Here is a 144179-nt window from a genome sequence, read left to right on the forward strand (position 1 = left end):
AGTGGAAACATTGAATTCAAGACTATTATGTGAAATATATAAACCCATGTTGCATCTGTGTTAGAAATGACATGTCATTCTCTAATTGCAACACATAATAGTCTTTTAAGGTGCGTAACAATTATAATAAACTAACTGCGTCATGAATGCAATGAAATGCCAAAATCACAAATAAGATTCATCAGTTACACCTTAGGGGAAAGAAGTTGAAACCACACAAGATTAGTCCCTCAAATTATAGAACAATGTCATATTCATCATACTACACAGTTTAATGTCTAGGGACCTGATATGTCACTATGGCAAACATTATGGTACAAAATATAATTATACCTAACATGTAATTAGCGTTACAAAATAGTCCTGAGGCCACACTAATGGGTTATTTTCCAACAACTAGTGGATACACATAGTGAGGACAAGGGCCGATTTCATAGGGAGAACCAAAGTAACCATCTTCTCAAGTTATTCCATTTGTTGGTGGTGTTGTGTGATTCCATTTGAGGCTTCCACACTATTGGGGCTATGCTCTTAAAGGTTCAAGACTTCAAGCTCCATCAAAAGGTATGTCATCTAACTAGACTTTTGTAGTATAGTTGCTCCATAATATGCTAGTTAGGATGATGCTTTGGAATTTTGTATATTTGCATGTATAATAGTGAAAACATAGATCAAAGGCACATAGGGTTGCATGCACACCATAGGAGTGTTAGAATGCTCAAAACCCATCATAGTTCGCTTATAATCGATCTTTGTAACATCCTGTTCTGGATCGTCCGTGGTGTAGGGATTCGTGGGCTGCAAACCGGGCATGAGGAAGTCTCGGGGCTGCGACGAGTTGAAGAGTAGGGCTTCTCGTCACCTTTCCGTGGATATGAGGTTCATGGGAAACGGACTCATAATAAGGGAGCTATGACAGTTTGAAGATTGGGCAAGATAAGTCCTTTAATTGAAAAAGGTGGCAGCGGAGTACGCTGGGCGTACGTGTGTGTACGCTTAGCGTACTCATGTGCGTGACTTTTAAGCGGAGCCACCTAGTGCGCTGGGCGTGCCAGAGGGTACGCTAGGCGTACTAGGCACAGAAGGAAACCCTAAATAAGGGGAGGTGCCCCTATATAAAGAATGAGGTGGCCTCATTCTTGGCCACCATTCTCAGTCAACATACCCTCCAAAACCCTAAACATTCGTTCATAGAGCTTGTGAGTGCATTTGAGAGCCTTTGAGTGACTTTGTGTGTTCTTGGAGTGAAGAAGAAGCTTTGGAGAAGAAGGAGTGAGAGTCCAGGCCCTTGGATCTGAGCATATCTGTGTTGGGAGCTTTATATTGAGGTATAAAGCATCAAGCTTTCTCACTCTTTTGATTTGTGCATTATAGTAGAGTATTTTAGGGTTTTTGTCCCAAAAGTTTGAGACTTTATGAGATATTGAGCTCCAGAGACTATGATCAACCCTTTTGAGTGCAATTAGTAGTGAAGTGTCATAAAAATCAAGCCTTGGTCATTGGAATCAAGTCATGCAATAGAAATGAGCTTTTTGAGATGACAAAGTGTGTGTTTTCTGTGTTTATGACCATATCAGCCATGCAAAGGCTTAAAGTCACTGACTTTATGGAGTAAGAGCTATTAGGGAGTCCAGATCTGAGAAATGAGCTAAGGTCTTAACGGGTTAAGACCAAGAGAATGGACTAAGCAAAACTGTGTGTACGCCCATCGTAATTCTAGTATGCCCCGCGTACTGGGTTGGTGTCCCCGATCAGATTATTGCATGCTAGAGTACGCTGAGCGTACCAAGGGAGGTACGCCCCACGTAACCTCACTGTGAGCTTTTTGGGCTGAATTTTATGATGGGCCTTGAGGGTTGGGCCTGGATCTTTGGGCTTGTGTATTAGAGACTTTGAGCAGAGAAATATTATATTATGCCTTGGGCCCTTGTGTTGGGCTTGTCACTTGGACTTGAGAGTTGGGCCTGGGGAGAGCCCAATCATTATCGAGCCTTGGTGGGCCCAATTAGTTTTAGGTTATTGATGGGCTAGTTAGTGGACTACCTTTAGACCTAAAGAGTGAGGATTTGGACTTAGATCTTAATGGAGTAATTGTGGATTTTGGTCCAGTGTTAAAGACCGGTGCAACAACAGCATCTATAGGAGCTATTCATCATCCGAGGTGAGTCTTCTCACTATACTTTACCTAGAGTGGTAACTTTTGTGTGACCGGAGGGTCTTATGTGCTTATATTGAGTATTCTGATATCTTGCATTATGTCTTTGTGATTTATGCTGTGTATTATTCTGAACTTGCTGAGTTAGGACCGGAGGGTCCATCCGAGTTGTGGGACCGGAGGGTTCCACTGAGACACATTGACCGGAAGGTTTTATCTGAGTATACCCATGAGAGGCTAATGAGATATGTGTGGTATTTTAGGTAACTCACTGCTTTGTGCTTACCGTGTTATGTGATATGTGTTTCAGGTTCTTTCAGGATCGCGGGAAGGCGCCGACTTGATTGTACACACCAGAGAAAGAGTTATGTTTTGAGGATCCTGGATTATTAATTAAATAAATATGGAGTTGTGTTTTGTAAATTAAATAAATGGGATTTTTGTGAAATGTGTTATGAGAATTATGTGAAATCAAAATGAAAAATTTGTTTGAAAATTTACGTTGTTACAATCTCCTACGTTCGCAACTGGTCATTCGCCATTTGAGGTTGTCTACGATATTAACGCATATCTTCCCTTCGATCTAATTCCGTTGCCAAAATAAGAATTAGTTCATAAGGATGCTGGAGAAAAGTTGAATTCGATGATGAAGTTGCATGAGAAAATTCGTAATTGCTTTGAAGCTGTGAATGAGAACTATAAACAGAAGTTGAATAAGAACAAGAAGCCTCACATATTTGCTGATGGAGACTTAGTGTGGGTGCACTTAAGGAAGGAACGTTTCCCAAGTAAAAGAAAAAACAAGTTGATGCCAAGAGCTTCAGGTCCTTACAAAGTGGTGGGACGAGTTAATGATAATGCCTACAAGGTTGAACTTCAAGGTGACTATGAAGTTCATGCCACATTCAATGTAGGAGACCTTTCACCTTATCTTGATGATGATGGACTAGCTAAATTGAGGACAATTCCTTTGAAAGGGGCAGGGGATGAAGCAAGTGTGAATCACAACTTTTCGTTGTCTAAGTCACTTGTTGGATGAGACCAGATGCGATGGATGCGAACGATCGCAACCCATCGCAAGTGCAGAGTAGTGGATGCGAAACCCGGAAGATTCATTGTGAATGCGAAGCTTGGGAAGGTGACTGCGAACGGCTATTCTTGGCTTTCGGATGCAAAAGTTCAGAATGCGAAGAGTCACGTGTGCATGGAGTTTTCATGGTTTCATATGTCGGTTTAGTTGGAAGGTTATCGAGGCGTGTTTGGTTTATTTTTAGCGTGAATAAGCCTTTGCAAGGCAGTTTCTTTTTATTTTGAAGTTTCCTTTTATTTTAGAGTTGCCTTATTTTTGTGATAGCTTGTAAGGCTATAAAAAGCCCTTAGAACAACCTTTTGATGATATGATGTTTTTGTTGGTTTCGAAATAAAAAACCTTTTAATCTCACTCATCGATCCTAGAAATTAAGCACTACCTCACATTTATTGTTGTCGTTGATAACTAAGCGTACCACCATTATCTCCGCCTTCAACCATCGAAACTATGTGTGACCTCTCTCTCTCTCTCTCTCTGTGTGTGTGTGTGTATATATATATATATATATATATATATATATATATATATATATATATATATATATATAGTTTGGCTCAAATTAAGATTTTTGTGATTTGATCATAAATTCACAAAGAGCTCAAAAATATGTTGCTCATTTAAAGATAATTGGAGCATTCTACTTCCCGTATCATCTTGGTGTTTCCAAATTTCTAATAAAAAAGATTACATGAAGAAGATATCTCCAGAAAAGTCTCAATATTTTGGGCAAATTTTTAATAAAGTCCTAAATTTTATTTTTTAAATAAAAAAATCCTGATTTTTTCACCTTTTGAATAGAAAAGCCCAAAAAATCGGTTAATTTATTCACTTTAGCCCTTTTTGACATCTTCAACAGGTCATGGGACCAAATTGTTAATTTTTCGAAAATAATAGGAATTTTTTGCAAATTTCGTCAAAATTTTTATATAATGTATAAACATATTTTTTACATTCTATATCTATTTTTACGTATTTGTGTATTTTTTATGTTTTTATATGTATATATTTACGTATTATTATGTATTTTAAATGTATAAACGTATATTTTTACTTATTTATATGTATTTTTAACCATTTTACATATTTTTTATGTATTTTTATGTATTATGTATTTATATGTATTTTTATATATTTTACGTATTTATGTATTTTTTAAGCTTTTTATATAGATGTTTATGTATTTTAAGTGTATAAACGTATTTTTACGTATTTATGACTATTTTTAAGTATTTTACATATTTTTTATTTATTACGTATTTATGTATTTTAAAAAAAAAAACTATATAGATGTTTTTGTATATTTATGTATTTTAAATATATAAACGTATTGTTTTACATATTTATATGTATTTTTTAAGTATTTTACATATTTTTTTGTGTTTTTATGTGTTTTTTTATGTTTTATGTATTTATATATATTTTTGCGTATTTATGTATTTTTTTAGTTTTCTTATATATATGTTTATGTATTTTTATGTATATTAAATGTTAAATTGTATTATTTTTACGTAAAAAATATATAAACACGTAAAAATAATACAATTAAACATTTAATATACATAAAAATATATAAACATCTATATAAGAAAACTAAGAAAATACATAAATATGTAAAAATACATATAAATACATAATACATAAAAAAACACAAAAAAATATTTAAAATACTTAAAAAATACATATAAATACGTAAAATAATACGTGTATACATTTAAAATACATAAATATACAAAAACATCGATATAAAACACTTAAAAAAATACATAAATACGTAATACATAAAAAATATGTAAAATACTTAAATATATATATAAATACGTAAAAAATATGTCTATACATTTAAAATACATAAACATCTATATAAAAAGCTTTTAAAAAAATACATAAATACGTAAAAAAAATACATAGAAATACATATAAATACCATAATACATAAAAAATAACACATAAAAATACATAAAAAAATATGTAAATTGGTTAAAAATACATATAAATAAGTAAAAAAAAATACGTTTATACATTTAAAATACATAAAAATACGTAAATATATAAATATAAAAACATAAAAATACACAAATACGTAAAAATAGATGTAGATATGTAAAAAATATGTTTATACATTATATACAAATTTTGACGAAATCTGTAAAAAAGTCCCATTATTTTCGAAAATTTAACAATTTGGTCTCATGACCTGCTGAACAAGTCAAAAAGGACTAAAGTGAATAAATTAGCCGGTTTATTGAACTTTTCTATTTAAAAGGTGAAAAAGTCAGGATTTTTTTATTCAAAAAATAAAATTTAGGACATTATTAAAACTTTGCCCAAAATATTAAGATTTTTCTACAGATATCCCTTAATAAATGTACAAAAGTTTGTTCCCTTTCTTTTTAGATGGCCTAAGAGCACCCTTATAGCATAGCACTTGAATATATAAATCATGGAGACTAAAAAAAAAAAAAAAGAGAGATCTCATTTTGACGAATACCCCATTTTGTTTCTCAACACGTTCCAGTTCGTAAGTTTCTTCAAAAGAGACCATTTCAAGACTCTTTTCAAGTTCAAAAGGCGATACAAATGAATGGAAGATAAATACCATTGAAGTAAATTTAGCTTGGCACCTGAAGCACCCGACATTTGTATTCTCCCAAGGCCCAAATTGGGAAGATGTTTCTAAATGCAGCATATGTAAGCATGCAGTTCCTGTTAAAAACCCCGATAATCTCCTGCACAATTTAAAACAGTTTTTCAGCCATGGACCGCTTTACTTTTTTCTTATCATAAATTTTGAAAAAATAACAATCCAATGCATTTTGTTCAAAGAACGCTTTGCTGGGATTTTGAACATGTCAAACGAATTAGGAATTTCAAGGAATAATTTTTTTTTCATACGTTTTTTTGGAAGGAAAAAGAATGAAATTTAGTTCCAGTTACTTTTTATATTTATGTTCGGGTTTTGTAAATATGCCAAAATGATTCAGAAGGTAAATAACAAGTAATATAAAATTTCTTTTATTGAATTTGCATCAAAGAATTCATTTATTTATTTTGAACGGCAATAGAGTATAATCCTAAATGACTCCTAAATCTACCATATACCTCAGACGAGAATTGAACTCTCAACCTCAAGAAAAAAAGACAAAACCTGATACCGCTGGGCTAGATGCCCTTTGGTAAAACAACTTTTTCAATATTGAAAAACATACTAATAAACTACGGTTTATTAGTTTTTTATTCACGAAAACAAGATCAACTATATTTAGCTAAAAATAAGTTATACATATTAGAATGGAAATGCTATTTTTTTTTTTAAAAAAAAAACTATAAAGCTATTTTTAGGTAGAAAGGAATTAAGATTTACATTACCTTTTTAGAAAATAAAAAAGCATTGAAGTATTTTAACAATGATTTGGAACTAAATTCTATGTGTTTCACGATGGAATGTGGAAAAACCATGACGAATATGGAATTGAGTTCCGATTTCGGCGATATATATATATATATATATATATATATATATATATATATATATATATATATATATATATATATATATAAAGGTTCAAATGAGAACCATAAAAAGTTAAGAACCATTTCATTAAGGGTATTTTTGTAAATTTAACTTAATGCTATAAAACATACATATCTTTCATTGTTACGATCAGATCTAACTTATAACATTTCAAACTCTTTCAAAAACACTCCCACCATTTTTTGAAGAACACAAACCTAAATATCTCCACCACCACCAACTACCGCCGACGGCGCCACCACCACCAACTATCGTCGGCAACAGCACCAACGCTGACACCACAGCAGAAGGCGGAACACCTCCACCACTAGATCGACCTGTCTATTTCATCATCCGCCTCCACTTCTTCAAATCTACGATCTATCCATTTTTTTATTTGTTTTGCTCCGGTAAACCATCAGATCTGCATCAGATTTCACCAGATCTGATGTGTTGTGTATTTTGAGGTTAGATCTGGCATTGCTCTCCCCTCCATCCCGCATTAATGTTAACCTTCCTTGCTCCGATCTACAACCGCATCAACTCCGGTGTTACATTCTTTGACGACTTCACCTTCGTCATCCTCTGACTCTACTTCACCAAATCTACGATCGTATCCATGTGTTTCTCTCTTTTACTCAGATGAACCACCAAATCTGCATTAGATCTCCCCAGATTTGCATCAGATCTCACCAGATCTGATGTGTTTGTGCAATTTCATGTTAGATTTGGCTAACAACCACTTCTAACGAGATTGAAAGAGTTCCAACGATATCTGGTTTCGTGTTCTTCAGGTTATACATCTGATTTTGTGTTGTTTATCTCAGATCTCTTAAAAATGTTTGTTGTTTTTCATCTCAAGATATGGTAAACCATTTCTTTCTCCAAATCTACGACTGAATCCATTTTTTTCTCTGTTTTGCTCCGGTGAACCATCAGACCTCCACTCTCAAACCTCACCGGAGAGCCAAACAACATCACTTGACGTCAAAGATGATGAGGCTCTTATTGTTCTGTCCAGATATGATGTTTTATCCTGATTATGGATCCGATGTATGTGATGCACATAAAGTGTTTGATGAAATGTCTCAACGAAATTCAGTAAGTTATTAAGCTGTGAATATGTATTTTTATGTGTTAATTTGTGAATATGTAAATTATTAAGCTATGAATGCGTTTTTTATTCACTAAGCTATGAACTAGTATCTGAAATGTTGAATTAAGCTGTGAATTCTGATTTTTTTATCTAGATATGATTTCTGAACGAAGGATGTTGGCAAAATATGGTATTTAGCGGTGTTGATGTTGGTGGTGATGGTAGAGTAAGGGTATAGACTATTTCTCTCATCTTCTTCATTAATTTCAGATAAGTTATCATCTTTTATGATTCATATATATGTTTTTTTAAAGTTTGCTTCTAAAATATGCCATAATTATGTGTGTATTAAACTGTGAATGAGTTGTTTAATACAAAGAAATATGAGATTATACTTATAAATGAGTTGTGAATGTATTGTATTAAACTGTGAATTTTGTGTATTAAGCTATAAATTTTATTCACATCTTAGTATAATAAATTCACAATTTAATACACAAAATGAATTTGAATATATACGTATAAATGTAAGTTTTAAGTTGATAATATATAATTTTTGTTTATTAAACTGTGAACTTATTGTATTAAGCTTTGAATTTTGTATATTAAATTATGAAGTGACTGTATTAAGCTATCAATTGCCTGTATTAAGCTGTGAACTTTTTATGAATTTTGTGTTTGCTTCTAAAATATGAAAATAAATAAACATTGTACACATATTCGATTTTCTCTAATTTTGAATAAAATATGTAAAATTTAAATTGTGAATATTGTATATTTGATTTTCTCTAATTTTGAATAAAATATGTATAATTTAAATTGTGAATATTGTATAATTGAAATTTTGAAAGAAGCACTATCTTCCAGATATTAAGGTATAAATGTAATTTTTACATTGACAATATGGCTGTAAATGTATAATTTTTGTATTAAGCTGTGAATTTATTATATTAAATTGTGAATTTTGTGCATTAAACTGTGAATTGACTGTATTAAGATATGAATAATTATAAATTTTGTGTTAAAATATGAATTATTTATATATAAATGCTTGTATTAATTTTCTTGTGAATATATTTATTCTTTATGTTGTATAAATATATAAGAATATAGCAGTTTTAATATTTGTGTTCCATTAAGCTTTAAATGAGTGAATTAATAAGTTTATTAAACTGTGAATGTAGTATTTAAGTTGTCAATGTATGATTTTATATACAGATCTAATTTGGAAGGAAAGATTATGGCAACAGTGGCACAAGTGGTTGTTGGCGGCGTGTGGTAGTTCGTGGTGGTGGTAGAGTTTGATATTGTCTTTTCTAAATCTTTGAATTACTGTAGAATGTATTGTATTAAGGTGTGAATTTTATATATTAACTGCAAATGAACTGTATTAAATTGTGTATTATATACATATTGTGTTAAAATATCAATGAAAATATTAGACTATAAAAATTACGATTTTACCCATTTTTTAACAAAAGTAAAAAAAAATCAAGATTTTTACATATTTAATAAGTATTCACATGTTTAATAACTATTAAATGAAGGTTCTTAGAGTTCTTAACCTTTTTTGGTTCTCATTTGAGACCATGCTAATTTTGTGAGTCCGTAAGACCAAATCTAAAAATAGTTTTAAAATGCAAAATAAAAGGAAAAATCCAAAAATTCTTTTTTTAATTATTATTTTCGGAACTTTAATTACCTAAAAAAATAAAATAAATAAATAAATAAATAATTACGGTTTTTTTTGAAAAATACGTGAAATATTTTAATAGAATATTACACTGTAAATATTCTAATGTGATTTTTAGAATGTTAGAATATAATATTAGAATTTTCCAGATATGTAGAATATTCTAATATTCTACTAGAATATGTAAAAAAAATGTTTTTTTTTGGTATTTTTTTTTGGAAAATATAAATTCCGAAAATAATATTTGAAAAATTGTTTTTCGAAAATTTTCAATTATTTTGCCTTTGTAAAATGTTTTTTTTATCTACTAAATAAGTGGTTAGGATTGCGTCTCACGGTCTCACAAAATTAGGCCGTCTCACATGAACCTAACCCTATATATATATATATATATATATATATATATATATATATATATATATATATATATATATATATATATATATATATATAGAGGGAGAGAGAGCTGCGTTATTGTGAGAAACTAAAAAAAACGTGTGAACTTTCGAACTCATAATCAACTCATCATTTTTCAACACTAAAAACATCAATCTTCTCCAAATTGTGCGTCTAAGCCATATGTAGGCTAAAAAAGATTTGACAATTTTTTCTATTTATTTTCGAAATTTGCGTGTATGCACAATCAGCATTGTTGATGAGCACAATTAGCAATCATATTGACTGTAGATGTGCACAATCAGCAGCCATATGGACTGTTGATGAGCAATCAACAGTCCATATGGCTGCTGATTATGCTCATCAGCAGTCCATATGAATGCTGATTGTGCTCATCAGCGGTCCGTAGTGTTCATCAGCAACCATACAAAAAAACAAAAAAAATCGTCAAATCTTTTTTTGGAGCCTAGATATGGTTTAGATGCACCATTTGGAGACGACTGGTGTTTTTGGTGTTGAAAAATGATGGGTTGATTATGAGTTCTCAAGTTCTCACAAATCTTTTGGTTCTCAAAAGAACCTGGCTCTCTCTCTCTCTCTCTCTCTCTCTCTCTCTCTCTTTCTTTCTCTCTCTCTCTCTCTTTATATATATATATATATATATATATATATATATATATATATATATATATATATATATATATATATATATATATATATATATACCAAATGAGAACCACTAAAGGTTAAGAACCACTTAAAATCCATTTTTATTAAAGTATAACACAAGAACCCACTTTCAACTTTTGTTATATCAGATGTATACAATACATACAATCTTACATGGTTATCTTCTCTCTCATCTCAAATTGAAGAACACATAAACATTACCACTAGTTAGCTACCAGAGACCAACCTTGACTGGCGCCGCCTCCTACTGTCGGCAAACTGCCGACGCCTCTTACCACCACCATCAGATCCACAAGCTCCGGTTGGCTCCAGATGTATAATTTCAGCTTCAGATCTACAACTTCAACTTCGTATCTACAATTTTCCTCTTCAGATCTACGAGTTTCCTTTTCAGATCTACTATTTTCGAATTTAGATCTTCAAATTTCTCCTCCAAATTATGAGCTTCGGCGAGCGATGATAACCACCACATTCCTCCATTACTGCCACCACGAATTCCTCTTCCTTTTCGTCACCCTAACACCAACAGAAACACAGAAATGACAATATCTGATGAAAATACCTCCATATCTACCGTCGATCGCCACCTGGTCTTAGATCTGGAGTCAAGAAGTTGTTTCAGCTTCACTTTCTCTCTCTAAAACGCAAAACATATCAGATCTGATGCGATTTGGTAAGATCTGATAGTCGACATTATAACCACCGACCACCGCCTAACATTAACTATTGTGCTTCATCGGAACACCAAAAAACGTCACACTCTACTCCGAAGTCCAAATCAAGTTCGTCTCCAGACCTTGGACGTCTAGATCTGATGGTATACAAGAAAACTTCTCTGATTTGCTTCGCTGGAACAATAGATCTGACAAAAATCATCCCTGACAGCTCTGACATCCAGATCTAATGCTACCAACGTCGATGTGACTTCACCTCTACCACAAGCGACGTCGCACCACCGTTATTGCTGCCTAGCATCAGTGCTCATGGATCTGATGCAAGGGAAAAATCTTAGATCTGGACATAAGATGCACTAAAGGTGTTTGATGAATAAGTGTTTTAAACTTTGAATAATATGAATAAGTTTCCGAACTAGCTTATTAAGTTGTGAATGATGTCTAGACTAGTTTATTAAGCAGTGAATAAGTGTTTTTTTTATAATTATGAAGTTATTAATGCACGAATTTTATACATATCTGATTGTTTCAATTAGAAAAAGTTTTAACATGTGAATGCATGGTTTTTTATAAGTATTAAGTTGTGAATGCAAGATTTCTTGTAAGTATTAAGTTGTGAATGCAAGATTTCTTGTAAGTATTAAGTTGTGAATGTATGATTTTTTTATAAGTTTTAGTTGTGATTAAATGAATTTTTTTATAAGTTTTAAGCTGTAAATGTATGAATTTTTATATGTTTTAATGTGAATTTAAACGTGTTTTTATTATATTAGTGTTTCTTCAAATAATATGAATTTAGGTTTTTTAAGTTGTGAATTGTGATGAGTGTGTGAATTGCTATCTAAAACAACCTCCAAGGCTCCAAACATAATTAGATGTACGTTTTAACCTGTAAATATATTTTATTAAACTGTGAATTTGTGTATTAAATTGTGAATTAAATGTATTAATCTATGAATTGAGTATATTAAGTTAATTTTTTTTATGAATTTTATGTTTTCTTCTAAAATATGATATGAAAGAAGCATTATACATAGATTTTATTTTCTCTAATTTTGAATAAAATATGTAAAATTTAAATTGTGAATCTTATGTAAATTAAAATTTGAAAGAAACAATAGCCCAAATATGTGAATGTATAAATGTAAGTTTTAAGTATATAATATGGATGTGAATGTATAGTTTTTGTGTATTAAACCGTGAATTTAATATACTAAGCTATTAATTTTGTGTATTAAATTGTGAATTGATTGTATTAAATTGTGAATTGATTGTATTAAGTTGTGATTTTTTTATGAATTTTATGTTAAAAAATGAATATTTATATTAATTTTCTTGTGATTAATTTTTTTGTGGAGTAAATATGTAAGAATGTATTAGTTTTGCAATTGTTGCATAAAACTCTAAATTAGTGAATTAATAGGTTTATTAAACTGTGAATATAGTATTTAAGGTGACAATGCATGATTTTATATACAAATTTGGTTTGAAAGTAATGATAGTTGCGACGTTGACATAGATGGTTGGTCCTGGCGTGTGGTAGTTGGTAGTGGTGGTAGAGTTTGAGTTTGACTCCCCGAAATTTGTGAATTTTTGATATTATGATTGTATTAAATTGTGAATTTTTTGTACTAAACTATGAATTGACTGTATTAAATTTTGTATTTGATATAATTTTTTTGTTAAGATATGAATCGACGTATAAATGAAAATATTAGACCGTAAAAATTACAGTTTTGCCCTTTTCGTACCAAAAAGACAGAGAAAAAAATCATGATTTTAACATGTTTAATAAGTATTTTATACATATTTACTTATAAAATGAGATTCTTACGGTTCTTAATCTTTTGTGGTTATCATTTGAACCACTCCATATATATATATATATATATATATATATATATATATATATATATATATATATATATATATATATATATATATATATATATATATATATATATATAGGGAATGGTTATATGAAAAAAATAAAAAACCCTAGAAATATTAAAAATGCATAAAAAATACTTTGAGATCACAAATATTTTTTTTTAACTTTACATAGCTTAAAATCACAGCTTTTTGAGTAAAATCGCTGAAAGGTTTTTTTTGTAAAAATATCAAAAAAAATCATTTTTTTTTATTTTTTTCGGCAAATTTACTAAAAAAAAACTATGATTTTAAGCTATGTAAAGTAAAAAAAAAAAAAGATTTGTGATCTCAAAGTTTTTTTTTTATGAATTTTTAGGGTTTCTAGGGTATTTTTAGGGTATTTTTTGTTTTCCATAGAACCTATATATATAGGGTCCGGATCCGGTAGGAACCCAAAAATTGTTATGAACCAAGAGGATTGTTCTCCATCACTCATTTCTTCAATGCATAAACGTCAAACTCATTAGTTGGTTGTGACGCGTTCTCACACACGTCCATTGAACGTAATACAGACTCAATGGAATAATCATGTGCGACGAACGTCCATTGAACGTCCTTTAAATGGGTTTTTCTTTTCTTTTTTTTTCTTTTTTCTTTTTTTATTTTTTTATATAAAAAAACTTTTTTAGGTAATAGTATATTCGGTTTTTTAGTCTATTGTTTTTAACATTTTTTCGTTTTTAATTTATTTTTTTAGTTTTATTAAAAAAAAATTCTTGTTTTTTTTAAAGTGTTTTTTAAGAAAAAAAACTTTTTTTTGATTAATATATACTTGGTTTTTCAGTTTTTCAATTTTTTTTTGTTTTTTTGTTTCTTTTTTTTTTCTTTTTTATATATTTTTTTTCTTTTTATTCAGTTCAAGTTTGTGATGTTTAACCATTATAAGATTTTCGAATCATAACGATATTATTATCATATATTTTGGATCATATTAGTTTGGATCATAAAATTTTGATCATATCATTTTGAATCATAAAATTTTGGATCATATCATTTTGAATCATAGTAATTTGTATCGTATCATTTATGAATCATATAACTTTGGATCATAATATATTGAAGTAAATAAAGTTTTTGTTCAATATAAGGATCATTATATTTTTTGAATCCTTTAATTTTGAATCATAAAAGATATAATAATTAAGGATCCAAAAATATTTGAATCAAAATATTTTTTTAATCATAACATGTTAATGAACATAAACATGTTGAATCATAAATATTTTGAATCATCTCAATTTGGATCATATTTTGTTCAATATTTTTTTTAAAAACTTTCAATCTTTTAAAATCAAGTTTGGTATCTAAAACACATTATTTTTTATAAATTCTTTTTACAAAGTCAGTAGTATTGTTGGTAGAATTATTCCTTATATTTTTAAAATTTTTGGATAAATTTTTTTTTTTGGGTTTTTTTTATAAATATTAAAAATTAAAAAAATATATTTTTTTCAAACTTTTATGATTATGCTCATCTTGTAGAGAATTAAAATTTAAAAACTTTGGTTTGTTACAATTTTTTTTTCAATGAAAAGAAAAAGCTATGACTAAAAAATAAAACGGGTTAAGTAAAATAAATGTTTCAACCAGTAAGACAACGACACATGGCGGAGAGAGGGAAGCTGGCACGTTGGGAGCGTGGTGCGAGTCCAGGAGCATTAAATGCTTCATTCATGTTACTATAATACCCTCAAGTATTATCAGTAGACCTGGCAAAATCTGACACGACACGACAACCCGACACGAAGTTAGCGGGTTAGGGTCAGAGATTTTGACCCGTTTATGTACACGAGTTGACACGACACGACACGATAATTAAACGAGTAGGGTTAGGGTCAAGACTTTCAATTCGAAGATGACTCAAAGATGACCCGTTTAATTTATATATATATATATATATATATATATATATATATATATATATATATATATATCATATTTTTATAAATATTTTCAATATTATACATTTGTAGTGGCCCAAATTCAAGAATTAAAAGCAAAATTCAAACATTCAAAGTACTTAATTTCACTTCTCCTCACTACCTATCTCATTTGCATCCTAACTCTTAACTCTTTCCATTTTTCTTTCTAAACTTACCACTACCTCCGTCCCATGTTTATTGTCCAATTTTGACTGTTGAAGTCTTTCTTCTTCAAATTTGACCTTAAATATTTTTGTTTTTGATGTATAACACTTAATGCAAAATATATGAATGGATTGTGTTTTAAATGTCTTTTCATTTTTATAAGTTTATCAAGTAATTTATAACACAAATAAAACTATTTAAGGTCAAAGTAGAAAAAAAAAACTTCAAGAGTAAAAAATGGACAATAAATATGAGACGGAGGGAGTATATTTTTTTTCCGTTCCACCTCCCAACTCCAGCATTTCAGTTTCTCAGTTTTTTTCCTCCATGAGTCTTACTTTTCAACTTTTAAAATGTTTCAACCCGACATGACACAACATATTTATAAGGTTTAAACCTTAACCCGAAACCCGACACGAAATCGACATGAAAATAAACGGGTTGACACGACACGACACGATAATTAAACGGGTCGGGTTAGGGTCAAACACTCTCAACCCGTTTAATGTCTTGACACGACACGAACCCGACACGACACGACACGTTACGTTTGCCAGGTCTAATTATCAGCTTCCAAGCTATTTTCTAATAACTTCACAACCAGTCCCTCGTTTTTTCAGAACTAGTCAAATTTTAGGATTAAATCTCAGACTTTCACTTTCTATGATAAGCGACTAATATTTGTCTTAGTGGTTCCTACCGATTTCTTAGTATATATATATATATATATATATATATATATATATATATATATATATATATATATATATATATATATATATATATATATATATATATGAATCAACGGTCATATCTGCGTCCGCAATCTATATGCCTGTTAATATATATATATATATATATATATATATATATATATATATATATATATATATATATATATATATATATGAATCAGCAGTAAAAAAAAAAAGAATCAACAGCAAAAGAAAACCGTTAAATCTTTTTTTTAGACAAGATATTTCTTAGACGTTAGATTTCGTTAATATTTGTGGTTTTGATTTTGAAAAATGATGTTTAGATTAATAGTTCTCAAGTTCTTTTGAGAACCAAAAGATTTGTGAGAACTTGCGAATTCATAATTAAATTTTTTTAGACTAGATATGACATAGAACCAAGTTCTTTTGAGAACCAAAAGATTTGTAAGAACTTACGAAATCACAATTAGCTCATTATTTTTCAAAACCAAAACACTAATCTTCTCCAAATGTTGCGTGTAAGCCATATCTAGGCTTAAAAAAAAGATTTGATGATTTTTTTTTCTGAAAATGTGGATTTATGCACAATCAGCAATCATATGGACTGCTGATAAGTACAATCAACAGTCATATTACTGCTGATGAGTACAATCAGAAATCATATGGACTGTTGATGAGCATAATCAGCAATCATAACTGTTGATTGCGCTCATCAACAGTCTATATGACTGTTTATTGTCCTCATCAGCAGTCCATATAATTGTTGATTGTGCATACATGCAAATTTCCAAAATGAATAAAAAAAACTTGTCAGGTCATTTTTTGAGCCTAGATATGGCTTAGACGCACCATTTGGAGAAGAATGATGTTTATGGTTTTAACATATAATGAGCTGATTATTACTTCGCAAGTTCACATGTTTTTTTAGTTCTCACCATATATATATATATATATATATATATATATATATATATATATATATATATATATATATATATAATTTCTTACTCAAAGACGATGAAATTGACAGGTGATATTACCTGTTGTGGAAAATCTCCATTTTCCATGTGAGAGTTAATCAATAGTCTTGCTGCGTTGTGCAATGGCGTTTGGTCTCTCTTGGCCTATAAAATTTAAAACTTAAATAACTTATGAGATATGTATACGATAACATGTTCTATCTATATATTGATATATGTACAGTAGTATTATTTAAGACTATAAAAATTATATTACGTGTTAAGCTTATTAGTATAAGATGACTTCAATTATATTTTGGAACTTGATTAGGTTCCATGATATGTTAACAAAAATACAGTTTATCATTTTCTTAATTAATCACACTTGTAGCTTGTTATAAAATTGTAATATGTGGGCAACATCCCCACTTCAAAAATACGGAAAGCTTTTTTTTTTTTAAATACCAAAACAACCTAGTGTTGTATATTCCAATCAATAACAAATATAAAGCACAAACATGCCTAAATATTTTGAAGGGTTTTTTTTGTAATTTACTCCCACCATTTAGAATAATGCCAGGTGAACCTATAATGTATTTTGTAAATGCTTCTTTATATCAAATAATATTGCGTAGCATCAATGCATGTTTTCTCATAGAAAGGAAACCAAAGAATAATATTAGGAAGTGATCTTCATGTTCCGAGATTATCCTCACGCCTAGCTTTGGTACAAGGTGTCGAGGAAAATGCTAAGCATTGTCATCTTGCACATCGCTCTTTTAAGATTATCTAAGCCTTGTTTGTTGGAAATTATAAAAGAAACATCAAGTTGACTAGCTTCCTTGTCCTACATATGTGGAAGGGAAGAACATTTGATGAGTTTATAAATATTTTCTTTCCCTCATCCATCAAAGGCTTTCATTGGGGTTAAAGGGTGTGCCAAGCAAACCTAGCTAGTTTGGTCATGGATGCGAAGTTCATGAAATAACATAATTTAGGCTCACTTTAAAATTCACACGTTGCACGTCATCTGCATGTATTTTATTTAGCAGCTTCCTAGGGTTTCCATGTTTTTACCTAGTCAAATGTGTAACTTGTGGTAAATTGTGATAGGGTTTTCAACGTCATGTCCATGTAATTCGTTTAGCAGCGTCCTAGGTTTCCGATAGTCTACATATATGCTCCCTAGAGCCATATTCTGCATACCAAATTTAAGATCTCTTCTCTCTATGTAAATTCAACAATGTATTTTAGAGTCTATGTTCTGTGCGTTTCCTAGTATTTGTTTTTCATTTAGCGATTCTTTTATAGTTGTTGGAAGGAACGATAATAAATTAAATTTTTGGGTTTTACGTTGAAGCTTACAACTAAAGATTGTTGTAAAAATCTATAATACTATTGTATTTCAAACTTGAAAATCAAACAATACGACGATTAGTATTGTGAACTAATCTCCAATTGTTAGGAATTTAAAAACAAAAAGGGTAGATACTTAATCATTAATATGAAATACCTACTTGTTTGGTTTAGATATTACTAACAATTCAAAATTAGCTCATAATATTAACCGTGAGATTGTTTTATAGTCACGTTTGAAGTACAACAATATTAAATGTCTTTATATGATTAATTTTCAAGCAAATAGACGAAACCCAAATCTCTTTTGTAGATTTTGTAACGCCCGCAGATTTAGGCTAGTTAATTTAGAGACGATGAGCATCAAAAATGAGTTTTTGATTGAAGATTATTTAGAAGGATTAATCTTAACCAATTTTTAGTATATGTTACAAGGGTTCCGTACATATAAAGAACACCGAAATCTGAGTTATAACGAAGAAGTTATGGCCCGTCGAAGTTTTACAGCAAAAACGGCACGGCACCGGGAGACGTAAATAGTGAATTTATGGTAGAAGACTTTTTAGCCTTAGTGATCTAAACAAAATTTGTAGTATACATTAAACCGAGAACATACAAAAAAAGAACGCCCAAATCTGACTTCGTATGAGGAAGTTATGAATTTTCTAAGATTTCGCATAGCAGTGCACCGCCCGAAACTCGAATTTTAGTTCGAGCGGTTTTTGGCCTACGCGACCTAAATGAGAGTTGAAGATCTCATTAATAGGAACTCAACGGTAAAAAGACAGACGAAAATGGAGTCCGTATGTAGAAGTTATGAATTTTACGCGGACATTTAACAGTATAATCTCCTCCTACTGTTAAATTTAAGATCGGTCGAGAATTAGCCGACGGAGTCTAAATGAAAGTTTTAGATCTTGTTTTTACCTACGCGTGGATATAAAGAATGTCAAGAGTAGAACTCGTATATTAAAGATATGGACGAAACTTGGTCCCTACTCTTCGAGCGCGATAAATTCGATACGGTTTTGTAAATCTGAGATAGAATGAGAATTAGCTGACGGCGTCTAAATGAAAGTTGTAGTACTCGTAAATACCAACGCGTGGATATAAAGAACGTCAAAAATGGAGTTCGTATGAACGAGTTACAAATTATAATAGCATATTTACGTATTAAAATAAAGTATAAATCATATATACGTACACATATATATATACAAATGTATATATCATTAGAAAGGTATCGATGATGCGGTTATTATAAGACTAGTGTTGAGTACTTTCGACATTAGTTTAGTACAAATATCGTTAAATCTATTTAAAATAGTATTATGAATGGGTGTTTAGTCGTTTATATAACTATAAGGTCATTATGTAATTATGGATGGTAGTTTTTGTAAATTCAATTACTATAAATAAGAGGCTTGGGATCTCATATTTCTTGCACCATTCTCTTGATTCAAGAGTCTTTCTCTTCTTATCCCCCGAGCATTTCAGTCCCTCGTGATTCGACTTCTCTTTCTGTAGTTTTAGTATAGTAAGGTGAGCGCTGAAGCGCTGCACAAATCTTTCTTAGAAAGATTCAGCGACGAAGTTCTGCCCCTGCAGAGCCCGACTCCTAGCTAAAACCCCCTTGTAAGTAAGTTATGCTTACCTATTTTAATATAGCTTATATTTAAAATTAGTATTGTTATTATGAACTTATAATAAATATTTGAGCTATTATTATGACTTATATAAGTGTCGTTATAATATCTTTTTAACTACTCGCGGTACGGGGAATCTGGTTTAAAGGGCCGCATAGGGTTGTTGGGTTTTAGAAGTGCTATATGCCAAAATGGTCCTGCCCTCCGGTGTTTTATGTCTGGCCCCTGTCTGTACATAGTGGTTGAAAAGTATTGTTTAAGCGCTTTTATAATAATAATAATAATAATAATAATAATAATAATAATAATAATAATAATAAGACTAATAATTTGTCACGGTAAATATTAGACTAAAATCTAGTGGTTATAATATTAGGTTTCGTCGAAGAAAATTATTTTAAAGTAAACGAAGCGCTGTCCGAGTACCGAGTCACCACCTTATCAAGTGAGTGCATAGTTACTTTTATCTTACACATAGATATGAAGTATTTTATATAAATTACGTGCTATGTGTGCATACTATCTGAATACTTGCTGTCTATGCTGGATGAATGATTTTATACATGTTTTAAAATGATTTAAACTGTATATGTATTTTATATCTATAAATATGTTGGGTATGACATGGGTAGATGAAATAGTTGGTGTGTAATGAAATAAAATGATGAGAGATAGGTGATGATAATTAGGTGAGGATAGATAGGTGATGATGAATTGGGGATGTAGGATGAAAGATACCATAACCTTGTCCGGCAATGTGGAGATGTAGTCATCTACCAGAGTATAGATGGCGACCACGGACTATTCTAGACAACCCCGTGGAAACACCAGCAGGCTCATAACCTGTAGGTGATGAATTACGAGTTCAGGCGATGTTGTAACTATGTATTCATGTGATGATACTCTAACCCTTACTATGAATTATGAGTTCAGGCGATGTTGTAACTACGTATTCATGTGATGATACTCCAACCCTTACTAGGCGCGTATTGAGGGGGTAATCCCCGAATCATTACTGATTATGTGATGTAGGCAATGATCCTCAGGAAAAGTCCTTAGGAACAAACATATAAGGAAATGTGATGTAAAGAGATGAGAGGTAAATACTATATAGGAGATGACCTTTAAGATAATTCTTTAGGGAATATTAAATGAAGAAAATGGGGATGGGCAATTGGGTTAATTGTTTGACATGTATTATGTGAAGAAACAAATTAACTATCTTATTGTGGGTTGAAAACTCTATGTACTCACCAGGTTTCCCAACCTGACCCACTCAAGCTTATTTGTATCACAGGTGTCGATATGAAGCTACTTTACACTGAGAGAGATGTAGATCACTAGTGTAAATAAATGTAAGTTCTGTTTATGCTTATGTTTCTGTATTGACGATGACATCCCAAATGTTTTAAAATGAATAAAATACATTTCTTAGGAAATGCTTTGATAATGTATTTATCATGTTTTTCTGTGAACAAATTCCGCAACATTTTTATTAAAAGTACTCTGATTTCTATAAAGCATAAACAAAATCGGTCTTTTCTGGCCGTGAAAATGGGGATGTCACAGTTGGTATCAGAGCATTAGTTTAAGCGAACTCGGAATATGGATTTATTTCTAGACTTAAACTTAGAATGCTAAGCGATGATTGTGAGGAGTGTGTCTAATATATTTTAGGTAGTACACCTAAATAGACGCAAGCACTAGCTTATTTAGGGAAAATGCCTAACATGCTTTTATGTGCTAAATGATTTGTGATGCTTTATGCTATCGTTTGATCGGATCTATGGTCTGTTGCCGACCGGATCTGGAAACTTTATGTGTTCAGATTTCTAAACGTTTAATTGCGGTATTAGAACTGGCATGTAACTTTTTAAAGTGAAAAGGAGATTTACACGTCGATCGTAAATGAAATCTTTCCTATCTTAATTCTCGTCATTACACACCGGACGTCTGATTTGGTGTATAGATCGAAATGGCAAGAACCCGAAGTGGACTCGGGAACGCGAATGGAAACAGGAATCAACCACCAGTGATTGAGCAAATACCTGTTGTCGTAGCCGCTCCTGAGCCAATCACGATGGCCGGAGTACAAGCGATGATCCAGATGATGTTGGATCGTCAAATGGAGGAAACAAGGCGTTTACTTCAACAGAACCGAGAGGAAGCTACAATACCGATCGTGCAACCTGAACTGGTTCCTGAGCAATCAGAGGAAGGAAACTACACCCGCACTATGATTCAAGCTGGAACCCAAGGGGCAAGGATGAATGGCCCGGAGAGGGGAAACGACAAAGATGGGCGGAAGTATAAGAATTTCTTGGGTGCCAAGCCACCAAGTCTTGCTGGAAGCCCATAACCAGTGGAGATTATGGACTGGATCTCTGATATGGAGATGCTATTTGAGAGCTGTGAATGTAGTAATAAGCAAAAGACGGTCTTTGCAGTCAGACAACTAAAGACCGGTGGAGGTGGAACAAAGTGGTGTGAGAAGTGCAAGAAGAAGCACTTCGGAAGATGCGATGGAGAAGTGACGTGTTATAAGTGTGGTAGGACCGGTCACTATTCCAGAGATTGTACATTCGACAACAAGAAGTGCTACGAATGTGGAAATGATGGGCATATTTCGAAGAACTGTCCAAAGAAAAACGAAGTAGCAAGACCAAATGCACCGCCAAAGCCAAGGGCATTCCACATGATCCTCGATGAGGCGACCACGGACTATTCTAGACAACCCCATGGAAACACCAGCAGGCTCATAACCTGTAGGTGATGAATTACGAGTTCAGGCGATGTTGTAACTACGTATTCATGTGATGATACTCTAACCCTTACTATGAATTATGAGTTCAGGCGATGTTGTAACTACGTATTCATGCGATGATACTCCAACCCTTACTAGGCGCGTATTGAGGGGGTAATACCTGAATCATTACTGATTATGTGATGTAGGCAATGATCCTAAGGAAAAGTCCTTAGGAACGAACATATAAGGAAATGTGATGTAAAGAGATGAGAGGTAAATATGATATAGGAGATGACCCTTAAGATAATTCTTTAGGGAATATTAAATGAAGAAAATGGGGATGGGCAATCGGGTTAATTGTTTGACATGTATTATGTGAAGAAACAAATTAACTATATTATTGTGGGTTGAAAACCCTATGTACTCACCAGGTTTCCCAACCTGACCCACTCAAGCTTATTTGTATCACAGGTGTCGATTTGAAGCTACTTTACACTGAGAGATTAAAGGGATGTAGATCACTAGTGTAAATAAATGTAAGTTCTGTTTATGCTTATGTTTCTGTATTGACGATGACATCCCAAATGTTTTAAAATGAATAAAATACATTTCTTAGGAAATGATTTGATAACGTATTTATCATGTTTTTCTGGGAACAAATTCCGCAACATTTTTATTAAAAGAAGTACTCTGATTTCTATAAAGCATAAACAAAATCGGTCTTTTCTGGCCGTGAAAATGGGGATGTCACAGATTTCCAACTCATGAATCAGGAGTTTTTCAAAGTAGACTATTTTGATGGTTAGAACTACATTCATTGGGCCAACAAGGTCGAAGTTATGCTTGTTGTTCTAAAGTTAGGTTATATCCTAGGCCCCAAATTGCCCCCTATTCCAACGGATCCTATCCCCAAAGTGGGAAGGGGAATATCTAGAAATCAATTTCCAATCTAGGACAAATAACTTATATCTCGACCAAATTCTCTTTGTGTCTCCTTTATGGTCTATGTACACTGATCATGGATCCTAAAGAGCTCTAGAATACGTTAGATCCCAAGTATAAGGCACACAAGGAAGGAACTAACAAGTACCTTGTGAAAAAGTATTTATACTTCCAAATGGTCGACGAAGGACCCATCTTGGAGCACGTGCATGAGTTCTAGGTCTTAGTCAACAACTTGACCACACTTTCTGTTGGGATTAAGGATGCTTCAAGCATATATGAATACAACATTACTTGCATGTTGAAGATTAAACAAAAAGAACAAAGAAAAAAGTCACTATAATTTAAGTGGTTCGCCTGATTTGTGGATCAAGTTACATGGAAAACTATAGTGATTTTTCCGATAAATAATTATGTACAGTTTTTAGTATTTGGTATATCTTTTAGGGTTACAGTTGATGAAATTATAGAGTGTGCTTGACCTTAGAATCACATCCAAAACAACATGGATAAACATGATGGGTATTGTTAGATAAAGAACCATAAATATAGTATAAGACATGTTGTCTCCAAAAAGGCATGAAAGTTAATACACGCCACCAGAGGTGGACCTGTCAAGCCTGTGGATATCACATCTTTGCAGATTCTACTAACACTTATGTAACACTTGGATTCAGTTATGTTATCTTTAGTCCTTGGATCATAGTTTATTTTGCAAAAGAGGTCCTCTGTATGCTTAGCGTACATGAGTGGAGGGATCGCGGACTTGAACCACGTATGCGGGGCGTACGAAGATGTAAGCGAGGCGTACGTGACCAAAAAGCAAAACCCTAATTTTTCGGGCATGAGCCCTATTAAGCTCATTTATAACTTTTGGACATTCTCCATTATCAGCTCCACACCTCTAAACGTTCCTAAAACCCTAGTTTGCTTTGGAGTATGATCTTTGAGCTTGAAAGTGACATTGTGGCCCTTTTTTGGTGTGTTTGCAAAAAGAAGAACTTGGTGTGCAAGCCTTGGACATGGTTGAGCTTCAAGATCCTGCATCTACATCATCTTAGGAGGCTTTTGGAGGTAAAAAGCCTTGTTCATCCTTGTGATACTTAGAGTTAAGGATTGTTCATAAGCTCATTTTTGGTCCATGGATTCTCTTTTGTGAGTTTGAGCAACTCCAGAAGCTTGTAATGCTAGATCTTAGTCCCTTTGGTGTGTTAAAGGCATAAAAATCCTATCTTGAAGGTTGTTATGGCACCATGCATGAGTATAGGTCTTTAAAGTAAGTCTTAATGGACAAAATAGGATGTTGGGCTCCCATAAGGAATGCAAAGGCATAAAGTTGCCAACTTTATGCCCTAGGACCCCTTAAATGACCAAGATTTGGAAGTTGACGAAGTGACTGCATGGATTAAGTACTTAATGGCTAAATATGCTTAATAGCTTAGTACATTGGGCGTACTAAGACGTATGCTGCGCATACTGCCTGAAGACCGAGTACGCTAAGCATACTGATGATCATGCTGAGCGTACGCCCAGTGGGTTGTTGGACAAGTATTGGACTTTTGGGACTTTTGGGCCTTAACTAGTTATGGGCCTTGGCATATTTAGGATAGGTAGGCCCAGTTTTCTATTATGGGCCTTGCGTGACATGGTTTGGGCCTTACGTGACATGGATTGGTCCTTTTGTGCCATGGAGACCATTATTTAGGATGAACCGAATATAGGTAGGCCCATTATGGATGGGCGGAATGGGGCATATTCTAGGAGTTGGACTTATGGTTTTGGCCTATGTTGTAACACCCTAAATCTGGTATGACTTGAAACCCTCAAGAATTTACATTTCAGCATAATTGGTCCTTTAAGTACGATGGGCGTACTTAAGTGTACGCTTAGCATACTATGCATGGTTGGTCGCAGAGGATATGGACGTACGCTGGGCGTACGTGCCAGGGGTCCAAAACCCTAATTTTCGGACATGAGGCCTATTTAAGCGACCTTAAGTCTCTTGGACTTAATCCTAGAGAGCCTCCATAGCCTTAGAACGTCCCTACACTCCAGAGAAACTTGTTAGACCATTTTAGAGCTTTAAAGAGTGCATTTTTGGCCTTTTAGTGTTCATTCCAAGAAGAAGAGGTGGTCAAACAAGCTTGGTTCAAGTTGGTGCTTCAAGAATCTGCATATTGGTCACCTTGCAAAGCTCCTGTAGGTAAAAAGCTTGCACCTTTCCTCTTAAGTCTCAAGATCTAGCTAGGGTTTTCTAGATTTGTTCCTTTTGTGGTTTTTGGACCTCCATTTGTGAGTTTAGCAACTCCAGAAGATGGGAATGGCAGATCTGAGGTCCCTTGGTCCCTTAATGTCATAAAAATGGAGTCTTGGTGGGGTTTTGGACCTCATGCATGGGTTAAGAGCCTTGGAAAGGTCTTAATGGGGGTGTTGGGTGCATTTATGGGATGCAAAGGCATAAAGTTGCCAACTTTATGCCTTAGGACGTCTTATCAAGCTTAGATTTGACTTTTGGACGTAAAGAAATTGTGTATTAAGCAATTAATGGAGAAAGTGTTTAACCTGGTTGTACGCTGGGCGTAACCCAGTGTACGCCGCGCGTAGTCCCCAAGACCCCAGTACGCTGTGTGTACCAGGACGGTACGCCACGCGTACTCATCATAGTTGCTCCGAATCTATTTTGGGACTTTGAGCTTTTGGGCCTCATTTGATTATTGGGCATGTTGATATTCTGGGAATTATGAGTCATATCATCTGTTAGGGACCATGGCCATATTGATTGGGCCTTATTGGGCCGAGAGGCCTATTAAGGATTTTGGACTTGGACTTTGGGCCCATTAACAAGGAATGGATAATTGGGCCTCATGGATGGGTTTGGAGTTTTGGGTTTCCTTCGATAAATTAAAGTCCTAACATTGTTTATTATTATTATTCAGCACGGGAGGTTACAGACTGTTAAGAGAACAACTTTTGTATTCAGCAGACAGAGGTGAGTCTCCTCACCATGCCAATGGGTCTAAGGCACCGAGGTCGGCCCATTAATTGTTATGTGATGTGTTATGCTTGTTTATTTGTGACATTTGCATGAAAGACCTCGGGGGGTTGTCGAGGCACCGGGGTATAAGACCTTGGAGGGTTTCCGAGGCATCTTCGGTAAAGACCTCGGGGGGTTCCCCGAGGCATATGGGCTAAGACCTCGGGGGGTTCCCGAGGCACCCGGAGTAAGACCTTGGAGGGTTTCCAGGGCATCCATATATGTTGTATGCATGGCTTATGTGATGTATGTAGCCTTAGGGCTAGTATGATGTGTGGTATTTGAATTGTATGTGTGGTATGCTCTGGGGAACTCACTAAGCATTCGCTTACAGTTTGTGGAATTGTTTCAGGTACATATGAGCCCAAGGGCATGGGCAAGGCTTGATGGCGTGGCGTGCACTCTATCTCTCTTTTACGGACATGTTTCGGGGACACTCTGATGTTTTAAATAAGTTATAATGAATACTGATTTGAAAACAATTATGTTGGGATTTCATGGGTTATGCAAATGTGTTTTATTAATTAAAAATGAAAATTTCTTTAAAAATTTGGGTCATTACAAGTTGGTATCAGATCCTTGGTTTGAGAGATTCGGGCACACTCCCGGGTGTGTCAGAACTCAAACTAAGGAAATGATAAATTCATTTCAAAATAAAAGTTAAAAACTTTTTAAGAAATGAAAGGAAGAGATTGCAACGCGCGTGAGCAGCCGATCCAAGTAAGTAGTTCCCAATGTGTTAGCCATGTTACACTGATATTTGAGCTTGATGATCGTATGAGACTTGCTATGTGTATGCTTTTAAAATTGTATACGGTTAGGAACTTATAGCCTCAGAATGATTGATTTGGCCTTATTTCTTGTTCCTTGTTTGGTTGTGGTCCTAGGGTAGAATCTTTTATTCGAAAGTCTATTTGATCCTTTTCTGTGTATAATTTGCATGCATAAAGGCAACCTGTTATGATTAGTCTAATAGTTATGGGTAGAGCAAATCTTAGGGCAGCCTGGGATTTGGGTTATGCAGTGGTTTGTGGGTTATGATTTATTTTGGGACAAATTAGAGTTATCGGGTGGAGCTTTGGGGAAAGGTACAGGTAGGTGTGGAAGGTAGTATTGGGTCCGTACTACTAAAAGCACAGGATCTGCACCCGAACCAATGCTAGATCTGATCACTCTAAGGAGGACCGGTGTGGGAAGATCCCCTATATATAATGTGCCCTGATTATTATGGTTTATGACTTTTCAGTTCAGCATGGTGGTGACACGATTTGGGCAGGGGGATCAGGATCAGGGTCTGGATGGGGGTCTGGGTCTGGATCGGGCAGCAGTACCGAGCCTATTGATGAGAGACTGCGCGATATCATTGCAACCGAGGTTACGAAGGGTATCCTTGACGCTACCCCAGTCATTTTTGGGACGGTCAAGGAGGGCACTATGGAGATCATGGAGGAGAGGCTCAGATCATTCAAGGCTGAGATTGCTATGGTCCAGATTGGGGCCCGGACTCCCTCGTTCTGGTAGTTCAAGGCGTGTGGGGTGCCAGAGTTTTTCGGGGTCAGAGACCCCATTGTCAGCCGATGCTGGGTGGCAGATATCGAAAACGCCCAGCGCACGAGTTTTTGCCCGGATGTGGCAAAGGTTGGGTTTGCTTCTTGCATGCTGAGAGACAGAGCCCGGGATTGGTGGGGCGAGGTTACCAACCAGGTGGGAGCAGCCGGTGTGGCTGAGATGACTTGGGCCGAGTTTGTCCGGCGATTTGATTTGGAGTTTGCACCACCCATTGAGGTGCAACGACTAGTGCGAGAGTTTCATGATTTGTAACAGACCACCGCGGAGATCACCGCCAAGTTTCGGGAGCGAGCCTTGTTGATTCTGCAGTATGCTACTGACGAGGACATGAGGAGGACGAAATATTATTCCATGCTGAGGGATGACATCCGGGAGTTTGTGAGTTTTACAGGGTGCAAAACCCTGAATGAGATGGTGGAGAAGGCCCGTGAGCGGGAAATGGAGTTGGACTTCCGCAGCAAGCGGAAGCCGGAGTAGATTCAGACAACAGTGGGTCAGTCTAAGAAGCCTAAGACCTCGAATTCATCGAGTAGGGGCCAGCAGGGCCGTGGCCGGTGTACCAAGTGTGGGAGATCTCATGGAGGAGCTTGCCGGGGGACGTGTCTGACATGTTATACATTAATCAGCAAGTCCATGTGAGCAGAGATTGCCCCAGGAAAGGCTTGATATGTTTTCACTACAACCAGACAGGCCATAAAAAGGCCGACTGTCTGAAGTTGCAGGGAGGGGGAGGAGCAGTGACGGTGCCTACACCCGCCACTCTGAGGATCACCGATGACCTCCCTGCTAAGGCGGATCCCCGATGGTGAAGAGCCGTGCTTTTCAGCTGACTACCGAGGAGGCTCGGGCAGCTCCGGACGTCGTGGCTGGTACGTATCTATTATCTATGTTCTTATTATTTGTATGACTTATGTGTACTATATGCTTGTATAAGGACCTTTCTGGTCAATGGTATGTCTGCTCATGTCCTGTTTGATTCGGGTGCTACCCGATCATTTGTGTCACTTGCGCTTAGCAAGAAGTTCGGAGACACGCCGGGGACCTTGGATTCCCCACTCGAGGTGGAGATTGCGGACGATCGTACCGTTAGTGCTGCGAGGGTATATCGGGACTGTGTACTGAATGTGTTGGGCGAGAGGTTCCGTGTTGATCTAGTTCCGATACCATTGCGAGGGTTGAAAGTGATTGTCGGGATGGATTGCTTGGGGGCCAACGGGGCCATGATTGATTGCGAGCGCCAGTTTGTCAGGGTTCGAACCCCAAGTGGGGGAGAACTAGTGATTCATGGTGAGAGGGCCTCGCAGGGACCGACCCTCTGTTCGGAAGCGAGGGCTAGGAGGTTCTTACAGCAGGGTTGCACGAGATTTATGGCTTATGTCTCGAATACGAGAGTAGAGACCGTGACGGATTTGGGCAGTGTGCCGGTGGTACAGGATTTTCAGGACATTTTCCCCGAAGAGTTACCCGGAGTGCCTCCGGAGAGGCAGGTGGAGTTTCGCATTGACTTGGTGCCGGGTGCCGCTCCGATAGCAAAGGCACCCTACCGGTTGGCACTACCGGAGATGCAGGAGCTATCTACGCAGCTTCAGGAGCTGCTAGACCGAGGGTTCATTCGTCCGAGCAGTTCCCCGTGGGGAGCACCGATTCTTTTCGTGAAAAAGAAGGATGGATCACACAGGATGTGCATCGATTATCGGGAAATGAACAAACTAACGGTAAAGAACCGTTATCCGTTGCCAAGGATCGATGATTTGTTCGATCAGCTGCAAGGTGCATCATGGTTTTCCAAGATTGACCTTCGGTCGGGATACCATCAGATGAGGATTCGGGATGAGGATATACCGAAGACGGGTTTCAGGACTCGGTATGGGCATTATGAGTTTGTGGTGATGCCGTTTGGGCTCACCAATGCCCCATCAGCGTTCATGGATCTTATGAACAGGGTGTGCAGACTGATGCTGGATCAGTCGGTGATCGTTTTTATTGATGATATCCTGGTCTATTCTAAGACCAGGGAGCAGCATGAGCAACATCTGAGGGAGGTATTAGAGACCCTGAGGGTGGAGAAGCTTTATGCGAAGTTCTCCAAGTGTGATTTCTGGTTGCGGGAAGTACAGTTTTTGGGGCATGTCATCAATCAGGAGGGTATTTTGGTTGATCCAGCCAAGGTGGAGGCTGTGGTGCGGTGGGAAGTACCGAGGAATGCATCGGAAATTCGTAGCTTCCTGGGTTTAGCGGGCTACTATCGGAGATTTATTCAGGATTTCTCCAAGATTGATGTGCCATTGATCCGCTTGACCAAGAAAAATGTGACTTTTTGGTGGGGTACGGATCATCAGATGGCTTTTGAGACCATGAGACAAAGGTTATGCAAGGCTCCGATTCTAGTACTACCTGAGGGGTTAGATGATTTGGTGGTGTACTGCGACGCGTCAATTTCAGGGTTAGGTGCGGTACTGATGCAGAGGGGGTATGTGATAGCTTACGCCTCGAGGCAGTTGAAGCCTCATGAGGGGAATTACCCCACTCATGACCTGGAATTGGGGGCAGTGGTGTTTGCCCTCAAGATTTAGAGGCACTATTTATATGGAGTATGGTTTACTATCTATACCGATCACAAGAGTCTGAAGTATTTGATGGATCGGCAGAACCTCAACATGCGACAGAGGAGGTGGCTGGATATGCTGAAGGATTATGATTGCTAGATTCTATACCACCCAGGGAAAGCCAACGTGCTGGCTGATGCATTGAACCGCAATACGGCAGGGCCTCCGATTAGGGACATTTGTATGAGGATGACGGTGACTTCTCCTTTGTTGGACATGATCAAAGAAGCTCAGGTCGAGGGGGTGAAGAAGGAGAATTGGAAGATCGAGCGGATTCGGGGACAATATCCTTTGTTTGTGAAGGATAGTCGCGGTCTTTTGACGCAATGTTGTCGAGTATGGGTACCAGTGACAGGGGGAGTGAGACAGAGGCTATTGGAGGTGGTGCATAAGTCCAAGTTCTCTATACACCCAGGAGCTACGAAAATGTATAAGGACTTGAGGCTAGGTTATTGGTGTCCCTGCATGAAGTGGGAGATCGCCTGGTTTGTGGAGCAGTACTTGACCTGCAGGAAGGTCAAGGCCGAGCATCAGCGGCCTCACGGCAAGGTTCAACCACTACCCATTCCCATGTGGAAGTGGGAAGAGATCACTATGGACTTTATCACGAAGTTGCCTAGGACGGCGAGGGGAGTGGACGCTATATGGGTGATCATAGACAGACTGACAAAGAGTGCCCACTTTATTCCGATTTCCGAGAGTATATGCGCGGAGAAGTTGGCAGATATTTATGTACGTGAGGTGGTGGCTAGACACGAGGTGCCCGTGTCTGTGGCCTCCGACAGGGATGTCCGATTTACTTCCAGGTTTTAGAAGAAGTTCCACGAGGAACTGGGCACTCAGCTACATTTCAGTATAGCGTATCATCCTCAGACTGACGTTCAGAGTGAGAGGACGATCCAGACGCCGGAGGACATGCTTCGAGCATGCGTGCTGGATTTTGGAGGGAGTTGGGATACATACCTCCCACTGGCAGAGTTCTCGTACAATAATAGTTATCATGCCAATATTGACCAAGCTCCATTCGAGATGTTATATGGTCGGAGGTGCAGGACCCCAGTGTGTTGGGACGAGGTTGGACACCGGGTCATGGGGAGCACTGAGGTAGTGCTTGAGACTACTGAACTGATTCAACAGGTGCGTGACTGGTTGTGAGTCGCGCAAAGCCGTCAGAAAAGTTATGCTGACCGACGGCGTTCAGATCTCGAGTTTCAGGTGGGGGATTTTGTATTACTGAAGGTGTCGCCCTGGAAAGGGATTACCAGGTTTCGAAAGAGGGGCAAGTTGGGGCCTCGGTTCATAGGCCCGTTCAGGATCACGGCCCGGGTGGGCAAGGTGGCATATCACTTAGAGCTCCCTGAGGAGCTTAGTCAGATTCACAGTACCTTCCACGTGTCTCAGCTTCGGAAGTGTGTTGCTGACGAGTCCGCAGTTGTTTCCTTGGATGACATTCAGGTGGATGGGAGCCTGAATTATGTCGAGAAGCCGGTCGCCATCTTAGATGGGAAGACGAAGGGTCTTCAGAACAAAGAAGTGAAGTTGGTAAAGGTACAATGGCAGCACCGGAAGGGCTCCGAATGGACTTGGGAGCCGGAAGAGGAGATGCGGGAGCATTACCCTGAACTGTTTACAGCTACGGACTTCGAGGACGAAGTCTAGTTCAAGTGGGGGAGAGTTGTAACACCCTAAATCTGGTATGACTTGAAACCCTCAAGAATTTACATTTCAGCATAATTGGTCCTTTACGTACGTTGGGCGTACTTAAGTGTACGCTTAGCGTACTATGCATGGTTGGTCGCGGAGGAGTTGGACGTACGCTGGGCGTACCAGCAGTATGCTGGGCGTACGTGTCAGGGGTCCAAAACCCTAATTTTCGGACATGAGGCCTATTTAAGCGACCTTAAGTCTCTTGGACTTAACCCTAGAGAGCCTCCAAAGCCTTAGAACGTCCCTACACTCCATAGAAACTTGTGAGACCATTTTAGAGCTTTAAAGAGTGCATTTGTGGCCTTTTAGTGTTCATTCCAAGAAGAAGAGGTGGTCAAACATGCTTGGTTCAAGTTGGTGCTTTAAGAATCTGCATATTGGTCACCTTGCAAAGCTTCTGGAGGTAAAAAGCTTGCACCTTTCCTCTTCAGTCTCTAGATCTAGCTAGGGTTTTCTAGATTTGTTCCTTTTGTGGATTTTGGACCTCCATTTGTGACTTTAGCAACTACAGAAGATGGGAATGGCAGATCTGAGGTCCCTTGGTCCCTTAATGTCATAAAAATGGAGTCTTGGTGGGGTTTTGGACCTCATGCATGGGTTAAGAGCCTTGGAAAGGTCTTAATGGGGGTGTTGGGTGCATTTATGGCATGCAAAGGCATAAAGTTGCCAACTTTATGCCTTAGGACGTCTTATCAAGCTTAGATCTGACTTTTTGACGTAAAGAAATTGCGTATTAAGCACTTAATGGAGAAAGTGCTTAACCTGGTTGTACGTTGGGTGTAACCCAGTGTACGCCGCGCGTAGTACCCAAGACCCAAGTACGCTACGTGTACCAGGATGGTACGCCAAGCGTACTCATCACAGTTGGGCCGAATCTGTTTTGGGCCTTTGAGCTTTTTGGCCTCATTTGATTGTTGGGCATGATGATATTCTGGGAATTATGAGTCATATCATTTGTTAGGGACCATGGCCATATTGATTGGGCCTTATTGGGCCAAGAGGCCCATTAAGGATTTTGGACTTGAACTTTGGGCCCATTAACAAGGAATGGATAATTGGGCCTCATGGAGGGGTTTGGAGTTTTGGGTTTCCTTCGATAAATTAAAGTCCTAACATTGTTTATTATTATTATTCAGCACGGGAGGTTACGGACTGTTAAGAGAACAACTTTTGTATTCAGCAGACAGAGGTGAGTCTCCTCACCATGCCAATGGGTCTAAGGCACCAAGGCCGGCCCATTAATTGTTATGTGATGTGTTACGCTTGTTTTTTTGTGACATTTGCGTGAAAGACCTCGAGGGGTTCCCGAGGCACCGGGATATAAGACCTTGGAGGGTTTCTGAGGCATCTTCGGTAAAGACCTCGGGGGGTTCCTGAGGCACATGGGCTAAGACCTCGGGGGTTCCCGAGGCACCCGTAGTAAGACCTTGGAGGGTTTCCAGGGCATCCATATATGTTGTATGCATGACTTATGTGATGTATGTAGCCTTAGGGCTAGTATGATGTGTGGTATTTGAATTGTATGTGTGGTATGCTCTGGGGAACTCACTAAGCATCCGCTTACAGTTTTTAGAATTGTTTCAGGTACATCTGAGGCCAAGGGCAAGGGCAAGGCTTGATGGCGTGACGTGCACTCTATCTCTCTTTCGCGGACATGTTTCGGGGACACTCTGATGTTTTAAATAAGTTGTAATGAATACTGATTTGAAAACAATTATGTTGGGATTTCATGGGTTATGTAAATGTGTTTTATTAATTAAAAATGAAAATTTCTTTGAGAATTTGGGTCGTTACACATGTCTTGAGTCTATGACCTAATTCTAATTAGGTAATTTATGTATATTCAGTGTGAGATTGTCGGATCGGTAGCCGAGCAGTCAGTATTTACCAGCAGGCTGAGGTGAGTCTTCTCAGTATATCAATGGGTCGAAGGCACCAATGTCGACCCATTAATTGACATGCAGAATGATAGTTGTCTATGTGTTTTTTTGACTGAAAGACCCTGGGGGTAGCCCGTGGCACTTGTATTGAAGACCATGGGGGTAGCCCATGGCATGGAAGTCCATGGGGGTAGCCCATGACACTTGGATGTCAGACCATGGGGGTAGCCCATGGCATTCCAGGGAAAATACCATGGGGGTAGCCCATGGCAATCATATGCATGTTGTGTGGTATTTTGCAATTGTAAGTTATGTGGTATTTAGGAAACTCACTAAGCTTTTGATTACAGTTTGTATTGTGGTTTCAGGTACTTCCGGTACTAAAGGGAAGGGCCCGACTTGATGGAGCAACATTCACTCCCCACTATTTTCCACACTTACTGTAATCTCCTATTTGAAAATGAAAAATTTTATCCGGTTTTTGGGCTGTTACAAGTTGGTACCAGAGCCTTGGTTTGAGGGATTCGGGCACACCCCCAGGTGTGTCAGAACTCAAACTAAGGAAATGATAATCTTTTCAAAAGAAAAAGAATCGAATTTTTCTAAAAAGGGTTTTCTTAAGTAAAAGGGAGAGTGCAATGCGTGCGATCGACCGAGCTCAAATAAGTGTTTCCCAAATTAACCATGCTTATGTATTGCATCTAGTATGTTGATAGGTGAAGTACATGCTAGAGCAGGGCTAAGGATACCTTCAGGGATTATGTGATAAAATTGCCTTATTTGTGTGATGCCTTATAGCCTAGGAAAATTCGATGCCATATATTTCTTAGAATCAATGTTGACTCTATTATTTGCTAAGTGTATACTTTCAAAGTTATATATGCTTAGGATTACATAGCCCTAGAATGAAGGACTCTACCTCATTTCCTGTTGCTAGTTTGGTTGTGGACTTAGGGTAGAAACTTTATTTGTCAGTCTATGTGATTCTATTTATGTATAACTTTCATGCATAAGGCAACTTGCGGTGTTGATTGAGATTTCTGGTTCTATGAGGATTGAGAAATCCTAGAAGAGTCTAGGATATGTGTGTGTGCTGTGTTGTATGAGTTATGTTCTGAGTAAAGTTGGGTGAATTAGAGGTATCAGGTATGACCTTGAGGAAGGTACAGGTAGGTGTAGAATGTAGTATTGGGCCCGTACTACTAAAAGCACAGGACATGTACCCGAGACAAGAGCAGATCTGGAAACTCTAAGGAGTGCAGTGAGGAGGAATCCCTTCGAACTTCTTTATCGATTATTTCTATGTTGTACTTTCAGTTGAGGATGGTGATGGTTACTCGAGGAGGTTCAGGTTCGGGATCGAGATCTAGTTTGGGCTCAGGTTCTGGTAAGGAATCGATTGATGAGAGGTTGCACGAGCTCAACGCAGCCGAGGTTACTCGTGGCATCCTTGATGCTACCATGGTGATTTTCGGTACCGTCAAGGAGGGGATTATGGAGATCATGGAGGAGCGGCTAAGATAATTTCGAGCCGAGATTGTCGCGGGTCAGATTGGGACTCGAACTCCCTCGTTTCGGGAGTTCAAGGTGTGCGGAGCGCCTGAGTTCTTTGGGGCTAAGGACCCCATCTCTAGCCGACGCTGGATCGCTGACATGGAGAATGCTCAGCGCACGAGATTTTTCCCCGAGGCGGCCAAGGTGGGATTCGTGTCCTGCATGCTGAGGGACCGAGCATGGGACTGGTGGGAGGAGGTTACCCGTGAGGTAGGGACGACGGGCGTAACAGTGATGACATGGGAGGAGTTTGTGCAGAGGTTTGATCGGGAGTTTGCATCGGCTATTGAGGTACAACAGCTGATGAGGGGAGTTCCAGGACCTTCACCATACTACGGAGATTATGACGGAGATCACCACCAAATTCAGAGAGAGGGCATTGCTAGTTCAGCAGTACGCTGCGGATGAGGAGACGAAGAAGACGAGATATCATGCTATGTTGAGGGATGATATCAGGGAGTTCGTGAGTTTTTCAGGTTGCAAGACCCTGAATGATATGACTGAGAAGGCCCGTGAGCGGGAAATCGAGTTGGAGCTCCGGACGAAGCGGAAGCCGGAGCAGGTGCAGAAAGCGGTGGGTCAGGCCAAGAAGCCCAATACCTCTGATACTTCTAGTAGAGGAAAGTAGGTTCGGGACCGTTGTGCCAAGTATGACAAGCCACACAACGGGGCCTGTGGGGTAGCAGACTCGGTATGTTACAGCCCTGGTCAGGCGAGCCACATGAGCAGGGAGTGCCCCAAGAAGGGCTTGATTTGCTTTCACTGCAACCAGACCGACCATAAAAAAGCCGATTGTCTGAGGTTGTCTAGTAGAGCGGTGGTGGCGCCTGCGCCAGCCTACCTTGAGGATTACTGATGGCCGCCAGGGCATGGCGGAGGTTCTTGCGGTGAAGAGCAGAGCATTTCATTTGACCACCGGTGAGCCCGAGCAGCGCTAGATGTAGTTACTGGTATGTGACTTATCTCTATCTTTTACTGTGTTCTTGTTATACTTATGTTTGTTATGATCTTGTATAGGGACCTTTTTGGTCAATGGGTTGTAAGCTCATGTTTTATTTGATTTGGGGGCTACCCGATCCTTTGTATCTCTTGAGCTCAGCAAGAAGTTTCGAGACGCTCCAGGGACTTTGGATTCCCCTCAGGAGGTGGAGATTACGGATGATCATACTATGAGCGATGCAAGGGTATTCCGAGGATGTGTTCTGAACATGTTCAGTGAGAGGTTTCCTATCGATTTGGTACCGATTCCCTTGAGGGGATTGAAAGTGATCATCGGGATGGATTGGTTGGGGCCCAATTGGGCCATGATTGATTGTGAGCGGCAGCTGGTGAGAGTTCGAAACCCAAGTGGGGGAGAACTAGTCACTACTGGTGAGAGATCTTCGCATGGGCCAACTCTATTCAGCCGCGAGGGATAGGAGGCTTCTTCAGCAGGGTTGTTCTGGGTTTCTGGCTTATGTCTGAGATTCGCGGGCTGACACCACGTCGGAGTTGAGCAAGGTACCCATTGTACGGGATTTTCCCAACGTTTTTCCCGAGGAGTTACCGGGAGTGCCTCCTGAGAGGCAGGCTGAGTTTCAGATTGAATTGATTCATGGTTCAGATCCAATAGCCAAGGAGCCATATCGCCTAGCACCACCTGAGATGCAAGAGTTGTCTACGCAACTGCAGGAGCTTCTAAACAAGGTTTTTATCCGTCCGAGTAGTTCCCCGTTGGGAGCACCGATCATATTCGTGAAAAATAAGGACGGGTCATACAAGATGTGTATCGATTATCCGGAATTGAACAACCTAACTTTGAAGAACCGTTACCCACTTCCGAGGATCGACGACTTATTTGATCAACTTCAGGGTGCATCTTGGTTCTCCAAGATTGATCTTCGTCAGGATACCATCAGACGAGGATCCGGGATGAGGATGTACAAACGACGACCTTTAGAACTCGTTATAGTCATTATGAGTTCGTAGTGATGCCTTTCGGGCTCACCAATGCACCAGGAGCGTTCATGGATCTCAGGAACCCGAGTTTGCAGGACGATGTTGGATCAGTCTATGATTGTTTTCATTGATGATATTCTGGTCTACTCTAAGACCAAGGTGCGGAATGAGCAGCATCTGTGAGAGATGTTGGAGACCTTGAGGAGGGAGAGGATTTAAGCTAAATTATCCAAATATGAGGTTTGGATGCGTGAGGTGCAGTTTTTGGGGCACATCATCAACCATGGTGGACCCGGCCAAGATTGAGGATGTGATGCGTTGGGAAGTTCCAAAGAACGCATTTGAGATTTAGAGTTTCTTGCGTCTGCGGGGTATTATCGGAGATTTATTCAGGACTCTCCAAGATTGGAGTGCCTTTGACCTGTCTAACCAAGAAGAATGTGACCTTTCGGTGGGGTCCATATCAACAGTTGGCCTTCGAGTATCTGAGGCAGAGATTGTGCGAGGTCCTGATTCTTGCGTTACCTGAGGGATTGGATGATTTTTTGGTGTATTGCGACGCTTCTATTTCGGGATTGGGAGTTGTCCTTGTGCAGAGAAGACATGTGATTGCTTACGCCTCAAGGCAGATGAAGCATCATGAGGTGAATTACCGCACGCATGATTTGGAATTGGGGGCAGTGGTGTTTGTCTTCAAAATCTGGAGGCACTACTTGTACGGGGTCCGATGCACTATCTACACTGATCATAAGAGTTTGAAGTATTTGATGGATCAGCCGAACTTTAATATGTGGCAGCGGAGGTGGTTACATGTGGTAAAAGACTACGACTGCGAGATTTTGTATCACCCCGGGAAGGCCAATGTGGTGGCCGATGCTTTGAGCCGTAAGGCGGTGTGATCATCGATCAGAGATATTTCTTTGGGGATGACTGTTACTTCACCCTTGATGGGTTTAATCAAGGAGGCTCAGGTTGAAGGATTGAAAAAGCAAAATTGGAAGACTAAGCGGATTAGAGGGCAGATTCCTTTGTTTGTCAGAGACAGACGGGGGTTATTGACCCAATGTGGCAGGGTCTGGGTTTTTGCATCAGGTGGGGTAAGACAGACAATTTTGGAGGAAGTGCACAAATCAAAGATTTCTATCCACCCGGGGGCCACGAAGATGTATCGAGATTTGAGGTTGAGTCACTGGTGACCCTGTATGAAGAGGGACCTTGCCTGGTGTGACAACTGTCAAATTCAGGACATTCTCGGACTCATGCATCTTTTTATAAACCATATATGCACATCATGCTATGGCCTAGTAGTATAAATTAGGTCATAATCTTGCATAAACTAGGATCCAACTAAAATCTAGGACTAATATACTTGACCCTTACGATTCTAGTAAGTTGTCTAGCTACTGTAGGAAATGCCAATACCCGAATTCGAATAAACTTCAAACATTGTTACAATTGAAAAATGGTATAAAACCCTAAAAATAAATTAAAATATTTTAATTTCATTTCAATATGATGGTGAATATCTAACAAAGTTCCAAAAGCGCTAAAGAGCCCAAAAATCAAAATTTATAAACTTTAAAACCTAAAAACTCTATAAGATTTGTTTTGAACCTCCTAATATCAAATTTAAATAATTAAATTATAGGATATAATCAAAGATATAAAAATTTAATTATCAAACATAAATCATATTTTATGAGCTAAAAACAAAGATTCTTAAATAAATCAAGAATTACATAAAGAGACATTTTTATAAAAATTTGGGTTTTATAAAAATTGAAGGAAAATTTATTTAGTTTGAATTAGGAGAGAGAGGGCCTCTCTTACACTCATAATATCCGCCACCCTCTCCCCCATGCTCTCTTTTCCCCAAAAACTTCCAATCATTAATTCCTTTCTTCACTTCATATCTCTCTTCACTTTCTCTCTCTCACACTCTACTCTTTACAACACTCAAACTCTCTCTTCCACTCTCCAAACCCACGAAATTCTCCAGCCAAGAACACCTCTCAACCTTCAAATCTTCATCTTCTAAGGTTGTTATTCAAGGTAATCACAAAAATCCTTCATTTTCCTTCACTTTCTTTCTTGTTTTAAAGGTTTTTCTTGTACTACTCATTCTTCTACACCATTCTTTATGAACATTCATGAACATATCCATGAATGTCGAGTTTGATGATGATGGTTGTAGGGTTTCACCCAAGAACAACATGCATGTTGTTTAATGGTGAAATTCAAGGACCAAAACCTATGTCAAACCCTAAAATACGGATTTTTACAAGTTTTAAAGGTTCATATACCTTATGCATTCAATTATTTCCTTTGAAAACATCACTATGATCAACATATGTCCATGCATGGTCTTCAAACCGTGATGCATGTGATGAACACCAAGCTAAAGAGCTTGATGATCAAAGTACGTTGTTAATAGTGCATGTAAATGATTTTATTTATAAAAAAAATCTAAAAATCTTTTTCCGTTCGAAATAAAATTTCCTCAGAATCCCAGTAAGATAGTATGAGGATTTGAGAAATCCCAAGAGTTTTTATCATTTCTTTGATTTAATAAAATTGTTACAAGAAAACAAGGGCATAAATCATGTAAAATACTTTCTGAGGTTTATAAATCCTAGATAAATTCATGGATGACCCCTATGGTGAATAATGACCTCTCATTATGTTTCATCGAATTTTGTTACTGTTTAGTATGACTTTTGATTTTCTTTTTGTTTAGTCCCAATAAATCATAAACCACTTTAGAGAATGTGAAAATGGTATCTAACAATTTTTGCAGCTCCTACCACAGGTGAAAGACTCGGAACAATATTTTAAGAATTTTTCATAATGCATTCCTATTTTCCCCCGATTTTTGTATTTATAATGGACTAAAAACAAAAAAAAATAGTTCTGCTCATCCAAAATTCATGAAAATTTACCAGAACACCTTATAATACAATAGGATAGCTAAATAATTTTTTTTTATGATTTTTCTATCCTGTATGCTATTTTGCTTCTATTTTCCCAAGATGAAATACACTTAAACCCATTTCTTATTAGAATAAATGCACAAAAATCATAAAATTAGGTTAAACAGGTTAGAAATCCATTTTTATATTTTTGCCAGCTTAATAATGTTTAACAACAATAATAGAAAAAGTTTGGGTAATTTTGGAAACTGTTTTCTATTTATTTCATTTTTTATTAGAATAAATGCACAAAAATCATAAAATTGGGTTAAACAGTTTATAAATCCATTTTTATATTTTTCCCAGATTAATAATGTTTAATAACAGTAATAGAAAAAGTTTGGGTATTTTTGGAAACTTTTTTCTATTTATTTCATTTTTATTAGAATAAATGCACAAAAATCGTAAAATTGGGTTAAACAGTTTAGAAATCCATTTTTATAATTTTTCCCAGCTTAAGTATGTCTAGTGGCAGTACTATAAAAAGTTTGAGAATTTTTTTCCTTTGGATGCTATTTTTCATGAATTTATATTGTTATGAAGGCTTAAAAATTTGGAAAAATAGTTAATCACATCAAAAATTCAAGGGAAAATTTCTGGAAGAGCTCTACTGTATGTAGAATGAAAATACAAGGTTTGACAATTTTTGGAAACTGTTTGATAATATTTTAGATTTTTAGGAGCTTAAAACACATTTAAATGTGTTGAAATACCCTGAATTAATATTACAAAAATCTGGAAAATTAATATCCAAAATTGTCTTAGTCACTTGAGTTATAAAATTTCACCATTTCAGAAAAATTGTAACCAATTAATATAAAACCAATAATAGAACAATTTTTTTTGGCATTTCTCTATATGTAGAGTTTAGTATATTAGCATTAGCTTTCGACATAGAAACTCACTAGCGTGTGTTTGATGTAGTAGGATCCCAGTAGTAAGGCGTTGGTGTATTCCGAGGAACCACTTTTACCTACTTGAAACATTGTGAGTATTCACGACTCCCCCTATTTTCGGTTTTTATGTTTTGGGGTGGAAAAGCATGTCCAAAAACTGTTTATGTTCGTTGTATTTATTTTGACTCGTATAAACTTGGTTGCTATATTTTTCATGTATGTGTATGTTACTTTAATTCATGAGGACTGTATCGCGGTTAAGTCCCTGGAATCTGTAGACACAACTCATTAACTCTTTTGAGCCTATGGTTATTATGGATAGCGCTATCAGGAGGTAGGAAACTCCTCACTCGCACGATTCGCTTGAGTGCATTTTACCATTTTATACACTATGTTTGCGATACACATAGTAGTCAATAGGGCACGATTCAATCATTAGGCTTGGGTTGTGAACTCATGAATGGAAACTTGATGCACATACGAATCTTTATGCACATATGAAACTTGTATTCTCATGTTAGCAACGACACTTGTATACTTATTTTAGCAATGAAACTTGTATACTTATTTTAGCAATGAAACTTTTATGCTTATTATAGCAACGAACTTTGTTTCTCATTATAACAACGAACTTTTATTACTGAAAACTTATATACTTGTCTTAGCAATGAAATTGTTTGCTCCTTGTAACAACGAATATTATTTCGATTCTTGAAAACTCATTTTAGCAATATACTTTTATTTATGGAAACTTCTATACCAAACCTTGATTTAGTAAACATGTGAAATCACCAACTATTTTCATAGTTGACGCTCGTTTTACATGCTTTTTCAGGAAATAATTTGTAAGTGGATATAAAGATTCATCATCATAGAGCATGCTGCATCGTGTGGAAGTTATTTTGTGAAGTTAACTTTTGAACAATGTTATTTTGGGAAACTTGTATTTTGTGTTGTTTAAATTATGGGTTGTAAACTTTTAACTATTACTATGGTGATGTATCTTTATCTTTTGCAATGAAACCTTTATATCTGTCATATCTTGCATTTCCGCTTTAGCGGGGTGTGACAGAAATGGTATCAGAGCTAAAGTTATAGAGAACATCAGCTTTCTTTTAAGAAAACACAACCTATAACCAAAATTTATAAATTTTCTTTTACATCGAACATACTACTAATGTAATTAGGTCGAGAGTTGTATTATTGGACCTTAATTAAACATAGCCTGATCACCTATGTTTAATTAAGGAAAGATTTATACAAAGCTTGAGCTAATTATAATGGGAATATGTTCAACCAAATTTTGAGAAAACTTTATTTCAAAAATTCAAAAAGGTGAATTTTGTGTGTGTAAGCATTGCATATTATAGGCATGCATTGTCATTTATTTCATAGCTCATTAAAACTATGTCTCAGTCCACTATGTCGACATCGTCATCCTCTCGCGCTACCCCCTCGGCTGATGTGTCCGGCTATGTCACTGTTATCCCTCGACGTGATCCCCCCACCTCGGTGGAAGAAGACCCCTCGGAAGACATGGAAGACACGGGAGACTCAGTGGAGATCAGCAGCGTCATCGCCCCGAGTCGGCAACGCGAGGCATCGCCTGTATCGGTGTTACCACAGCCGCCACCCTCTGGGCCTCGTATCCGACACACTGCTAGGAAGAACGTCTCTAGGCCCGTGGGGATGTCATTCGATGGAGCAGGACCCAGTAGGGTGAGACCCAACATGGCAGGACCGAGACCACCCCTACCACAGCGAGTCATAGGGATACCTGTTAGGCAGGCAGGTATGACCCCGGAGGAGTCCCGAAGAATGCAGTGGATAGCACCGGACCTACGACAGAGTCTTGCCGTGATAGTTGGGCATCAGGAGGTTTTGGATGAAGTGATGACAGGGATGGACATCCTGTTTCAGCATTCGATGGAGGCTGCTGATACTGCTAGTGCTGCTACACGAGTGGCAGGTCGTGCGATGACCGCATGTTATGTGTTTGGAGGGCTGTTACTGATTGTGGTGTGGATGTTTCTTGTTGGGATAGCGATTCGTATTTGGTTCTGATTTTAGTATTTTATTGTATCATGTAATGAAAACCTATGTAGGGTGTCTTTTGGGAAAAACATTAAAACTTTATTTTGGGATTGATGTATTGTTTTGGTTTTAAAACTATTTCAAATGGTAATGAAAAAGTTTATTTTTATATTTGAAAACTTTTACTATGAGATTAAATCCTAGAATTTATTTAGTCAATGGTTGAATAAAAAGATTTTTCTTTTTCTTTCCTTTCTCAAATCTATATGCATAGTAATAATGCAAACCATTAATTTGACAACACTTATGGTTTTAAAAATAGTAGTTAACTAAATATTATACATTATTTTATATATTTATACGTATTTCCTTCTCTTCTGTCTTAGAACCATGTCAGGAAGGCCTAATCGCGGGCGCCCACAAAACGAAACACCCGATGTTGCTCAAATTGTAGCACAACAACTCATGGCAGCGATCCCAAACATTGTTACTCAAGTAACTGTGGGTCTTAATGCAACCCAAGGAAGTAGAGGAGGAAATCAGGGAAGCAATGAAAGAGAATGCAACTACAAGTCCTTTATGGCCTGTAAACCTAAGGAATTCCATGGAAAAGAAGGTGCGGTCAGGTTGCTGAAATGGATTGACAGCATGGAGTCAGTCCTTCACATTAGCAAATGTCTCGAACGCAACAAAGTGGAGTATGCAACTTGTCTACTCCAGGATAGGGCATTGACCTGGTGGAATACCCTAGTGCAAACCCGAGGTCGTACAACGGCATATCAACTAACTTGGGAAGACTTGAAGAAGATGCTGATAGAGGAGTATTGTCCCAAGGATGAAATTCAGAAGCTTGAATCTGAATTCTGGAATCATACCATGGTTGGAACGCAGATAGAGAAGTACACAGTCCGATTCCATGAACTTGCAAAGTTGGTGCCTCACATGGTCACTCCTGAGGAGAAACGGATAGATCGCTACATCTGTGGTCTGGCACCAGAGATTCGGGGAATGGTTACTTCAGCAAACCCAAATACCATTCAGAGTGCAGTGACTTTGGCAAATTGATTGACTAACGACATGATTCGGACTAAGAATTCAGTAAAGGGAAGCTCTGGTGAAAAGAGAAAGATAGAAAATCAAGGAGAAAAGAAAAATGATGGTGGTTCAGGGAGGAAGCAGAAAACCACAAAGAATTTCATGGTGAGAACACAGGAACAAGAGCCAGTGAGGACTCAGGAATGAAGGCAATACATTGGGCCGCATGCAAAATGCGATAAGTGTAGGTTCCATCATGAAGGAGCATGTATAATGTGTCGAAAATATAATCGAACGGGATATATAGCCAAGTATTGCAGGCTGAATAAGGATGAAAAAAGGGCATGTTATGAGTGCGGGAGTACTTATCACCTCCGCAATGCTTGTCCCAAACTAAACAGGGGCCTGGTAACAATGGACAAGGCCAAGCTAGGCAAAATTTCCAAGGAAATCAAGGTGGGCGACTAAGAGGTGTAGCCTTTGTGATTGGTGCAGAAGAAGCTCGTCAAAACCCTGAAGTGATTACAAGTACGTTCCTCTTAAACAATCACTTTGCATTTGTAATATTCGATGCGGGAGCAGATATGAGTTTCGTTTCTTTAGCATTTAAACCATTAGTTGACTTGAAATCGAGAAAGATGAGGAATACTTATGATAATGAACTTGCCGATGGGTATGAAATTAGGGCTAATGAAATAATTTTAGGTTGTACTTTGAACTTAGCTGATAAACTCTTTAGCATTGACCTAATTCCCATAGAGCTAGGTAGTTTTGATGTAATAGTAGGAATGGATTGGTTATCCAAGAATAGAGCGGATATTGGTTGTTATGAGAAGGTCATTAGGGTACCTCTCCCCAATGACGAAACCCTTATCATGCACGGTGAAAATCCAGGAAGAAGTTTAAACATTGTGTCAAGCATGAAGATTCACAAGTACCTGAAAAAGGAATTCATGTAGATCCAGCTAAGATTGAGGCAATCAAGAAGTGGGAAAACTCCAATTACCCCAAGAGTTAAGCGCCATTCACGACACATTCCATGTCTCCAATCTTAAGAAATGTTTAGCAGACGAAGCATTGATAGTACCTCTGGAGGAAATCAAGATCAATGATAAGTTGAATTTCATTGAGGAGCCGATAGAAATCCTTGATAGAGAGGTGAAACAACTCAAGCGGAGTAAGATTCCGATTGTGAAAGTTCGATGGAACTCAAAACGCGGGCTGAAGTACACTTGGGAGCATGAAGGCTTCATGAAGGAAAAGTATCCACATCTTTTCCCATGCGATGACAAACGATGGCATATAATGAATTTCGGGACGAAATTCTTTTTCAGTGGGGGATACTGTGACAAGTGTCAAATTCAGGACATTCTCGGACTCATGCATCTTTTTATAAACCATATATGCACATCATGCTATGGTCTAGTAGTATAAATTAGGTCATAATCTTGCATAAACTAGGATCCAACTAAAATCTAGGACTAATATACTTGACCCTTACAATTCTAGTAAGTTGTCTAGCTACTGTAGGAAATGCCAATACCCGAATTAGAATAAACTTCAAACATTGTTACAATTGAAAAAGGGTATAAAACCCTAAAAATAAATTAAAATCTTTTAATTTCATTTCAATATGATGGTGAATATCTAACAAAGTTCCAAAAGCGCTAAAGAGCCCAAAAATCAAAATTTATAAACTTTAAAAACTAAAAACTCTATAAGATTTGTTTTGAACCTCCTAATATCAAATTTAAATAATTAAATTATAGGATATAATTAAAGATATAAAAATTTAATTATCAAACAAAAATCATATTTTATGAGCTAAAAACAAAGATTCTTAAATAAATCAAGAATTACATAAAGAGACATTTTTATAAAAATTTGGGTTTTATAAAAATTGAAGGAAAATTTATTTAGTTTGAATTAGGAGAGAGAGGGCCTCTCTTACACTCATAAAATCCGCCACCCTCTCCCCCATGCTCTCTTTTCCCCAAAAACTTCCAGTCATTAATTCCTTTCTTCACTTCATATCTCTCTTTTACTTCGTATCTCTCTTCACTTTCTCTCTCTCACACTCCACTCTTTACAACACTCAAACTCTCTCTTCCACTCTACAAACCCACGAAATTCTCCAGCCAAGAACACCTCTCAACCTTCAAATCTTCATCTTCCAAGGTTGTTCTTCAAGGTAATCACAAAAATCCTTCATTTTCCTTCACTTTCTTTCTTGTTTTAAAGGTTTTTCTTGTACTACTCATTCTTCTACACCATTCTTTATGAACATTCATGAACATATCCATGAATGTCGAGTTTGATGATGATGGTGGTAGGGTTTCACCCAAGAACAACATACATGTTGTTTAATGGTGAAATCCAAGGACCAAAACCTATGTCAAACCCTAAAATACGGATTTTTACAAGTTTTAAAGGTTCATATACCTTATGCATTCAATTATTTCCTTTAAAAACATCACTATGACCAACATATGTCCATGCATGGTCTTCAAACCGTGATGCATGTGATGAACACCAAGCTAAAGAGCTTGATGATCAAAGTACATTGTTAATAGTGCATGTAAATGATTTTATTTATAAAAAATCTAAAAATCCTTTTCCGTTCGAAATAAAATTTCCTCAGAATCCCAGGAAGATAGTATGAGGATTTGAGAAATCCCAAGAGTTTTTATCATTTCTTTCATTTATTAAAATTGTTAAAAATAAAACAAGGGCATCAATCATGTAAAATACTTTCTGAGGTCTATAAATCCTAGATAAATTCGTGGATGACCCCTATGGTGAATAATGACCTCTCATTAAGTTTCATCGAATTTTGTTGCTGTTTAGTATGACTTTCGATTTTCTTTTTGTTTAGTCCCAATAAATCATAAAACCACTTTAGAGAATGTGAAAATGGTATCTAACAATTTTTCGCAGCTTCTACCGGAGGTGAAAGACTCGGAACAATATTTTCAGAATTTTTCATAATGCATTCCTATTTTTTCCCGATTTTTGTATTTATAATGGACTAAAAACAAAAAAAAATAGTTCTGCTCATCCAAAATTCATGAAAATTTACCAGAACACCTTATAATACATTAGGATGCTAAATAATTTTTTTTTATGATTTTTCTATCCGGTATGCTATTTTTCTTCTGTTTTCCCAAGATTATATACACTTAAACACATTTCTTATTAGAATAAATACACAAAAATCATAAAATTAGGTTAAACAGTTTGGAAATCCATTTTTATATTTTTCCCAGCTTAATAATGTTTAACAACAGTAATAGAAAAAGTTTGGGTAATTTTGGAAACTATTTTCTATTTATTTCATTTTTTATTAGAATAAATGCACAAAAATCATAAAATTGGGTTAAACAGTTTATAAATCCATTTTTATATTTTTCCCAGATTAATAAAGTTTAATAACAGTAATAGAAAAAGCTTGGATAATGTTCGAAACTGTTTTCTATTTATTTCATTTTTTATTAGAATAAATGCACAAAAATCATAAAATTGGGTTAAACAGTTTAGAAATCCATTTTTATATTTTCCCCAGCTTAATAATGTTTAATAACAGTAATAGAAAAAGTTTAGGTAATTTTGGAAACTGTTTTCTATTTATTTCATTTTTATTAGAATAAATGCACAAAAATCATAAAATTGGGTTAAACAGTTTAGAAATCTATTTTTATAATTTTTCCCAGCTTAAGTATGTCTAATGGCAGTATTATAAAAAGTTTGGGAATTTTTATCCTTTGGATGCTATTTTTCATGAATTTATATTGTTATGAAGGCTTAAAAATTTGGAAAAATAGTTAATCACATCAAAAATTCAAAGGAAAATTTATAGAAGACCTCTACTGTATTTAGAATGAAAATACAAGGTTTGACAATTTTTGGAAACTGTTTGATAATATTTTAGATTTTTAAGAGCTTAAAACACCTTTAAATGTGTTGAAATACCCTCACTTAATATTACAAAAATCTGGAAAATTAGTATCCAAAATTGTCTTAGTCACTTGAGTTATAAAATTTCACCATTTCAGAAAAATTGTAACCAATTCATATAAAACCAATAATAGAACAATTTTTTTGGCATTTCTCTATATGTAGAGTTTAGTATATTAGCATTAGATTTCGACATAGAAACTCACTAGCGTGTGTTTGATGTAGTAGGATCCCGGTAGTAAGGCGTTGGTTTATTCCGAGGAACCACTTGTACCTACTTGAAACATTGTGAGTATTCACGACTCCCCCTATTTTCGGTTTTTATGTTTTGGGTGGAAAAGCATGTCCAAAAACTGTTTATGTTCGTTGTATTTATTTTGACTCGTATAAACTTGGTTGCTATATTTTTCATGTATGTGTATGTTACTTTAATTCATGAGGACTGTATCGCGGTTAAGTCCCTGGAATCTGTAGACACAACTCATTAACTCTTTTGAGCCTATGGTTATTATGGATAACATTATCAGGAGGTAGACAACTCCTCACTCGCACGATTCGCTTGAGTGCATTTTACCATTTTATACACTATGTTTGCGATACACATAGTAGTCAATAGGGCACGATTCGGTCATTAGGCTTGGGTTGTGAACTCATGAATGGAAACTTGATGCACATACGAATCTTTATGCACATATGAAACTTGTATTCTCATGTTAGCAGCGACACTTGTATACTTATTTTAGCAATGAAACTTGTATACTTATTTTAGCAACAAAACTTTTATGCTTATTATTGCAACGAACTTTGTTTCTCATTATAACAACAAACTTTTATTACTGAAAACTTATATACTTGTCTTAGCAATGAAATTGTTTGCTCCTTGTAACAACGAATATTATTTCGATTCTTGAAAACTCATTTTAGCAATATAATTTTATTTATGGAAACTTCTATACCAAACCTTGATTTAGTAAACATGTGAAATCACCAACTATTTTCATAGTTGATGCTCGTTTTACATGCTTTTTCAGGAAATAATTTGTAAGTGGATATAAAGATTCATCATCACAGAGCATGCTGCATCGTGTGGAAGTTATTTTGTGAAGTTAACTTTTGAACAATGTTATTTTGGGAAACTTGTATTTTGTTTTGTTTAAATTATGGGTTGTAAACTTTTAACTATTACTATGGTGATGTATCTTTATCTTTTGCAATGAAACCTTTATCGCTGTCATATCTTGCGTTTCCGCTTTAGCAGGGTGTGACACCTGGTTTGTTGAGCGGTGTTTGACCTGTAGGAAGGTCAATACCGAACACCAGAGACCCCATGGTAAGGTGAAGTCGTTACCCATCCCTATGTGGAAATGGGAAGAGATTACTATGGACTTCATCACCAAATTACCTAGGATGGCACGAGGTGTTGATTCTATTTGGGTCATTGTGGACAGGTTGACCAAGAGTCCACATTTTATTCTAATTTATGAGAGTATATCCACAGAAAAGTTAGTTGATATCTATGTTCGGGAGGTGGTAGTCAGGAACGGGGTGTGGGTATATGTGGTCTCGAACTGCGATGGTCGTTTCACCTCTAGATTTTGGAGGAAGTTCCATGACGAGTTAGGCACTCAATTGCATTTCAGTACAGCGTACCACCCCCAGACCGATGGTTAGAGCGAGCAGACGATCCAGACGCTCGAGGATATGCTTAGGGCTTGCGTGTTGGATTTTGGAGGGAGTTGGGATACTTACCTTCCACTGGAAGAGTTCTCCAACAACAACAGTTATCATGCTAGTATTGATCGACCACCATTAGAGATGTTGTATGGAAGAAGGTGTAGGACCCCTGTTTGTTGGGGAGAGGTCGGATATCGGGTCATGGGAAGCACTGAGGTATTGCTTAAGACCACTGAGTTGATTCAACAGGTACGCGACGGATTGTGGGTCGCGTAGAGCCTTCAGAAAAGTTATGCTGACTAACGCCGTTCGGATCTCGAGTTTCAGGTGGGAGACTTTGTGTTGCTGAAGGTGTCACCTTGGAAAGGTCTCATCCGATTTCGGAAGAGGGGCAAGCTGGGTCCCCAATTTATTGGTCCATTAAGGATTTCTGCTCGTGTTAGCAGGGTTGCATACCGAATGGATCTTCCTGATGAGCTTGTGGCAGAAGACTTCGAGGACGAAGTCTAATTCAAGTGGGGGAGAGTTGTAACACTTGGATTCAGGTATGTTATCTTTAGTCCTGGGATCATAGTTTATTTTGAAAAGGTGGTCCTCCGTACATTGGGAGTACATATACGTACGCTTAGCGAACATGAGCGGAGGGATCGCGTACTTGAACCATGTACGCGGGGCGTACGAAGATGTACGAGGGGCATACGTGGCCAAAAAGCAAAATCCTAATTTTTCGGGCATAAGCCCTATTTAAGCTCATTTATGACCTTTGGACCTTCTCCATTATCAGCCTCCACACCTCTAAACGTTCCTAAAACCCTAGTTTGCTTTGGAGTGTGATCTTTGAGCTTGAAAGTGACCTTGTGGCCCATCTTGGCGTGTTTACAAGAAGAAGAACTTGGTGTGCAAGCCTTGGACGTGGTTGAGCTTCAAGATCCTGCATCTACATCATCTTAGGAGGCTTTTGGAGGTAAAAAGCTCCAACCTTGTTCATCCTTGTGATACTTAGAGTTAAGGTTTGTTCATAAGCTCATTTTTGGTCCATGGATTCTCTTTTGTGAGTTTGAGCAACTCCAGAAGCTTGTAATGCTAGATCTTAGTCCCTTTGGTGTGTTAGAGGCATAAAAATGCTATCTTGAAGGTTGTTATGGAACCATGCATGAGTATAGGTATGTAAAGTAAGTCTTAATGGACAAAATGGGATGTTAGGCTCCCATAAGGCATGCAAAGGTATAAAGTTGCCAACTTTATGCCCTAGGACCCCTTAAATGACCAAGATCTGGAAGTTGGCAAAGTGATTGCATGGATTAAGAACTTAATGGCTAAATATGCTTAACAACTTAGTACGTTGGGCTTACTAAGACATACACTGCGTGTACTGCCTGATGATCGAGTACGCTAAGCGTACTGATGATCACGCTACACGTACGCCCAGTAGGCTGTTGGATAAGTATTGGACTTTTGGGACTTTTTGGGCCTTAACTAGTTATGGACCTTGGCATGTTTAGGATAGATGTGCCTAGTTTTCTATTGTGGGCCTTGCGTGAAATGGTTTGGACCTTTTGAACCATGGAGCCCGTTATTATGGATGGGCCGAATATGGTTAGGCCTATTATGGATGGGTGAAATTGGGCATATTCTAGGAGTTGGAATTATGGTTTTGGCCCATGTCTTGAGTCTGTGACCTAATTCTAATTAGGGTAATTTATGTATATTTAGTGTGAGATTGTCGTATTGGTGGCCGAGCAGTCAGTATTTACCAGCAGACCGAGGTAGGTCTTCTCACTATATCAATGGGTCGAAGTCACTAATGCCGACCCATTACTTGACATGCAGAATGATAGTTGTCTATGTGTTTGTTTGACTGAAAGACCTCGGGGGTAGCCCGTGGCACTTGTATGGAAGGCCATAGGGGTAGCCCATGGCATGGAAGACCATGGGGGTAGCCCATGGCATGTAGATGTCAGACCATAGGGGTAGCCCATGGTATTCCAGGGAAAAGACCATGTGGGTAGCCCATGGCAATCATATGTATGTTGTGTGGTATGTTGCGATTGTATATTATGTGGTATTTGGGAAACTCACTAATCTTTTGCTTACAGTTTGTATTGTGGTTTCAAGTACTTCCGGTGCTAAAGGGAAGGGCCCGCCTTGATGGTGCAGCATTCACTCCCCACTATTTTCCGTACTTAGTGATATTGTTACTCTGATAATTAAACATGTTTATTCTGTAATGGATTTGGAAGCAATTTATCACTATAATATCCTATTTAAACAATGAAAAATTTTATCCGGTTTTGGGCTGTTACAACTTATGCATCCAGCTTCAGACTGTTGACGCTACCCGCTAAAACACTGCTAATTGTGTTTCCACTACATTATGCTAATGACTATTTGCACTGAGAGATACATCTAAATGCAATTAGCCACACTGCTCAATGTAGATTCACTTAGCACTCCATATTAGAATCAAAATTTACAACACATAATCTCCCACTTAGAGGCTGAGCACGAATCTTGCTGCCATTCAAGATATAACCCTAATATTTATCTCTAGTTATGACACTCATTTATAAGTCTTGAATTTTGAAATATATAAGTAGACATGAATCCATACAAAGATTCAACTTCTCCAAAGTAAGAACGTTGGTGAACATATCCATGGGATTCTTTGCACCAAGGTTTTCATCAGGTTGAGTACACCTTTGCAGATCAGTTATCTGATACAATTATATATCCGCTTGATATGCTTCGTTCTTGAATGGAATATCATGAATTTTGCAAGATGCACTACGCTCTGATTATCACAATGTAATGTACAATTTTATTTATTCAAGCTAACTCTGATAGGAAGTTCTTCAACCAAATTAACTCTTATTGGCTTCTGCTATTCTTCTTCAGTAATTGAAAATTGAAAGAGAAACACTTTTATGTAGTATTGACATCCAAATGGTTGCAGTGCCAACTATGAATACCTAACACGTACTACTCTTTATTGAATCCATAAAACCCGCAGGTCAACATCAGGGAAACCTTCAAGAATGTTCTTATACCTCTTATAACATAACATAACATAGCAACACATCACAACACACAACACAACACAGCACATCACAACACAACACATCACATCACATCACATCACAGCACAACACAACACAACACAACACAGCACAACACAACACAACACAACACAACACACCACACCACACCACACCACAACACAACACAACACAACACAACACAACACAACACAATATAACATAGCATAACCTAACATAACCTAACATAACATAACATAACATACATAGTTCCCTTCATGTAACACTTGTTTTCCAAGTATGTTTGTAGATTGAGTTACTTTATCTTAAGTTTTGGATTTGGAGATTTCATCGGATTGTGGCATGGTGGTAACTTATCGCAATGCGAGATACGTCGATAGTAATGACGCGGTCATGCATCTTGCTCGCGACATGGCACCGTTGAAAAGTGAAAACCCTAATCTTTGAGTTTTGGGTCGTATTTAAAGGTTCTAATACCTAGGGTTTACCATTTTGAGCAACATCCTACTTTAAAAATGTACCCTCATCTAAACCCTAGCCCCCATTGATAATTTTTGTGATTTTGGTGTCCTTTTTCTGAAGATCAAAGGAGAACAAAGCTAGAAGTGGTGTTTGGTGTGTGATTCCTTTGAGTTCCAGCAAGTTAATCTTCTTCTGAACATTTTATGAGTATAAAGCTTCCACCATTATGTTTCTTTTGTGTATATCTAGAATTCTCTTGAGGTTGTGGTCATTTAAAGTTATGATTCTTGGAGTGGGAGTGACTCCAGAATCCTAGAACAAGTTATGCTTGTTTTCTGGACCCTTAAGTATGAGAAAGTTGAGTGCTTGTAGTCATTCCAAGCCATGCATGTCATTTTGGTCCTTTAGAGAGTTAAGATTTTAGATCTAGATTGATTGGACATGGGAAATAGATAAAGTTAGAAATTTTATCCATGGAAATAACTAGAAGCATCAGTTCTGAGATTTTAAGCTTTGTATTTGAAGGATTAAGAGCTTAATGGATCAAGTTTTTTGGACTTATGTCGCGATGTAGTGATTGTGTATACAGAGCTGTGAGTCTTGATGAGAAATCATGACTGTTTTGGTGTTTAGTGGTCGCGACGCGACCAAGGGAGCTGGTTGCAATGTGAGGACTAGTTGACTGTTGACTTGACCATTGATGTTGACTTTTTACCGGTTTGAGTTTTTGTCTAATGGGAGGTTTAAAGTTGTAGTTTGAGGTTTAACCTCTGCTGGTTTAGGAGTTTCATGTAGCTGGTTCTTTGAGAGTTCGAGTAGTTGGGATTCAGATCTTTGATTCAGGTAATTCTTCTCACTATAATGTGTAGGACACCAGGTGTCATAGTATGCTAGTTTGTCTTTGTGACTTTTGCATGAAAGACTATGATGGTACCATAACACTTGTCTGAAGGAATATTGTGGTACAATAACATTTGTTTGTAAGACTATGGTGGTACAATATCACTTGCATGAAATACTATAGTGGTACCATAACACTTCTATGAAAGACTATGGTGGTACCATAACAGTTGTATGAAAGATTATTGTGGGGTCATAGTAAGAAAGACTGCAACGGTACTGCAACAACGAAAGTGAATGTCACACTATGATGGTATCATAGCATTTACATGGGTATCTGGTATTTTGGAGAACCGACTAAGCTTTGTGCTTACTGTTTTAAGTTTAAATGTTTTAGATTGTTCGTTAGGAACATCATCATTCCCTCCACTTCGAGAACAAAAACTTTAGCGGGTTGGAGGGCACGACAACAACGATTCCCTCCACCCTGATGAAAAGAACCATTTATGATTTTTATAAATAGTATCATTTTCGGTCTTGATTTTATTTCTAACTAGTTGCATGAATTACGACGGGAAGAAAAGCAAAAGAGTGAAATAAGAGACAGTATAAAAAGGCAAAAGACAATATATATGCATAAATAAATAAGATATATATTAAAATAAGCAAGATAATAATTGAATTACATGTCAATATCAAGATCAGAATGAATGAAAGTGATTTTTAATATCAATGTATTTTATATTATATATCTATATAATATGTTCTTTAAATTTGATATATACATGATTTAATTAAACTTAATAAGTTTACCAATATAAAAAATTTAATCATAATAAAAACTAAGAAAATGTAGATAACATTATACTAAAAAGTACATGTTCTAGTTTTTTATAAGATAATATTATAATTTAATTACCTAAGTGTCTTTGGTCTAGCAGTATCAAAACGTTTGAAAATTTGTCTCTCGCTTAAGGAGTTGAGGGTTCAAGTCTCGTGGTGAAGACAAAACACCATAATGAGAGGCAGCTTGGGCATCTCTGACATGTCACTCGATAAAGACGAAACACCATCCCTATCGGCTGTTGCCTTTTAACCAGTTTGAGTTTTTGTCTAATAGGAAGTTGTAGTCTGTTAACCACTGTTTGGTTTAGGAGTTTTGTGTAGCTGGTTCTTTGAGAGTTCGAGTAGTTAGGATTCAACTATTTGATTTAGGTAAGTCTTTTCACTATACTATGTAGAACACCAGGTGTCATGGTATGCTAGATTGTCTTTATGACTTTTGCGTGAAAGACTATGATGGTACCATACCACTTGTTTGAAAGACTATTGTGGTACACAAAAAACTTGTTTGAAAGACCATGGTGGTACGATAACACTTGTATGAAAGACTATAGTGGTACCATAACACTTATATGAAAGACTATGGTGGTACCATAACAATTGTATGAAAGACTATTGTGGGATCATAGTAAGAAAGGCTGCAGTGGTACTACAAAAATGAAAGTGAGTGTCAGACTATGATGGTATGATAGCATTCACATGGGTATCTGGTTTAAGTTTAAATGTTTCAGGTTGTTCCGGTAGCAAGGGGAAGGGAACGACTAGATTGGATTGCATCCATGGATATATGTTTTAGATATTCCTACATTCTTGATTTACTATATTTTGTTGTTGTGGTTTGGTTATGGCTTGTTAACTAATAACAAATTATTATTTATATATCTTTGAGAATGAAATTGGAATAATTTTTTAAATTTAAAATGAAAATCTGGTTTGAAATTTGGGACGTTACACTTCAAATATTGATGCAACCATTTGACTCCTTCTTAATGCTCCATCCCTAGATTGGACATAAATCAGATACTCCCACTGCATGATAAATATATGTTCTGGTGCACACCATTATGTATATTAAGCTACATACTATAAATGCATAAGGAACCTTCACAATTTTAGCTTTATCCTCTATGATATTTAGGTATTGAGTCCTTGAGAGCTTTAAGTGACTCCGAAGAGGTTTTCTTATGGACTTCACATTTGATACGTTGAAATTTTCCAAAACGTTTTAGATATACTTTTTCTAGTGATAGTTTCAAAGTACCAGCAATGTTGTCTTTGATTATGTTCATGCCTGGTATTTGCTTTCCAACCCCTAGGTCCTTTATGTTGAACTCTCTAGACATATGTCGCTTTAACTTATTTATTTTCTTTATGTCGAACCTCACAACCAACATATCATTAATATAAAGCAAGAGGATGATAGTAGCAATAGTGACCGCTATCACTTATTCTATACCTATTCCTTCTAATGAAGTCATCAAACTTCAAGTACCAATAATGCCTTGGAGCTTTTCTCTATCATATATAGGATTTTGTTTAGTTTACACACTAGGTTTTCCTTCTTAGCAGTTTGAAAATGTTATGGCTATGCTATGTAGATATCTTCATCAAGGTCACCATGAAGCAAAAGTATTCTTCACATCTAATTTCTCAAGATGTAAATCTTGTGAAGCCACGATACAAAGGACCATATTGGTTGTGTTAATTTTTACAAATGGAGATAATATATGGTGTAATCAACCCCCTCCTTTTATTGGAATCCCTTGACCATCAATTCGGTCTTGTATATCTTGCTTCAATCTGCTTCGTCCTTCACCCTGAATACTCACTTATTCTATAGTGCCTTATTCTTTGGTGGTAACTTGAGAAGAGACCAAGTCTTGTTCTTCTCAAACAAATGCAACTAATCTTCAATATCATTCTTCCACTATATGGAACTCTTCATCCTCAAGGATTATGAGTAAGTCTCTGGCTTCCTATTTTCTGTTACTAATAACAAGTTTGTTGATGAGGGATATCTCACTAGAGGTATGCTTATACGAGTTGATCTATAGAATCCTCTAAAGGCTACATATTTTGTAGCTATTGACTCTAAGACTATGGATTCACTATATGCAACTATCTATTCTTCACCTCTCCCACTCAATTTATATTCCTCCTCCTTTTATAAGATCCCACTTCTTCTATATCATCTTCCTATTTTTGCCTTATTCGGAGGCTTAACAATGTCTTCATCTAAAGTCTCTGCAAACAACACTTGGTTCCTACTTCGGATTTCCTTCTTTAACATGAAGAAACAACTAGACCATCTTTATATAATGCTTGCTCATTGAATGTCACTTCCCAACTGCAGATAATCTTGTTACTGTTGTTATCATAAAAACATTATCCTATGTCATCCAACCTGTAGCCAATAAAGAATCACTTCTTCGCATTTGCTTTTAACTTGTTTCTTTTGATGTCTTTTATTTTGTCAATGAAACACATTCGAAAACTATTAAGTGTGTGAGAGTAACTTCTCAATCCTTCCATTTGTCTTCTAGGATTTTAAACCCAATGGGGGGCAGAGGGTTCTTTGTCTATTTGATATGATGTGATATTGAGTGCATTTTCTGAAAACATCTTTGAGAGCCATGCTTGTAATCTCATGCTTTTTTCCCTTTTAGTTAGAGTTTTTTCATCCTCTTTGCAATACCATTATGTTACAGAGTCTCAGGAACCGTCATCAACATGCAAATAACCTACTCTGTGAAGTAATCAACAAACTCTCTACTACTATACTTACTCCCATTCTATGACTTTTGGTACTTCACTAGGAGATATGTTTCATTCTTCACAAAAACTTTCCACTTCTTGAAGGTAGTGGACACTTCTAACTCTCCAAACACTTCTGTGCACAAGTTTTTCTACTAATGTTATGCACGATAGTTCCCATGTAAAAATATTGTCTTACACATAGCTCCACAAAAGAAGTTGAGAGATCGCCCACTTAATGGAGAACATGGGTATTGGAAGAGTCGACATGATCTCCTATTGTATGCGGGCGGTGGAAGCCGTAGGTTTATCCATATCTTCAAGTGCTACTATGCATGTCTAAGGAAGCGAGCCAGAATTCTAGACTTATGATACCATTTAAGAAGGGACATTGGTGATATTTGCGAATGGCCATGAAATAAGGGTTTAGCATTGGCATGCCACAACAAAACTTCATGTATAGTCGCATACTCATCCTATAATATATGTTGCATAATGTTTTTGGGATTTTAAAGGGATGGGTGTCGGTAGATAACTTTGACAAGAATGGGTACAAGCTTGTGATCGAGAATGTTTATGAAAAGTTCACTAAAAACAACCCATTTGTTGTTTAAGAAAGAATCACATATGTAATATATCAGCTTGCTTTAGATGAAAGAGCTTAAGGTCATGGAGGATATGGGCATGATTTTTCTATTGACGATACTGATATTAATGATAACAAGGGTATTTCTAGATATAATGAGAGTACCGATGTTTCTTATTTTAAAGGAAATGCTGACACCGTTTTTTATTTTAATGAAATTATGTTTTTCTTATTCTATATCCTTTTATATTTCTTTAGTCACAACCTTTTAGCACAGATAAATATTACAAATATGAAAAAAAAATGCAAACTAATATTATGATTAAATTGAATGATAAAGAATTTGATAAATTTAAAACTTGTGTAAAATAGATAGAAGTTTACAAATAAACAATTTCCATGGGTAAAACGTGTTACTAGTTTGCTAGAGTTGATCCATTTGGTTATATGTTAACCAAATGCATTACTTACTCAAGAATGAAAGTGGTATGTCTTTACAATTTTGAAGACTCAGGCTGTTATTTACATTTATTTGTTGCGATCTAAAGATGAAACTTTTCATGCATATAAACTCTATAAGGTCGAGGTAGAAAAATCAGGCATGAGGAACACGTAAAAATCCTTCGCTCAGACAAATACAGAGGATATTTCAATCGATAGTTTGACACAATCTAAAGATATAATGGTTTCAAACATGAATACACTTCACTTTTTATTCTCTAACATAATGGTTTGGATGAAATAACCAGACCCTAGTCGAAAAGGATGAAAACCAAACATGGACTATATGAGAGTGTGGGGGTATGTTGCCTACTATTGTAAACTTGATCCAAAATGATCGAAATTGGGAGCTCGAGCTATTAAGAGAATCATTGGATATGATCATAACATCAAAGTCCAACAATTGTTTGATACTAAATCAAGTGTTGTTGTAGAGCCCAAACATGTGAAATTCTTCGACGACAAGTTTTCAAAAGATGATGAAAATTTAAACTCCATAACAACTCTAAGTACTTATCATCCAATCTTTTATAAAAGAACCAATGAGAAGGACAAGGGTTAGGAAATAGGAGAATCCAGGAGGAAAAATATCTCTTAATTAGTTTAAGGGTCTCAAAAGAAAGTAAAGATATTAGTCATTTCTCCATTATCTGGGATTAGGATCCGAAGACCTTTATTGCAAACGTGTCTTCTAAGGATGATCCTTTTTAGGAGGAAGCTATCAATGATGAAATAGATTCAATTATGGGTAATGGAACTTAGGAGTTATTTGTTATGTCCAAGGTAAAGAACATAATAGAATCCAAATGGATTTTCAAAAGAAAGTGTCATCTAGATGGATCCATATCTTCCTATAGAGAAAAATAAATTGATAAAGGATACGTGCAAAGAGAAGGTATCGACTACTTCGATACCTATTCTATGGTTGCTAGAATTAGTTTTATTGGAAATAGTATAACAATCTTATACGTGAAAGGATTGTAGATTCATCAAACGGATGTGAAGACGTGCTTTCTAATTTGATATCTAAATGAGGAGACTTATTTAGAGGAACCAAAATGGTTTGTGATACCCAAACATGAACAAAGTATGTAGACTTATTAAATCATTATACATGTATATTTATAGTTTTATACCAAATGCATGACCGAATACACAATCATTACTTTATGTCAATGATACGTTGATCATTAGAACTGAGCTATATGGTATTTCTAAGTAAATGAAATACATATCTTTGAACTTGAAGATTAAACAGTTAGGAGTAGATATCATTCTTGGTATGAAGGTGAAAATGACATATAGTATGATATATCTTGAAGTCAATCCCACTAGCTAGAGAAACTTATGACAAAGTTTTAGAATTTGAACATTAAGGAGATTAAAACTCATTTTTATTCAAGTGTGAAACTGAACGTGAACCTTGCTCAAACAGCCGACCTATCATTACATTCATTGTATAAGCTAGCTGAGACGGTATATTGTCAATCCATGTATGAAACACTGGAAGGAAGTAAGTAGAGTACTAGCGGTACCTGAAAATGACAAGTACTCTAGATTTGAAGTACACATCATCTCTAACATAACTTCCGCCTATGACAATTTTAAAATCACTAAATACGTGGAGAACATGTAGGCAGCTCCTATGTAGTTTTATATGCCATTACGCACACTCTATTTACTAGGAGCTTATAGAGTCCAATGCTATATATCAAAGAACCATAGGTCTAATACTTTGACTTACAATCAATGATTGATGGAAGATCAACTTCGTGATAACACACCTTTTATCAACGGAAACCTTATTATATTGAGAAAATGAAACAAAATGCGGTTTCTTGGTATAGCATCCAAGGGATCAATGAGCATAATGAAGTGTCGATATTTCAGAAGCTAGGGACCGAATTCTGGTAGATGGCTAAGGAAGAAGCTACTTGAGCCACAAATCATCCTTGATGATTTGACAACGAAATGGTATGATTGCTATTCTACCATGTTTATGTTGCTTATATTATTACAAAGGTACTAAGTAACTCTGACTTTAAGAAGTTTGTGTCGAAGCTAGGAATGAAAACATATATTCACTAGCTTGTAGGGAAGTTTAGGAACACATGATGTTAGAAGCTACTATAGGAAACAAGTATTTAATAAGCTATTTTATGAGATACCTTATAATTAGGCCTATACAACCGAGTTTTCGTTCTATTAGGGCATTCCATAAACCTTGGATCTTATTTGGTAATTTTTATTCTTCGATGCCATGGTCATTTTCTAAATTTATTGGAATATTTAGATTTAACATACACTTTTTTCTCTGCATGATTGAGAACATTTTCTTTTGCTTTCTTCATTTTAATTCAACTTGAAAAAACATCAGAAAGATAAAATAAAATGATAAAGATCGGCAGTGAATTTGGGTTTATACCTGGTTCAGTATCAATGAGAGCTAGCATAGCCCATCCCGTATTTACAACGTGAGATCGATTCCCCTCAAGATTGGTATACACCTACATAGAAAACATTAACATATTGATGAAAGCGTGGACTAATAGAAATAATTCAGTTTTAACATTTGTATTCACTTATTAACTGAATTTCAGTTTTACCTTGTTTTGACAAGAGAGATAGCTCTCTCCCCATCCCCCTGAAGCAAGTTGCTTAGACAATAAAAAGTTACAGGCCTTGCGAATGCTCAAGCAGTTAGAGAAGTTCCTTCAATCCTCTCACTCCAAACCATGTGCCATATATGAAGCAAACTCCCCAGGAACCGTACCTAGTCAACATTTTGTAAAACGTTTTAATCAAATTCTAGATTGGCAAAGTTGCATGTGCATAAATTTTTCTTTAGCATAAACTGTGCATTACCAATGAAGTACCCGAGAGCATGGCATATATATAAAAGAATGCACATAGGATTCTATAACTATAACAATAAGGTGAAAAACAAACCATGAACCATCTGGTTCTTGTATTTTTTCGATAAAGGCGGCAGCTTTATCAATACAACGTTGTACTTCTTCTTGCCTATGCCCAGGGTACAATATCTTAAATGCCACCAGAGCATCAATTGCAGATGAAGTACACTCTACATATCTGAGAGATCATATCAAATTGGTAAACAAGCCTTATAGATTCCCAACTTAACAAAAAGATTCAGAAAAGAGGTACGGATGATATCTTACGGGTAGTCAATGACAATGTCACCAAAAGTTTCAGCAGGATTGATCAACTGAAAGTGGGGTTATAAAAACATATATAAATGTCAGATTAAATGATTTCTGGTGATAAAAATTAAATTATTGTAACTACATCACATTTTTATTGGGAAATGAGGTGTGTATAAATGTGCATACGGGAAGGTTAGTCTAAAATCAACTGTTTCGTTTAGAATGGTTTGGTATCCATAAGAGTATTCGTGTCATTTGGAGTGGTCATAGCAGTTTTTCAAGGATGCCGAAAGCACCAATAGCAATCTAATAAACTAAATAATTATTAATAGGGAGTGTGATAATAGTCGGTGGTTACAGTCAATCATTTTAATTAAGAAGCGCATGGGTACCTCCAACCAGCTGTAGGATCTTGTCAGTTCATATGTTGCAAAACTACCATCTGAATTCTGCATCGATATAATGAAATTAACTTCTCAGACATTCAGAAGGATTTAGATCCATGTTATGCTCAAAATAATTCAACAGACAACAATAAAGATGCTAATAGTAGTGTAATATTCACCACACAAAACACAAATACAAGCGAACACCAGTGGGGCACAAGGTTTTCACAATACGAATCATTACCTGTAAAGATAAAATAACATTGACAGCATCATAAAATCTCTTTGCATCCAATGGCTCGTCAACAATATCTGATGGCAATTTTGAAAGCAAGAGTGCAGCCTAATAACAAGAAAATAAGGTGTGTTAATGGTGAACAAAACAGAAGCAATAGAATGGATGGTCAACTTGTATATGATAAATAGTTAGTTGCCTTGAGCCCTTCTGCAGTACAATCTGAAATGAGCCATCCTTGATCTGCTGTTGAGAAAGGCCATCCACCTTTTGAAATATGACGATACCAATAATCAAGATCGCCAGGCCAGTTATCCAACACCTGTGATGATTGAAACAAAAGGAATTGAAGCAGTTAAGAAGAAACAAGGATAACCAATGTCACATGGTTCAAAAGTTGAACGTCGTATGTATCTTTCAGTACCTGTGACTTCTTTATGAACATGTGTCCTTTTTTCAGTGTTGGACCAAACTCTTCGATGAGGTTTGTAGAAATAATTGCTTGAATGGTGAATGCGGTATCCCAAAGTTGACTACCATTGTAACCCTGGGTGGGTTAGATGATGGAAATTCATTTACACTCTGATACTAATACGTGCAGACAGAACAAATCAAATTTAATCAAAGTAATTAAGATGGTTAAACCTGCATTTTCATGCCATCTTCAGCAAGCCAAAGATAATCATGTATCCTTGGGAGGTGTAGCTTGAAAGCCTCTGAGTTTGGATCTTCTGCCCAGCAGCAGAGCATATTTAACACCTGAAGAAAAGGTTTTAGATTAGATCATTAGAAAGGGAAGGCTTTCCATATATCAAATCAAAATCATGAACCCACGCACAACTTATTTCCAAATATAAGGATTAGATTATAATGGTATTGTTTACCTTGTTTACAGGCCCTATGCATATATAGCGAGTACTATCATCCTCATAATGGATGTGTTCCATTGCAGTGCGAAGAGCCTTCTCTCGCAACTTTTTCCCAGGCCATCTCATGAGTATAGGCTCCACAAACTTGTCAAGAGCTGCCCACAATATGTCCTGGACGACTGGGTGAGGGTAGTAAAGATCTTCCTGTAAAAATGTAAGATGCATTATTTTAAAATACCTTAATGGTAAGATTCGTTGTGGAATACATCATCTTTATCAGAGTCTTAAAGGAAATAAGAAGAGATGTTAACAATGTTGCAATTAATGATGACCGTATCTCATTGACAACAAAATACAAAATCCAACCTTTCTTCATCTAGAACACATCAAGTTGTTGCGCACATGGAGCACATAGATAAATAAGTACATAGATAGTACTTGGCCTTTTACACAATTTTTCATACATTTGATGCAATATAGAGAGCAACATCTTCATAGGTAATGAAAAACTAAGATTTACCTCAAAACACCTTCTGAGACAATAGGAGTACATCATCTACTTTTTCATGAACTCAATTTACACGCACCAAGTACTTGCCAAAGGAATGGAATGAATGTCCCTTTGTATTATTACTCACTTTTTATGCCTATTGGTTTGTAGATACTGAGAAGTGCTAAATAGGGTTCTAATGTCCAATAGCTTCATAAAGTCTTCCAATGTAGACCCTCTCAAATTAGATGCTCTTGGGATCCTACCAAGGGGTATTATCTACACTATAAATAAGTTGCAACAATGAATCCCTCATGAGTCTTGAAAAATAGTGTGAATCGGGTTGGTCTGGAAAATGGTATATTTGAAAGGAAACGACTTGCAACCACCAATTTAGCATCCTCTCCCCCTCCAAGTTTGCATAATGTCACAATGAAATCCATACTCGGATCTTGCTAAGGCTGATTTGGGATATGAAGAGGATTATATAAACCTTTATGAAGTAGACTTAACTTGATGTAGGTGGAAAACAAGCAATAGGAATATAAAAATCTTTTACCATGCATAGGAAATGGAATGCTCGTTCAAGATCTCCCAAGTTTTTGTATTGCGAAAGTAACTAGAAAATCTTCCATGAGCTTCTCTTATAAAAAAGTATCAGATCAAGCCTATTAAGATGTATAATTAGGTATTATTAAGAGAATCTCATCTTGAACCATTAGATGCACTTTCTAAAGAATGTAGAATAGGATCAAAGTCTTATAATGCTTACATAGAGCATCGATCACCATATATGAGGAACAAGATTTGTGCATAGACACAAAGAAGTTCATTTAAAGAAACTCTACCCAATTGTCATGAATTAGACTGAGTTTATGTTAGAAATAGTGTACCTTAAAGCCTCGTGATCCAAAAAATAAAAGAATTTTTCTTCAACTTGAGGTAATGGGAGCAGTAGACTACAATGAGCTTCTCACATAACTCTATGACGTATAACTCTACTTGAGTGTTTGTTACACTCATTGATAAATCTTTAAATATAATATTTTCAAAATGATGATCCTTTCCTATTGCCACTTCACTACTTGTATGTCCTACGAGATGGTTGAGACTCGACAAATGTCTAGCAAAAGCAATAAATAGATAGATTGCATGTTTTAAGTTCAAGCATATGTTAGGAGGATACATAATTCTAGACCCTTAAATAGGAAACAACCAAAAGAGAAATTTAGTAATCTAACATCAAAGCAATATAATTGATTCCAGTTATAAAGCTCTTCATAAAAATAAAAAAAAAGGTTTGTCCTCTGTTAGTGTCTGTGAAGGATTGGATTGAAAACAAGAAAAGGGATTATTTTGTTGGTAAGCCTCCTATGTAACTAAAAATAAAACATAATACAAATACAATGTATATATACAAAAATTGTGAACGTGATATTTTCCCATGAAGATACTTTCATTAAATCAAATATTTATATACAGATACAATGTAGAATTTCGGAGATTCTAAGGACTGGTCAGGGAAGATAGCATGGTTGGGTACCATGGTTCGAGACAGTGGCTCTTAAGATAAAGCGCCGATCAATAAAAGGGCTACACTAAAAATACAACATAATAATAATAATAATAATAATAATAATAATAATAAGATCTAAGTCCCCTAGCCCCCACCCACGCATTTGGAACGGGGAAAGGATCACAAACGTTCAAACCGGACCGGAAATCAAGAAATAGCGCCGAAGGAAGACTCTTGGTGAAGATGTCTGCATATTGAGATTTGGATGGAACATGAAGTACTCGAACATGACTAGTACCAACTTTATCGCAAACAAAATGGAGGTCTATCTTAATATGTTTAGTCTGTTGATGTTGAACCGGGTTGGAAGACATGTATACTGCACTAACATTATCACAATATACAAGAGTAGCACGATATGGAGAATAGTGTAGCTCAAGAAGTAAGTTACGAAGCCATCAGGTTTCAGCAAGAGCATTGGCAACCCCACGATTCTCAGTCACGACACTGGAGCTGTAGATACTCTAGCATTTTGGATGACCAGGATAGAAGGTTATGACCAAGAAACACATAATAATTGGATGTGGAGCACCTCGTGACGGGACATCCAACCCAGTCAGCATCTGAGTATGCAATAATATCACGAGAGGGAGAGTAGTATATCTGAAGTCCATGAGAAGTGGTGCCACGAATGTACCGTAAAATGTGTTTCAAAGCAGTGGAATGAGGTTCTCAGGGATCATGCATATAGAGGCATACCTGTTGAACAACATAAGTGATGTCCAGATGAGTAAATGTGAGATATTGAAGAGCACCAGCTAGACAACGATATAAAGTCGGATCATGAACGATAGACCCAGACCCATCAAACTTAGCAGATAAGTCAGCAAGAGTAGAAGCCGGTTTGCAGTTAGCCATGGAGGCATGGTCAAGAATGCCATCGGCACATTTTTGTTGAGACAAAAACAACCTGTTAGCAGTGCGCACGCGTGACAGAAATACCAAGAAAATAATAAAGATCTCCAAGGTCTGTCATGTCAAATTCAGATCCGAGAATTGAATGATATTGGTGAGAAGCTCAGGTGATGATGTCATAAGAATAATATCATCCACATACAATAGCAAGTAAGCTATATGAGCGCCCTGTTTGTAAATAAACAAGGAAGGATCACACTTGTTGTTAGTAAAACCAAGGCGAGTAATAAACATAGAAAAGTGATGAAACCATGCCCGAGGTTCCTATTTGAGCCCATATAAAGATCTTTGAAGAAGAAAAACATGATCAAGTTTGTTTGGATCACGAAACCCTGGTGGTTGCTGCATATAAATCGTCTCATCAAGGTGACCGTGAAGAAAAGCATTATTCACATCAAGCTGTCGGATAGGCCAATGAGTGTGACAACAATGCTCAGAACAATGTGAATAGAAGCAGGTTTTACCATAGGACTAAAAGTCTCAGCACAATCAATGGTAGGTCTCTGGCTACGACCATTTGCAACAAGAAGAGCTTTGTATCGAGACAACGTACCATCCATATTAAGTTTCTTTTTTAAATAACCAAATGCAATTAATAATATTAGCACCATATTGTCGCAGTATGAGAACCCACGTTTTGTTTTTAATAAGAGCACAATGTTTCTCTTTCATTGACTTTAACCAGTTAGGATCTTTAAATGCCAATAAATAAATGCGAGGAATAGGAGAAGTGGAATCAACATGAAGATTTAGTTTCTTATGAGGTGTTTTTTTAATTCCACGTTTGAGATGGCTGACCATGGGGTGAGGAGTGTGAGATGTGGCAGACATATGAGTAGTCGGGACAACCATGATGGAAGGGTCAGAAACCGACATAGCAGTAGGAGAGGAGGGCTCGAGAGGAGACACCTCCTCGAGAGTGGGAGCGGAAGACAAGACGGTATGAGTTTGCATAATGAGGAAAGCAGAGGGAGATCGCTGATTATAGGGTCCTTGGTAATGGGAGAGGTCGAGGAACGAGATTCAATAATAGGAGGGCTCACATGATCTAAAAAGGAATAAGAAGGAGTATCATCGGAGTCATAGACCCGAAGGGAAAGACAGTTTCATCAAAGACAATGTGCCGAGAGATGATAATTTGCTTTGTCTGAAGGTCTAGACATCAATAACCTTTTTGATTGGATGGGTAGCCAAGAAAAACATAAGGGGTGGATCTAGGAGAGAGTTTGTGAGGAGCGACAATGTTTGGAAAACAAAGACAACCAAACACGCGAAGGTGATCATAGGTGGGATTTTTTTGAAATAATTTGCGAAATGGAGTATCATTTTGAATGGTGGTGGATGGTAGAATATTTAAGAGATGTTCATACATGTGAAGAGCTTCTACCCAATATTCTGGAGGAAGACAGGCGTGAAAAAGAAGAGTCCGAACGACATTATTAATAGAGTGTAACATGCGTTCAGATTTTCCGTTCTGTTGAGATGTGTGTGGACATGAAAAACGCATGTGAATGTCATTGTCATGACATAATTGTTGGAATTTGAGTTTTTTGTACTCACCACCATTGTCACATTGAATGATTTTGATGTCCGTTTGAAAATGATTTTGCACAAACACACGGAAATGGACAAATTTAGAGTAAACATCAGATTTCACACGGAAAGGATATACCCACAAATAATGAGAGAAATCATATAAAAATATGACATAATATTTGATTCCACTAACACTAGTAATAGGAGAAGTCCACACATCAGAATGAATAATATCAAACGGAGAATTAGAAACAGAATTTGATAAGCTAAAAGATAACTTGACATGTTTTCCAAGTGGACATGATCCAAATAAACTATGAAACTTATTATTAGAACACATAATAAAATGATTGTCAATAAGTTGCTTTAAGACTTGAGGATCGGGGTGACCAAGACGTTGATGCCGAACAAATGGAGCAACAGAAACAAGATCTTGAAAAGTAGGAGAGGTGACCGGATAGAGATCCCTGGTGATGTCACTTTACATGAGAGTTCGTTTGGTTTGTAAATCCTTCACAGAAAAACCAAGTGGGTCAAATTCAATAGAGCACATATTATCACATGTGAAAGAACGAACGGAAATAAGGTTTTTAATGAATTGAGGCGTGATAAGAATATTTTTTAGAGTAAGAGTGCGATATGGATTGGGTTTGGAAAGAATAGAAATGACCAACTTTATTTACAGGAATTGAAGATCTATTTCCAACTAAAATAGTAGAAGGAAAATTATGATTATTAGAAACATTTAGAATTATACCTGCATAAAGGTGAGAGGTGGCCCCGGTGTCAATATACCATTCCGTATTTCCCGAATGTTAAACTATCATTGCGTTGAACATTTGAGGAAGTGTTGTGGGCTGCTAATAAGTGAATTGAGGGTGCTGTTGGGCCTAATTTTGAGAGATAAAAGCTTGTTGAGGAGTGGAGGAAGCTAGTGGGCCAAAGAAAAAATATTTTTTGTTGGGCTGAGTTGTTGGGCCGCTGGAAGATTGTTGGAATGGATCTACAGGAGCATGAAACAGCCCACGAATGGAATGCACTATTGTAGCTGTTGGTTGATACAGTCCATAGACCTAACCCGCAGGTGGGTGTACCTGTTTTCGTTGTTACAAATGGCCACCAAAAAAATTTGGCCTCCACTGTCACGACCCCACGACCACCACGATTATTCCGACGACCCCTGCCACTACGAGAGGAACCTCTCCCGTGATTGGAATGTTAATGATTTTTTCTTGGTAGCAAGAACTTGTGGGGAAGAAGAATGATCAGAATGAGGAAGGGAACCTTGTTTCTGTGGTTCACGAAGCATCTCTTCTTCTTCTTCCATAACAAGCATAGATCAAACCTCCATAAAAGAAGGTTTTAGTTTTTGATACCTGATGGTGGTGGCGACATATTGAAACTTGGGGGACAAGCCATTGAGAGTGTAAGCAATCAAGTTTCTTTCAAGTACAGGGGCATCAAGATTTTGAAGTAGATCAGCAATGGATTTGATCCGTGTGCAATAATTAGTTACCGAAGAATCGCCAATCGTGATGTTTCTGAGTTGAGTTTCAAGATAAAGAGCTTTGTTCTCTTTGTTATCACGAAAGAGATTCTCAAGAGTGTTCCAAAGAACATATGCAACACACTTTTTATTGAGGGCCATTGTTAAGAGAGATTGAGAAAGAGTGATGTTAATCCATGACTTGACAATGAAGTCATGGCGATTCCATTCAGTAGAGGTGGCAACCTTCTCGTTTGGAGGTCGGAGATGATCATCAACACCGAAACCAATGCAATGAGTTTCGAGAAATTCCCTCCATATGTTATAATTCATTCGATCAAGATCCTAAACAAGAGGCACAACATGTTTGATATTGATGGTAGTGGATGGCTTTTCAGTATTAAGAGGGGTTTCTCCAGTCATGATTGAAGAGAATAGGGAAAAGACAGAAACGAGAGCAGAGGGAACAAAGGAGAAACTAAAAAGATAGAGCAGAGGAAAAGGGATACGGCCACGGTTAAGGAACCTAGTCTGATACCATTTGAACATGATATTTTCCCATGAATATACTTTCATTAAATCAAACATATATATACAAATACAATGTATAAGGCCTCTTAAGATAAAGGGCCGATCAATAAAAGGGATACGCTAATAATAATAATAATAATAATAATAATAATAATAATAATAATATTAATATTAATAATATCTAACAAAAATCAACCACTTGCACATTCATGCAAGATTTTTTCCTTGGCATCAACCTTGATCATTACACAAGAATGTGATAGAACATATTCCAAGCACATTGAACAAGTCAAATGGAGATTTTCGAATAATAAACAATGGCAATCTAAGTATTCAATGTGGCATCATTACTTCAAATTAAAAAGGGAAGCTACAAAATAAAATGAGTTTGCAGAACGAAAATTTGGCTCATTGCTCACATTAAGAGATTTGCGTCCATTTACCAAACATATATGACTTTGTGACACTAAGTTGGAAAAGCCAACGAGGATTAAAGCACAATGAAACTATCAACTAATAGAATTTGTTGATTTTGTTAATACAAAAGTAAGATTACGTAATAAAAATCATAAATTGGTGTAGAAAATTTAATAAAACATATTAAAATTTAGGAGCAGAAGACCAGACGCATGCTTCTAGATATAGGCCTTATTACAATAGGAAATGCTTTACAATGATGAGTGACAACTAGGTTATGATATTTCCTTAGTGTAAAGTAAAATTTTCTCCCCTCCTTTAAATAGAGATGAAAGCTAGTCATGTATGGTAAAGCATTATTATCTTTAGAGAACTCCAAAAATATGGTTTTTAGATTAGAGAGAGTGTGGCTACAAATTCCATTACCTAACAATTATTTTTCATGTAATATTTTCTTATTTCTATGAAACTGTCATTCGACACATTATTGTTTATCGGTTTATGTACCATATTATCTTCTTGATATTTATTATTCCATACCTAGCCAACCAAAATGGGTTCCTCTTATTGATATATAGCTATACTCATTTTATATGAGGAAAGATTTCGATTAGCTAACAATCTTCATGTTTTTTTAGTTTTAGATAAACATTTCTTAAATTCTCAACTCAAATTCTTATGACAATGTTTCTAAGATATGGTTGGTTTTTGTAAAAAATATCTTAAATGAACAAGTATGGATTGTCAAATGTCTATCAATAGCTTTTGCTTAAAGCTATTAATTTATGAGAGTGAAAGACATGATTTTTTCGGGCCAATGAGGAGTCGACACCTCATTGGGTTTGATCTAAAAGTATGAAAGATTAAGTTTAAATGTAATTGCATTATCCCTTGTATAAGTCCACGTACATGCTTTCTACTTGACACACACTTGCAACCGGACCTACCCCATGCAAGTTTTCACCCTTTAACCCCCAAGATCCAATTTTGCTCATTTCATTCGCTTTGGGTACCATAGCCAACAACACTCACCAATTGAATCCCTAAATTTATTTAACCTACCCCTTACCCTCATCACATATGAACGACCCCACAATCCAATTTTATACCCGTTTTCTTACAAGACTTACCTACGTCACCCACTTCGGCCTTATCCTTTTTTTCTTGATAAAATAAAACGAAATACCTTTTTTATTTGGACCCACCATCTCTTATCATACCTTCTATCTTACCACCCCTTATCCTTCCAACTAATGTGAAGCACTCACCTCCTCCCCTTTTCTTCAGATAATCCTACACCCTACACTTCTTCCACCAACCACCTCCTTGTTAACTCCCTACTACTCGCTTCTCATTAAACCAACCTTCACCCTTAACTCACTACCCCAAGAATTCAAGCCTACATTTGACTTCACTTCACTCACACCTTTACCTTTCTACCATTCTGAATCTAACATAGCCTAATCGAACCCAAACCTTTTTATCTCTAACTTCATGAAGAGCGTATTATCATATCCATGAATTTTCTTCATGTAAGTGAATATTCAAAGATTATATTCGAAGAACAAATAGAAGATACATTTAATTTTGAATTTTAAATGCTTCAAATCTTATGCTTCTAAATACATCTACTCATTAATGATAACAATAATGTTTATTTTATTCCACTCATTTATGGTGTCCACCTAATCAAGGTCAACAGACCAACCTTAGATCAGTTATCGACATATCAAGGATTCTTGGACCAACAACTTCAGACTGAAGATATTTATATCTATACATATTAGCAGACCCTCTTTAACAGGTTCGCTTCAACTTTGGATATCAACATAGTTGAACTACTTTAGCAACTAACCCTTATCAATGTTGCTTACCGTCCGCCGGCCAAGATGTAACATCTGGTTTCGAGAAGCTTGCAATTTCAAGAATTATGGGCATTAATGGACTAAGTTAGGGTTCTGGACTTCAAATGGTTTGGGTTTTAGGCCTATTTGGGAATGGATTATATATTGGTTATGCGAGCCAAGCTTTCGGTTTGTACTTTGGATCCCAAGGGTATAATGGTAAAAGTGATGCTCCAGGCCTTTAATGAATTAAGGATTCAAGTTTAGAAGGTTTTGTGTCGATAGAGTTTAGAGGGGATTGTAGGTTTTCTCATTACCTTTTCGACCACATAAATAACGCCGAAATCGGAATTGGGCGCAGAAGTTATGGCGTTTGAAAGTTTATATGGGAAAGGGGTTGGCTAGTACGATGGGCGTACATGGCCTAGTTGATCGCGGAGGTTCACCCTGGTACGTTGGGCGTACCACGAGTACGTTGCGCGTACGCGAAGCAGAAGCTGTGACATCCCCTAATTTCTCGGCCAGAAAAGATCGATTTAATTTATGCTTTTTAAAATAAAATCAGAGAATCTTTTTAAAAGATGTTGCGGAATTGGTCCCCAAAAAAACAAAACGTGATAAAAGTTTGTCAAAACCTTTCTTTAAGAAATATATAATTTCCTTTTATATCAAAACCTCGGGATGTCATGTTCCGATACAGATCAAAAGCATAAACAGGACATTATAAGCGTTACAACAGTTATTCATAACAACTGGCCTATAATCCATAAATCATTCATCATCATCACCCGACTATGCTCGGGGTCCACTACCTGTAATATAAAAAAAACTGAGTGGGTCAGGCTTGGAAGCCTGGTGAGCATATAGGGTTTTCAACCAACAATAAATAAATTTATTGTACTTAAACATCAATCAATCAACCAAATTACCCCAACCCCATTATCTTATTTATTTCTTAAGGGTTTACCCTAAGAATCAACTATCACTCCTTCCTAAGGATTCATCCTAAGGAATAGACACAAGGTTACACAATCACCAGGGTTTATACAACAGGGGCTAAATTCATAGCTCTTATTTATTGACAGTATTATTGACAGTATTCACCCCTGTCATACATGTCAATGGGTTTTTAGAGTACTCCAAATGAACATATAGTTCATTACACCTACAGGTTGCGGGCCTGCTAGTGTTCCACAGACCATCTAGAATAGTCCATGGTTGTCATCCCTACTCTGCTGAATGACGGGGGCCAACATTTTGGGTAAGTGATTCTCTCAAATTTCACCACTCACCCTCAACTCATGATCAATATTACTGATCATCTCCTTTATCCAACTCACCTATCATCACACACCCATTATTTCATCTACCCATGTTTTACCCAACATTTTTGTAGATAAAAATACATATACAGTTTAAATTATTTAAAAACATGTATAAATCACACCTTCAACATCCAACTCAAATAAACAAACAATAAATATTCACACAACACGTATTTTATGTAAAATACTTCATATCTATGTGTAAGGTGAAAGTAACTACACACTCACCTGATTTAATGAAAATCGGGCAGCAATTCGTTTCCTAAAACGATCGATTCTAATAAAACCGAGAGTTTTATTGAGAAACCGGGCTCTGCGAAGGGTCGGGCTTCGAAACCGAAAAGATAAATTTTCCGGGCTTCTCGGGCACTTCGTGGCGTATTCCGGGTGTTAGAATCAATACCGGGGCTTTGGGGGATGCTAAGATGAAGAAAATATAAAGAAAGGGGCTAAATATGGCAAAATTCCAAATCTAACCGGGAAGGCTCACATACCCCTTGTATTTATAGGGGTCCGAAGTCGGCTTGGTGGTGGGGTCCGCAGGCGAGGGTCCGCAGGTGGCTGCACGTGCGAAGGCCTGGGTGGCAGCTGCTGATTGGACCGAGGTCTAGTGGTCCATCTGCGAGGCTCGGAGGCTAAGGCGGTGCGAGGCTCGGTCCAGCTGCGAGCTTCGGATTGGGCCTCCCTTCGGTCGAATCAGAATCCGACACGCAGCTACTGTTCATGCGAGGGAAGGCGACACGTGGCTTCGCATGAGTCACCAATTTCGGACACGTGGCACTCTTTCAGCGAAGGTGACGTGGCAAAAACATAACTATGCGATTTTTCTCGATTTTCGCGCCAAAACTTCTAAAATCCATAACTTTTGCATACGAGCTCCGTTTTTTACGTTCTTTATATGCACGCGTAGGTAAAATTACGCTCTACAACTTTTGTTTAGACTTCGTCAGCTAATTTTGATTTTAATTTTTATATTATTATTTTTAACAGACCGGGACAGGAAATCCGTTAAAAATTCATAACTTCTTCATCCGACGTCCGTTTTCGTCAGACGTTTTACCGTTGTGCTACTAATGACGAGACCTTCGATTCTCGTTTAGGTCGTGTCGGCTAAAAATCACTCGATCTAAAATTCGAGATTTTAGCTGTCTACTGCTAAGCTGAAACTTCGAAAAATCATAACTTCCTCATACGAAGTCAGATTTGGGCGTTATTTTTATACCTACTCTCGGTTTAGCAAACACTACAAGTTTCTTTTAAATCACTAAGGCCAAAAAGTAGTTTATCGAAAACTCACTTTTTACGACATTCGGCACCGTGCCGGTTTATCGCGAAACTTCGACAGGTCATAACTTCTTCGTTATAACTTGGATTTCGGCATTCTTTATATATCTGTAATCCTTGTCACGCCCACCACAAGTTTCTTAATAGATATCGGCTTTATCTAAAATTTAATTTTTGACGCTCATTTTTATTCTTAATTAATTAAACCCTAATAATTAAGCATAAAACACATAATTCACATAATATTCACATAATTCCTTTTGATTTCTTCTAAATGAGTTACAAAGGTTAACCTAGACCATTATGTCAATATTAATGCCTAGCCTAGAAACACGGGCGTTACAACTCTCTCCCCCTTAGGATGATTCCGTCCCCGGAATCACACAACGACAAACAACTACGGGTAGCGACTCATCATGTCACTCTCCGTTTCCCAGGTGGGATTTGGCTCATTTATATGTTTCCAACGCACAAGCACTAAATCGACTATCTTACGTTACAACTTCTTAGTCTTACGGTCAACGATTGCCTTAGGTTCTCCAATTAACCTCTTGCTCTCATCCAACCTTAATTCAGAAATGGGAATTATATCGGGCACACCTCCCGTGAACTTCCTCAAATAACACACATGAAATGTGTTATGAATACCCTCCAGTTTAAATGGTCCAATAAACCTTGGACTCAACTTTCCCCTTCTACCAAACCTTATAAGTCCCTTCCACTATGAGACTTTAAGTAAAACCGAATCTCCAACTTCGAATGATATCGGTTGTCTTTTCTTGTCAGCATAGCTCTTTTGAGCAGCTAACATCCTTTCCCTAATGACTTTCAACTTTCCAGCAGTCTGATGGACTATTTCAAGTCCCATAAGCTGCTTTTCCCCAGCTTCCAGTCACCATGACGGCATTCAACACTTTTCCCCATACAAAGCGTGATAAGGTGCCATCTTGATGCTTGAGTGGAAACTATTACCCTAGAAAAATTCTACTAAAGGCAAATGTTCATCCCAGTTACCTTCGAATTCCAGGGTACAGGTTCTCAGCATATCCTTCAACGTTTGAATCGTTTATTCACTCTGACCATCGGTTTGCGGATGGTAAGCCGTATTCAAACACAACTTGGTACCTAATTCCTCTTACAGACTTCTCCAACACCTTGATGTAAAACAGCTGTCACGATCGGATACAATCGTTAACGGAACACCATGAAACCTCACAATTTCCTTCACATAAGAATTCGCAAGTTTATCCATAGACCTTTTCTCGTTGGCTGCTATGAAATGCGCACTCTTAGTGAAGCGATCAATGACCACCTAAATCATGTCGTGACCGTTCCTTGTTCTGGGCAGTTTAGTCACAAAATCCATAGTGATATCTTCCTATTTACCCATGGGTACAGGTAAAGGTTCTAAACTCCCATACGGTTTCTGATGTTGTGCCTTAGCCCTAGCACAAGTTACACACTCGGCCACATACTTAGCAACATCGAGCTTCATCGTCGGCCACTAGTAATAGGGTTTTAGATCCCTATACATTTTCGTACTGCCGGGATGAATCGAGTACATGGTTTTGTGAGCTCCTTCCATCAGAAGATATATTACTCCTCCCGCCTTAGGTACCCAAATCCTATCTTTGAATACCTTCAGTCCTTGACCGTTTGTATCAAACACCAACGTTTTGCCCAAACGTTCCTCCTTTCGGTCATTTCTCTCTAAAGCTTCCTCTTGAGCTTTCTTTATACTTTCCACAACTGTCGAGACAACTTCAATTCTCAACGCTCTTGGCCTTTTCTTTTCAAGATTTACCTTCCGACTGAGAGCATTAGCAACAACATTTGCTTTACCAGGGTGGTAAAGTATCTCACAGTCGTAGTCCTTGAGTAACTTTAGCCAGCGTCGTTGCCTCATGTTCAATTCCTTCTCCATACCTTTAAGGCGAATACTACCACTGCCAACTCCAGACCATGAGTGGGGTAGTTCTTTTCATGCTCTTTCAATTGCCTCGATGCATACGTGATCACTTTATCCCTTTGGGTCAGAACACAACCTAACCCAACTCCAGAGGCATTACTATAAAATGTGAAGTCATTAACTCCTTCAGGTAACGAAAGAATCGGTGCTTCACACAAATTCTTCTTTGACTTCTCAAAGCTTCCTATGCTTCTTATTCCAAGTATAGACAGCTCCTTTGTGGGTCAAAGCTGTCAATGGAGTCGCGATCGAAGAAAAGCCTTGGATAAATCAGCGATAATATCCAGCTAATCCTAAAAAGCTTCAGATCTCCATAGGACTTTCAATCGTAACCTTCGAGTTACAAAATAAATCCTTATTGAGGACTCCTTCTTCTTCTTAGAATAAGTATTTTCCTTCGTTTATTGTAACAGACCGATGGGTCATGTTCTAATGATCTCTCATTGTATACTGCACTACTTAGACTCAGATCTCCTAGGGACAAATTTCGGAACAAACTATACCTTCCTTCATGTTCTAATGTGATACAATCACATTTCAACATGTATCATTTCTAACTACCAACTTCTTTAACAATGAGTGCGATACTTCTATTGATCGCTTTGATCATTTCTCACTTCAATCTTCTGGCTTAAGTCAAATACTTCATCGAACTTGGTTCTCTGAACCACATAATAAACTCATCTTAGTCGGACTCGATTCGATATGACCTCTAAGGTCGGAATAACAATCATCTTCTTAGTCATTACCGAAACGATGGTAATGACAAACTAGAACAAGACGGAATCAAATAATAGCTCCTTGGTAACCTTGTGACTTTCCCTGATCCAAGTGTGAGTCATGTGCTTCCAGTAGTATAGATCTTTACTACTATTCACACCTACTCATACTCGTCCCAAGTACGGTCTCGCAGTCCCCAAGTCCTAAAATCACAAAACAATTTAACACATACAAATGTGTCCAATTAATCATAAAATTTTCCTAGACTCTACTAGGACTTCTTCCATACGTATCTTCAATCATCAATTCTGCTTCAACTTGGTTGGTGATGGAAATTCCAGACGATTGGGACAACTTCAAGAATTACACCAACCATTCCATTCATCAGATGACAAAACCAGGGTTTATATTATTTCCTTGAAACGATTACACAAAGGTTCAAGTTTACCCTATACTATGCCTCTAATAGGCTAAACCACTTGTTACTATTCACATTATTACTTCGTAACTTGATCTTCGGGTATCAAGTCTTTACTTCTACTTCCTAGCATTATTAATTGCTTCGTCAAGGATATTCTGAATTTCCCTTGGCGTTGGCGGTGCACTCGGCCTTGTTATTTCATTTTTCTTCGGACAGTCCTTAGAAATATGGCCTTCTTCCTTACATACATAACACACCCTCTTGGGAATCATACAGTGATTGGCGTAATGCCCTATTTCTCCACACCTAAAGCACTTCACCTTCCCGTCACAATTCCCAGAGTGTTTATTTTTGCACTTTCCGCACCATCTTCCTTTACCTCTTCTTTTGCTAGACCTTGAGGATATGTTGCTCTTGATGGGCCTTGAAGACCCCTCAAATTTCCTCTTCTTGTCAACTTCAACCTTTTTGGCGGTCCTGTCATTGATCATTTCTTCAATAGACTTAGCAACCCTAATAGTTGCCTCAAGAACAGATGCCTGCCGTACTGGCATAGTAAGTTCATCCTTACTTTGTTGAAGTAAACGTTTTGTTTCTTCCATCTGTTGATCCAACATCGTACGCACCATTGCCTGCACCCCAGCCATCGTGATTGGCTCAGGCTGTGGATTATCGCTTCCGAACCCACTTTGAGTACCCGCCATTTCGATCTATACACCAATCGTAGGTGAATTTAGATCTTTATTTTCGATAGGCGTTAAATCTTCGTTATTACACCGAAACGTTTACATGTTAGTTCTAATCTCGTAATTATACGCTTAGAATCCAACACACATAAGGTTTCCAGATCCGGTCGGCAACAGACCATAGATCCGAACAAATAATAGCATCATTATAGCTATAACACAAAACATTTAGCACATAAAAGCGTTTTAGGCATCCTTCCTAAAATAAACTAGTGCTCGTGTCAATTTAGGTGTACTACCTAAAATATAATAGACACACTCAACTCACAATCATCGCTTAGCATTCTAAGTTTAAGTCTAGAAATCCTACAAATTTCCTAGTTCGCTTAAACTAATGCTCTGATACCAACTGTGACATCCCCTAATTTCTCGGCCAGAAAAGACCGATTTAATTTATGCTTTTTAAAATAAAATCAGAGAATCTTTTTAAAAGATGTTGCGGAATTGGTCCCCAAAAAAACAAAACGTGATAAAAGTTTGTCAAAACCTTTCTTTAAGAAATATATAATTTCCTTTTATATCAAAACCTCGGGATGTCATGTTCCGATACATATCAAAAGCATAAACAGGACATTATAAGCCTTACAACAGTTATTCATAACTACTGGCCTATAATCCATAAATCACTCATCATCATCATCCGACTATGCTCGGGGTCCACTACCTGTAATATAAAAAAACTGAGTGGGTCAGGCTTGGAAGCCTGGTGAGCATATAGGGTTTTCAACCCACAATAAATAAATTTATTGTACTTAAACATCAATCAATCAACCAAATTACCCCAACCCCATTATCTTATTTATTTCTTAAGGGTTTACCCTAAGAATCAACTATCACTCCTTCCTAAGGATTCATCCTAAGGAATAGACACAAGGTCACACCATCACCAGGGTTTATACAACAGGGGCTAAATTCATAGCTCTTATTTATTGACAGTATTATTGACAGTATTCACCCCTATCATACATGTCAATGGGTTTTTAGAGTACTCCAAATGAACATATAGTTCATTACACCTATAGGTTGCGGGCCTGCTAGTGTTCCACAGACCATCTAGAAAAGTCCATGGTTGTCATCCCTACTCTGCTGAATGACGGGGGCCAACATTTTGGGTAAGTGATTCTCTCAAATTTCACCACTCACCCTCAACTCATGATCAATATTACTGATCATCTCCTTTATCCAACTCACCTATCATCACACACCCATTATTTCATCTACCCATGTTTTACCCAACATTCTTGTAGATAAAAATACATATACAATTTAAATTATTTAAAAACATGTATAAATCACACCTTCAACATCCAACTCAAATAAACAAACAATAAATATTCACACAGCACGTATTTTATGTAAAATACTTCATATCTATGTGTAAGGTGAAAGTAACTACACACTCACCTGATTTAATGAAAATCGGGCAGCAATTTGTTTCCTAAAACGATCGATTCTAATAAAACCGAGAGTTTTATTGAGAAACCGGGCTCTGCGAAGGGTCGGGCTTCGAAACCGAAAAGATAAATTTTCCGGGCTTCTCGGGCACTTCGTGGCGTATTCCGGGTGTTAGAATCAATACCGGGGCTTTGGGGGATGCTAAGATGAAGAAAATATAAAGAAAGGGGCTAAATATGGCAAAATTCCAAATCTAACCGGGAAGGCTCGCATACCCCTTGTATTTATAGGGGTCCGAAGTCGGCTTGGTGGTGGGGTCCGCAGGCGAGGGTCCGCAGGTGGCTGCACGTGCGAAGGCCTCGGTGGCAGCTGCTGATTGGACCGAGGTCAAGTGGTCCATCTGCGAGGCTCGGAGGCTAAGGCGGTGCGAGGCTCGGTCCAGCTGCGAGCTTCGGATTGGGCCTCCCTTCGGTCGAATCAGAATCCGACACGCAGCTACTGTTCATGCGAGGGAAGGCGACACGTGGCTTCACATGACTCACCAATTTCGGACACGTGGCACTCTTTCAGCGAAGGTGACGTGGCAAAAACGTGACTATGCGAATTTTCTCGATTTTCGCGTCAAAACTTCTAAAATCCATAACTTTCACATACGAGCTCCGTTTTTGACGTTCTTTATATGCACGCGTAGATAAAATTACGCTCTACAACTTTCGTTTAGACTTCGTCGGCTAATTTTGACTTTAATTTTTATATTATTATTTTTAACAGACCGGGACAGGAAATCCGTTAAAAATTCATAACTTCTTCATCCGACGTCCGTTTTCGTCAGACTTTTTACCGTTGTGCTACTAATGACGAGACCTTCGATTCTCAGTTAGGTCGTGTCGGCTAAAAATCACTCGATCTAAAATTCGAGTTTTTAGCTGTCTACTGTTAAGCTGAAACTTCGAAAAATCATAACTTCCTCATACGAAGTCAGATTTGGGCGTTCTTTTTATACCTACTCTCGGTTTAGCAAACACTACAAGTTTCTTTTAGATCACTAAGGCCAAAAAGTATTTTATCTAAAACTCACTTTTTACGACATTCGGCACCGTGCCGGTTTATCGCGAAACTTCGACAGGTCATAACTTCTTCGTTATAACTCGGATTTCGGCATTCTTTATATATCCGTAATCCTTGTCACGTCCACCACAAGTTTCTTAATAGATATCGGCTTTATCTAAAATTTAATTTTTGACGCTCATTTTTATTCTTAATTAATTAAACCCTAATAATTAAGCATAAAACACATAATTCACATAATATTCACATAATTCCTTTTCATTTCTTCTAAATGAGTTACAAAGGTTAACCTAGACCATTATGTCAATATTAATGCCTAGCCTAGAAACACAGGCATTACAGAAGCAAACCCTAATATTTGGGTCTTGGACCCTATTTAAAGACCTTACCTCATTTCAATCCCTTCTTACCTTCAGCCTCCATCCTCTCTAACCCTAAATTCAAAACCATAGCCCCATTTGTGAGATCCTTGAGTTCTTGAGTGATTTGGAGTATTCTTTGTGCATCTTGGAGAAGGGGGAGCTCATTAGAGAAGTGTTGGTTGCCTTGGAGCTTGTAGATTAGGACCTTGTCCACCTTGATCTTTCTTCTGGAAAGTATAAAGCTTCAATCTTGATGATTCTTTTATGTAGATCTAGTTTGGGTTATAATTTTCATGTTTAGGTCCCATGGTTTTGACTCTTGTGAGTAAAAGCTACTCCAGAGATTAAGGGTTTCATTTCTTATTAGATCTATGGTTCATGTAGCATAAAAATCGGATCTTGATGAGTATAATTCTTCCATGCATAAGTTTGTGGTCTTTTGGTGGAGTTGTGAATCTAGGGCTTTGGTTGGGCACCATTAATCCATGCAAACCTATAAAGTCATGAACTTTATGACTTAAGACGTGTCTTAGAATCAGATTTGGGAGTTAGATGTTTTTTCTTAAGGCATTAAGACCTCAGATTGTGGTTTGGGCTTCAACTCGTAGTACGTCGCACGTACTAGGGAGGTACATGGGGCGTACTCACCGGAAAGTTGTTATGGGCCATTTTTAAGGCTTAGGTCATTTGGGTTTTAGGCCATGGATTGTTGGGTCAGATATTAGAAGGGTAAAATGGTCTTTTACCCTTTTGATATGATATAATAAGAGTTGGACCTTTGATTTTGGGTTATTACCCTAATTATTGATTAGGGATGATTTTGGATATGTTCAGTGTGAGGAGCCCTGTAGCAACACCGTGTGTGTGTTTTAGTTATTTTGGATAGAGGTTAGTCTTCTCACTATGCTTGTGAGTCGAAGGCACCAATGCTGGCCCACTAAATTGTGTATGTAGGATGTTAGTTGTCTTTGTGACTCTTACATGTTTGTTTGATTGGGTTGAAATAAACCCCAGCCCCAGGGATGGGCTCATTATGGTATGAATTGGTTGAAAGAGACCCTAGGGTTGGGCCAATTATTGTATGCATGGGTTGAAAGAAACCCCAGGGCTAGGCCCATGATTGTATATTGGATTGGAATATACCTCAGGGCTTGGCCTAGTTGTATGTTTGGTATGTGGTATTTTAGGGAACTTACTAAGATTTGTGCTAATGGTTTCATGTTTATGGTTTCAGATACTTCCAGTTCGAAAGGGAATGGTCCGACATGATTTCACAACATCCCCCAGAGTTTATTCTGTATTGATTAGTTGTGATTTTTACTCTGATGTTTAAATACGATTTTTCACATTGAATGATTTTGGGAATAGAATGTTATATGAATTAATGTTTTAAAAATTAAAAATTTTTCCATGGATTTTTGGGATCTTACACAAGATCTAATGCATGTTTTCTGGATGAGTATCAATTGGAAATTTATGTATTTTATGGATAAAAGAAAAAGAAGTAGTGTGTAACATGGCGTATTCATGTGTTGCACGCGGGTGCGTGAGTTCCACGTGGATGTGGGTGTGTGAGTGCCACGTGGACACTATGCGTGTTTAAATGAAGTATACGACACATGCCGCTGTAAATAGCTTAAACCTAGGTCTTTGGACTTGGAAACTATTTAAGGGCTATAATTTTTAGGGTTTCATTCTTATCGTCCTCCATCCTCTCAAGAAAACCCTAGACTAGCCTCCTTTTATCCTTGTTGATATTTTTTTGCATTTTCGTATGCAATCTGGAAGAAGAAGTGTTTGTTTGGTGTAAGAGGAAGCCATATTAAGTGGTATCCTACCTCCTTATCATCTTCAAATCCTCTACAAGTGATCAAGTCTCAAGTTTTATGGTTAAATGCTTCTAGATCTAGGTTTTAAGCATCATTTGATCCCTTTGGTAAGTTTCACTTGGAGTTTCGAAAATTTCAAGTTGTTGTGATGTTATGGTAGGTTTTTGGGCTCATTGTGTTAAACAGAATGCTAGTTTAATTCTTTTTGATCCATGTAAGAAGTTTTCTACATTTTTAGAATTGATTCAGATCTAGGGTTGATGTTTGGTAAGTTAGAGGATTTCATGTGGACACATTTTGAAACTTTATCCATTAAGAAACTCCGTAGAAGGTTTCTAGAAAGTTTTAGACACTGACTGAAAAGATTGGTGCTTCACAAAATGGTTGAGAGCCGACTATTTTCACGTGTTGTGGACTCGACGCGTTCAAGTGTTCTTCCCAGCACGTATGTCCGATGAACGTTGACTTTTACCCGTCGACCGTTAACTTTTTGATTAGTTTAACTTATGATGATACATTTATGGATTTGAGTATTAGATAAAGGTTTGGCCTCTGTTTGGGTATTAGGTGGTTCATGCGAGCCGTTTTTATTCCTAGACTGGGTTGGACCATTATTCTAGATTCAAGTAAGTTTTCTTACTATATAAAATGTGTCATTATTTGGATCTGCTATATATAGGATGCTTGTCTAATGCTATGTTATTATTCTATGATCGGTTAGAATAGTTGAGTCTTGTTTGCTTGATTGGTAGCTATATGATGTGTGTGTGTGTATATATATATATATATATATATATATATATATATATATATATATATGTTTGTATGTGATGATCAAGGAACGACTCCAACCATGAGCCTACAACCGATGTGCTGAGGTTCATAAATGTGGTCGTGAACTAAAATTGTGAAATGGTCGAGAACATGTGTCCTAAAAGTGGTCATTGATAGATATCATGAAAGTGGTCGTGAGCGGTTATCAAGAAGGTGGTCGTGTGAAAAATTGGTACATAAAACAACAATGTTAGTTTTTCAGCTTTTGTTTAATACAAAAAATAGACTATTTTCTTGTTTTATCAAGACATTCATACATATAGGAGAACATGCAATGTTTCTATTATTTGATGAGATATACTTCGATCTAAATATGGTTCATGAGAAGCTTGATGTTAAGATTATCAAAGAAAAACAACCAGTCGATATTGCCAAACAATCAACTTATTCAATTGTTTGGATAAAGAAATAGCCAGTTTTTATTTCAACTACTCATCGGCCAGTTCTTTCAAAAACAACCAGCTAGACTAATAGAAGGAACAACTCATATTCTTGTTTCTCAAACTTAAAAGCATCATTAAAACATGTTTTCATCAGTTGAATTTTCATTGGAAAGACAAAACAAATAAAAGGGACAAGATAAATATGTTTCATTACCATTAAAACAAATAAAAGAAAATGATGATAAGATTCTAGAATTCTAGAATTCTTGTGTTGAGTAGAATACATGTCACTCTTTATATTTGTATTATAGTATTAGAAAAATAGAAAAAATTGGTATGTGGTAATATAAACCAAATATCAAAGTGTTCATAAAACCTGAGTATCTACATGAAATGTAAGCATAACATATGAAAGGAAAGTGCATACAAACCTTGGCACAAAGGTTGCGTGAATCATTCCAATCTATATTGTGATAGGGGACAATAAATAGCTCCTCTCTCAAGGATAGAATGGTAGATGTGATTGGTCCAACAAACCTCTTCCCATATAAGTATGACATAGGCAGGTACACCATCCGGCAATGAGACCACATCCTACCTGAAAGATCGAGGTAGGTTTTAGCCGCATAGCAATTAATTTTCATCTTGTAGTAAAGAAATTAGTAGTTATTGCTAATAATTATAATGAATCCATGTGTATTTCATTGATAATACAAGTATATATACATGTTGTGATCACTATTTTCAGTATGGGATATATACAAAATCTTCAGTAACTAATATCCCATAATACTAGGAAAGATAATCTTGTTGTGATGATAAGATAATCTCGATTAATATGCCCCCACACTCGAATCGGGAGGAGCGTGGACGTTAAGACTGTTTTTAAAGTCATCAAATAGCACGAGAAATAGACCTTTAGTGAAGATATTTGCGACCTGATAGCGTGAGGGAATGTGAAAAACATGGATTTGACCATGATCAAGTTTTTCTCGAATAAAGTGGATATCAAGCTCGATGTGTTTTGTTCTTTGATGTTGAAAAGGATTGTAGGATAGGTATGTTGCACTAATGTTGTCATAGTAGACGAATGTTGCTTTATTTTGAGGCAAATGAAGTTCTAATAGTAGATTCCTTATCCAACATGTTTCAGATATACATTAGCAACGCATCGGTACACCGCCTCGGCACTTGATCGGGAAAGAGTTGGTTGTCGCTTTGATGACCAAGAGACGATATTGTTTCCAATGTAGACATTATATCCTGACGTCGATCGTCTTGTGTCCACACACCCTGACCAATCAGCATTTGTGTATGCGATAATGAAGTGTGTGGGTGATCTGTGAGGTGCAGTTCATGATGAATTGTGCCCTTTATGTAGCGCAAGATCCTTTTAATAGCGTTGAAGTGGGTTGTTCGAGGAGCATGCATGTGCATACAAATTTGCTGAACAACATAACATATATCCGGGCGGGTGAACGTAAGGTATTGGAGCACACCGGCTAGCTGGCGATAGTGAGTGCCTCCATTGAAGAGAAGAGTGCCATCATTGTTACTCAACTTGGATTTCATGTCGACTAGTGTGGATGATGGATGACGGGAACTCATGCGGGCTCTTCGTAAGATTTCGATGACATATTTTTGTTGTGAGAGATGAATGGATTGTTGCTTCGTGTGACTGAAATACCAAGGAAGTAGCTTAGAGGACCAAGATCTTTTATTGCAAATTCCTTGGCTAATAGTTGCATGAATTGTTGGCATAAGTGAGGTGATGACGTCACCAGCAAGATGTCATCTACGTATAGAAGTATGAAGGCCGTATGTGTCCCGTTCTTGTAGACGAACAAAGAATTATCACATTTGTTGTGTTTGAATCCCAAGGTGAACACGTAATCAACGAACCGTTGGTACCAAGCCCAGGGAGCTTGTTTAAGGCCATATAAATATTTCTTGAGTAAGCAAACATGGTCCGGATAAGAGGGATCTCGAAATCCCTGGGGTTGATGCATGTGCACAGTTTTGTGTAGGTGCCTATGTAAAAATGTGTTTTTCACGTCAAGTTGGTGAATTTTCCATGAATTTGAAAGAGCGATGGAAAGAACGGTGCTGATTGCTATTGGCTTCACCACGGGACTAAATGTTTCTCCACAGTCGACTCCTTCCTTTTGAGACCTGCCATCACAAACCAAAAAAGATTTGTATCGCTCTAGAGAACCGTCAGACTTAGTTTTGTGGCGATAAATCCACATACTTCGTACCACATTCATATTCGGAGTTTTTAGGACTAACTTCCATGTGTTATTGTCAATAAGAGCCTGGAATTCATCATTCATGGTTGTATTCCAATTCGGATTTTTGAGAGCCTCAAAAGGAGTTTTAGGTAAAGGTGAGATAGACGATGATGTATTAAAAAGGAAAGATTGTTTTGGTTTAGAGATGCCGAATATACTCCTGGTATGTATGGTTCGATTTGAGGTAGGTTGCGACATGGGGGAGGAGGCGTTGGTTGATGCGTTACAGGAGGTGGAGGTGGAGCCTAGTTGGAACGACGAGGATTAGTGAACTGGATGGAGGGTTTTGGAGATGGCATGTGAGTAGTGGTTGGTGATGGGTCAGAAGTAGACCACAAGGAAGGGTGAGGGTCTGATTCGGTATTGGTTTGAGTGGAAGGGGTTGATGGCGAAGATGGCAATTTTGAGGATGGGAATATTGTTTCAGCAAAAATTACGTGGCGGTAAAGGATGATGATACAAATTTGGATGTCATAGAATTTATAACCTCGATGGTTGGATGGGTGACCCAAGAAAACACAAGGTGATGACCGTTTATTTAATTTGTGTATAGTAGTAGAAGAGGTCAGGGGATAGCAAAGACATCCGAAAGTGCGTAAATGAGAATATATGGGTTGAAGATTATATAGAAGGTGAATATGTATGAGTTTATGCAAGAGATTACTTGGAAGAATGTTTACGAGATAAGTGGCATGTTGATGGGCGTGGGGCCAAAAACGTAATGGCACCGTGGAGTGAGCAAGAAGAATACGCAACACATTATTGATTGAATAAATTTTTCTTTCCGCTTTTCCATTTTGCAGAGAGGTTTGTGGACAAAAGAATCGAAACAGGATGCCATTTTGAGAACAAAAATTATGAAATTTATGATTGTTATACTCGCGGCCATTATCACACTGTATTGTTTTTATTGTAAAATGAAATTGGGTTTTGATGACTGTGAAAAATTGAACGAAAGTGGAATAGACTTGAGATTTGTGTGCAAGTGGGTATGTCCATAAGAAATTAGTTTTGTCATCTAAAAATAAGATAATATCGATGACCACTAGAACTTAGCACAGGTGATGTCCATAAATCAGTGTGAATTATATCAAAAGTTAAATGTGTGATAGAGTTTGAAGCATAAAAAGGAAATTTAGATTGTTTTCCAAACACACAAGAGGAACAAACAATAGATGATATTTTAGAACTAGAGCTAAAAGTCAAAGTAGACTTTAAAGAAGATAAAATATCTGATCCCAGATGTCCAAGCCGATGGTGCCATAAATCCTTGGTTATTGCAGAAAAAGTTGAGGGTGTTGTAACTTAGGATGATGATTGAAGTGTGAAAGGATAAAGGTCGTTAGAACTATTGCATCGAAAAATTTGTGTCTGCGTCTGAAAATCCTTCACATCAAAACTGAAAGGTTCAAATTCCACAGAAAGATTATTATCAGTGGTAAACCGACGAACAGGTAAAAGATTTTTGATAACATGAGGAGTATGAATAACATTTTTGAGAACTAAAGGGGGGGAAAAGGTAAGGCAGAGTTTGATGTCTGGTACCTTGGATTGGAATAGTAGAACCATTACTGACAATCACATTCTGAAAGCACGATTATTTTGATAAGACATGAAGTTATCTCAATTTATTCGTCATGTGGGAAGTTGCTCCGGTGTCGACATACCGATTTGTATCAGATGGGTGGAGCGACATCGTGTCGAAAGCCTACTCCAAATCAGTTGGCGTGTAGCTGGAGTCAGAGGTAGCATATCCCTACTGGTTCGGCTTCCAAGAATACCAGGTCCATTAGATGGAGGTCTAGGATTGCAAAGTTGTTGTATAGGATAAAGACACGGTGGATAGGCCCACGGTGAGTAGTTTTGAAATGTCTAAGGAGGTGGTGTAGTCCATGGTTGATAGAGAGTGTATTGAGGTTGATGTGAACTGTTGTTGAAGCGTCGTCACATGTTGTTGTTCGATCTACCCCGACCACGAGCTCCTCTGTCACAACCCCGTCCACGAGAAGTGGTAAAATCATATTGTTGCTGCTTGAATCAGCTGTTGTTGTTGATGTTTTGGGTTTCGTAGGTGTCGTAGAGGCTGTTAAACCGGTGGCGTTGGGGCCGATGTTAGGTGATGTTGTGGCGGTGGCATCTTGATGAGCTTTACGAGATTCTTCCATGATTAGTTTGGATCGGACTTCATTGAACTCGGGAAGATGAGTGGTTTGCTGTATGAGCATGGCGATGCCTTCGTAACTTTCATTGAGACCAACAATCAATTGTAAAACGAGTCTTTGATTTGACACAGGGTTTCCCACGTTGGCAAGTTGATTCGCCAACATCTTCATAGCTTGGTAGTAGGAAGAGATGTTGGGATGATGATCAAGACGGGTGGAGACGAACTTGCTGTCAAGATAGACAACCCTTGAATTTTGATTATCTTGAAAGATGTTTTCGAGAGCTTGTCAAGCCTGTAAGGCGGTAGTGTTAGTTTTTAGGATAGTGTGAAGAAAATCATTGAAGATGGTACTGTATATCCATTGAAGAACAATGGCATCTAGACGAGACCAGATTTCAGATTCAGAAGTTACTTTGGTCTTCTCTGCCTCGGTAGCTGTTGAGGAAGAGGGGGCGGATGGCGGTGGTTTAACTTGGGGGTCGATGTGATTTCTAACTTGGAAGGCACAACAGTGAATTTTGAATAACTCAGCCTGTGAGTGTATCGACCGTTTTTGCATTTCGATAGTGAATGGAATCAGGGGCGGTTTTAGGGTGGGTCACTAGTGGCACCGGCAACCCCTGACTTTTCCGGACGCAGGGGAAAAATTTTCGAAAATTTTATTTTTTCTACTATCGTGCAACCCCTAACTTTCCCGTGACACCCCTACTGTGAAATCCTGTGTCCGCCCATGGAATGAAGTTTCTGATGTTTGTACAGTGATGGCAGGATAGAAGAAAGAAAGAGGAGAAGATCGGCGGTTGAGAAGGGTTTCAGAGGATTATGGGCTTTGATACCATGCTAATAATTATAATGAATATGTGCGTGTTTCATTGATAATACAAATATATATACAGGTTGTGATACACTATTTTCGATATGGGATATGTACAAAATCTTCACTGACTAATATCCCGGAATACTAGGAATTATAATCTTGCTGTGATGATATATAATCTCGGCTAATGGTTTTGGCTAAAAACTGTAACGCATGCATTTGCATCATCATAATAAATATGAGACACTCACCTGGATGCACTGGAAAGAAATATGGAAGGACCCACATCTCAGGAGGTAACGGATTATTTCCTGACCACTCAAATACCCCAAGTACCTATATATTATTAGCAACATATAAGACGAATACATATAGGTAACAAAGAAAAATGAACAAGATCAAGGGCAAGTTGCTATACTGAAAGCCAAAACTTTCCCCAAGATGTTATTGAAGTGGCACCACCATGGTCCAAAATCCACTTGCGTCCCTTCTCCATTGCCCCTTCTCCATCATTACATCCTTCACCCAACAATCTCAAGGTAACATAGTTTAAGGCACTGCCAAACATAGTGCTATGACCCTCGATGTGTAGACCCCATCCACCATCTCTATTCTACATTTATGATATTCTGTTAGATTCTCAATGACTCTTGAAAACATACAAGATAAATAATCCCTAAGGGTAGCTAGGTTTACAGCATATAAGAAGGAACTACAGTTGTACGTTATTGAAATATATAGAAAAGAACTATGTTATACATGCCTGATGATTGTAAATGTAGCGGCACATCTCCTGTTTATGCTCTTTGGATAAGACTGCATTCAATTCCCCTGTAATTGTTAGGGTAATGACCTGATACATAGATTAACTTGCTGTCAGCATTTACATGGGTTGTTCATCTCTTGAATAAGGTAATCTATATATACAGATAAAACTCAAGGGTCCCATTCTGAGATCCAGCTGCATTTTCTAGAAAGCTAAAATAAAAGAAATTTCTGGTAGAGGGATGGAAAACTCAAGAAACCATAGAAGAAATGCTAAAACTTGTGCGGGGGAAAGATAAGACTCACCAAACCAGGCAATAAAAACATAGGGCTCCCTATGTCTCCTGGCCAATGTCCATCATCTGCCTGGAGGGTTGAATGGAAACCAATAGCTCTTCTTAATACATTTGTTACTTTATCCTCCGTAATATCTTCATCATTTTTTATGTCGACTTTTGGTGGGAATACAGATGAATTTGAGTTCTCCTTTGCAAACTATGAATTTAAAAACAAAAACAAAATAGTAAATAGTATTAGATGACAAAGGATACATTCGAATGACAGAAAACGAAAGCTAGGAATCCTGGTAATGTCGCCATTTGATTTGATAAAGGCATTTCAAGATCGGTAGTTCTGCCATCAGACTAGCTATGACTTGTACATTTGCATGCATAGCATAGCTTATACAACATTTCCAACTTCTCTTAACTTTTTAACTCAATTCCACTTCTTTGCTTTTCAAATCACGGGATTAAAGAATCATGACTGCCAATAATTTTGACACTCAAAACTCGATTGCCCAAATACTTAGTAATAAAAGGCTTAAAACAATGAATTTAATTACAAAAACAAAAAAAAAAAAATCTTCATCATTTTTTTATGTTGACTTTTGGTGGGAATACAGAGGGTGGTGAGTTCTCTTTTCCAAACTATGAAGTTAACAACAAAAACAAAATAGTAAATAGTATTAGTCTATTAGATGACAAAGGATACAATAGAACATTCAACACTACAGAGAAAGACTTCAGGTATTTATTTCCCCATCTATTTTTCAAATACATCTCATTTTATAATTTAGGTTCTATTACTTTTTACTGGTATAAAAACAAGAAATACAAGGCTTTTTTTTTTGTTGCAAATCCACGTTTGACGCCTTCTATTCTTCTTCTTCTTTTTTATTTTTCTGTTTTTTTCTTCTTTAAGATATATGCCTTATTTTTATTGTTTGTTATATTGTTTTTTATAATTTGAGATTCAAAAAACAAATTGATGTTTACTTTCAATAGACTTTTTATTGTTATAATTTTAAATTTTAATGTTTACTTAGAATTTTATTCTAATAGATAAATTATGTTGAAAGGGTTATCAAAAGGACGGTTAATTTATATTGTTTCTATATTTTTTTTAATAAAATATTCAACTCATTACATGTTTATCAGTAGAATCGGATAAATTGATGCAAATAGGGTTCTTGAAAAATTTACAAATATATTTTTAAAAAATCACTTATTTAACTACATTTAAAATAAAAAACATATATAATACTAAATATATTTTAAAATAATTTAATAAAAAAATACAATGAATTATTATTTAAAAGTGTTAAGTAATGATTATGTAATTATTAGAAAGGTACAAAAAGAAACAAATAAAGATGTAAAAAAGTATAGTTTGTAGCGAAAACAATATATTTATATTTAAAAGATAACCAATAAAAATTAGTGAAATCAAATTAAATAGAACGACATGTAGTTTTAATATAGAGCATAGTGTATAACTAAAAACTCTTTGTTAATTGGTTATTCAATTCAGCCATTCATATGACTTGTGATTCAGCTATCCATATGACTTATACATTTGCATGCATAGCATAGCTTATATATTTAAACATGAATAAGTGACAAGTGACCAATATTTTAAAGGAAATTGCCACTAATAGAGATTATTTTGGGGGAATTTCAAAAAATAGACACAAAAAATTAAATTTTCAGGTATAGACATGGATTTTGTGGAGACGAGCTCCAAGGGCTCCGTGGAATCAACTTAATCTCCGAGGAATCGATGTGGAAAAAAAAATTGAAGATCCATTCCGCGGAGCTACCTCCGAGGAATGAACTCATTCCGCAGAGGTAGCTCCGAGGAATGGATCTTCAGATTTTTTTTTTCACATCGATTCTTCGGGGCTTATACTCATTCCCCAACTAATTATTTTCAAGGAAATATTATGATGGTATAAAATTTTCTTGACAATGTTTGGAATGAATGTGAGGTGGAAAACAAAATTTGTCTTTTAATCGGAGATCTTTGCATAAAAGAACAATGGGAGGTGGAAAAAAAATTCTGAAGATCCATTCCTCGAAGCTACCTCCGCAGAATGAGTTCATTCCTCGGAGGTAGCTCCGTGGAATGGATTTTCAGAATTTTTTTTTTTTTGCCACATCGATTCCTCCGATATTAAGTTGATTCTGTGGAGCCCTCGGAGCTCATATCTACGGAATCAATGTCTATACCTGAAAATTTGATTTTTTGTGTAATTTTTTTGAAATTTTTCCCAAAAAAATGTCTATTAATGGTAATTTCCGATATTTTAAAAACTTGTTTGAACTGGCCAGCCAAACCAGAAACTGTGGACAAGAGCGGTTGAATAACGGTTGGTTTTATGTCAATTTTTAAACTAGATCGAACTGGGCGGTTACTTCAAAAACCGGGTTGAACCGGTGTGATACAACCGGTAAAACCGTTAAACCGGTTTATTGGACTTGTATAGTTGGATTTCAGTTAATCTGTTAAAAAAAACTGCTCATTCCCAAAGCATTAAAGCAACTGGAATATTTTCGGAGTGTACGCAATTTCGAAGGCCGACACACACCACCACCAGCCATAAAAAAATTCTTGATTGAAGAGACGGTCGAGTAGACCGGTTCAATTAAAAAACTGTTTCTTAAAACATTGCTACTAATCCGCTGGCATTGCTGCTTCTACAAAATTTCCATCTTCTCCCAACTTTTTAACTCAGATCCACTTCTTTACTTTCAAATCAAGAGATTAAAGAAACAACGCTGCCAATAATTTTGACATTAACTCGATTACCCAAATACTTAATTGGTAATACAAGACTTAAGGAACAGGTCGATTTTTCTCCCAAAAATTGGTTTTGTTACTTTGGTTTGAGACATTTTTTATATTATAATATACATAAAAAAAGAAAGAAGTACCAACTTGACTTGCAGATATGTTTTATCTACATAAAACAGAAAGCACTTTTATTTTCTATATGAATTTGAAATTTCCAACAAACACAGTAAAATTGCATGCAGTTCTACCAGAAAGTATTTTGTTTATAACAACAAATTAAATGTTGTAAGTTGTAACCGTTTATCCGGCTCCTGTAAACATGCGTGGTGTAAATTAATTAAAAGTGTACCTGAATGCGCATAAGCAGATCTGAGCTGTGTTTTTTCTTGAACCGATTTTCATGAAATATCTGTCGAGCTTTCTCGATATCGGCCAGTTCCTCGGGGGACCCCAGCGTAGGATCAAACTCCCAAAATTGTCGGCCTACGTGATCGTTTGTCGTACGCAGCCATGGACTCCCTCCCTCTGCGATCTTCAGTTTCCACATTGTTTACTTCACTACCAAAATCACAAAAATAGCATCACAATTTCAGTTTCATGCACAACAGCACTAACAGAACAATACAGAAAAAATAAATGCACAACTTAATACATTTTCGAATAACAATGCAAGATCAGGATTCGACTAATTCCACGTGTTAGAAAAGCCACTACGTGCAGTAAGGCTGCAAACTCCCGTTACAATGTGTAAAATATAGGAACCGCAGCTACCTGTAGCATATCATTATCAAAGATTTAATTTTCAAAAAGTTCTTGAATAATTAAAATACTGCAAGATTAGCCCCTATGGTTTACAAAAATGCCTTTAAATTAATTTTCTTAAAGAAGTCTTATTAAACCTCCGAAGAATAAGATAATTGATTTAGGGGTATTCAATATTTTGGGATTGGAGCCGGAAAAAATATCGAATGTGTTTTTAAATTTAATTTATTAATCGTTCCACAAACATTTAAACCCTTTTCTTTTGTTTCGTCACATTTTTTTTGATGAACCAAATATAATTAAATAAACAACCCCCCCTAAATTTTACTATTTTTTCCAATTTGACGAAATACAAAAGGAAAGTTATTTCCTTGGGTTTTTACTTTAACAAGAAAAATACAATAAATGTATTCTCTTTTTATTACATTTTAGATAGAAATAGTTAAAGCTGACATTGATTTCCGATCAAACCTAGTAAATTATGTCTAATCAAACAATTTTTTTTTAATATCCATATTTAATTTTAGTTTTTTTTGTCTGTTTAATTAATTTAATATTTTATTTATTATTCTTTAATTGTTTTATATTTCCTATATTATTAATATTATTAATTTTTTATGAGCAAAAGTAAAATATTGTTACTGTTAAGTTGTTAATAAGCATATTTGGTTTTTCTAGAAACATAAATTATTTATCGGTAATATTAATCTCAAACATAATAAAAATTCAAATTAAAAATTAACACAAAGAAAGTTGAAAAACATGTAAACAAATATACTTATACATTTTAACAAAAAATGATAATGGTAAAAAGTTCCAAACGAGGATACGTAAACAAAAAGACATATTTAAGGTTAATATTATTATATGTTAACAATAAAACATTAGTTTTATTTTTTTAATACTTTGTTTAAATATATTCGGACGACATTAAAAAAATTATATTCGAACAAAACAATAAAAAATTGATAAATTTTCTTTGGATGTTTTGCGTTGTTCTTTATTAATTTTGTTTTTGACATTTTGTTCGAATACAATTTTATTTTTTGACGTTTTATTTATCTTTATGTCAGGGGCGGCTCAACTAATTTAGAGGCTCTAAGCAAACCAAAAAATTAGGGCCCTTTAAATAAGCAAAAGGTTTTGAACTTAGACATTTAGTTTTATAAACCAATTCTTTTACAACCAAGTCAAGCTTCAACTTATCTTTATATCCTCCAAAAATACGTGTATATATATATATATATATATATATATATATATATATATATATATATATATATATATATATATATATATATAACAGAATAAACTTTGAAATTGGGGTCCTTTAGAATTTGGGGCCCTAAGCCCTTGTTTAGTTTTTCATAATGTAGAGTTGGCCCTGCTTTATGCATAAGCTAACTCAAAACAGTTATAAACATGTTCGAGTTATACATAGGCTAATCTGAAGCGGTTATTTAAATTTAATTTTTTTTTAACGTTTTTGCATTATACATAAACTAATCTGAAACAATTATATGTTAATTTGGAATCTGTAAACGAATAATATTAAACTGTTATATATTTTCTAGCAAAAAACAATTTATTCGAACAAAACATAAAAAAAAATCTAAAATCATTAAACCAGATATAAAAAAATAAAATAAAATAATATATTACGACATTAGATAATGTATTTAAATAAATTAAAAAAAATATCCATAATAAATTTAAAGATAATAAAATAAATAAATAAAACTAGTTTAAACATATTTATATTTTATATTTAAAAATATAAAAAATATATTAAATATATTTAAAAATATTTCATCATTACTTATTAATTATATACAAAAAATTAAAATTATTAGGTAATTATTATAGTTATTTAAAGAAAAGTAAGAGATAATGATTAAGGAGTATAAATAGATGGTGAACGGGTATAGATAAATGTATCCATACAAAAATCATATTGCATTTGTTTTTACTTTTTGAACACTTAGAGTTTTTTTTTTTTTTTTTTTTTTTATATATAAACTAATTAGAAAATAGGATTGATATTTTTAAAGTCATAAAGACCATTTCTTTTATGAGTTTATCTTAATCAAAACGTCAAGTACATATAATAATTTTTTTTTCGTTTTATTACTTTTAACAAGAAAATACATTTGAAAATACAGTAAATGTATTTATTTTCATTTCTTAACAAACGAATACAAAAATCACATTTTATGCTTTTTAACTTTTTGAACACTTATTAGAGCTTTTATTATTTTATATAAACTAATTAGAAAACGGACCAGATGTTTTTAAAGTTGTAAACTATATTTTTTTTATCTAATCAAAGGGCCAAGTACATTTGATGTCTTTATATTTTTTAGGTATCACATCACATCATTAAGGGAACAAAGTTATTAAAATGACCTACTCATCATTAATTGGGACAAAAATCTTCATAACTCTTACAACTAATTACAAAAAAATTAAAAAAGATGATACTGTTTATAAAAACAATTAATGGTTCTTTTCATTAGGGTGTAGGGAATTGTTGTTACCTAACCCTCTAACCTGTTCAAGTCCCCGTTCCGAAAATGGAGGAAGTGATGTTCCCAACGAACCCACTCAACCCATCTCCCTCCCAAGGTGCATCTCTCATTTCTTTCTTTGTGTTATCTTTTGAATATGCATCAAACCATCTTTTCTAGTCCCACACTAGTGGGGATGATGTCCCGTGTTTATAGAGCATCATGTCGGAGACGCCCAAGCCACCTCTCATTATGGTGTTTCGCTTTCATCACGAAACTTGAACCGTCAACCCCCTAAGTGAGAGATAAATTTTTAAACGTTTTGATACTGCTAGACCAAGGACGCTTAGGTAATTAAATTATAATATTATTTTATAAAAAACTAGAACATGTATTTTTTATTATAATGTTATCTAGATTTTTTTCGTTTTTATTATGATTAATTTTTTTATATTGGAAAACTTATTAAATTTAATTAAATGATGTATATATCAAATTTAAAGCATATATTATATAGATATATAATATAAAATAAATTGATACGAAAAATAACTTTCATAGCATGCAATTCAATTATTATATTGTTTATTTCAATATATATGTTATTTATTTATGCATATATACTGTCTTTTTCCTTTTTATATTGTCGTTTATTTCACTCTTTTGGTTTTCTCCCATCGTAATTCATGCAACTAATTAGAAATACAAACAAGACCGAAGATGATATTATTTATAAAAATCATAAATGGTTCTTTACATCAGGGTGGAGGGAATTGTTGTTGTCATACCCTCCAACCCGCTCAAGTTGTCGTTCCCGAAGTGGACGGAATGATGGTGTTCCCAACAAACTCACTCAATCCGCCTTCCTCCCAAGCTATGTGTCTAATTTCTTTCTTTGTTTAATTAGGATCATAAATGTGAATCAAACCCTCTTTTCTGGTACCACTTTAGTGGGCATGGTGTTCCGTCTGTATCGAGTGCCACGTCGGAGACACGCAAGTCGCCTCCCTCCCCCGTTCGACTCTTTTCACTCTTAAAATGATCAACTTACATTGATCTTTTTTTGTTTACCATAAGTTGTTTTAATTTAATTGTAATATTTTTTAGGACGTCTAACACACATAGCATGCAATTCAATTATTATATTGTTTATTTCAATATATATGTTATTTATTTATGCATATATACTGTCTTTTTCCTTTTTATATTGTCGTTTATTTCACTCTTTTGGTTTTCTCCCATCGTAATTCATGCAACTAATTAGAAATACAAACAAGACCGAAGATGATATTATTTATAAAAATCATAAATGGTTCTTTACATCAGGGTGGAGGGAATTGTTGTTGTCATACCCTCCAACCCGCTCAAGTTGTCGTTCCCGAAGTGGACGGAATGATGGTGTTCCCAACAAACTCACTCAATCCGCCTTCCTCCCAAGCTATGTGTCTAATTTCTTTCGTTGTTTAATTAGGATCATAAATGTGAATCAAACCCTCTTTTCTGGTACCACTTTAGTGGGCATGATGTTCCGTCTGTATCGAGTGCCACGTCAGAGACACCCAAGTCGCCTTCCTCCCCCGTTCGACTCTTTTCACTCTTAAAATGATCAACTTACATTGATCTTTTTTTGTTTACCATAAGTTGTTTTAATTTAATTTAATTTCTTTGTTTAATTAGGATCATAATTGTAATATTTTTTAAGACTTGAACCTTCAATCCCTTAAAATGAGATTAACATTATTAAACATCTTGATACCGCTAGTTCAAATACCATTTGCTAATTAACTTATAATATTATTTTATAAAAAATTAAAACATGTATTTTTACCATTTGGTAATTAACTTATAATATTATTTTATAAAAATTAAAATATGTATTTTTTATTATAATATTATCTAGAATTTATTAGTTTTCATTATGTTTAATTTTTTAATATCGGTAACTTATTAAATTTAATTAAAAAAATATATATGTCAGATTTAAGGGACACATTTTACAGATATATAATATAAAAGCAATTGATATTAACAATCACTTTCATTCTATATATGATCGTGAAAAATAATTCAATTATTATCTTGCTTATTTCAATATACATCTTATTTGTTTATGCGTATATATATTGCATTTTCCTTTTTTATATTGTCACTTATTTTACTCTTTTTACCTTTTCTTCCCAGCGTAACTCTTGCAACTAGTTAGAAAAAAATAACAACCGAAGATGATACTACTTATAAAAGTAATGAACGGTTATTTTCATCCGGGTGAAGTGAATCGTTGTTGTCGAACCCTCCAACCCGTTCAAGCTATCGTTCCCAAAGTGGAGGGAATGATAATGTTCCCAATGAATCCACTCAACTCGCCTCCCTCCCAAGTCGTGTGTCTTATTTCTTTCATTGTGTTATCGGGTTCATAAATATCCTTTGAACCCTCTTTACGGGTACAATATTTAGTGGGGGCTGTGTTCCGTCTGTGCCGAGTGCTATGTTGGTCACACCTAAGCCGCCTTCTTCCCCGCTCGACTCCTTTCACTCTTAATATGATCAACTTAAAATGATTTTTTAATATATGTTATTTTAATTTAATAATAATATTTTTAGATTGACTAATACACATATCTTCTAACTCTTACTCGTAAACTATTTCTCCATAGCGAGACTTGAGCCTCAACCTCACCGACGAAGTTATATATGTTGAAGGTCACTTGACCCACCTTTTATATATATATATATATATATATATATATATATATATATATATATATATATATATATATCACATTTTTAAAACTAATATTCTATATTTTAATAAGCCTAGGTATAATTTAATATGCAAAGCCAAATACAAAATTAAATTAAAAAATACATAAATAAATAAATGTGATTCCTTAGTGGTAATGGCTCAGCAGTAACTCCGATGGAAAGACTCTAATTCCATCAATTCAAGTATTCATGAAAGATCTAGAATTTATGATTCACAAATCACAACTTCATATAATGTAAGCTTTCTTTTTTAACTTATTTTTCACACTCCCGGACCAGACGGTGGAAACGGCCGGAGGCGGGTGACTTTATTGTGCAGTATCATAACAACTGAATATAAATGAAACATAGCAAATCCAAACATCATACATTAATATTAAACTTACATTGTTTACAATACTTGTTCTGTTAAAAAGTTAAACACGAAATAACAAAGGTAGAAATAACATAGTGTAGCGACGCCAGTCCTCAATCGTGATGATTACCTGCTTATTAGATCCCTGAGAATACAAGTCGTTTTAAAAAGCGTCAACATATAATATGTTGGTGAGTTCATAAGAATTTTCGTATAAAACTTTGTGATAGTTTAGAAATCCAGAAAATTCCAGTGTTTTCTTGTCAAAACAGATGTAAGTCTTGTTTTCTGTCTAGTATAGTTGCATGTGTGTGTGTGTTATAGTTTATCAGCTTTCGAAAGTGTGAGATCGTTTTCTCCAGAAAATCCTATATTTTCTTGTATAAAATAATCATAAGTTCTGTTTCCAATTGGGTATACTTGCATATATGTGTGTTAGTTTATCGTTTTTCTAAATCGTATACACTCATTTTCCCCAGAAAATCCTATATTTTCTTGTATAAAATAACCGTAAGTTCTGTTTCCAATTAAGTATACTTGCATATGTGTGTGGTAGTTTATCGTTTTTCGAAATCGTATACAATCGTTTTCCCCAGAAAATCCTATATTTTCTTATGTGTAAAATAGTAGTATTAAAACCCTAATACTTGAGAGGTGTGAGAAATCAACAGGCAATTGTGGACATTCCGCGCAATGTAAATGGACCGTCAACACAACGAATGGGGACCATCACTACCATGTATAGGGGCAGTCAACACCATGTGCCAATTTATTTATGAGGTTTTCCTTACATAAATTTCTAAGTACATTATCATATTCTAGTGAGTCGTTATAACCATACTAATATGACGTAGGCCTATCTTGGCGTTTCTCAGGCGTCCAAATCGATTAAAGACTTTTGCCACTCTAGACTGGCCGGTCTAGCTGTAGCTAACAACGAAGGTGCGGGGTGTCAATCCCGTATAGATCTATACACAAATTTCCGCTCTCCCTCCAGGAGACTCTGGTTATAACTCTTTACAGGACTTTAGACGTACACTAATATATATATATATATATATATATATATATATATATATATATATATATATATATATATATATATATATATATAGGTACTTTTGAGATTCGTCTGAGTAGAATACCAACAGGTTTTTGAGCAAATCGATGAGATCCGTTATTTAATAAATAACAATAATTGTGCTAATTGAATCATATTTATCAAAAATGATCCAATATTATCGATATTGGCAAAAATGGCCCTTCTTTTTATCAATTATCAAATAAGACCCATATTTGTCAAAAGATGTCATATGTGGTTCAAAACTATGTGAATTGTTGAAAATGGTCAATTTCTTCTAAAATGTTCATTTTAGACTTATATTTATGAAAGTATTCAAAAAGGCCCTTGTTTATCCAAAAATTTCATTTTTGGTCCTTTAAAATTGAGATGTTCAATAATTCTTCAATTTTATTCCATTTCTCCAAAATGGTCCTTTTATATACCTATGTGGCAGAATATGTCCAAAATAATACATTTTTCATAATTTAACCCCTTTTCAAGTTATTATGTCCAAAAACTTATTTGAGTGATTTCTTTGAGCAACATCCTTATGGTTCTTGACAAACAATTTATGATCTAATTTTCATAAACATGTTAGTTTTGTGTTACTAGCATATAATTTGTGATATATAGTTCAAAACCTTGAGACTTGCTAAAAATCTCGAGTTCTTGAACCATTATATGGATTTCATAACTTTAAGCACATAAATCATAACATACATGCATAAACAAGCACTTATACTAAGATTTCACAAGACCCTTGACTTGTATTCTCCCCCAAAAACAATGAAAACTCAAAAGATAGGGGTATGAAGCTCACCTTGGGTAGAAGATAGTGTAGGTGAAGAGATGTGGTGAGAAGTGCCCAAGTCCTAACACTTGAAGAGTTTGATAACTCTTTGAGCCTTGAAACTTCCTCAGAATATTAACACATCGCTTTATGTGTAAATATGAGGAATTAAACAAGATAATATGGAGAATTACTACCAAAACTTGAAACACTTACAAGGATTTAGGAATTGCATTCTAAGCATGCTACACGTAAACTCGTTAACGTAAGTTGTGAGAAAATTCTCCAAATGTACTCTTAGAGTACGGATTCAAATTCCTGCAAGTTATAACCAGAATCTCTCGTAGGGAGAGCGTGATAATTGTGTATAGATCTATATTGGGATTGACACCCCACACCTTGCTGCTAGCTACAGCGGGACCTGCAGGTCTACGGGTGACAAAAGTCATAACTAATTTTAACATCTGAAAAACGTTGTAACAGGTCATCCGGTTGTAGTATGGTTATAGCGACTCACATAGGGAGTTAACAACTCTTAAAGTTTACAGGAGATACTATGTTAAAAAGGAAAACAGAAAGGAGTGTTATCTATTTAAAACTGTATTCTTCGTTTAAATTACGAACACACGCTCATGCATTTGGTCTTGGGAGTTAAGACTACATAATATTTGATAAGGAAAATATTGGATTTTTCTTGTGTGCACATTCCATTTTACAAATAAAGGTTTTTCCAACACTTCACCCAAAAGCTTATGAACTCACCAACTTAATTGTTGACACTCTTTCAAAACTACTTGTATTCTCAGGAAACCCGTGAAACAGGTAATCAACTGCTTTTGAGGATGGGACGCCAGTCGTCAAATTAAACATTTTTGTCATCATAATGTAATTGATTTTGAAACATGTAATCTCATACTATTGTGTAACTTTTTCAATTATATTTATGATGGTTGTATTTACTAGGCGCACTATTATACTCATTGTTGTGATACTATACATGAAGTCCTCCACCCCTGAACGTTTCCGCCATCCTTGGTTTGGGTGTGCGACATATTGCCTTCTAGGATTGAGTTTACGGCCACTAAGTGGTCCACCAAAGGAGTTTACGCCCTAGATTCTTCCTTGGATGGAGTTCACGGCCAGAGGTAGTTCACTAAATGTAGTTTACGGCCAAAGCTTGACTTCTTAAGGGTGTTTACGGCCATAATGCTTCCTTGGAAGTTGTTCACGGCCTAGATTCCTTCTCTTTAGATGTTCACGGCCAAAGTGTGTTTCTAGGGAAGAGTTCATGGTCTAGGTGTGTAGGATCCTTAATATGCTTGTTTATGTGATCATATTTGACGTAAGTTCAATATTACCTTAATTTGCATGGCTCATGGGAGTTTTAGGGTAGCATAATCCTCAAAAACATTACATTACCAAGTTATAATAATAGCATAGATACCACTATTACATGTACGAGACTCTTTTGGCCTGGGTTCTAGATTTGGAAATTTCCAGTTGTGACATCATCCCCCGTTAGAGGGAATTTCGTCCCGAAATTCTTTAGGAGTTATCTTTATGAAGTAGCGAAAAGGTGAGGGCACTTTTGCATCATTTGATTCTCGCGTTCCCATGTGATTTTCAGGTCTGCGCTCGACATTCCATCTAACCTTCACGATGGGGATGCGGTTTCGTTTCGTACGCTTAACTCTTCTATCCATAATTTCGATAAGCTGTTTAACGAATCGGAGGTTCTCGTTCACTTCAATCTTTTCTAGCGGAACTGTGAGGGTTTTGTTGGATAGACACCTCTTTAGGCTTGATATATGGAATACAGGGTATACATTACTGAGTTATGCGGGTAGTTGGAGCTTGTAGGCTACCGGACCGATCTGAGCAAGGATCTCGAATGGTCCGATGTATCGGGGATTTAGTTTACCTTCCTTCCACATCGTATCATCCCTTTCCAAGGAAAGACTTTTTATTAGTACTCTGATTTCCTATTTGGACCTCCAAAGGCTTTAGCCTGCTATCTGCATAGCTCTTTTGTCGGTCTTGCGATGTTTGGAATCGTGCCCAAATTTGGACTATCTTTTCCGTTGTTCCTTGAAAAATCTCGGGTCCAGTGAGTGTGCTATTGGACGTTTGTCCTCTTGCCAGCTGGGTGTCTTCCACCTCAGCCCAATAGAGGATGATCTGCACCTCCGGCCACGCAGGGTTTCAAAGGGTGCAACTCCTATGCTCGAGTGGTAGCTGTTGTTATATGAGTACTCGATTAGAAGCAGGTTGGTATCCCAAGCTTTGCCAATGTCTATTACACATGCTTCTCTTTGGGGTGTGGGTTCTTGTTTACCTTGATCTTGTCAAGGGGGATTCTTAGAGATTCGGTGGTCAGTCACTTATGAGTGTTGAATACGTATAGTGTGAAATGTACGAGACTAAGATCTTATGGTAACCAAAGGCCGTAGGTTACCCGACCTATCCTGGCGAGGATTTTCGAATGGCCTACTAGGGATCGTGCTCCTGGTGTCCTAGGAGTAGAGTTTCTGGGCCTTAAGAGTTGGCACTATTGTCGCCAAGGTTGAGGTTCCGTGTGGGGTAGCTGGTCTTATGAGTCTTAGGTTACCTTGGAAGTTTTCTTCCTATGGTGTTCCGAGCTATATGTGGGTCGGCCTCTGCCAGTTCCTTGCTGTTGGTTGAACAAGTCTCTGATTCGAGGTAGGGAGTATCGATCCTTGAGGATGGGTTCGTTTGACTTATTAGTAGTCAGTGGTGTTATGGGAAATTCGTCTTTCCTCCTTATGAGTCAGATAGGTGCTTCCTGCGATAAGGTACTTGGTTTGATGTTTCCTTTATCTATTATATCATTCTTATGATCAGACACTATCTGTTTTTGTGACCGTGCTAAGTGGTATCGGGGGTTTGGTTATTGGGGTGGTTCCAAGAGTCGAGGTGATTCTAACTCCGCTTACCACATGGTTGAGGTTTCCAAATGGATTCTGGGAATCTCTGGGGGAAGGTTGGAATCCTTTCGGATTCCCTTGATGTCTTTTGTTTCTTGATTTTTAATCTTTATTGGGGCTAGGAAAGAGCGTGGCATTTATTACATAGGGGCTCATGGGTCTGGATGCTAGGGATTTGTCGTTACAGGTTGGAAGAGTTTTGTTATTCGGTTGTGTAATACGGAAGTCTCTTTGCAGTGCTCGGAGTTTGTAAGGTGAGAATCAAGCCAGTCCGTGCCAATTTGTGACATTGGACTCCTTATTATAACATGTGTTACGTCGATTGGGAAGTAATGGTTGTTAGGAATGACAGGGGGTTCTATGTTCGTGTTCTTATCACTACTAGTTTAGTTTTTGTTGTTACTATTGCGTCTATTTTGTTCCTGCTTGCTGGGTGTTTTAGTAACACGAGGGCGCTGACATAAAGCAATGGAATTCATAATCTGAATTTTGTTAGATTTTTCTATTATAGGTGGGTGTGACCTAACCGTACATACTTGGGATTTAAAAAAAATAATTGACTGCGTGGCTCTTCCCTAATAAAAAATCAGACCAGGGACAGGAAAATAAGGCGGGATCACACACTCTTAGTATGTAGACTCCTAACTATATACGATACTAACGTTTATATGGAACCATCATGGTCCATTCACAAGGATCTCTAGTTTCCCCGTGATTTACTCGATTTGCTCGAATGAGGAAATAGTTTCTGATTATGTTTTAATTGACCAAAAACTTTTTTTGAAAATTCGATGCATAAAGTTTATTGTGGGAACGTACCAAAAACGTCGGTACGGTTCCTTGTTGCCTCTTCCTGTCTAGTTGTCAACTCCTCTGTAATTCATCTCTGTTGGACAATCTCTCTTGAAATGTCCTGCTGCACCGCATTTGTGACATACTGGACTTACTTCTGAGTTGAGGGTCGGAGTGATGCATGGGGCCGGGGCCCTACAGTAGCGGGAGATGTGCCCCATCTTGTTGCACCTTCTGCAACGAAATTCCCGGCAGGCTCCCCGATGATGGTATTTTCACTTGTTGTAGTGTGGAGAGTTTCCAAGATATGGTTTTCTAAATGTGGGAGGAGTAGGGTTAATAGGGGTAGGGACTGCTCCCACTTGTTGCCTTTTGGTAAGTCTCTGAGTCGAACTGCCTCCTTCTTCGTTCCCAAACTTTCGCTTCATGACCTTAGGTTTGGAGTTTGGGGTGTCTTTGTAAGTTGTCCTTCGTTGGTTTCCTAGGTTGTTATTGCGGTTGTAATCATCGACACCGCTTCCATTTTCGTTTGTGTTGTTGGCATTGAGGTATGCCATGACAGCTGCCACAGCAGCCGTTACAGTGGTTTGAAAAGTGGCGGAGTCTATTCGTAGGACCGGTGCTTCACCGGGGTGTTGGTTGTCCTCATGAGTGGACATGATTCTGCTGCAAGTTTATGAGTAACTATGGTTATTTCTAGTCATATCTTATCTATGATTATAGATATGAACTTATGCATGTAAATCACATGTTTTGTTATACGTTTCTCGTTGTTTTCGACCTACATCCCTACGATGTATTTACGATTGAGAGTAGAATTAAGCATCGCATGAATGTTATGTTTTATCGGGATATGGTATGGCCACCTATACAACGATTGGATTTATATCACATGGGTTCTTGGAGGGCGTACCTCTCTTGGGTTACTATTACTGGTTGCGGTTTAAAACATTATAAGGCTCAGGTGAATAGTGTGGGGATTCTCCTATGCCGAAATGGCGCACAAAGTGCTCGACCACTTTACTCATTCCCTGAGCGGCCCCTTCCGCTCCTTGTTCTGCTAAGACTGTCCTAGTCTCAGTTGTAATCGGGTGTCGTCTCAGGGTGGTCACTTCTTCCTTTATGGAGTGTAATCGGTTCGTATGGTTCTCTAGTTCTACTTGTTGGTTCCATAAGGCTTTGGGATGGTGTTCTTGTTATTCGTGGGGAAGTCGGATTTACATTGCCGTATACCAAACTTCGCCTTCGGTATCTGTCACACCCCCGAACCAGATGACGGAAAACGTCCGGGGGCTTGCGCGTGACTTCATCTTGTAATATCATCACAATTGTATATAATTGAAACAAGACAACACCATCATCATACATATCAAGATACAACCAACATTGTTTACATCAAGTACAATATTACATGTTCAAAATATTTAATGTATGATGATAACAAAATATAACAAATTCCACCATTTCCTGCTGACCTTTCTGCTTAACGATTCCCTGAGAATACAAGTTATTTTGAAAAACGTCAACATATATAATGTTGGTGAGTTCATAAGCATATTTGAATGAAAAGTTTTGAATTGTTTGTAAACACCAGAAAATCCGATATTTTCTGAAAATGGTTTGAACGTGATGTATCAAAATCAAGTATTAATGCACGTGTGTTTTCTGTATGTAGAATGTAATCCAGATAAAACTCTGTATTTTCTGTAGCAAGTAAAAGGTATTGTTTAACTGTGTATTACCCTAGAAAATCCTATATTTTCTGTTTATAAAGGTGTTGTGGTCTCAACCCTAAGACCGAATATCAGTGTATGTATGTTATTGTTTCAACAAGATTTTACAGGATGTTCCGTAAAATTATGTTGGAGAGGATCTCTAAGTGAGCCGTTTTAACCATACTTGATTTTTGACGAGTTTGCCTGTCGTGGCGTTCTGAGGCGCCGAATTGATTTACGGTAAGGTTTGTCACCCTAGACTGGCCTAGTCTAACTGTAGCGAACAGCTCAGGTGTGGGGTGTCACCCCGTATAGATCTATACACAAACTCTCGCTCTCCCTCCAGGAGACTCTGGTTATAACTACAGGCTACGATCGTACACTTTAGAGGTGTCAACCGACATGTCTCACTAGCATCCTTGACCGAGTTTACGCGAATATTGTATTATGTTATATGTATAATGTTTCCGAGTACGTTCTATGTTTGTGTTGGAATAGTGTTCAAGGTCATTAACTATTGGTAATATTTCTAATAATAGCAGGGTCCTTTTGGGTTGCCCTCAAGACCCAAATTGAGTAGAATAAATAAAGGAGAAATTGGTTTATTAATTATTATGGTTAATAATTAATTAGAAACTAATTGGAAATATATTTTGGGAATTAATTAACAGTTTAATTAATTAAAGAGTTGAATGTTCATTAATCGATAGTTGGTTAATCAGGAATGTTTCAGAACCCTTATGGAATTAGGGTTGGATGAAAATCACTCCATCCCACATGGGAAAGGAGTGAAATTTCATGGTTAGGCCTCCATCCCACATGGGAAGGAGTACTAAACCCTAGGAGGCATCCAAGGCTATAAATAGGGCCTTAGGGATTTCATTCCTCCTTGCACCTTGGCTTGAAGTATTCGCCAACCCTTCTTCCTCCCCCTCTTAGGGACAATTTCTAACCCCTTTGGGTTTGTGAAATTGACCCTTCTCATAGTTATTTTATTCTACTCTTTGGTGTCATTGGGTGTGATACCATTAGAGGGATTCTGGTTTGGGTCCTTTCATCCAAGCAACTTCATGGAGGTTCAAGATCTCAAGCATGGAGATCAAGGGCTACATAAGAGGTATGTTTTCTTACTTATGTTTTAGTTTTCTAGGGTTGATGTAATTAGCATGAAGCCATAGATCCATAGGATGCATGTACACTTAGGTATATCGTTGTTTCGATTTTTCCGCTGCCTAGTTTTAGAGTGTATTTGAAGCATAGAAAAGTCAACAGTGGTATCAGAGCCATTGGTTCATGGTTACTTTCACCCTAGGTCCATATTTTCTGTAAAAACTTATTTGAAAATGTATGGAAGAAGATTAATTAAAAAATTCGTAATGTGTTAAAACCCTAGTCGTAGCTCACGACGTGAACTAAGATTTCACGACGTGAACTTAGCAGATTCGGGATTTTCGAATTTTCCTTTAATTTTCAAATATGAAGCTTTGATAAACATGGATAAATACCTAATTTAAATTGTTTTTGAATTTGGAAAATTAATAAATATTATTTAAATGTGTTTATTTAAATTTGAATATTTATTTGGTAATTGATAAATATTATTTAAATATGTTTATTTGAATTTGGATATTTATCTATTATTTAAATAGTGAATTTAATATTTAAGATTATTAATTGTTACATTGCGTCCTCACAATTAATTAGAATTAATAATAGATAACTAAATTTAAAGAGTTTTAAATTTACCCCTTGTGTTTATATATATTATAATTGTGTTTATTATATGTATAAGAAAGTTACAACATGCGCCATCGCGTGTTTAAATGTTGACATTGTCAGTCTTACCTCGACTAGGCTCACCCGTTCTAATGTAGGGGTTTAAGGAGGTCTCTTTGATTCCTAATTAGGTCGGTTTTTAATATGTTTCGCGCTTACCACCCTCACCGCCCAATTGCATTTTGAGAATGGAGTTACCGAAAGGGTTTGATAGTGATAATGGTCAATCTAAAAGTATTCTAAATACAAGTATAAAACAAAATCCCGTTTTATTAATAGAATGTGAGTTTATATTATCCATGAAAATTTCACATTCTCTTTATATTTTGTTGGTGGAGCTCGTGTGGTTAACCGACACATCAATCTAGGGTATAGTTGAGAATGATATGGAACTCGCGAATCTCAAGCGTAACTTGAGCCGGGGACCATGCGATTTTGTATGGTTAATTCTCAATCTATTTAATGTGAATCTTATGTTATCCATAAAAGCTGCACATTCTCTTTATAACTTGTTGATGGAGCTCGCGTGGTTAACCGGCACGTCAATTTGAGAGTATAGGTAGAGAATGATGTGGAACTCGCGAATCTCACGCGTAATTTGAGCCGGGGACCATGCGATTTTGTATGGTCGATTCACCATCTGTTCAGTGATCCGCGGCGACCCCGTCATTGAATTAGAGGTGAACATAATCCGAGATTAACATGCCATTGATAGTCAATGAATATCAAAGATCTAGGAATTTCGTGGTGATCGAAATTGGCAAAGGGCTTTGCCTACCTAAATAACTTTATGGTGTGTTTACGGCATCCCTTTACACATCATGGAGCCAAATATGGATCCTAGCCTTCTAAAATAATTTAGGGTGATTATTTTCTAAGGATAAGTAAAACAAACTATAATGGAATTTTATTGAATGATGTCGAAAACCTTATCCACTAAAATCTACTGCTATAAAACCTGTGAAAGGATTAGCTATGAGGATGATCAATCTTGTCAATTTCGTGGTTTGGGAATAGTTCTCGTAAACGAAAGGATAGATCATGCCTTTGTTAAAGCTCTTCCTAAGTTACTTCAAACATTGCATTCTAAATTGTTAGAAAGAGTAATTATCAAATGTACGTTGTAAATTGACATATTGAAGTAAAATGGAATTTCCTTGAGTTAGGAGTTGACTATGGTTATTCGACTAGCTAACATGTACATATGATCAGTTCATTTTTATTTTGATATGAACAACTTGGATTGTCCATTAAGGAGTTGTGTAGCATGTTGAGGTTTCCTTTTGGAACTAGCATGGCCAATCATAGAAACTCATACTTCGAAACACTCCCATATTTTACTATCATGAATAGAAGTGTCAAGAAGAAGAAAGTCAATTGCCCACAGTTTAAAAGGCGATTAGTGTGGGTATACCTAATCTAGGCCCTAATAACTAGGACAAAGGAAGGCTTATTCTAAGACATGTTCTGATAGCTGCTTGTTTCCATAACAAGAAAAGGACTAAGAAATCAAACTTGCCCAAACGTATATTTGAGGTGAAAGGACTGGAACATGAAGAAGTTACATTTGATCATGAATCACGATCCCGTGCTACTTTCCATTGGATCAAAAGATAACTAGTTCTTCCATGTTTGTTATTCAATCAAATATATGGATTTATAATGCCATCAAAACATTACTTCTAAACCTTGAGTGTTTTGCTAAGGATTAGTGCTGACATTTGCAAGAATGTGCAGTTACTAAAATGAAGTAAGAAGACTAAAACATGGAGAAGATAATTTTATCATCAATGCCAAGCCCTTGCTACATTCATAGGATCAAAAGACAACTCTTTTCAAAATGTTTAGTCTATGGTATTATAATTGAAATTGTTTATACTATGATTCATGAGATAGTTCTGAGTTATTTAAATGTGGAGCATTCTAACATGTTAAAAGAAAGTCATGAAATCTATGAAGCTAGTATAGTAGCAATAGTTCAAAATTGATTCGAACATTTGAATAAGGTGTATTATTGTGAATATCTGTTGATGTTAGTTCAAATAATGGATCGTTCAGATTGACCATAATAAGTACTTATTCAAATACATCCAAATGTTTGGGTGAAATGTATTTGTGGAATCATAGTCTTGGATACATAAATGAGAAATGTATTACCAAGTATCCAGTTGGATCGGATTTTGGATATCATTTGACCTCGAGTCTCATGATAAATGCAAATATTGTTTATCAAGATAGATGATGAATGCGTCACTGGGTGATGTGAGTATCTGTTGGAATTAGTTCACACTAATGGACCGTTCAGATTAACCGAGATACATAGTAAGACCAACTTCGTATGAATGTGAGTCTGGAACCTCTCAGGTGTTCAGAGCTCTTATATAGCGAAGTTAAGAATCAATTGGGCAATAGGATGAGACACTCATAGTGAGAATCTCAGTCCAAAATTTATCGATCATCTAAGTGATGTATCTCCGCCCAGAACACTACCACTAGGAAGTGTTAGTTGGATAGAGAAACAAATCGTTCATTGATTTTGTACTAGATGAGTCGCATTATGCACACTAACAATTCGTGGATTGTACCATGAATAGTGTTACAAGAAGTCCTTTGGTCTTGTGCCAACTAAGTAGGTTCTTGAAACACTCTATGATATGTGAAGTGGGATTCTATCCTCACTGCCATATATGGAAGTCTACGATTATGAGGCTTACGCTCGTCATGAAGCGCTCGACAATCTAGGACTTTGAATAAGAGATGTGTTATCTCGTTGGTGAACCCATCAAACATTTTGGATAATTGTTTAACAATCCTTATGAGAACAAAGTGTATGTTGCTCGAAGGGCAGTCTTCCGAGAGAGGGAACTTATTTCCAAAAGGGCTAGTGGGAGCCACATTGATCTTGATAAGATTCGAGATCCAACCATCGAAGAGCCTAAAGTTAGAGATAGCATTCAATTTGGAACTAAAAGAGCTATTAAGGAAACTGACATATTTCCATTTTTTCCTTATAGATCTGATAGAGGACGTCATACACCTTGTTATATAAGAGTTTATATTACTAAGGTATATGAGTCACTGGTAGATTACAATCAGAGTATACCAGCTACCGGAAGCTATGGTAGGCCCTAAAGGCTACAACATGGAAGGAATACATGGAAAGCGAGATTCAGTCCATCTATGTTGAAACTTGGTAGATAGCACTTGACCTTAACCATTAGGTATAAGTGGATCTTCAAGAAGAGACAAGTATGGATAGGAACAAACACATAATCAAACCAAGAAAGGTTGTGAAAGATGTGTAAGCTTAATAAGTTCATTTATGGACCAAAATAAGCATCTCGCGAGTGGGATCATTATTTCAATGAGAAAGTTCAAAGAGTTTGAATTTTGAGAAATAAAGATAAGCCATATATAAGTCAAAGCTAGTGGGAGTGATTGGATTCTTTGTTTCAATGAGAATGTTCAAGGAGTTTGAATTTCGAGAAACATAGATAAGCCATATATATGTCAGTACTAGTGGGAGCACTGTAATCATCCTTGTATTGTACATAGATAACATACGATTCATAGGAAATTATATTCTAACTTAGCAAGTGTAAAAGCTTGGCCTGGTATGAGAATTGGTTTGCTATGATATACATGGGAGATACAGAACATATATCAAAGTGATTCATTGGATTAAGCCAAAGTATATTGAATGTTGAGGAAACTCGACATGCAGAACTCAAAAAGGAGTTTAGGCTGGCATCTAATTGAGCAATGCTAATGTCCTAGTTCTACTATTGAGCTAAAGCAAATGAGTCGTGTCCCACATGCTTCTGCTATGGGATCGATCATAAATTCCATGACATGTACTAGATCTAATGACTAGTATGCCTTGAGCATGACAAGTTTGATTAGATCAATTTGGCAAGAATCAATTATCAAGATCAAGAACATTCTTAAGTGTCCTTGGAGGACATAAGAGAAGATCTTGATAGTATAGAAGAGATCATTGTAAGAGTTACATTGATTCTAAGTTCCATACTGATAAAGGCAATTTCGTTCGCAGTCGGAATTCGTGCTTTTGCTAAATGGTGATATAATCTTGGAAGAGTACCAGATAATACACCATAGTGGATTTAACATACTTAGAGTATGTTGCAGTTAGTTAACTTGCAAAGAAGACAATGTGACTAAAAGAGATTCATTAGTGACATCTTTGTTGAAATTCAATCATTGATGGTTCGTATGAAGTTTCTTGTGACTTTGGGTGAACTTACCTCGAGTATGGATCCCAAGTCACACAAGCTCACATTACACATACTTAGTAAGTACCAACGCATTTGATAGTGAGTCAAATGCAAAGACATCATAGTCAATATGTTATATCGAAAGATAATCTTGTCGATCCATTCCTAAGCCAATGTCATTGACCAAGTCTGATAGTCAAACAAAGTCGAGTGGCATTAGATTTGCAAGTGAATTGGCTTAAAAACTTTTAGTTTGGTTTGTTTTAAAACCCGAGAAATTTAAGCCGTATAAGTTTTAATTTGATTTGGCGATTATTAAGCGGTGATCTTAATATATGATGGAGTTCGGTCATTTCAATTAGCCTATCACTGCGTTCTCACTTTTGCATGTTTGGAACCCACTTCCCGAGTATTAATTTACTCAAACGTCCACAGTCGGTCATACTCTTGGAAGTAAGTAGTGATTCAAGACTGTCATGAGTATTAGTGGATTGTCCATATTGATTGGACATAGCAAAGAGATTGCGCTAACATTCACGAGTGCTTAATAGAGATTTAAGTATTGGACCAACCCACGCTTAGAGATTACTTCATGGATTTAATCACGAGTAATTCTAAGACGATAATATCTTATATTCTTCAAACCTAGATACATGTGGGATTTTGCTCTATGATTCTGTTATGCATTGGTCTACTCCAACGCTAACCGTAACTGGTAGTTATAAAGGGTATGTCCATGTGTGACATGATGAAATAGACAGAAACTATGTAGTCAAAGTTTATTCGTTACTTCCGCCTTAATAGGAGAAGCGATGTCTATGGGCCGCTCGATGATATGGTGTTGACATCTAAAGTGCTTGGCCGAGCCCTGACTGGAATTGATGTATTCAATTTAGTAGTCAGATGCAGTCGTCACAAATCTATATCGGGAAACATAATCTTGAATTCTTGAGATTGACCATTATCCATGTCTCGAATTCATACAGATAGCATAGAACGAAGGGATAGGTGATCACTTATCTAAGGGATGAATCTTGATTAGATCAAGAGTTCGGTAGTTGCATTGGATGGCTAACTCTCTGTTGATTATTGGAGAAATATTGGTCCTCATATAGTTGATGACTTGTCCAAGTGGGAGACTGTTGGAATAGTGTCCAAGGTCATTAACTATTGGTAATATTTCTAATAATAGCAGGGTCCTTTTGGGTTGCCCTCAAGACCCAAATTGAGTAGAATAAATAAAGGAGAAATTGGGTTATTAATTATTATGGTTAATAATTAATTAGAAACTAATTGGAAATATATTTTGGGAATTAATTAACAGTTTAATTAATTAAAGAGTTGAATGTTCATTAATCGATAGTTGGTTAATCAGGAATGTTCCAGAACCCTTATGGAATTAGGGTTGGATGAAAATCACTCCATCCCACATGGGAAAGGAGTGAAATTTCGTGGTTAGGCCTCGATCCCACATGGGAAGGAGTACTAAACCCTAGGAGGCATCCAAGGCTATAAATAGGGCCTTAGGGATTTCATTCCTCCTTGCACCTTGGCTTGAAGTATTCGCCAACCCTTCTTCCTCCCCCTCTTAGGGACGATTTCTAACCCCTTTGGGTTTGTGAAATTGACCCTTCTCATAGTTATTTTATTCTACTCTTTGGTGTCATTGGGTGTGATACCATTAGAGGGATTCTCGTTTGGGTCCTTTCATCCAAGCAACTTCATGGAGGTTCAAGATCTCAAGCATGGAGATCAAGGGCTACATAAGAGGTATGTTTTCTTACTTATGTTTTAGTTTTCTAGGGTTGATGTAATTAGGATGAAGCCATAGATCCATAGGATGCATGTACACTTAGGTATATCGTTGTTTCGAATTTTCCGCTGCCTAGTTTTAGAGTGTATTTGATGCATAGAAAACCCAACAGTTTGAATAGTCCAACGAGTATGTATATGAATGTACGAGTCCCAACAGACATGTAGGAGGACCACTAAGGCCCAATAAGCATGTGATGTATAGTCTAGGCCCAATAAGCATGTAATTGGGCCACTAAGGCCCAATCAACATGTAATGTATAATCCAGGCCCAATATTCATGTTCATGGGCCACTAAGGCCCAATAAAATGGATTGCAGGTATTAGGCCCAATAAAAATGAAAATTTTCACCTTTAGTCCATTTGTATGTAAGTTGACATTTTTGCCCCAAATAACCATAAATTGATATATTCGACCCATTAATATAAAATTTACATTTTTCAGCTCTTTTTTAATTAAAATGACATTTTCGTCCCCTTTTAAATTAAAATGACATTTTCATCCCCTTTTAAATTAAAATGACATTTTCTACCCAAGTTTTGGGAAAATAACATTTTCGGCCCAAATATATATAAATTGACATTTTAGGCCCAAATTTGAATAAAGTGTCATTTTCAGCCCATAAAACCATATATTTTCATTTTTGGCTCCAATTTATATAGAATGACATTTTTGGTCCACAAAAATCATAATTTTTACATTTTGGGCCTAATAACCGTAAAGGCGCATAAAATGGCCCATTATGTGAAAATTACACTTTTGGTCCCTTAAATGTCATGAATATCATAAAGACCTACTTTTTAAAATAAAATGACTCTTTTGACCCTTGTAAAAACTGTAAATGTCAAGAAAGTCTCATCTTTTTGTTTATTTGTCAAAAATGGCCCTTTTTCAAGATTTTGTTTAGTTTCTTTTGAATCTTCACATGTTTAACACATTTATCTTTATAGTAAGTTGTATGAAGTGTTTTAGTTTACAAATATCACATCTTTTGGTTGTAATTTTCGAGATCTATAGTGTTTCATCACATAATCACAACTTAAACCAAGAAAAACACATATAACATGCATAAATACATAGATCTAACACATAACAACTTGTATTCTCCCCTAAAACATGTTAAAACCGAAAACAAGGGGTATGAACTCACTTTGCTTTGAAGTTCTTGGTTTGATGAAGAGATGGGAAGAGATGATGTGATTCTCGGCCCTAGCAAGCTCCTTGAGATGATTTTTGAACTTAGATGGTTCTAGGGAGTTAGATCATGAAATAATATGGGTTAAGAAGATATTTTGATGAAATCTTAGAAGTTAAACCATAGATTCAAGGAAGAACTTACCAAGAATGATGATCTTGATGAAAAATCTCTTGAGAATACCCACAAATCTCGAAAATTTAGAGGAGGAAGGAGGAGTTTTTGAGAGAGTTTTGAAGGTGTTTGAAAAGAAAAATGGAGGTGGTGTGGTGGGGGTTTCAGCCGAGGGTAATAAGAAGAGCGGGGGAAGAGAGATTGAGGTGATGTTTGCATGGATACTCACCATGCAAACATGAGGTGTCACTTGCAAAATAATCCTCTTTTTCTCTTTTTTTTTGTTTAATGCATAATGGATAATGGGCTGAGAATTTGGGCTAGAGGGATGAGAATGAAATGATTTGGGCCCAACCTTGGCTTTGCTCGAATTTTATGAAGCCCAATAATATTTTTCGGCCCATTGGGCTCCTTATTAAGGTTCTCAGACCAAGGAAGCCCAATTAAAGAGGTTACGGCCCATTAGGGCAAATGAAATCATTTATGGCCCAACAAGGCCCATTAGAGATAAGATGTATTATTCTAGGTTCACATGGTCCAAAATGCTAAAGTTTCATGAATGTGGGTCCAATTAGAGCCCGGTTAGGGTTCCTAGGCCCAAGATAGTCAAGTTGAAGGTTTATTGGTCCATTAGGCCCAATAAGAGAATCCTAGTTCATAATAAACTTGAACCGGAATTTTTAGGATTTTCAACACATAATTGACTATAAGAGATGTATTGTATAAGATTTTGAGCTTTACTGAAGAATGTTGATTAAGTTTGTTGTCATTGAATGAGCATAGGTTACACTGTAAAATTAGGGTTACAACTATCACAGTAGAGAATGTTTACATAAGACTAGAATTTCCAAGCCAAAATGCTAGTTGTGACAGTATCCTTTGGCCCACGAGAGAGAGTCGTAAACTGAGGGTCTAGACGAGTCACTTGTGGCCCAAATGGGGGTGGTGCTTGAATTGCGAGGGTGTTGGGGATCGGAGCACGGTGCACATCGATTGTGGATGGGATTGCATCCTGAACCTGGTAGGTGTCAATCCCTAAGCTTGTCTTTGCGTTGGTATTGTTTTGTTACTAGGTACGTCTATTCCAGGGGCACTTATACTGGGTGTTTACGTATCAGGGAAGAGAGGGGTGAAGAGTCTCTTGCCTATTCTCAATAGGGTAAAGCTCGCTAAGGGTTTCTTCGACGCTTTCATCCTTGCTTGGCTCCTAGTCGGAATCCCCCATTTCATAATTTATTTCTTGGTATTCCTTAGGATCCACCTCTGGGTTTTCCCTATGAACCTCTTTTGGTCCCTCCTTGCCCTATCCGCAAGTCACCGCGACAGGGTAGTAGAGGTCTTGGTGAGGAATTCCAACCATGTTGCTTGTGTGAGAATAGGGGTATGAGATATACGAGGAAGATTTGGGTGTGGGGGAGGGGGGGGGGTTATGGTATCCTAAAATACTCCTATAGCATTTTAAACTTGATGTTCGATTCTAATGTTCTCTTGCATGTATAGTTGGTAGGTTTTAGGTTTGTTGCAACACCACCATCACTCCCAAGCACATATTAGTCATATCTCAAATAAATATTGTTGATCAGGCTATATTTATCCCATACATGATTACATAACTGCCTAGGTTTGACTGTAGTGTTCAACCTTTAGTTACTTTTGTTTTCTTCTCGTTACGATACTGTGCTAGTAAGTATGTATATTTTTATAGATTATATTTTTAGTTACTTATATTTTTAAAGTATACTTTTAGTCAGAGTGTTTTAGTCTCATTGTATTTATAGTTGTATATCTTGTATGGCTAGATATACTAGTTCACTATAAACAATGCTCTGATACCAATCTGTCACACCCCCGAACCAGACGGCGGAAACGTCCGGAGGCGGGTGACTTCATTGTGTAGTATCATAACAACTGAATATAAATGAAACATAGCAAATCCAAACATCATACATTAATATGAAACTTACATTTTTTACAATACTTGTTATGTTCAAAAGTTAAACACGAAATAACAAAGGTAGAAATAACATAGTGTAGCGACGCTAGTCCTCGATCGTGATGATTACCTGCTTACTAGATCCCTGAGAATACAAGTCGTTTTAAAAAACGTCAACATATAATATGTTGGTGAGTTCATAAGCATTTTCATATAAAACTTTGTGATAGTTTAAAAATCGAGAAAATTCCAGTGTTTTCTTGTCAAAACAGTTGTAAGTCTTGTTTTCTGTCTAGTATAGTTGCATATGTGTGTGCGTTCTAGTTTATCATCTTTCGAAAGTGTGAGATCGTTTTCTCCAGAAAATCCTTTATTTTCTTGTATACAATAATCGTAAGTTCTGTTTCCAATTGGGTATACTTGCATATGTGTGTGTTAGTTTATCGTTTTTCGAAATCGTATACAATCGTTTTCCCCAGAAAATCCTATATTTTCTTGCATAAAATAATCGTAAGTTCTGTTTCAAATTGAGTATACTTGCATATGTGTGTGTTAGTTTATCGTTTTTCGAAATCGTATACAATCGTTTTCCCCAGAATATCCTATATTTTCTGATGTGTAAAATAGTAGTATTAAAACCCTAATACTTGAGAGGTGTGAGAAATCAACAGGCGATTGTGGACATTCCCCGCAATGTAAATGGACGGTCAACACAACGAATGCGGACCATCACTACCATGCATAGGGGCAGTTAACACAATGTGCCAATTTATTTATGAGGTTTTCCTTACATAAATTTCTAAGTACATTATCATATTCTAGTGAGTCGTTATAACCATACTAATATGACGAAGGCCTGTCTTGGCGTTTCTCAGGCGCCCAAATCGATTAAAGACATTTGTTACCCTAGACTGGCCGGTCTAGCTATAGTGAACAGCGAAGGTGCGGAATGTCAACCCCGTATAGATCTATACACAAATTCTCGCTCTCCCTCCAAGAGACTGTGGTTATAACTCTTTACAGGACTTTAGACGTACACTAATATATATATATATATATATATATATATATATATATATATATATATATATATATATATATATATATATATATATAGGTACTTTTGAAATTCGTCTGACAAAAATTTCAACAGGTTTTTGAGCAAATCGATGAGATCCGTTATTTAATGGAAACAATAATTGTGCTAATTGAATTATATTTATCAAAAATGATCCAATATTATCGATATTGGCAAAAATGGCCCTTCTTTTTATCAATTATCAAATAAGACCCATATTTGTCAAAAGGTGTCATATGTGGTTCAAAACTAGGTGAATTGTTGAAAATGGCCCATTTCTTCTAAAATGTTTATTTTAGACTTATATTTATGAAAGTATTCAAAAAGGCCCTTGTTTATCCAAAAATTTCGTTTTTGGTCCTTTAAAATTGAGATGTTCAATAATTCTTCAATTTTATTCCATTTCTCCAAAATGGTCCTTTTATATACCTATGTGGCCGAATATGTCCAAAATAATAGACTTTTCATAAATTAACCCCTTTTCAAGTTATTATGTCCAAAAACTTATTTGAGTGATTTCTTTGAGCAACATCCTTATGGTTCTTGACAAACAATTTATGATCTAATTTTCATAAACATGTTAGTTTTTGTGTTACTAGCATATAATTTGTGATATATAGTTCAAAACCTTGAGACTTGCTAAAAATCTCGAGTTCTTGAACCATTATATGGAGTTCATAACTTTAAGCACATAAATCATAACATATATGCATAAACAACCACTTATACTAAGATTTCACAAGACCCTTGACTTGTATTCTCCCCCAGAAACAATGATAACTCAAAAGATAAGGGTATGAAGCTCACCTTGGGTAGAAGATAGTGTAGGTGAAGAGATGTGGTGAGAAGTGTCCAAGTCCTAACACTTGAAGAGTTTGATAACTCTTGAGCCTTGGAACTTCTTAAGAATATTAACACATACATTATGTGTAAATATGAGGAATTAAACAAGATAATATGGAGAATTACTACCAAAACTCGAAACACTTACAAGGATTTAGGAATTGTTTTGAAGAATTAAAGCTTGAATATGTTGAGAGCATTTTATGAGTTCACAGAATGTAAAAATGAGTTTGTGAAAGGAAAAGAAGGGGTTTACGCTCTAACATATGGGGATAAGAATTTCATGAGATGTTTGCTTGGTTTACTGTTGGGTATTGCATGAATTACTGAGATTTGTATTGCAAATAGCCACTTATAGCTAATAAGCACCGTAAATGCATTTGAGTTGAGAGGAGTTTATGGTCCAAAAGCATCCTAGGTTTGAGTTCACGGTCATATTGCCTTCTAGGATTGAGTTTACGCCCACTAGGTGGTCCACCAAAGGAATTTACGCCCTAGATTCTTCCTTGGATGGTGTTCACGGCCAAAGGTAGTTCACTAAATGTAGTTTGCGGCCAAAGCTTGACTTCTTAAGGGTGTTTACGGCCATAATGCTTCCTTGGAAGTTGTTCACGGCCTAGATTCCTTCTCTTTAGATGTTCACGGCCAAAGTGTGTTTCTAGGGAAGAGTTCATGTTCTAGGTGTGTAGCATCCTTAATATGCTTGTTTATGTGATCATATTTGACGTAAGTTCAATATTACCTTAATTTGCATGGCTCATGGGAGTTTTAGGGTAGCATAATCCTCAAAAACATTACATTACCAAGTTATAATAATAGCATAGATACCACTATTATATGTACGGGACTCTTTTGGCCTGGGTTCTAGATTTGGAAATTTCCAGTTGTGACATTATTGCTTCATCGTTCCTTTATTCCGAGATTATTAATATTAAGTGTTTGTTAATAATGAACTAATAAAATCAATAATATAGCAAGATTTTTTTTTTGTTGCTAATAGTGTATATTGAATTATCATTTGTGAATTATTCAATGATTCTAAAACATAAATTTTTATTGTTACATGATTTTATACTAGATTTTTTTATTGTTTCAATGTAATTGATTATTTGATGTTGTTTATTATTATTTATTATTTATTTATTATTATTATTTTTTTGCTAATAGTGTATATTGAATTATCATTTGTGAATTGTTCAATGATTCTAAAACATAAATTTTTATTGTTACATGATTTTATACTAGATTTTTTTTTGTTTCAATGTAAATTGATTATTTGATGTTGTTTATTTGTTTGATTATTCAAATGTTGTTTGTGAATTACGAATTGTGAAATAAGAAATCTAATAACTAATGCAATAAGAAATCTGATAAAAAAATCTTATATCAAGATATATGAACTCGTCAAGTACAATTGTAAGAACTTTACATCTCTTTTTTCCTTATACGATTCGACCCGATCCAAACGGTAACTTTTTTTTTCTGTCGGTTTCATTTAATAAGTGAACCATGCGTTTTCATGTTCTAGACTCGTCATTGTCAACCCGTTAAGAGAGAGACACATTTTCAAATATCTTGATATGGTTAGGCCAAAGATGCTTTGGTAATTAACTTATAATATTATTTTATAAATAGTAGAACACGTATTTTTTATTAGAATGTTATCTAGATTTTATCGAGTTTTATTATGTTTAATTTTTTAATATTGGTAAACTTATTAAGTTTAATTAAATGATGTATACACATTATCTAGATATATAATGCAAAAGAAATTGATATTAAAAATCACTTTCATTCTACAGTCTTTACATGTAATTCATTTATTATCTTTCTTATTTCAATATACATCTTATTTATTTATGCATATATACGCATTTTGCCTATTTGTATTATCTTTTATTTTACTCTTTTGCCTTTCTTCTTGTCGTAATTCTTACAACTAATTAGAAATAAAATAAAAACCAAAGATGATACTATTTATACAAATCATGAATGGTTGTTTACATTCAAGTAAAGGGAATTGTTAGTGCCAAACCTTTCAACCCGTTAAGTTGTCGTTACCAAGGTTGATGGAATGATGATGTTCCTAACGAACCCTCTACACCCGCCTCCTTTTCAAGTTGCGTGTCTCCTTTCTTTATTTGCATTATCGGTTTCATAAATATGCGTCACACCCTCTTTTCCCGTACCATGCTAGTTGGGATGGTGTTCCATCTGTGTCGAGTGCCACGTCGAAGACACCCAAGCCGCCATCCTCCTTCACTCGGCTCATTTTCAGTCTTAAGATGATCTACTTGCATTGACCTTTTTTTTTACCATAAGATGTTCCACCATGAGACTTGAGCCATCAACCCCTTAAAAGAGACCAACATTATCAATCATCTTTATACCTCTAGGCCTAAAACCGTTTTGTAATTAAATTATAATATTATTTTATAAAAAACTAGAACATGTATTTTTTATAATAATATTATTTAGAATGTATTGGTTTATATTATTTTTAATTTTTTAATATTGGTAAACTTATTAAATTTAATTAAAAAATTTATACTAAATTGAAGTCACACATTATTATATAGACATATAATATAAAGAAATATTAACAATCACTTTCATTCTATATATAATCTTCACAAATAATTTAGATATTACTTATGTCAATACAAATCTTATTTATTTATGCATATATACAGTCCTTTTCATTTTTATGATGCTGCTTATTTTACTCTTTTTGTATTTTCTTTTTGTCGTAACTCTTGCACCTAATTAGAAATAAAATAACGACCGGAGATGATAATATTTATAAAAATTATGAATGGTTCTTTTCATCAGGGTTGAGGTAATCATTGGTGTCGTACCCTCCAACCCGATCAACTTGTCGTTCCCAAAGTGGATAGAATGATGATATTCCCAACGAACATGCTTAACCCGCCTCCCTCCCAAGCCGTGTGTCTCATTTCTTTCTTTATGTTATTGGTTTCATAAATATCCTTCAAACCCACTTTACCGGTACCACGCTAGTCAGGGTGGTGGTCCATCTGTGTCGAGTGCCACGTCGGAAACACCCAAGTCGCGTTCTTCCTCGCTTGACCCCATTCATTCTTAATATGATCAACTTGAAATGAATTTTTACTATATGTTATTTTAATATAATTATAGTATTTTTAGAACGAATAATACACATATCTTCTAAATCTTACTTGTAAACTATTTCATTTTCTCCGCCACTAGCCTTGAATCTCAACCCCAATGACGAAGTTACATATGTTGAAGGTAGGTAATTTGACCCATCTTGTTTTTATATATATAGTTTTTATAATAGCTTATATAGAATTAAAAATATGTGACCTACCTAAAACATTTTAAGTGAACCACTTTTGGTAATATATATATATATATATATATATATATATATATATATATATATCACATTTTTAAAACCAATATTCTATATTTTAATTGTCCAAGATTTTTAGGTATAATCCAATATGCATAGCCAAATACAAAGTTAAATTAAAAAAAATGTGATTCCTTACGCCCAGTTCCCGAGTTTAACAAAAGAAAAGAAAAGAAGAGAAAAGAAAGTCATGAGAGAAAAGAAGAGAAATGAAAGGAAAACAAAATTTTCTTTTATGTTCCCTGGTTGGAGAGAAGTAAAAGGAAAATTAATCATTTTGTTCTTTCTTTCCAAATCCTCCCAAATCGGAAGGGAAGTTAGGAGGGAAAGTGATCCTTTCATTTCTCCCAACTTCCTTACACTTCCTTCCTTTAATGAAACTTGGGAACATCAATTTCTTTTATTTTCTTCTCATTTCCATCCATTTCCTTTCCTTTCTCTCGTTAAGTTGAACTCAGGAATAAGGTTGAAACATCCTAAAAATCGTGACCCAAAATTTTGTTTTAAATCATTAAATAAAACCATAGTTATCAAAACACTTCATCGAAAACATAAGTCAAACTATCTCAAAAACATTATTATCAAAGTTTCCAATCAAAAGACCAGAGTAATCATCCCATGCTAAACATAATGGTGTGTGCACTGCAGTCATCCCGAGCTCTTCCCTTTGCTACCAGAAGTACCTGAAACCAAAATTGAAAACTGTAAGCACGAAGCTTAGTGAGTCTCCCCAAACTACCACATACCATACACATAAGCACATAATCACATATAAACATATAGTGGGTCTCGCCCCTTCATCGGGCCCCGCCCGACATAGTCCGACATCGGGCCCCACCCGGCATCGGTCAAAGCTCGGTATACATAATAACATATCAACAATACACATAAAGTATTCACATAACATAAACATAAACATATAAACATTCCTCGGGCCCCGCCCGACATCGGACCAAAATCCGAAAGCATACTAACATTCCTCAGGCATTGCCCGACATCAGACCGTAATCCGGAAACATATAAATACAAACACATGCAAGAATCATGAAGACATCAAGCATACAGACATTCCTCAGACGTCGCCCGTCATTGGATCGAAATCCAGAAACATATAAACCTACAACAGGCACCGCCCGACATCGGACCTTAGTCCAGAACATACTAACATACATATACGGGCCGACATTGGTGCCTTCGACCCGTTCATACCAGAGGAAAACTCACCTCAATGTCGGATGCTAGCTGAAACGTCTCCGCTCCGGAATCAGCTCTACTCAAACCCCTAAACATAACAACCTCTTAGATAGCAATTCATACTCATAACCCCCTTAGGGTCAACTATGGTCCTAGTCAAAGTCAACGCTCCGAGTTAACTCAACTCGTCGAGTTTACCCTTCAACTCGCCTAGTTCCCATGAATCACATAATCGTGAAATCACGATCTAACTCGTCGAGTTCTTCCCTATTAACAGGATCGGGACACTTCAATTCAACTCGTCGAGTTCCTCTATGAACTCATCGAGTTCTTCAGTCTGCTAACCCTTCTTAATCCATTCAACCATTATTCTTCAAATCCAAGTCCCATATTCCAGATATGGGTCGAAAATACATCTAGGAGGGTAAAGTTTTCAACTTTACCCATCAAAACCCACTCTAGAAGACATAAGCTCTAACCCTATCCCAAAAAGGCCAAGGTCTTGATCCAAAGATAACTAAAACTACAAGATAGACCATGAGGTCATAGATTTGGACTCAAGGGACTAAATGATCACGTAAAGTCTTAAACTTTATCCTCATGCATGGCCATTAGAGCTTCAAAAGACCAAAATGATGGTCTAAAGGTTTCATGGGGTTTCCATGGTCATAAAGTTGGCACCTTTATTCCATGAGAACTCCTCAAGGCCTTAGATCTGAAGTGTTCTTCACTTCGGACGTCCAAATGCCAACAACCAATATACTTGAACCAAACCATGAAAGAAAGCATCCTAAAACTAGATCTAAACATGCCATGGACAAGGTTGAAGCTTTATACCTCAGATGAATTTGAAATGAAGCCCAACTTTTGGATCTACTCTCCTTCCACACGTTCTTGTTCCACCTTCAAGCTTCCTCTTCTTCAAACTCACCAAGAATGCACAAGATTAGCTTACAATCACAAAAAATGGCTTACAGTTTCAAGATTAGGGTTTTGGACAGTGGATGCTGGAGATGAGGCCAACACCTTGGGGTTAAGGTGTTTAAATAGGGTGCAAAACCCCGGGATTAGGGTTTCAATTCTGCCAGCCTACTCGTCGAGTTGAGGCCTCCCAACTCATCAAGTAGGTTTCTTAACCCGCGTCCCAAATCATCTCTACTCGACGAGTCTAGGCTCCCAACTCGTCGAGTTTCTCTACAAAAGTGAATAAATTATGATTTTAAATACATAACAGGAACCAGGCGTTACAATTCTCCCCCACTTGTCTCAGACTTCGTCCTCGAAGTTTTCTGTTTCGAATAATTTTGGATAATGCTCTTTCATCTCCTCCTCGGGCTCCCATGTTCACTCTGACCCTTTGCGGTGCAACCACTACACCTTTACTAACAGCACAACCTTGTTCCTCAAGGTTTTCGTCTTCCGGTCTAAGATCGCCACTGGTCTCTCAATGTAGTTCAGGCGGTCATTCACCTGAATATCCTCTAAAGGCACAACTGCAGAGTCATCCACTAAGCACTTCCGCAGCTGAGAGACATGAAAGGTGTTGTGGATCTGACTAAGCTCGGCTGGCAGATCCAGTCGATATGCAATCCGACCCACCCGAGCCACAACCCTGAATGGGCCGATGTACCTGGGACCCAGCTTGCCCCGCTTCCTGAACCGGATGGCACGTTTCCAAAGTCACACCTTTAGGAGAACCATATCTCCCACCTGGAACTCTAAATCCGATCGGCTCTTGTCGACATAGCTCTTCTGCCGACTTTGTGCTATCTGGAGCCTGCTCCAAACTTGTTGGATCATCTCAGTAGTCTTGAGTACCATTTCGGTACTCCCCATGACTCTCTGACCGACCTCACCCCAACAAATCGGGGTCCTACACTTCCTCCCGTAGAGCATCTCGAAGGGAGGTCGATCTATGCTAGCGTGATAACTGTTGTTATACGAAAATTCCGCTAATGGAAGATACGTATCCCAACTCCCACCAAAATCCAACACGCATGCATGTAGCATATCCTCCAGATTCTGAATCGTCCTCTCACTCTGCCCATCCGTATGAGGGTGAAAATATGTACTGAAGTGAAGACGAGTACCCATCTCATCATGGAACCTCTTCCAAAATCTGGAAGCAAAACGAACATCTTGGTCTGACACAACTGAAACCGACACTCCATGACGTGCCACTGCCTCGCGTACGTAGATCTCGGGTAGCTTCTTAGGCAATATACTCTACTGGATCGGGATGAAATGAGCACTCTTGGTCAACCGATCCACGATGACCCAAATCGAATCCACTCCACGTGCGGTCCTGTGAAGCTTTGTGATGAAATCTATAGTGACGTCTTCCCATTTCCACACAGGAATCTCTAACAGGTGCATCTTTCCGTGAGGTCACTGGTGCTCGACCTTCACTTTCCTGCAAGTCAAGCACCGCTCCACATACCATGCTATGTCTCGCTTCATGCAGGGCCACCAATAATCAGGGCGAAGATCCTGATACATCTTCGTCGCCTCGGGATGGATGGAGAATCTCGACTTGTGAGCCTCATCCATCAGAACCTGGCGCACCCCACCCCAGTAAGGAACCCATACCCTCCGATGCAGGGTCAACAACACACGACTGTCGTAATTGAATGAGGCCACCTGGCCTATGATCCGCTCATACTTCTGGCACTCTTCCTTCATAGCCTCTACCTGTGCCTCTCGGATCTGCTCCAGCAATGGAGTAATCACTGTCATCCTCAAGCATATATCACATATCGAAGCTGCAAACGCCTTACGGATGAGAGCATCGGCCACCACATTGGCCTTCCCTGGGTGATAAAGAATCTCACAGTCGTAGTCCTTCACCACATCCAACCAACGACGCTGTCTCATGTTCAGATTTGGTTGGTCCATCAAATACCTCAGGCTCTTGTAGTTCGTGTAAATGGTATAACGAACCCCATAGAGATAGTGCCACCAAGTCTTGAGAGCGAAAAATACAGCCCCCAACTTCAAATCGTGAGTCGGATAATTCACCTCATGAGGCTTCAGCTGCCTCGAAGCATACGCAATCACGTGACCCCGCTGCATTAACACTGCACCCATACGTGTGATTGAAGCATCACAGTAAACTACGAAATCATCGACCCCCTCTGGCAATGTCAGAATCGGTGCCTCGCACAACCGTTGTCTGAGAGTCTCGAAAGCTGCCTGCTGCTCAAGCCCCTAACGGAATGTCACCGACTTCTTGGTCAGTCGGGTCAGTGGAACAACAATCTTGTAGAAATCATGGATGAATCTTCGATAATAAACCGCCAGACCAAGAAAACTATGAATCTCGGATGGAGACCTATAAACCTCCCATCTCATCATGGCCTCTACCTTGGCCGGATCGACCAATATACCGTCCTGGTTGACGAGGTTCCCCAGAAACTACACTTTGCGCAACCAAAACTCGCACTTGGAGAACTTTGCGAAAAGTCTCTCCCTCCTCAGTGTCTCCAGCACCTCTCTCAGGTGCTCCTCGTGCTGCTCTTGAGTATTGGAGTAAACAAAGATATCATCGATGAAAACTATCACAGACCGGTCCATCATCGGTCTGCAAACGCGGTTCATGAGATCTATGAACGCGACAGGAGCATTGGTGAGCCCAAACGGCATCACCACGAAGTCATAGTGACCATAGCGAGCCCGAAAGGCTGTCTTCTGCACATCGTCGTCCCTGACTCGCATCTGGTGGTAGCCTGATCGCAGATCAATCTTGGAAAACGAAGATGCTCCCTGAAGCTGGTCAAATAGGTCATCAATCATCGAGAGAGGATAACGGTTCTTCACCGTTACCGTATTCAACTCCCGGTAATCTATACACATCCGATGTGATCCGTCCTTCTTCTTCACAAAAAAGATCGGGACTCCCCATGGAGAACTGCTCGGCCTGATAAATCCCTTGTCCAACAGCTCCTGTAGCTGTGTAGACAACTCTTGCATCTCGGGAGGAGCCAACCAATACGGTGCCTTGGCTATCGGAGCCGCACCAGGAACTAGGTCAATCCTGAACTCTACCTGCCTCTCCGGAGGTACCCCAAGCAAATCCTCTGGGAACACGTCCGGGTACTCCCGTACGACCGGTACATCATCCACTGTCGCCTTACCCTCATCCTGGGTATCCATAGCATAGACGACATAAACTGCGCAACCCTGCTGAAGGTAGCGCCTAACTCTTGCTGCTGAACACAAAGTCGGCCCATGCTGTGGCCTCTCGCCCTGAATTACCAACCCTCCCCCACTTGGGGTCCGAACTCGCACTAGCTGCTGCTCGCAGTCAATCACTGTCCCATTGGGGCTCAAGCATTCCATACCCACGATGACCTTATTCCCTCATAGGAGAATAGAGACTAAATCCACGGAAAACTGCTCATCGACAACTACAGTGTACATTCCCGATGATCCCTTGCACCCCAACGGTCCTATCATCCGCTATCTCTACATCAAGTGGACAGTCCTGCTCTCCTGGAGCTCCAACAAATCGCTTGTTGAGCGCGAGCGATACAAAAGATCGGGTAGCCCCCGAATCAAATAATACCAGAGCAGATATACCGTTCACAAGGAACGATCCCGTCACAACATCGGGAGCTGCACGTGCCTCCTCTGCTGTCAGCTGAAAGGCTCTGTTCTTCGCCACAGGCACCTCTGTCTGGCCCTGACGACCATCAGTAATCCTCAATATAGCAGGAGCGGGTGCCGCCACCTGTCCCGCTGCTGCTAAACTCAGACACTGGGACCTCTTGTGGCCCCTCTGATTGTACTGAAATCAAATCAAATCAGATACTGTTGTGGTGGTGGTGGTAGCAGTACAGTCCCTGCTGACATGACCAATTCGGCCGCACTTAAAGTAACCCAAACTACCCGCCCTACACGCCCCCTCATGCATCTTGCCGCACTTGCCACAGCGGCTGCGGCCCTGCTGGCTCCTCGATCTGTGATCCGATACCTTGGGCTTTTTGCCCGAACTCCCTGTCCCCTCCATCTCTAAATTCAGCTCCCTTTCCCGAGCCCTCTTTATCATATCCTCCAGCGTCTTGCAACTAGATCGGCTCACAAACTGGCGGATATCACTCTGCATCATCTCATGGTACCGGGCCTTTTTCATCTCCTCGTCCGCCACGTACTACGGAACAAGAAGGACCCTCTCCCTGAACATGGCGGTGATCTCAGTCACCGTCTTAGTAGTCTTCTGGAGATCCTGGAACTTCCTCGCAAGCTGTTGCACCTCGATCACAGGTGCAAACTCAACCCTGAACCTGGCCGAGAAATCACTCCAGGTCATTACATCAAGAGTGACATCATCTCCAATAGCATGTCCAACCTCCTCCCACTAATCACACGCCCTGTCCTTCAGAAGGCAGGAAGCAAGTCGGACCTTGTCCCCCTCGGGACAACGGCTGGTGCGAATGGCGTTGGCGACATCTGCCAATCACCTGCTGCTAGCAATTGGGTCCCGTGCCCCATGATAGTCTGGAGCTCCACAAGCTCTGAACTCCCTGAATGTCAACATGTGCGCCCACATCATGGCCACCATGTCGGTGCGGAATGCAGCCAACCTCTCGTCTAGAATCTCCAAAATGCCCTCCTTGACCGTACCGAAGATCACAAGAGTCTGGTCCATAATACTGCACGTAATATCAGATGAAATAAACTCTCTCATCTGGTCATCGAGCTGCCCAGCTCTAGAGCCCGAGCCTGATCCCTCGCCGACACTAGAACTACCATCTGTTCAACCACGCATCGTCACCATACTCGAAAATATACCGTAGGAATCATCAGAATAGTCATCATAATTCGAGGGATCACACATACTACAAGTTCCTTGGATTCATCTCAGCTCTCCTTGACTCGAGTACGGATCCTCTGCTTTCAATACTATGGGCCCATACTACCTTCCACATCTATCCGTACTTTCCTCAAGAATTGCCTTAACTCCACCATGTCCCTTTCACTACTACTGCTTTCCGTGCTATTCTCATCCTAGGCTTGCCCTAGGGTAATCTCCGACCCACTCTCCGCCATTAGCTACATAAGAAGTCCCTGCTATCTCTCCCTAACTAGCTCGCGGATACCATTACATATCACTAAGACCAGATAATTCTTCGAATGAGAGGTCCTAACCTAAAATGGTTGGACTCAGACAAGAGCTTCGAAATTGGGCTAGACCTAACCTTCTGAAATTATTTAGTCCTCGTAATATGTAACTTAATGTATTCGTTTACTAGTTAATTAAATATAACTAGAACTCCTAAAAGCACAAAGCAAGCAGCATTCGAGCATTAAGTAACCAAAACCAAGCATATCCTAATCAGGCCATCATATTACTGACTAATCAGTACTAGCATGCAGTTCAACAAGCTCATACAGCTGGCATACAAGGCATCCTTCCTAGATCCTTAGTCCTAATCTAGCATGTAGTTCTCATACACATATAGGAGGCATACAAGGCATCCTTCCTAGATCCTTAGCCTTAATCTAGCATGCAGTTGTCATAATCATATCTTATCATAACAAACACGTATGGGTAATTTGGGAGAACTTACTTGAGCTCGACTAATTGCATGCAGCACACCCTTTTCTCTTTTCAAAATCCCTTTTTATAAAAATGGTTTTCCTTTAAACGTTTTATACCAAGTCCTCAGTTTGAGTTCAGACACACCCGAGAGTGTGCCCGAATCCCGCAAACCAAGGCTTTGATACCAACTTGAAAAAAATTCGTTTTAAATCATTAAATAAAACCATAGTTATCAAAACACTTCACCGAAATCCGGAAGCATACTAACATTCCTCGGGCATTGCCCGACATCGGACCGTAATCTGGAAACATATAAATACAGACACATGCAAGAATCACGAAGACATCAAGCATAGAAAAATTCTTCGGGTGTCGCCCGCCATCGAATCGAAATATGGAAATATATAAACCTACATCGGGCACCGCCCGACATCGGACCTTAGTCCGCAACATACTAACATACATATACGGGCCGACATTGGTACCTTCGACCCGTTCATACAATAGGAAAACTCACCTCAATATCGGGTGCTAGCTGAAACGTCTCCGCTCCGGAATCAGCTCTACTCAAACCCTAAACAGAACAACCTCTTAGATTGCAATTCATACTCATAACCCCCTTAGGGTCAACTATGGTCCTAGTAATAGTTAAAGTCAAAGTCAACACTCCGAGTTGACTCAACTCATCGAGTTTACCCTTCTACTCGCCGAGTTCCCATGAATCACATAATCTTGAAATTGCTATCCAACTCGACGAGTTCTACCATGAACTCGCCGAGTTCTTCCCTATTAACAAGATCGGTACACTTCAATTCAACTCGTCGAGTTCCTCTATGAACTCGTCGAGTTCTTCAGTCTGCTAACCCTTCTTAATCCATTCAGCCATTATTCTTCAAATCCAAGTCCCATATTCCAGATCTGGGTCAAAAATACATCTAGGAGGGTAAAGTTTCCAACTTTACCCATCAAAACCCACTCTAGAAGACATAAGCTCTAACCCTGTCCCAAAAAGGCCAACGTCTTGATCCAAATCCAACTAAAACTACAAGATACACCATGAGGTCATAGATCTGGACTAAAGGGACTAAATGATCACGTAAATTATGGGTTTTGAGCATTCTAACACTCCTATGGTGTACATGCAACCCTATAAACCTTGGATCTATGTTTTCTCTAATATTCATGCAAATAAGATTTTTCCAAGGTTTACATCCTAACTAGCATGGCATGGGGTACTTGTAATATAAAAAACTAGTAGAATGACATACCTTTCTTGTAGCTTGGATTCTTTAAGACCTTGTGAGCCTAGCACCCCAAATGTGATGCCTCAAATGTTTCACACAACACCTACAACTCTTGGAATAACTTGAGAGAAGAACACATTCACTCAAAATCGGCTAGCCCTCTTATTCTTGTCTTAGTGGCCGATTTGCTCCTTATGAGGTTACTTATATAGTGTGTCACATGTAGGGTTATACCATGTAAACCCTCATGTACATGGCTTTTCATTTCCCCCATGATCCATGGGTTTTAACCTCCATGGAGCATCCATGGAGCACCCAATGGGTCCTAGCCCAATCTAGTGAATCATGAACCATAAGCCCACTATATAAGAATGAATGATTTACAAATCAATCCTCATATATTTAATTAGTCTCTGTTTTATCACAAATTTAATTCCAAATTAATTCTTGATCAATACTAATTAAATAATATGATTTCATATTAATATATTAGAACTTATAATATATTAACAAATCGTAAGTGTCCTTTTTCTCATTTTGTCTATCCAACAGTTGTGATGAAGATGCAACGCAAATGGACCATGCCAAGTCGGGTAAAGTACATACTAAATATAGTTATGGACTTAGACACCTTATCCAACAGTCTCCCACTTAGATAAGTCTAATAACTATATGTATGACTTCAAGAACCGACCACCAATCGTAGCTCTTTCAAAGTCTCGCAGAACTATGATGATGTTGCACCATTTAAGATAAATGATCATATAATCCTCTTTTTAGATATCAGCCGGACATATACATGGAACAATGTCGTACTTATTGTCTAGCAATTTGTTTCCCGATTTCCGATTTGTTTGACATAGAACTAAACTGAACACATCAATTTGGTTCTGACCGGGCCCGGTACATAGGTCAAAACAAAATCATTGAGGGGCCCAGATATCGCTTCTAATCCTCCAAGGACTAAAAGGAACAGATAAATTTCGACTCATATGCGTGTTCTACTACTTGTTGAATTATACACAAAGGTACGTTTTATAACATCGAGTTACCAATGCGTTTTCGTACAATCAATGTATAACCAACTCATAGTCAACAACTCACATCTCTAGGTTTGAAGACTTATATGATATTACCGTCTCACTATCACTCGAGATAAATTCCATGAAGTGATACAAGTGAACGTGGGTTGGATCCAATGCTTAGAACTTATGAGCACTCATGAATGTTGTAGCAACCATTTGCTATGTCTAACACCTTAGACATCTACAAACCCAATTCATGACAGTCTTGATTCATATCTACTTCCAACATATGACTGACTGTGGAGAGTTTGAATAATCTAGTTATTCGGGAAGTCAAAACATGCAAAGTGAAACACAAGAATAATACTAATCCTATATGGCCCCAAGCACCTTTGAGAGTAAATAAAACATCCTTTTATTTAAACACCATATTGATTACACATTATTCATTGTATAATGTTTCGATTTATCAACCTAATACTTGAATTAAAACAATAGTCATGCCATGCTCCAAGCATGCACATTATGTTTGTCTAAACAATAGTTCTACCATACTCCAAGTATTCACACTATGTTTGTCCAAACAATAGTTATGCCATACTCCAAGTATGCACACTATGTTTGTCTATGATCCTTACATTGTGAAATAGACCACTTGAACATGATTTCAATGATGTTCATTTCACAATCCAAATCCTTATCGTAAATGTAAGAATTCCAAATTCCTACCATTTACCAAAATCTGTTAGATTCTAAACTTATATGCATTGATCCTCTTGTAATGACTATGCACAAAGTCACAAAGACTTGTCAACATACATTACAGAGTATTCCAATGGAGATCAATTCCATGGAAACGAAGTCTAAAGTTCAAAGTACATTCCTTCGAACATCCTTCTTGCATAAAAGTTTCTAACTTTCTCATAGATTCTTAATATCCAACTCCCAATATGGAAAAACATTTCCATATTCCCATTTTGACTATCACAAGAGTCGCCTCCTTTCAGAATATGTCAATATGGTTCCTCTCCAAAATTTAACACCATACTTCCAACTGTCCATGAGCGACCAATCTTCGGTAAACCTCAGATTGTCCTCAATAATTGCTTAATCATTTTAGTCCTATCCAAATTCTAGTACTTTTCCCTCTTAACGCCCTAGGAATTTGGAAAATTTAGAAAGGATAAATATTATAGCACATATAATCGATCCTATGTCCGAAGCATATGGGACACGATTCATGATGTCTCACATAAAGACATGATCCTAGACCAGCCTTTTGCTACAATATTTTTTTTATTTGCCATATTTTCATAATTTGACTATGAAGATGGATGCCGTAATCATAAACGAATTTTGAGAACGCAATATATATATAGAATTTGCTTATGTTGAACCATTCCAACATAAAATTTCCTTATGTTGAACCATTACAACATAAAATTCATATATATATCCCTGACTAAAGATGATTAAAATCTCAATCTAAGCTTTTAGAATTGAAATGAAGTATAATTTCCTCTCCCTTAATTATAGCAAAAAACTTTTCCCAATTGAAACCTTTTGTTTTCTATAATTAACATTGCTAACTTGCAACACTTATCATAATTGATTATGCTCCCACTTGCATAATAATTACTATTAGCATAACACTTATGCTCCCACTAGCTTTGACATGTATCCAAAAATCAGCTGCACTTCAAGAAATTAATACTTTATTAACTTTCTTTCCAAAGTTCAGATTTCTGATACGAGATTCTTTGATAATGTCACACCCTAAAACCGGAACGGCGGAAACGTTCTGGGGTGGAGGACGTCATGTACAGTATCATAACAATGCATAATAGTAAAGACAAGCAACAATATCCATTGCATTAATATAATACTTTTAATACAAGCGTGTTCTGTATAGTTTGTAAGACACCAAAAGAATGATCAAAATAAAATATGAGTCTTGCATGTGCTCCATCTTCTCAAACGCTTCATCGGTAACTGTCTACTGATGACCTGAGAATACAAGTTATTTTTAAAGAGTTTATCAGCATAACGCTGATGAGTTCATAAGTATTTAGTGTCCTTGCTTGTATGAAAATATATGTAACAACGTAGTGCAAATGTTAGTAACTGATTTCAAATGTTTGTAAATAGTTATACTCCCTAGAAAATCCTATATTTTCTACTGAAATGTAGTCTTCTACCAAGAGCCTACTGTTTGTACGTTTGTTCTTTTGTAAATGTAAGAGTTTTCCCCAGTGAAACTATCCTTATGAAAATATAGTTTAAGACCTCACTTATGCGAGATGATTTCAAATGTTTTACCTCGAGAAGTAGTATGTCACATTCTGTTTATAGTATTCAAAAGTTTTGTATAGTAGGTCATAGTATAATAATGTTTTCTTTGTACTAGTGTATAGTATATCCTCTTGTATAGTGTATAGTATGTTCTCTTGTATAGTGTATAGTATGTTCTCTTGTATAGTGTATAGTATGTATTGTTTCTCAATGTAGTACTTATGTAGTGACTCGTAAATGTACTGACTCTTATATGTATCGTTGTAGTAGTAATAGTGAGTAGTAATCCCTTACCTATACCTATTATAGTTAAATAGTAATGTTGTTTGTATGCCTTCGTTACACGAAGGTACTGAACTGAAGTGAAAGCTTTTATATCCAACACATATATATATGATATATAACTAAGAGTTCAATGACATTCAGACAAATAACAGGGTACCCTAAGTCCAGAACCAAACAAGGAACATGAAATAAGGTGAGCTATCAGTCCTAAGTCCTTCAAGTCTTACTTATATAAATATATTAGTGTAGATATGAGTTTGAAAATAATGTAAGTTTAAGAAGGTTTGAAAACAGTTTTAGCATCTAAAATAGTTTGATAAAGGGTTTTGAAGTGCTTGAAATCCATAAGTTTGATAGTAATTTGAAAGTAATAGAAAATCCTTCTGTTTGTTCTAGACATTAATCACATGTGATTAAATCAATATCTAGAATGTTTCAACTTGTATCCCCGCCCATAAATGCATTTAAAATCATTTCAAAGGTTGATTAAGGGGTATGAACTCACCTGAAATGAGTGATGCGAATGTAAGATCGGAAAAAAAGATGCTAAGTGTCAAGTGAATACTTGAGCTCACACGGATCCTATTTAGCATATAAAGACACATATATGCATGCAATTAGTGCTTATACAACTAATTAAGAAGGGTAACACTCTCATAGACTAGAAAACACTCTTATAGAAGTGTTACTATCATAAATGATTACATAAAATGAGTGTATGGTTACCAAATGGAGCTTTTGGTCTAAGTCGTATGTTCCTAGGAGCTTTCGGTCCTAATGGTATTTTCGGTCCAAATGGTTCTCGGTCCAAATGGTTCTCGGTTTTTAGGGTTTTCGGTCCATGAGGTTAAGACCGAAAACTCATGATATTTGGTGCATAAGGTGATTTTCAAGGGCTTTCAAGTATGTATAGGGGTTCTAAGTTTCATCCAATGCCTTATGTGAGTTTAAGGTCTTAAAAGCAGCTTTCTTTAGGGTTTTCGGTCAAGGGAGATGCACTTGACCGAAAACACCTATTGTTCTTGAGAAATGGATGTTTTCAAGGCCTTAAATCAAGTATCCTTACTAGATAACAAGTATAGGAGATAGATACTTACAATATGGAAGCAAAGAAGGGTGTTTTCGGCCCAAAACACTAGTATGTGTTCGTGGTGTTCTTGAAGATCTAACCCGAAAGAGATGATTTCATGGATGAAATCAAAGGGTTGTACTAGATAAAGCTTTGTAACAACAAATCAAATGGAAAGAATTCTTACAATTTTGAAGATCAAAGTGAAGAACTCGATGATACTTGAGAGAGAATGGATGTTTCTAGCTTTGAAAAGGAAAAAAATGATCCAAATGATCATGAAGTATATATGTAGGATGGGATTTTCGGTCACCTTGACCTAAAACTCTAAGGTCTTGATCGAAAACTCCTTTTGAGGAGGTTTATGGTCGGTTAGGTGGTTTGGAACTTCAACTGATTCATCTAAACACTGATTCCTTTGATGTGCTAGGTTTAGAACACTCTAATAGACTCCAAATAGTGCTAAAAGATTGCAAAAATGGGTCTAACCTTGATTGAATTGATTACTATATAAGATTAAAATTTTCGGGTTGTCACAGATAAGACTTTATCAAAATCATACACCTTTCCTTAAATAGCTCACATGTGTGTCTAAACAATTTTTAGAACTATGAAAAGGGATGCCGTAATCATAGTCTCAATTGTTTAGACCTTTGCCATTTCTCACAAGTCCATGTTAGTGTGTTGGTTAACCACACACGCTCCACTAACGACTTTGAGAATGCAAATATCACAATTGCTATCTACTTAAAATCTACTTAGTGAAAGCGTTTCCTCACCATCATTTTCAAGAATTGGAGAGAAACCTAATGACACTTAGATTTTATGGTGTATGTGTTCCTATCCATGCGAATTTGTCAAAACCATAATCACAAGACAAGGTTAGTGACAAATTTAAACTCATATGGACTGAACTTGTTCATTCTTAATTTCTTGCCACCTGGTAGCACAAGGGCCTACGATTGCTTCTAGGTTGTTATGCAACCAATTGAGAACTCTCAGAACTCATATGCAAAGCCAACTTTAATTGGAATGGGCACAAAAACTAGAATATGTCAACACGATAGGCTATAAACCTCAAGTCGTGTGCTAGTGATAAACTACAGATTTTTTATTCTTGATTAGTTCTTGAACCTTTTCAATATCTTTAAGACTCACACTGTCCTCTTCACATATAAGACTCTCTTTCCAAGAACCATTCCTTAACAAACAAATATTCAAGAGATAGTGTGGATTCTTATCAAGACAAACACTTCACATAATTGGCCTTAGTTGGTCTCTATTTTATCCAAAACATCACAACTTACCAATTTCAAATGTACAAGAGTAGAAAACATTTTACTCTACATTTGACAAGTGTTATCAACCTTCTTTAAGATATGTCACTCAAGTTACAATCTTGTAGTATGACTCTAAGAATTGTTTTGGAACGAAGTATGACTCATCTTCTTGATTTAACCACTTCAACAATTTATGACTCCTCTTCTTAGCCATAAGAATGCCCTAAGATGTCCTTAGAGGATCAATTGTGATATGGTTTCTGTAACATCCCGATTTTCAAGTCCAAAAATTTCTTTTTAATTAACCGACTTATAAAAACATTCATAAGAAAATACTGTGAAAACACATCATCTCATAAATAATGAATCATGTCTGAAAACCCAAGTCATAAAGTAATAACATATCAGAGTACAATCCCAGAAAACTCCATGCGGAAATCATGTGTGTGTGTGATGCGATGCTACGCCGCCGGCTCCTTCCCCTTAGACGAAGAGGTACCTGAAACCAAAACCGAAACTGTAAGAAAAAAGTTTAGTGAGTTCCCCCATCATACCACATACCAAGAAATATCATCGGTATCTTACAACCGGTAATCATCATCGGTATCTTTCAACCGGTAACCCTCGTCGGTATCTTTCAACCGGTAATCATCATCGGTATCTTTCAACCGGTAACCATCATCGGTATCTTTCAACCGGTAACCGTCATCGGTATCTTTCAACCGGTAATCATCATCGGTATCTTTCAACCGGTAACCATCGTCGGTATCTTTCAACCGGTAACTGGGGACTATTCCACCCCCTACCACTAGCATACAACAGCAAGGTACAAACACGCAGTCAGGCATATCCGGGTACTGACCTACCCTACGGCCCTAAGGGCCGCTGTCAGGGAAGCTAATCCCTACAATACACGTAACATATCATGCAGATAATACTCGTGACCAAAGCACATAACCAAACCAAGATAATTATCACAAAGACAATCATCTTTCGAATACTCCTCTTTGGTGGGCCGGCATCGTGGCCTTAGACGCACCCCTATTGGAAGGTAACTCACCTCGTACAAGAAGCTGCTGATAATCTGTGTGGGAAACCTCTGTCCGCTGCTGCTCCGGAAATCCTCCGGCTACAATCCCCACAAACACTCAGTTAGAAACTGATATCTACTCTTAGGGTAAAATGACCATTTTACCCCCAACCAAGTCCAAGTCAAAGTCAACTTCCAGTTGACCCGACTCGTCGAGTTGGGCCGTCAACTCGTCGAGTCCCTTCCCTTTACTTGTCCTTATCGACGACTCGACTCGTCGAGTTTGGCAACCACTCGACGAGTTCCCCTTCCTTACGAACATCAATGAACCTTCATCCCACTCGCCGAGTCGGATGAACACTCGTCGAGTTCACCTTCAACTGATGAACAAGTCCTGACCTTGACTCACCGAGTTGTATGAACAACTCGTCGAGTTCATCTTCAACCTTAAGAAGATTGCCTTGGACTCGCCGAGTCTGTTCTAGCACTCGTCGAGTCCCATGAACTCCAGGTCTAAAATTAAGTCCAATGCGTTGGGTCACTCTTTCTGTCTTGTTACAACCCTTCTAACACCCAACTAAGTCCTTTTGACCCTCAACAGATATGGGACTCAAAGCCTTGGACTCGTCGAGTCCCAAGAACGGACTCGCCGAGTCGATGACATCCACACACTAAATCCTCGATTTCTGAGGTACAACACTTGACCAAAAGGTAGATCTGGGCTCCTACAATCGTTCTAGCACGTAAAGTTACAAACTTTACGTGCATGCATGGGACTTTGAGTCCAAAAGGTCCTACAACAAGCTCTTGGGTTGCATGGAGTCTTTCTTGGGCGTAAAAGCACCCACTTTCTGCCTTGTGACCCCTTTAAGGACCTAGATCTGAAGCCTTGTCCCCAACCACGCTTGGATTCATGGTTAGGTACCTAAAATGGCTTTAAAAAAAGCCCTAAATCTCCACAAAATGGGATCTAGAAAATGAACGAGCAAGTTAGCAACTTTATACCTTCTGATGGCTGAAGATGAAGCACAAACTCGAATCCTTCTGGTCTCCTCTTGTTTCCTCAAGCCTTTATCCTTCCTTCTTAAGACTATCAACACCAAAATCCACCAAAATGGCTTAGATTGCTTGAACAACGGCTAGGGTTTTCTATAGAGGGTTTTTGGGAGCATAAAGGGGCGATGGAGGCTGTATAAGGTTGTTTAAATAGGGTGCAACCCTCAGATTAGGGTTTTGTCCATACAGAGCCTACTCATCGAGTCCAGGACCCGACTCGACGAGTCCATCACTTAAATCCCGCGTCCCATCCTGCTTCTACTCGGCGAGTTGGTCCTTCAACTCGCCGAGTCCAAGGCCAAAAATGCAAAAGTACTTAAATAAAATACATACCAGGAACTAGGTGCTACAAATCTCCCCCACTTATCTTAGACTTCGTCCTCGAAGTCTGCTGCTCGATCCTGGAATAGCTCTGGGTAATGCTCCATCATCTCATCCACCGGCTCCCAGGTCCATTCTGAGCCCTTCCGGTGCTGCCATTGCACCTTCACGAGCTCCACCTTTTTGTTCCTCAGATCCTTCGACTTCCGGTCGAGAATCGCTACAGGCCGCTCAATGTAATTCAGGCTGTCATCGACCTGAATATCCTCTAGTGGTACCACAGCCGAGTCGTCCACCAAACATTTCCGTAACTGGGAGACGTGAAAAGTGCTATGAATCTGACTAAGTTCGGCTGGGAGTTCCAACCTATAGGCCACCTTGCCTACACGGGCTATAACCCTGAAGGGTCCAATATACTTGGGACCCAACTTGCCCCGTTTCTTGAATCGGATGACGCCCTTCCATGGCGACACCTTCAGGAGAACCATATCCCCGACCTGAAACTCCAGGTCCGATCGGCGCTTGTCAGCATAGCTTTTCTGCCGACTCTGCGCAGTCTGAAGTCTGCTCCTGACCTGTTGAATCTGTTCGGTCGTCTTGAGCACTACATCGGTGCTCCCCATGACCCTCTGGCCAACCTCGCCCCAGCATATCGGGGTCCTGCACTTCCTCCCGTACAACATCTCGAAGGGAGGTCGATCGATACTTGCATGATAGCTATTATTATACGAGAACTCCGCCAACGGAAGGTAGGTATCCCAGCTACCTCCGAAGTCTAAAACACATGCCCGCAGCATATCCTCTAGCGTCTGGATGGTCCTCTCGCTCTAACCATCCGTCTGCGGGTGAAAGGCGGTGCTAAAATGCAGACGAGTACCCAGCTCGTAATGAAACTTCTTCCAAAACCTGGAAGTAAACCGAACATCTCTGTCTGAAATCACCGACACTGGCACCCCGTGCCGCGCCACCACCTCTCTGATATAAATGTCGGCCAGCTTCTCGGCCGAGATGCTCTCCTGAATCGGAATAAAATGAGCACTCTTGGTCAATCGATCGACGATGACCCAAATCGAATCCACCCCTCGCGCGGTCCTGGGAAGCTTTGTGATAAAATCCATCATAATATCCTCCCATTTCCACAGCGGGATATCCAACGGCTGCATCTTGCCGTGTGGCCTCTGGTGCTCGGCCTTGACCTTCCTGCAGGTCAAGCACCGCTCCACGTACCATGCTACGTCCCGCTTCATGCAGAGCCACCAATAATCAGGACGAAGATCTCTATACATCTTCGTCGCTCCGGGATAGATAGAAAATTTGGATTTGTGTGCCTCCTCCATCAGGATCTGGCGCACGCCTCGATGATAAGGCACCCACACCCTATGGTGAAGAGTCAATAACCCTCGGCTATCATAGTCGAAGGAGGAAACCTGCCCCATAATCCGCTCGCTCTTCCGATGTTCCTCCTTCATGGCCTCCTGTTGGGCCTCCCGAATCTGCTCCAACAGCGGAGTCACCACCGTCATCCTTAGACAGATATCCCTGATAAGCGCTGCCTTGCGGCTAAGCGCGTCGGCCACCACATTGGCCTTTCCCGGGTGGTAGAGGATCTCACAATCATAATCCTTTACCACATTAAGCCACCGACGCTGCCTCATATTCAGATTTGGCTGGTCCATGAGATACCTCAAGCTCTTGTGGTCCGTGTAAATCGTACAACGAACCCCATAAAGGTAATGACGCCAAATCTTGAGGGCGAACACAACAGCCCCCAGCTCCAAATCATGCGTCGGGTAGTTCGCCTCGTGAGGCTTCAGCTGCCTCGAAGCGTAAGCAATAACATGCCCTCTCTGCATCAATACGGCGCCCAAGCCCGAGATGGACGCATCACAGTACACGACGAGATCCTCCATGCCCTCTGGCAGGGCTAAGATTGGCGCCTCGCACAATCTCTGTCTCAGTGTCTCGAATGCAGCCTGCTGCTCAGGCCCCCAACGAAAGACCACGACCTTCCTCGTTAGCTTGGTCAGGGGTAAGGCTATCTTGGAGAAATCCTGGATGAATCTCCAGTAGTAGCCGGCTAATCCTAGGAAACTCCGAATCTCAGATGAAGACCTCGGAACCTCCCATCTCATCACGACCTCCACTTTGGCCGGATCTACCGAAATCCCGTTCTGGTTGACAAGGTGCCCAAGAAACTGCACCTCGTGCAACCAGAACTCACACTTGGAGAACTTAGCATACAAGCTCTCCCTCCTCAAAGTCTCCAGAACCTCTCGCAGATGATC

At 37.2% G+C, this 144179-nt stretch overlaps 1 pseudogene across 1 annotated transcript; it reads right to left on the minus strand.

The window, feature by feature from the left end:
• Positions 1-5720: 5720 nt before the first annotated feature.
• Positions 5721-95239, minus strand: LOC145108702 (cycloartenol Synthase-like; annotated as a pseudogene). Its single transcript, XR_013708500.1, has 19 exons — positions 95134-95239; positions 94831-95039; positions 91713-91901; positions 91405-91494; positions 91060-91254; positions 90893-90977; positions 85801-85967; positions 64254-64442; positions 64015-64128; positions 63794-63916; positions 63569-63691; positions 63379-63477; positions 63141-63197; positions 62764-62810; positions 62531-62674; positions 62188-62354; positions 62007-62088; positions 17081-17164; positions 5721-5971 (listed from the first exon to the last, which is right to left on the minus strand). The product of XR_013708500.1 is annotated as a cycloartenol Synthase-like (transcript).
• Positions 95240-144179: the final 48940 nt, after the last annotated feature.

Source organism: Lactuca virosa, chromosome 4 (assembly GCF_052849685.1).
Source record: "Lactuca virosa cultivar CGN04683 chromosome 4, Lactuca_virosa_CGN04683_v6, whole genome shotgun sequence".
Classification (NCBI taxonomy): Eukaryota; Viridiplantae; Streptophyta; class Magnoliopsida; order Asterales; family Asteraceae; genus Lactuca; species Lactuca virosa.